This window comes from Aythya ferina (genome assembly GCF_964211825.1).
Source record: "Aythya ferina genome assembly, chromosome: 3".
Lineage (NCBI taxonomy): Eukaryota > Metazoa > Chordata > Aves > Anseriformes > Anatidae > Aythya > Aythya ferina.
The window spans coordinates 74929657-75068059 of NC_140298.1; the positions used below are offsets into that span (position 1 = coordinate 74929657).

General features: G+C 39.0%; 2 protein-coding genes across 3 annotated transcripts; one reads left to right on the forward strand and one right to left on the reverse strand.

Annotated features, from left to right (window-relative positions):
* Positions 1-1815: 1815 nt before the first annotated feature.
* GPRC6A (G protein-coupled receptor class C group 6 member A) lies at positions 1816-15167 on the reverse strand (the record flags this gene model as incomplete). Its single annotated transcript, XM_084515440.1, has 6 exons — positions 1816-4880; positions 5839-5962; positions 7382-7594; positions 10436-11263; positions 13263-13566; positions 14974-15167. The coding sequence occupies 6 exons, from the start codon at positions 15165-15167 to the stop codon at positions 3760-3762; spliced, it is 2784 nt and encodes a 927-aa protein (XP_084371566.1). The 3' UTR covers positions 1816-3759.
* Positions 15168-34263: 19096 nt separating this feature from the next.
* Positions 34264-70515, forward strand: RFX6 (regulatory factor X6). Of its 2 annotated transcripts, XM_084516103.1 has the most exons (19): positions 34264-34349; positions 34476-34632; positions 36307-36430; positions 37967-38028; positions 45605-45682; positions 49281-49308; positions 54203-54310; positions 56813-56890; positions 56978-57091; positions 58279-58328; positions 59146-59305; positions 60124-60268; positions 61587-61681; positions 63463-63580; positions 64691-64813; positions 66204-66413; positions 66939-67448; positions 68460-68678; positions 69851-70515. In XM_084516103.1, the coding sequence occupies exons 2-19, from the start codon at positions 34589-34591 to the stop codon at positions 70015-70017; spliced, it is 2433 nt and encodes an 810-aa protein (XP_084372229.1). In that variant the 5' UTR covers positions 34264-34349; positions 34476-34588; the 3' UTR covers positions 70018-70515. The 2 variants fall into 2 exon arrangements, with proteins under 2 accessions (XP_084372229.1, XP_084372230.1); XM_084516104.1 differs by lacking the exons at positions 34264-34349; positions 34476-34632; positions 36307-36430; ... (1 more) ...; positions 45605-45682; positions 49281-49308 and having other exon boundaries at positions 54225-54310; positions 56817-56890; positions 61572-61681.
* Positions 70516-138403: the final 67888 nt, after the last annotated feature.

The window sequence follows — 138403 nt, forward strand, 5'->3', positions numbered from 1 at the left end:
ATATATATCTTTTGAACAACATTTCATTCTCGAAAAACATTCAAGAAAACTATTTTATTTTTTTTTATTCAGTAAATAGTCCTGTGTTGATATTTTCTTACTCACACGTAGTTTGCATTCTGAAATCATCAAAATAACAAAATGTCCTTATTATTGGAAAACCATCAAAGCCATTCCATTATCTAATAAAAAAAAAAAAAAATCCTCCCACATTTTATTTTGGAATTGAATTTCTTCCTGAAAACAAGCCATTATACATACAGAAAAACACGTTTCTTTGAGCCCTGTATAAAAGCCACACTCTGTCTTTCTCTTGTCTATGAAAAATACTGGTGATGAAGAACAAGTGCCTCTCTGCACACACACAGAGCAGCTCTGCCTTGTTTCAGAATGTCCTGAGGGAGACGGAGGAGCACCAAAAGAAACAACCTAGAGGATAAGACCAGGGTTATAGTCTGCCTGTAGCTCTTCTTCCAGCTCAGAGAGGCATAACATCATTCCTTGCTCCTGGAGATCCAGCTGGGAAGGGTGGGAAGATCCAGAATGGCTGGGGTGGGTCTGCTCAGCTCCACACACTGTGAGCAGCATCCCAGATCCTGCTCTTAGTCACTAGTAATGCTGGCACCCTGTGCTTTCACTCATTGCTGTTCCAGCTGCAGTTGGCACAAGTGTAGGGACGAAGCCCAGAGCTCAGGTAAGCAGTTCACAGCTGTTGCCAAAGGACATCAGAGCACAGAATGGTGCCAAAGATGAGGGACACCTGTGCTCCTGACATCTGCTGCTGCTGACATTGCTGCAGACATCTTCAGGGAATTGTGCCCTGGAGGAGAGGGCTTGAGAAATTGGTGACCTTCACAGTCTTCATTCTCTCTAAGGATGTTGCACAGTTTCTGATACTGGCTTTAGAGGGCATTCAGTATTATTACAAGAAATAACATAAAACCATAAATGATTGAATAGAGCAGCCTCCCACGGACGTCAACAAACAGCACTTCTATGCTTGACTTCTCTGGACAGCACTGTATTTGGGGACCATATGTCCTCTCTATCACTTTCAGAATTGAAAAACACAAAGATGGACGCGTTAGCACTCTGACCATTTGTGTTGGGTTCTTTTCAAAGAAAGAAAGCAGAGTGTGCCCTGAGCCAGAAAGAAGAGCAAACCTCTTCAGCCTACGCAGTCCGACCAATACAGACATTTAAAAACATACACAACACAGCTTGGTATCTCTCTCCCTCTCTCTTTTTCCTGCCAAGGCTAGCTAGTAAATCTGTTACATCCTCTCATCTAGATCTCATTGATTGTGCTTTACAGAGAAGATATGAGTAGCTGGAGAGGCAGACATAGCACACAGAAGTCATTAACAGAGGGGACTTGGTGGCACTACTGAAGTGGAGAAGTTTGTATGGAGTGGAGAGCTTCCTAGGAGAGGAGGAGGCATGGGATGTATTTAAAACTAGATCAGTAAGAAGAACAAAAACTTTTTTTTTTCTTTTTTTTTTTTTTTTTCTTTTCTTTTCATGCTTATTATTTTATGCTCTTCCCTTGGAATTCTGCCCCATGTGATGCCCTTCCTTAAAGATCACCTTTATAGGCACCTTCATAGTGCTGTCATAGCTCTCCCAAGGCACTTTCCTCTATGTCCTGCAGGGGGAATCGCCCTCCCATGCTTGGCTGCCAACCTGAAGGACACTTGTAAAAAGCTCACAGATCTGCCAGGTGGAAGCACTGCTCAGGTAGGTGTGTTGCTGCAGTTCAAGGCCAACCCAAAGTTCATAGGGAGAGGTAAGGAAATTAAATAAACAAGCTCAATGTTAAATAACAACATGGCTTTAATCATCCCGTTTTTCGAGACATGACATGCTCACCACTTTTGAGAACAATAAATACACATACAACATTCTAGCCAAATTAGCTTTTCTAACCAGCTTAGCACTGAAAGTCACTGTGTGATGTAAGCTTCGTTTTCCTCTTTGAGGGAGAGACATTTTGCTGCACTGGCAGCCAAACTGTAGGAACTTTAACCTTAATCATACATAGCTTTGTATACCGAACAGTACTCATAACAACTGATGCATAAACAGCATTTATCACATAAATGTATGTGCATAAACCTTCATTCTTCTAATCAGCTACAGAAATTACATAACTGCTGAAATTTATATGTAAATTGGACCCTTGCCATTTAAATTACTTTAAAATGTCTTCACAGATGCATACAACGTATATGCTGACATCAAATAATTTCATTACCTGTGTCCATTGCTGAAATGTGATCCATAGATATTTTTAACAGAATCTTAGGAAAATCATATAGACATGGGTTGCAACATATAAACAGAAATGATAGAAAAACAGATATATTGTAGAAAACAACGTTTTATGTCTGTGTAACATCAAGTCTACTGAACTTCATTCTGGCTTGCCAGAGTGTCCAATTATTCCTGATCTAAACAAATGGACAAAACTGAAGAAGTTAGCATTCTTTCCCAGTAACATGCATAGAACTTAAAACTGCAAACCATGATTTCTCTGGTCCAGGCTAGGGGCTTTATGAACACAGACAAGAGCTCTTCCCAGTCCCAGACTGGCACCACTGCTCTGCTGTTTAGTGTTTGAAGAACCCTTCCAGCCGTGGCCTTCTCAGCATGAGAAAGACTTTGCCATTCTTTGCCTTAGAGAGGCAGAACAGTTGTCCACTGAAAAATTCCTCCTTCTCGGAGTGTACCACTCGCACAGAAGATGCTGCGTACCTATAGTCACGGAGCCTCAGAGACTCTGCCAGTGCAGTTGACTGCAGTTCATTCCTGCATGATTTTGATGTATTGGAATAGTGCATTACTGTGTTCTTGTTGAAAATTAGATTTTTTTTTTAAACATGTATCAAGGAAACTAAAATTCCCAGGATGCATTCATGTTGATTCTGGTCATTGCATTATTCATGCTAAATTGATGTTCATAAGTTTTGAACTAACAGCACACCTGGGGACATGCATAACAGGTCCTCTCTCTGCATGAGTCACAGGAGTTGCATGAGATGAATCAATGTGTCTCCTCTTAGTATAGGTAAAAAGTAGATGAACACACATTTAACTATAGAGCACCAGAGAAATCCTTCAATTTTTATATAGACCTATCTCTAGCTCATTTTCACCCTGGTAAATACACGGAATTTTGAAAGTTGCTGTAGCACACATCTGGAATAAGGCATGTAATTTTGGGCAGAGATTTATTTATTTATTTATTTATTTTTTAAAAAAAAGGATTCACATGTACCAAATGAAAATGGTTACTCTTGGATGTTCATAAGAATGGAAAGCTTATCTTAAAAGTGGAGATTAAAGGACTGAGCTTGTTTATCCTAGCAAAACAAAGGCTAGGAGGGAGCTCTGTTTGATCTGTAAAACAGACCTGGGTGAGAAGAAAACCTCCTTAAGCAATTGGGCAGCAAAGACATAAGAAAAAGTGGTGTAAGCCCATATGTGCATGCCTATTTTTCTGTGAGAAGTAAAACCTTCCTAACACTTCTGCCTGGCTCAGAGGGCCTGTGGGTTGGGAGTGGGATGGGGAAAAGGAGGGAGATGCTGGACCCTGTGACCAGGCAAAGCCTTTCAAGCTTATCAATGAGTAACTACTAAAGTGCTGGAGGAATTTCGGGTGGTCTGTTCTCCTTGGGGGGTACCGAAAGGAGGGAGACCTGAAAAAGGAATGGCTCACTAAAATAGCTTTTCATCCTCCAATATTTCAGCGCTGACCAGTCATATGCTGGACAGTCTTTTCCTGGACACACGCCTTACTGCACTTTTAGGAAGAATTTTCTCTTTTATTTGCTTCTGCCCAGGCACTTGAAAATGGCAGTTTCCATTTGCAGAGTTTTTCTCAGCTTTACAGGAGCCTGAGACAGTAGCTTGGGAACTGGAAGACTTTGAATCCAAGGAAATCTGGCTAACAGCAACGCTGCCTGCGCTCTTGGAAGAGTACGTGTAAATCATCTTGAGAAAGGCAGACTTCGTGTTTGTTTCTTGCTTGTAAATTATGATATAGCACTTAGGAAGAAACGTACAACAGAGAATCCCATAATTGGATATTAAAACAACAATGATTTCCACTGCTGGCAGGTATTTGCCAAACGTAGTTGCATAGACAGGGATAAATACAATCCATGCTATAAAGTAGATTAGCATGCCAAAGGTTATGAACTTAGCTTCATTGTAGTTCTCTGGTAACTTCCTGCCTTTAAAGGCAAATATGAAACAGATGAAGGCTAGAGCAGCTATGTAGCCCAACATAATCCCAAAAGCTACAATAGAGCCCTCATTACACTCCAGAATTATTGATCTTGGAATTGAGAAATTTTGCATTACGAAAGGCGTCCTAAATACTAGCCAGCAGGTGCAAATGATAACTTGAATCCCAGTGCAGGTGACCACAATGGGAATAGGTTTATATGCACATTTCAGGACATTCTGCAGCTTGGGATCAAAACTAAAGGCTAGTAAAATTTTTAGCGACTTTATTAAAATACATGAAACACAAAGTGCAAAGCTTATGCCAAAGAGGGATTGCCTAGTTTTGCATTTGAGTTCTGTGGGTTCACCTATGAAGAAGACGGTGCTTAAAAAAATGCAGAAGTGGCTGAGGAGGATAACATAGCAGACAGTTAAACCTCCGGATGCCTTTACAACCGGCGTGTTCAAGTTTTTAGTAAATATGATACTGATGGAGAAAATCAGCACAACCCCAAAACTAGAGAGGAGGAGCAGGAAAATAGCAAACCAGTCAGTCCAGCTGAGGAACTGGATCGTCTTCCTGTAGCACGTAGTACTGTTCACAGGAGCCCAGTAGGTTTTGTTGTGGCACCGGTAGCAGTAATCCATATCTGAAAGCAGAAAAAAGGAAGATAAATTCGGAACCCACAGTAAATCTGATGGCTCTGGCTGCTGCTGACACAGTCCTGGCAGAGGAGCTGGGGCCCCAGGGAGCCAGCAGTGGCTAGCTCTGGAAAGACACAGTGAAACCAGGGTGGTAGTTTGGGATTGAATTGGTTGTCCACCCAGAAAGGAACTGTGTTTCTTTCATCCACCTAGTCTTACAAGAAAAAAATACTTTCTCTTCTCAGAGATTTTTTGAAATACAACAGCAAGAATAAACATTGCTGTAGATTATGCTTTCAAAGAGAGCTTTTTCTGTAAAATTCCTATTGCCCAATAGGGAGAAATTTCATTATTATTTGAGTAGAAAAGGGGATAAAAAGTAATTTCTTTCTGCTAGCTATCAATATTTTTAAAGACACCAAATTTCTTAATTTCTTCTCTCTCCTCTTTATTTACTCTCTGACCTTTAAAAACCTTACTCACACTACAAATGAACCAGCAGTAAAGTACACATGGGATTTGACACTAGAAAATACTACTGTATGGTCATATCTAACTTCACAGTGCTCCTGTTTAAGATTAAAAAAAAAAAAAAAAGTGCCAGCATGCAAAATTGTTAACTTCATATTTCCACTAGGCTGGCTATCCTGCAGAAAGATATGGAAGCAAGGCTCTATTTTCATGTGGTCTCAGGAATGTCAGCCAGACTTTCCATCCAAATCAAGGATAGTGCTAGTCAACTGTAAAATCTGATTGTTTAAAGCTAGGTCTTCTAAAAGTATTTAAACCAAGTTTTATATGTTGAAGAGTGTTCTTCCCTTTCATATTTCTGAAACCAAGCATAAACAAATATTTTAATCTCATTCCAAAATTATACCCAAGGTTTCCAAGGCTCGTTATACACAAACCAAACAATTCCATTGATTTCTAAATCAGCTTTTATTTGGATCACAATTCTTTTACCTGTTTGATTGCTGTAATGGTTTTCCGGGCAGTAAACACATTCGTAGCAGCATGTGTGTGGACTTTCTGTAACCTTTTTCATCTGTCCTGGTCTGCAGTGCTGGGAACATGTTGATCGAACCTTCTGCAGTGAGCAGAGAATGAAATACATATCAATCAGCTCAGGTGTTACTAATTACAATGAACTCTTAAAATAGCCCTCCAGTAACACTATGGTTTGAAATCTCTTTTTTGTATCTAACATATTGTAAGGGAATCTGAAAATGATGTTGTAAAAAGGCAATGTAGGCAATGTTTCTTGCATTTTCTCCACACTCTCAAGAAGTGACAGGATGGGGCATTATCTACCTGATAATTTTATTATTTTTTTTGGCCCTACTTCAGTGTGATTTTCTATACCTTTAAAAATACACATCCAGCTTTGAAACTAGAAGTTAGGCTTCTAGGATCCATATCCAGATCCAGAGAAAGCCCAGAAGCCTCTGAGAGGGGAGTCGGGTGGACCACATCACAAGTGCGGTCCTGACACCCCGGGACATACACCCCAGCTCTGTGGGTGCATTGAACCACAGCTCTAACATGTCTCACCCTCAGCAGACCACCCCTGAATTTCCAAGCCCCACTCTTAAGTGTGTGATCAGGGCCTTCTCACAAGGCCTGAGTTCAGGTCCTTCTTCAAAAGACAAGTTTTATAAAATGGAGAAGCAGTCCTGAGGGACACTGCTGTTTCTTCTCCCTCCCAGATGGGGCTCACAAACAGATGGAGGCATTTCCTTGCCATCCTGGGCTGTGCCACAAAAAGGGACAAAATGTGAAGTCCTCTTCTATCCTCAGCCTTTCCTGCTGGCTGAGGCTTCACATAAAAACTGTATTCTTCCCACCCAGTGAACTGCCTTTCCTCTGTCCTATTAGCAGCGAGTGCTTTGCAGCACAGCCACATTCGGTTAGAGCTACACAATAAACCAAAGCCTTCACCCATGCACAGATGACATTACCCAGCTGGAACTGGCTGGGGCCACCCACCAGTCCTGTCTACACTAGTGCCAGGGCTCCAGATGGTGCTGCCTACCTCATACTCTTTCAATTGTGCTGACCCCAGCTCTAACAGGAGTAAATAATCAACAAGACTTTTTTTTTTTTTTTTTTTTTCCCCAACATTAAAGTCAGCAGATATGAGTCTTCATGTACAAAACAAATGGTTGCCTTATGTAAGAGAGGGTACATTTATAAGTATTTTCCATTTTAAAACCCAATTTAAGATTCTGGAATAGCATCCTTAGGACAGATTAACTTCGAAACCTCTCAAGAGCATTCTGGAGAAGTAACTCAATTTCAAATCACTGAGCCTGCTTACAGGCTCAAGTACTTCTCAAAATATATAATGGTAGTTGAATATATCCAGAGAGGATGCTTCACTCCAAATGGAAAACATGAAAGTACATGAGAGATTTCTAGCTGACACGTATTTTATTTGTGACTAACAGAGGAAGAAAAACACATATGAAGCAAATTTCAGCTGTTATGTCAACAAACTGAAGGTTACCTTTAAGTTCAGAAATTCTTTCTTTTTCTCATCATCCTCAAAGATAAAGTCACCTTTCTCTGTGTCATATTCTGCCATAGTGGTGATTTCCATGTGACCATCAATTTCTTTCCAGAGAAGTACATCATAACTAGTTCTCATATCTCCTTTGGAGTCAAACTTGATTTTTTTATCATCATCGATGACTCTAACTTTTTTGAGTTCTTCAAGGAGCTGAACAGAAGAAATGATGACATATCAATATCATTTCAGTGGGATACACTCAATACTTTTAAATATATATGCTAATATCAAATGAAAAAAATATATTGCTTTTTAGGAGTGAAAAAAAATCTTAAAAGGGATCTGTATAACTGTTAATCTGACATCCTATACAGATTTACATTATTCTGACAATCCTGTTGGCTTAAAAAAAAAATACTATTAAGCACAAATAATCATTTCTTAATTCTATGCAATGTCTACAAATAGCCATGTTCATATTTTCCTTTCCAGCCTTGGAGGTTTTGGTAAAATGTTGGGAAAAAAAAGATTTTGCCTTCAGGAAACAATGGCCTTGGGACTTCCCTTCTTGTAAAGAAAGACTGTGAATGAAGCTCCTGTTGTTACTGTACTGTCAGCAAAGTAGATATGGACAACATTTCCTTCCAGAGTAAGGAAGGAAATTGGCAACCCAGACTTCTTCCCCCAGACTTCCTCCCCCAGGGTCTGGAAATATCTACTTTAGTATTGTTTTCACCCGTGACTCTTATACTTATTGCAAGGTGGGACACCAAGTCGTGAAATGAACACTAAATGCCAGCTTGCTCAGATGAGGTGGTATACAATAACAATGGACAGCAAGGCTATATTTGATAAATCACAGGAAATATCAAAGCAAGCACTCTTTGATAAGACAACTATCCAGCTTAATGTTACAACCCATTCTGTACAGTAGGGTGAAATTTCTCTTTACATTATCACAAACAGTTTAAAAAGTTCTGTGTGAATCTAGAGAAGGAGAGATTAAGGCTCATATTACCTTCTCCCCATTGACAAGGAGACCATAAAAAGTCCTTCATTAGCCACTATGGCTCCTAATTAAAGCAAAGGCTTTATCCCTTTGCCAGCTTAACAATTTTTAGTAATAGGGGTTAATTAATGAGAAAAAACTCCAAGGTTTTGGTGAATGGCTGAATGTAACTGCCTTTTGAAAAGCACAATCTTACATAGATCTTTCTGTGATAGTCGTAGCATTTAAAGAAAATGCTGACAAATATATGACTTTAAAAGTCTCTGGCATATATATGTATAAACAAATCTGGCATGTGTTATTTTTTCAGATATAACATCACTTTTATGAGAGTTCATACATTCTCACTGCATATCTACAAATTTATGAAAAACGTAAGTGTGCTTTTAAATGATATTTCATTTTAGTTGAACATTGCAAAGTCTTGTGGGATTGAACAGGATTTTTTTATTGTTGTTGTTCTGTATCCTCAGGCTACTCATTTATTTTTTTCTCATCTCCACTTTTTCAATTTCCCTAAAAAACTATGGAAACAATAGAACTTTTGGAATACATCTTGAGCTTCAGACAGAAAGAGCTAATAACTAGCTACAGTATGATTTAATTGATATTTATTTTTGCATGTGTTTAATAGCAATAACAGTGCTGTTTCTCTGTATGTGGAGATAAGTGATAAGGATTAGTTGCATCCCTAGCTTTAAGTATGCTGATTTCTGAAGGGTTTTAGTTTAGTGTAGAGAAAATGTATTATGAAAACAGCACAGGGAGAATAACTCTCTTTTGGTTTACTTCATGAGTTCTAAGCCTCTTAACAGGGCTTTTAATTTAGGTGGTTTGGGATTTAATTCAGTAATGATGAATTCAGCATCCCCTGTAGACCAGTCCTGAATTTGTCCTATCTGCATTTACAAATTCATGTAGGAGTTTGATTGTTACTGGGTGTTTTTTTTGGGGGGGGGAGGGGTTGTTTGTTTTTTTTCAAATCTCCTATCTTGGTTTGACCTGCCCTGACCCATGATAAGAGGTCAGAGCAAGTCAGAGTGGTTCAGTAGATGTTTGACTTTTAAATGAACTTTTGTTTAATCCTCTGAGTAAAAGTGTGTAAAAGTGAATACTTCTGAGCAGGTTCTCAGGTAAAAGGTCGGGTCAGGTTTACTTGTCTGATTTTTCCTGTCCTTTTCCCACTCAGTAGAGTCTGATAACAAGTACCTAACCCATCTTAAGAATTGTGCCACATTTTCCTACCAGTCACTTCAATATAAATCAAGATCAGAAAGAAGAATGGTCTGTTGCTTTTTCAATTTCAAGTAAAGATTCGTTATAGAGGTATATAAGCTGGACATGGACAAACTGGGGACACAGAGGGGGAAAATGAAACTCTTTGGGAAACTCCTCTTCTGTACCATCCCTGTCACTCAAGAGCACTTGGTGCTGAGTGTTACAGTGGTTTGCAGCAACAAGGCCAACCATCAGTAGCAGAACAGATGATAAGTCAGCCATAGATTGACTATAGATTTCTATTCTATCCTGCACAGGTAGCTAGTAAGTTAGCAAGCAGACTACAGACTGGAGCCTTCATCCAAGCTGGTGCCTTCTCTGCATGCCCTTTAAAGGTGATGTGGGAAGAGTTGGGGTAGCTATTGAAGCCCAGCAGCTAACGATCCCATCCACATTGGTGGAGACAGGCATTTCCAGCTGCTGCTGCTGTATCCATGAGGAAGGAGATGGTGGGTGTGAATTGCAGTAATTCTTCTCTATCTATAGCAGGACACAGCCATAGCTTAGCACCTGGAGCTTCTGTGTCTGCAGGGGCCAAAACAAGGAAGGCAAAACTGGCTCTCAACACTGCAGCAATTGGCAACTGTTGCTCTGGCAGAAGGATTGTGATTTCATTTGGCCCATGCAGTGGTGAAGAAAGGCAGGAACAGGAATAAAAAGGCATTTTGGTACAAGGACCAAGCCAGCAAACCCAGGAATGTGGGAGGAAAAATGAGAAGGAAGTTATGTAGAGAGAATGACACCTGAAAGAATTAACATCATACCTCCCAGGGAGTGAAAGCAGAGGGATCCTTGCAGTTTCTGTCTTTGCATTGCCCTTTAATGGCGTGAGCAATGGCATAGACTGCAAGTATAGTACTATGGATAAATCCGGGTTCAATGTTGGCATTCAAAAAGTCATCTCTCCAGATGTGTTGTTTATTCTCAACATTTTGCATCAGATCATCCTGGGATTGATTTGAAATGCACATTTGAAAATCATAATATTCCAGGTGTGCACAGACTGACAAAAGCATAATATATTCACCTAAAAACTTGTTGTTTTCAGTGGGCTTTTCATGAAGGTTCTTCAGAAAGTCTTGGAATGTGGATATGTCTCCACTCTTAAATCCAAATCCCACAACAGTTCCCAGCTGTCTGATATTGGGCATCGTACTGATTTTCACTGCTGTTGACCAGTTATCACTTGCAATCCAGATTTTATTTACATTTCTCTCAATTGCCTTCTTAAATAGCTTGAGCACGTGGAACTGTCTCATAAAGACTACAATAACATTTACTCTGGTTTCCTTGACAATCTTCTCGACTGCATGATCAACTTTGGTGTGAAAGGTTTTGTCAGAGAGATAGGCAGGCAGCAGTTCTTTAAAAGCTATGCAAACATTGTTTGACATGGCCTGGACCCCAAAGCTCTCCAGAGCAAAGCGCCCGTTGTCATCATCAGTGGCTATTACTCCGATCCAATTCCACCCAGACTCACAGATCAGGTGGGCCATTGCTCTAGTCTGGTGGAAATCACTGGGGATAGTTCTGAAGAATGAAGGAAACCGGATTTTGTCACTGAGGATTTCAGCTGACGATGCAGGACTGACCTAAGGAGGAGAGAACAGTTAGGTTATGGAAGAGCTCTCCTCCAAAGGATGCTGAGACACCCAAAGCTGCTACGACTTCTTCATCCCACCTGACCTGGGGCTCCCTCCTCCCGTGACTGAGCATGACCAAGGTGCACCCAACTGGGGCAGAATTCCTCACCCTGCTGTTAGGATGCAGACCCATGCCTGGTACCATTTCCACTCTTTTCATCCTCATGCACCTAATTGCTTTGTTGAAGGCAGAGAATAAAACCTTTCAAAATACCTATGACAGGTATGCTGGTATAAGGATTTTGCTTTAATCTGTTGAGATACCATCAGCATGCTGTTCAAGACAACACTTAAAACACTAGAAGTGCTCAAATGTTGTTGGAGTTATTCAAATTTCTAGTACACTTACATTTTGCAGTATTTTTCTAACACTGAGTATATTATGTTTCACCCACCATATACTTTCTCTCCAAAATTTAATTAGTGTGTTTTAGAGGGGTCATAAGGTCTGTTAGAAGAGCCTACTGAAAAAAAAAAAAAAAAAAAAAAAAAAAAAAAAAAAGGTACTGAAGAATAATATAATCATTCTTAATTCTTTCATGTAAAGAAATTATTCTTTTTGTTTGTTTGTTTGTTTGTTTGTTTGTTTGTTTTCTCTTGTGAATGTAGCAAGAAAAAATATATTTGGAAAGTTTTTATTAAAATCTATTTGCTTTTTGATACTTGTATAATTCCTTCCTTCCCTACTTCCTTCCTTCTTTCCTTTTTCCCTACACTTGTGTTTCCTACATTGCTTGACAGTTCCTAAAGAATAAATCTAAACTTTCCAAAATGAGAGCCACCTATTTGGAGAGGTTGCCAAACTTAATGCTGTCAGCAGATTACTATCAGTATTAATCTCCTATTGATAGTAATCTACTATTGACAATGTCAGATGTTATAGATGAGAAAAATCTGCTGAGTCACCTTTTCCATCTCCATGTCACAATACATATTTGTTTAATCACTTGCCTTTTAATTAAGTTGAAGTGTGGCATTTTAATTTATATATCAACTATAGTTCCTACGGTGAAGCTGGAGATCATAATTATTTCCTACAATTGCAGAGGAAAAGATTCAGTTAGAATTATATTTAGTTCAGATTTTAAGTATTTTGCAGGTTTATTTAATATGTTGCTACTTTGCAGTAAGATAATATATGTTAAATTACCATATCTAACTTGTGGCAGAAGATGGTGTGGCGGTAGATCTCCTGTTTCATTGTTGACAGCAAGTCCTGGCTTTGACCCCAACTTCTCTACAGCAGTTAAAGTGGTAGCAGAAGCACTGGCCTAAGTGCAAGCATGGGACTGTATGCACTAGTACTAGCACTAGACAGGTTGGAAATAGAGAAGGGTGTTTTGGGAAGGACCAGTGCAAATCTACAGGGTTGTATTCCTTCTCTTCTGCAGCTCCTTGAAGAGCAGCAGAACTAAAACTGTATTTTAGAGCAACATTTCTCTAAACATTTCCAGACTCCAAAATCCAATCTCTCTCAGGCAGGAGAGAATTTCCAAATTCTGGCTGAATTAGATTGTGCCTTGGCTTTTAACTTGGGATTGGGCATTTTTATATTCACTGCCAGCTAAACTAGACACAGCGGGTGCAATTTGGTTGCCTGAACAAAGGCACTGAGTGGCAACTGAAGTACTCTAAAGTAACCATCACAGCCAAGCAGGACAATCCAGTGGTGCTGCCAGGCTGATAAAAACACAGTGCCATGCTTGAAGACCATGTGGAGGGGTGTAACTTGGGCATATAAAACAGCCCTACCTGCCTTTGTTTAGGCAAGTGGATCAAGCCTTCCATTTGGAGTTCAATCTCACCTCTCCTGATGTTCTCAGGTTGAGTCAAATCCTGCTGTGTAACAAAGATGTGACTCGCAATCCCTCTAATCAGAGCCACATCTTCTTCTAGCCATGGTAAATTTGACCCTCTGTCCAAAGTGAAATAATTCCCTCAGACCTACCTGTGGGATTAGTTGCAATGCCAGCAGCCTTGAAACTGCCATTGACACCTCAGAGTAACTGGCTCCAGTGACTGCCTTAATTCTTGGTATGTAGTCTGAATAGTTACACTTGAACTCTACAATATCCTTAGAAGAATTGAATTTAGACAGGAACCTCAGAGTAGATGCCATGGCTTTTGTAACTTCTGCACAGGTGTCATAGATTTCATAGCCCAGAGTAACTCCAGATAATAATGTCGAATTGTTGATCATTTCAATAGCATGTATCATTGCAAGTGTCTGAAGAAAAACTTGAATTTCGAAGCTGTCAGGAAACACACAAGTTTCATTTTAGAAAAACATTTCTAGGATTAAGGCTGAAGCACAGTTTGTTTGTGTGTTTGTTTGTTTGTTTGTTCTTTGAGCATATCCTTTAGAATTTGACAGTTATTGAAAGAAAATTACATTTAATGCAATTTGCTTGGGTTTAGTGTACAAAACAAACAAACAAACAAACAAGTGAACAAAAAAACAGAAATCATATCTTTTGTCTCACCTAAATAGAAGAACAAGCAAAGTAAAAAAAAAAAAAAAAACACTTCAACTATGCTTGAATAAAAATGCTTTTCTGAAAAATTGGTGCTAAAACCATTTTTTTTTACAGTATATTAAATTTTGCAAGTGATATCAACAAGTATTTGTCAAAGCCAGTGGGGCTGTTGCAATTTGTTCCATCTGACCCAGCAAGCATATTTTAAAAAAATGAATTTATTTTCAACAAAAGCTTGAAGCAAAGAGATGACTAAATATTTCAGAATAGAAGAAGAAATTTCATAGAATCATAGAATAGAATTCTTATCATAGAATGCTATGATTCTATGATAAGAAATTCCAGAGGTTGATGTCTTCCAGTGGATGCATAAACATTCCTAAATCCTCTGTAAACCTGACAAATTTAGTACAGCTTTTGTCCTTCCTGCCAGTGACATGATAACACTTTCTTAATCAGAAATGTGCTACAACAGGCTGCCTGCAGTGCAACCAATGGTCATCTCAGGTTAGGGTTTCTGAAGTTACAAATCTTACAAACCAAAATAAATTTCAAATGGTCTTGAGACAACTTAAGACTTATTTTGATGTACATTCTAAAGCTGAACTCGCACATGACATGGTGTCTGTATTTCCTATCCTGTAACATAATGTCATAATTTTAGTACAAGATGTAATAACTACAGTGATTACAACAATTACAATCTAGTCAGCAAAGTGCTATCACAGATTATAAGTGATCTGCCCTGTGGGGTGAGCGACATACTTCTATATGTGCTTAGATAAAATAGAGAAGACTGCTTGTGATCAAACCAGCTGGTTGCAACTTCATAACAAACAATGAACTGCACAGCAGACTAGTTTAGACATATAGCCAAAAATTGGTATTTACAGGGCAATTAAATGATTGTTCAGCACAAACCTCAAAGGCTATTTGATTAAATATGAAGACTGAAATAGGATCAAATAATCATTCCCTTCATCAGACAGCCATAATGTTTTCTACTGTAATTTTCCCATTCTTTGTCATTGTGTTACATAATTATTGATTTATTTGATGTCTAAGGTCTTCTTAAAGACTGAGAAATGCAAGAGAAACAGATTTTGTTGATCTTAATATGAGAAGTGTAAGCCAGATGCCAGTGATCTCTTCTGTAATGTATGTAATTTTCATGTTACTCACCCAGCACAGTTCTGAATGACTGGCTTGATGGGATGCTCTTCTGGATGCAGCATTTCACTGTGAACTGCAAACAAGCCTCCTATAACAATGTCTCCTGGAGAACTGGCACCCACAAAGTCATCTGTATTCTGGCAAGAGGAGGCGATGTCAGCGCTGATCACAAAGCAGACGATCAGAAAGCTAAATATTGCCATGTTTCTAGTTCACTTGTTCACTACCAGCTTTAAGTCCATTAAGCTAGCCACAGTGCCAACAAGTGTTCCTATGTCATCTATAAACAGCAGCGAAAGAAAAAGTCTGTGCTCAAAAGTTAGTCACACCTCATAAGGTGCTTGTATTTGCTTGACTGACTTAGGCTATTTTGCTGTCACAGAAAGTGTGAGGGTGCAGGGGCGTGAGAGTAAAAGAGGGAGGGAAAAAATAAATGAGTTCAGGAGGAAGTGCTAAACGTTGAATCTATTCTGCTGTGTCTAAAGATTATTGGACTTACATGTAATCTGAAAAACGCAGTAAGTATTTTGGTATAAATGTGGGCTTGTCTTGAACGCTTTCCAGCTGAGTGCAGGGCAATGAGTCATCACATAACATGGCAGTGATATTACTGTGGTTAGGTCTAGTCCAAACAGTACTGCAAAAAAAGACCCTCTCACCACAGTGGGCTTTAGATCAGACTGTGGTCTAAAAACAGGCAAACAGGAAAAATTAAAAATAAATAAATAAATAAAAATCTACCTTTCTCTTTTTTTTTCAATCAATTTTATTTTATTTGTACAAAAATGGTATGGAAAAGCATATCTTCATGGTTCTGATGCAATGCAGCTTTCTGTGACTTCAGCCAGCTTTGGATCAGGTTCTGTATTAAAAACCAGCCTATGAAAGGGGGGAAGCACACTTTCTTCCCCCTCTGTCTGAGGACACCAGTACATGTAAGCAGCTTCTGTACCGGGGAGGATCAGCTGCAACCCTTCTCAGTGCCATCATTCCACTCAGATCTGCAGGAATTCCACTTGCAGAATAGGATTCTGTGCTAGGAAGGAACTGAAGAGAAGCAGAGGCTGGACATTCAACTTTCATAGACTCCAACCGCAGACGTCAAAGAGAACCTCTTTAGGACAGAAACATTACTGATGCTGCTAAACAATACCAACTTATGTAAGAGACACAGATTTGACAATAACTCTTTTACTGATACTGGATTTTCTATTTACGTATAATGTCTTCTTCATATTTTGCTTCTTTTGGTAGCATGCCAAAACAGTGTCAAAGGAATGGGGTCAGTCATAGTACTGATTGTCTCTGACTGTATTATAAGAAAGCTGGCCTGTACCTAGAAATTTTGAATCAAGCTTTGTTTTCTTGCAAGCAAAACAGAGAAATGGGGTATCTGTTACATATTCTTTCTGATAAACACGATGCATACTATATAACTGATTTGGATTATTACATTTTGCCTTGTTTCTCACTAGTCTCTTTGTAATTACAGTACCCATTTACAACAGAGATACTACTTGCAAATGCAAATGATAATCCCCAGTTAAGTCACCATTCAGCATCTTTCTTTTTTTTTTTTCTTTTGTTTTTTTTTTTTTTTCTTTTTTAATCATATAAAAGCTTATGTTTCTTTCATCTGCCTTCTTTCTTTCTGTGTGATATTCTCACTGCTGGTTCAGGGCAAACAGATGCTTGCATTTTTCTTAATGTGTCTAATGGCGTGTGTTTATGAGGAGATTAGTATAGCAGTTTATTCTGCTTCTATACTGACTTGTAAAAATTCCATTTATTCCAAAATTATTCCTCTTGACTTACAGCAGCATAAGTATATTCTGATTCTGACCTTGACTTATGAGATCCACTTGCAAATATTCATGTACCTGTTTCTCTCCACCTAAGTAATTCTCACTCAAGCCTTGCTCCATATACTCAGGTGTTTCATTTTCCCTGACTTTGCATAAAACTTCCTCTAAGCTTTCTGCCAAATAATACCTAATGTAGTTAAAGCTTGGGAACAGAACTAATCATTTTGTTAAGCAAGCTACAAGAAATATTAAGGTATATGCCTCTAGTATAAAGTAAAGCATTTGAGGAGCTAAGTATTGCATTAAAGATTCAATCGAAATACAGTACTGATAATTTGAAACTTTACACTTATTATAATCTATGATTTGAAGCAGTAAATAAACTCTACTCTGCCCAGTCCCTAGAAAGCTATTAATTTGTATAGAGGAGGATTTTACCTAGAAACAAAAATCATTACTTGGTCATTCTGGAAAGTAGAAGTTGACAAAATAAACATTACATATAGTTAGTGCCTAATTTCATGTTATGTATAAAAACACAATGAAATGAGGCGTGCTTTAAATTCAACTACATTGGATTTGTGTCACAGTGTAACATATTTTCACAGGGAGGCATTTTTTTATTATTTATTTTTTTTATTGTTATTGCTTGTTTTCAAGAACTACATCTCACAATTGTTAGTGGTGAGAAGTACTTCAAAACACTATTGAGATAGGTAAGCCTAATCGGGTACTGCAGAATTAACAGGAAGTGTTTGCAAATAATTTTTCATTGATTCTTAAGTACCGATAGAAATAAGTGTATAATACAAAATGTTATTCACTTAAAATTTAATTATAAAATTTAATTATTATTTAAAATTATTATTATAGCGTCAGTAGAATTTCACAGTTGTCTGCATAGGAGTATTTCTTTGGAAAAATATAAGAAGATGTGATACCTCCATAAGTCAAATGCAAAATGGCAAGCAGAATCAGTTGTAAGATTCAGGGGAATTCTTGATGTATCATCATGTCTAAGAAGCAGCCATTAATGAACCATGGAAAAGCAGAAAAAATAAATAAATACCAAACCCAAAGATGTAATGAGAGTCACAGCTGAATTCTACGAGCCTTTAAAGGAACTGGTGGCATACAGAAATACTCTGTTAGGGTCATTTTATGTCCCAAAATTACCTGCTACCATGCCAGAATGACTGCTTCTTCCACCTGGTCTTTGGCTTCCCTTGGAGAAGGACCAGAATAGGTGGTTTTGAAGAGAGCCCTGCCAAGTTCAGCGTTGATCCAGCAGGTGACTTCTTGTGAATTTACAGTTAACAATTTTTTTTTGCAACAGTGCCACACCTTTGGCAAAGTCTTCACAATCCAGGATGTGCAAGAGAAGCCAGAGGGCTATCATTTGTAAGGAAGCTAATGCTGACATGAGTTAAGAGGAACCACCTCTTCTCACATTGCTCCCATGGAAATTATGAGCCACAAAATGAGGAAGCTAAGCCACAGTTTTAAAGCCCTGAACTGAGTAGCTTGTCCCCAGTTCTACCACTAACTTGTGTCTGATCTGCACAGACTTCCAACATAACTTCCCAACCCAAGCCTGTCATTTACAGTCAGGTTTCTGAAAACCTCCATCACTCTCTCAAATGAATTAGTACTGAAATGTCTTGAAACTCTAGAATTAACCTTCTATTGATGTATATCTTATCTGTAAAATGACAGACAATATTGCCTTTCCATTTAGATCATAAGCACCATAGAATAACTACTGTCCTAAAGTTATGGTGAGCCCCCAGGTAAAGTGGGGTATTTTGATACAAGTAAGAAATAACATAATGATAAGGCAGGACAAAAACAGCTAAACTAAGCCAAGTCCTTGCACTAATCAGTGCTACATTAGAGGAACATACCTTACACACGCATAAGCCTTAACCCCCTAGAGAGCTGTTCTGTACCAATGCCGGTGACTGCTGCCATCTCCCACCTACCCAAGAGATGACACGGCATCCCTTTGCTTTGGCCAACAAGACAATCCTTGGCTTGCCTTTGTTTGGGGGCAGTAAGCAGCATGCATGTAAGACTCACACGTGGCCCACAGCTCCCTCACAGTCTTGCTGAAGCCCATGGGAGCTGCTGTGCTTCACAACCATAGATGAAAGGCTGGTTGAAGGCCAACATACTGATGAAAAAAAGAGTCAGCATGGAGCTCAATATATATTGACTATGAGTACTTTGGTACTCTTCAAAAACCTGAAATGCCAAGAAAAATAGTGTGGAACAGTTCTCCAAAATCACCACACAAAAAAAAAAAAAAAAAAAAAAAAAAAGTGCAATTGGAAACATTTGTTTCCTGCAGAGAAGCCATTACAAATGAGTGCATAACACCTTCCAGGCTACCAAAACGGTATTGTCCCTTGCGAAATCATTTTATTTTCCATTAATTAATTAATTAATTAATCCAGTTTAAGGAGATGTTATCTTTCAGTATCATAGTCTGCATCTATATTAATAAAGACAGGAGAGAGCAGTGAAGTCAAAATACCACAAGGAGACAATATTGGTTGGGATTGCCACCTTTCTAGACTAATAGAGCTGCTGTATTTTACCCAAAGATTTTATACTGCACAGTTTTTGTGAAGAAAGTTTACACAATGGAGCAGAAATAGAGGCAGGTATTACATTACTTCATTTTTATTATCTTTAAAAAAATATCTACTAACTGAGAACTCTCTAAGCTTAATATCAGATAATAAAATTAAATAATAGAAAGGAAAATATCCATTATTTTTATTTGTATCCAATTAAAAAAATAAATAAACATTACCAAAAAAAAATCAACAATGAAATGGAATTTGGATGAAAGCCAAGCAACATTAATTCCTGAGAAACAAACTAACTCAATTTTCAAGTTCACTGGGTTTGTCCTCTGGAGCATGTCAGCTGAGCTGCATGATGGAGAGGACAAATCCTTTTTTTCTCTATTAGGTCACAGTATTGTAATGTGCCCCTTGATGTTCTCTGAAAGTTGGATTTCCTTCTAGTGTAAATGATTTGGTTGGAGTAGTTCTGGTAGACAGCTGAAATGCTGGAATATTTGCCTAGAGGAGAGCTACAACAGTGCCTTTAGCCTCCTGCCCTGACTGTTGGGGCAGTACTGAGCAGCCCCACAGTAATTCCTTTTTCAGAAAGGATTTTACTCAATAGTCAGTGATGTGCATGTTCAGTGCACTTCTGCTGTTTATACTGCCATAGACCTATAAGAAACTGAAGTAGTTCTGGTTCAGCAGAGTCGCAAAGGGAGAAATTAAAGCTTATTTCTACAATATTTTGAGTTCAGAGTGAAGATATTAGTTTCTTTCAACTTCTCTAATATCTTAATATACTTAGATTAAAGTTCAAGTTAAATATATTCTTGAAATGAAAAGAAATAGCTATTCCAATTTTCATTTATTTTCTATAAATAAATGTTTTTTGTTGTTCGTTGTTTGTTTTGTTTTGTTTTCAAAATATTCTAGCAAGTCTGTTCCTATCCTACCCAAGCAAGATAGTAATCAGCTGTGCAGGACAGATGCAGAACAATTTTTCATAAGTACAGCAAGGTAGTCATGACCCAGTTGATCAAAGCAACTTGATTGCAGAATTATTCACCAGGTTTAATTTTTCTCCTTTGCTCCATCTCCTCTTGTCTTAATTGGAAAACAAGTGAGTAAAAATGTCATTCACCTATTGACAATATAAACATTTGAGCCCAACCTGTAGTACAAGGGCCATCCAGAGGGAAAGAAAACCTCTAGCCTAGATATTTGGGCTTTCTCCCAAAAGGCTGAAGGCCTGAGGGGCAGCCCTTCTGTCAATGACAGCTTGCTGTTGGACAGTGAGACCTTTGCTACTTAAAGAAGGGGTCTGAGATCTCTTGGTCCCAGTGCCCCATACTCATTGAAATGCCACTGAGGATTTTTTTGAGAAAGTCCTGGTAGCCTGATAATCAGGCACCCTCCTCAGACAGTCATTATGTTCAGAAATTCCTTGGTGTGTACTGCTTGTGGTGCCTTGTGTATTATTCATATTCTAGAAAATCCCATGTGCAAGAAAGTCAGACTGGGAGTCATTTCACATGAAAATATCAGGAGCAAGTAGGTATGAAGTTGATGTTGATTCTCTCAGTGTTATTAGTAATGAACAAACCTTAAAATAGAAAACAAGGCTTTTAGTTTTTGAGTTTTAAAATATAAGTGGTTATGATTTTTAGATATCTTAAAATGAATTGGTTGTGGAGATTCTGAGGGTCTTAGCTTTGAACATAGACTCTTCAAGGGACAGCTAGTTACCTAAATCCAAATAGTTGCCTTGGTGACCTTGTGCTTATTCTCACTAAATCACTTTTGCAAATAGTACTTAGCATTTTGTTTGCTTGTTTGTTTGTTTAACTCTTACAGTACTTGTCCCGTATAAGTTCCTCTAAAAAAATGTGTGTTTTTCTTCAGCTGTTTTGGAGCTGGTATAGATTTAATAATATTAAGCAGTAATTAGAATAAGAGAAATGAAATAGTACTGTTTTAGGAGCATGGAGTGAAAGTTAGGTAGACCCTATTTTTTAGGGAATGCCTTCAGCACTAAGAGATATCGTGGAATTATTCGCATTCACCTTGGCCAGAGCCTTCAATTATTCAGTGCAAATACCAGCACAGGAAAGAATGATAACTCATTTTCATCCCTTTCTCAACATACTTTATCAAGTACAATTCTGGAAATTATGAGTTTAAAAATCTTCAGATAGGAAAATAGAAAATAGGAAAATAGAGACCATGTTTCCAAAACATGTTGGCTGGCAGTATCTAGTACGGTACACCAGGGAAAGAACTGTTTTTCACATGCCCTGATTTCATGGAATCATAGAATGGAAGGGACCTTAAAGATCATCTAACTCCAATCCTTCTGCCATAGGCAGGGATGTCACCCACTAGATCAAGTTGTCCAAGGCCACATCCAGCCTGGCCTTGAACACCTCAAGGATGCCCCAAGAATGGGGCATCCACAACTTCTCTGGGCAACCTGTTCCAGTGCCTCACTACCCTTACAGTGAAGAATTTCCTCCTGAAGTCTAATCTAAATCTATCCTCTTTTAGTTTAAGGACATTTCCCCGTGTTCTATCATTATCCATCCAGTGAATAGTCCTTCTTCATCCCTTTTATAAGACCTCTTTAAGTATTGAATGGGAACTTAATTTCATAAAAGTCCCCTTCTTGTTACTGTCTTGAAAACACATACCTGAGCCAATACATATGTGTTTACCTTCTTCCAGAACACAGCTATTAGAAACAGGGAAAGATAAGTTAGGGTTTGACTGCATGATTTCCAGAGGTCCTTTCAACTGCAACTATTCTCTGATTCTGTGATAGTACTGCTTCCAGCAGTGTTTTGAGGGAAGGACTAGTGTCCATTGGTGCTGAACTACAGAAGAGATAATTGAGATTTAAGGCTTTTCTCAGTATTTATTACTGGCAATTGTAGGCAGTCCTGAGCTCAGCTGGCTCATCTTGGGGGACCCCATATCAGGGAATCTACACCTCCTTCACTTCATACTGGAGACCAAGGTCTTGAACTGAGCTGTATGGAACTTTGAAGGCAAGCAAAGGCAGAGAATTACCTTATTGAAAGTAAATAGAGTTTGCCGCAGCTAATGTAGTTCAAGTTTGATATTTAAATACATTTTAAACTGACTCCAAAAAGTTTGGACGCCATCTCTCAACTTTTTTTTTTTTTTTTTTTTTTGAGAATTGGTTCAAGGTTGTCACTGTCACCCTTTTTCTGGACTTTTGAAATTTATTTTCTCTTTCTTTTGAAATCTTAAAAGATCTCAGCTCACCTTACAAGGCTGAACTGTGTGTGTTATAAAAGTAAACATACATCTGCAAAGAGAGTACAGGCAGAACAGGTGACACTCGTAAAAATTCCTTTCAGATAAGGAAAAGAACCCCCAACAGCAAACCTGCAAGACACACTCTGGAGACTGACTTCAATCTTCAGAGTGAAAGACTGAGAAAAAAAAACCAACAAAGTTTCACAACTTAAGACTATCGGGAAATGTTCACTCTTAAATCTCATGGAGTAGCATTCAACGTTCTTTCTACAGAATATTTTACATTGTCAATTAAGGAGGGTTCATATACACAAAAATACTGCATAACTAGCTTTGGCTAAACAAGGAATGGGAAAAAAATCTGCTTGAAATTGTTCCTCCTCACTGACAATAAACTGTCTTTGAAGACATACCACAAGAATGGACAAAATCAGTAATCTGCAGTTACATCTTCACATGTGTTCATCTTTATTAAATACAGTACAAAGTAGTTAACAATACACAAAAATATTCTTTATCTTAAACTTGGTATTAAACCTCTTTGCGATCATCCAGCCTCAGAAGTTGTGGGTGGTAGAACGACTACCATTACCTTCATTAATGGGAAGCAGGAATAACTCGTGTCAACAGCTAATCAAAAGACTAAAAGAATTGGCTAGAATCTACCAAGATGCAAAGAAAAAGGCATCTGAGGAATCGGCTATGTGATTTTTGAAGCTTTTTAAGTTATATCTCTCCAGAGTAGATTTTCAGGCATTCAGTTCCCTGCAGTTTTCAGGTTCCCTCATTGTGACCAATATTGACAAAACCATCATTTTCACACTGAAAGAGTGAAATCGCATGATTTCATAATTAATTAATTAATTAAAAAATTAAAAAGAAATGCAGTTGTATTTTTGGTTGGTTTTGTTTTGTTTCATTTTTTGTTGTTTTCAAAGTTGGTATTTTTAAAAGTTTACTTCTTTTACCAATGTTTTGTAATAAATTGTCCCACTTTAAAATCTGAAAGGATAATCATGAAACTTTTTGCTACAAGTTACTTTAACAACTTCCCACGCTTCAACAGCAAAGAATTTTGTATCAGCTTTGTAATCCCAAGAGACAGAGAGCAAAAAGAACTTCAGAAGACTGAGACCACTGCACGTAGTGCTTCCCCATCTGTTTTGTTCTTATTTTAAAATCAGCATGGTTTCCTTCTTTTCACACATCAACTTTTTTGCATAGATTTCCATCACTCACTGGGAAATTCCTGTTTTCACTTTGTTTCTAGTGATTAGAAAAATCATATTTGTGGGCACCTTAAAAGACCAAAATATGAAGTCAAAAAAAAAACCACCTCCTGATTTAAAAGAAATGACAGCTGTTAATTCATAACCAATGGCTGCCCAAGTTCTTGTCCATGATGTAATAATAACTTCCATATCCAGAGCAGTTAAAATCCTTCACCTACTTCTACTACATTGAAATGAGATTTATTACAGTTTCCAAGGACTATAGAATAAATGTTCTAGTTCACATGAATGCAAAATTCTTTAACATATATTTGTCTAAGAATTTGTAGGTGGGCAACAGGTTCTGGAGGTTTTGCTTTTTACAAGGTAATTTCATTATTATTTTCACAATAAAAATGTGATGATGGTGATGATGGTGGTGGGTTGCATTTCCATCAGTTCTCTGGCATGTAAGTCAGTAGACTCTGCGAATGTATTTATAGGTTGATGAAAGGTGATACATAATTACATGATTCCAAGAAGTGAGGCAGTAGGAAAGGGCACACAGGCACAATACCTAGTCCTATCTCATTAGCGAAAAAATAGGAAACAGAAAACAAAATTCTGTTCTGAATTACACCAGAGCAATTTACAACTTGACTCTGTGGAGGTGTCTTGTTTCCACTAGACTGCTCTGTATGCTCCAGGACTGAAGTGTGACAGACCTTCTCATGACAGATCTTGTCATGAGTAGAACTTATTTTAATATAGTGTTTCTGATGCATCATTCAGTATATGTACATCAAATAGTTCCTTATTCCTGCCATCCACTGTCCTTCCACAGGTCGTGATCACACACTGATGATTCATGCTCATTGGTTGACTGGTTTAGAAGTAAAACAAAAATGGTTTTGTTGTTGCTGTTGCTGTTTGATTTTGTTTTCAGGAAAAAGCAAGAGGTTACCATACATAAAAGTAGACAATGAGATGTTAAGTTTGAATGCCAGTTAGATGCCGCCTTATTTGTATTTATATATTCCAAAATGACAATAGTAGTATTACAGGTTCTCTTGCACAAACAAACAAAAACCTTCATCTACAATCATAAGAGAATCTCCTTAGTAGGAATTATTATGCAACCTTACTTTTGATACTAAATGACTTGTCCAGTAGTGGATAAATAAATCCCCTTCCCTACCAATACTGAGAAGAATTGCATCAAGAACTAAATTGGTTTATTAACAACAGAACACTTTTAAATAGTACATTCTCTGAAGGGAGGCATAAAGAAGAGGTGGATGAATACATGAACTTGATCTAACTTCTTCCCAGATGCCCAACATGACGTGATATCCTTGAGCCAAACAATGATGGTTGTATCACCTGTCCTACCTTTCATCAATAACAGAGAAATTCCTTTAAAGTAAGGTAACAAAAATAAATGCTCATCTTGGGCCTGTTCACCTCTGGACAGTGATCTCCACTAAGAATGGTGAAATCCTCTATAGCAGTTTGCACAGAAAATCCCAAACTCTGGCCGCAGGAGGTTGCAGATAGCATGCTTCTCCAGGTTTGAAATCACCCTGTGTTTTCTGGCACAATAACCACGTAGTAATCAGAGAATACAAATGGATGAGACATTCAAAACTAGAGTAGAGGGCATCTATTTAAATGAATATTCACTTTAAAAATAATTTCATTCTCTGAGATAAGAGGATGAAAGGAAAACATTTCTGGTTCATGTTCACTAATTGGAAAATTGTGTTTCAGAGGATTTAACATAGATGCAACATCTCTAGCAATCTCTCTCCTAACTCCTTTTGCACATTTTGTACATGGTTTCCTCTATGCTTACATTACAGATAATAACCTCATTTGAAGACTAACTTAGGCACACACATTTTAAAAGTAATTCTTCAAACTGCCTTTCCAGGACTACTTTAATAGAGGATTTGAGGAAGTTATTGTTGTTTCTGTAATCATTAATATGTCTATTGTGAGATATATAAAGTGCCAGAGGGAGGAAAAAAATGCACTTGTAGGTGTTTAACAAAAATCTAGTACGTGAACTTTTAGGGTTGTTTATTCTCATCAATACAACACAAAATATTTTGAAAAAGAAACATCATGTCCAAAGTTTCTCATCATGAATTTAATTCCCAAGAGATCTTTCTCATCAGGTCTGGCCCTTTTTCAGTCTGTTTTATTTATGTTCTTTCCCATTTGTAAACAGTGCATGTCTAAGTGCCTTGCTTTTAATGAAGTGTATCAGTAGCATTTGATTGGAATTTAGATAAATGAGAAGATAAATCCATCTGTTTTCTTCAAGTTTATGTGCATATATATGAGAAATTAAAAAGGTAGCTAAATAAAGACACCAAATGCTGGTCTTTGTTACAACGTCTTATCATTTTGCACCCCAAAATAGACAGGATAAACAAATTTCTTTATGAGATTCCCCTTAATTTTGAAATAAAAATGTTATCAAATAATCTACTGTGGAGTCCTTATAAAGAATAATAGGAGGATTGCATTGAAGAGTCAGAAAAATATATATATATATAACTACAAAAAGAAGTTTGTCTTGTGCAAAGCAATTGTAATAGTTCTTCTCATAGATATCAGTATGCACTATTGCTTGTAATACTTCTGTAGTCTGAGACTTTGAGGAAGCACTCCGCACAAGAAGAAGTAGTTCTTCCCCTCAAAGATTTACAAGCTATCTGAACTCCAGGAGACATTTAACTTTATTTTACAGACACGGCAGGTGACTTTTCCAAGGGCAAATCAGACATACGGAAAGCAAGCCATAAAACCTGTCTTTTATAGCACCCTTTGCCATGTACCATCATAATAATCCACCCTTTTCTGGCAGGCAACAAAGATATCCCTGTCAAAGCTTTGACAGGACGTGTGTGGACAGATAAAAGTTTGGATGAATCTCTGCTCAGAGGATGCAAAGCCACTGTAATTTTTTTCACTTTCAAGATGTGAATCAAGACATTTTACAGAGGACTTCAGTCACTCAGGAGCTGATGCATAATCAGCCTGCTGCAAGTGTCTTGCTTTGTCAGGGTGTGGGTGCTGGAATGGAGACGGAGAAATACTTCAAACTGTGGTATCATTTTGGTACACCATGAATCAGAGCATGCAGTCATTCAAATTACTGTGGGACGGGGTGCTCAATCCTGCACAAATGTCCTGTTCACTCATTCTGTTTATAAGATACACAGCAAAGACCTGTCTAATGTTTTCACAACATTTAGCAGGTTGAACAGGTGCTGGTGAAGGTGTTCTAGGTAAAGGAGGGAACTAGCTGAGGCTGGCTGGGTCTGAGGAGGTATTCAGCCTCCTTCGACTCAGTGTGTTAAACAGAGTAGGAAATAAGCAAGACTGCTTGTTTAACGTTGGTTGTTTGGAAAGTGCCCTGCCTACCAGCAACCTGACCATTACTTAACATATCTGGTATTCTTCTACCAAGCAGCACAAGTCAACTCAGATCTCTCTGTCCTCTGCAACATGTGAGGCTCCACACAGCTCCCTCCCCCCGGACACAGCTGGTTTTCTGCCCACTACCCAAGCCCTGATTTAAAAATAAAAAATAAAAGGTTAGTTACATGTGTTACAGCAAGTGTAATATTGCACAGTATCTGTGTGAGATAATTTGTTCAAAGAAGGCTGCATGAATCTAATAAGGATCTTTTGCCAGATGCACGTTACCTGTTACAGCCATGAACAGGTCTGTGGTTCCACACTCAGTTTAGCAGATCTAGCAGCTTATTGCTGCACAAGGCAGAGAGAAGGAAAACAACCCTTTTTCAGCAGTGGTGAGCTGTCTGTGAAATGCAGTGTCTTATGGAGCTGCTTATGGGCTCTACCAACTGGTGGTAGAGCCCTTGGGACCTGACTTTACATAAAGAGAATAGTCCCTTGACTTTAGTGTTTTGCTTCTCTTAACACCTATTTAGCAGTTATTTGCAGATAGGCTAGATATACAAGAACAAGTGTTGCTAATAGCGCTGTTTGGAGTATCTACAGAAACTCTCAAGACCACTTCTTCAAGGGTGAACATATTCTCTAACCTCAGCTCTATTCTTGGATCATTCCCAGAAAAACTGGAGATGTTTGTATAGCTGTCCAGATTAAAATTCAGCTGGCCTGTGACTTTTCTTCCCATGGATGCTGCCCACCAAAGCACAATGCAAATACACGAATAGTGAAGTGGCTGTTCAGTCCGCAAGCTTGTCGGAGCATGTACTTGTATGAATACAAACATTTTCTCACAATCTGGCAAAGAGAAAACATTTCCTCTGAAAAAAACAGTGTTTTAAAACTAAGATAAGTAACCCAAGATAACTAACGAACCCTTGAGAGAGGTAAGCATAGGCAATTTTTACTTCCATGTAGCTCCATAAGGTCAGGCTATGAAGTCCCCAGCTGTGGTTTGCCTTGGCCCCCTACAGACTGTGGAATCTCCTTGGGTTTGTAGAGGCTGGAGACATGTCAGCTGTGAAGGGGCTACTATAATACAGATGCATAATGATGGTTTGTTTATTTCGAAGTCTGCTTGGAGAGGGGGTGGTGAACACACAGAACTATCAACTTCTGTACAAAAGAGAATGGTTTTTAAGTTACAGGTTTTAAGAGCAGGAAATAAGTAAAATGCACAAGTAAAAAGAGAGGCAGACAGGTCTGGCTGTATCAGCTGGAGTGAGAGCAGAAAATACATTATTAAACATCACCATCTACTGGATGCCAACATCTCTTCCTTGAAAAGGGATCCCTAAGCTCCTACAGTGAATTACCTTGTCAGGCAAGCCTCTGCTTTCACTGACCTGAGACTGCTCATGCAGTTGCTGGCAGGCCAAGGTCTGTGGACCTTTTTAGCACTAAGATGGAAAAGCTTTTCAATGATTTGAAATCAAACATGAAATATTCCGGGTGATATAATACAGACTGAAATTGTTGATAAAACAGAATGACAACTTAAAAAAAAAAAAATCCATGTTTTGACCATTATCTGCTCACTCTCTTGGCTGCACAGCTACTCCCCAACCACATTTGTGTGATTTTGCACCATCAGAACTAGCAGCAGGGCTCACAGAGCTTGCTGGGGCACTCATGCAGGTTGTCCTGCCTTGCTGCAGCATCTGCTCAGTGAAGGATGCTCCCTCATTTCCCCACAAAGGGCAGAAGTCCCCAGCCCCACAGTTATGTTCTTGTTCAAACTATTGGAAATTAAAACTGTTCCTAGTAATGAGTCGCGGGGAATCAGAAATGGATTTCAAAAGCATATTTGAAAAGTAATAGGTGTTAGTGCACACCAAATAGCCCTGACATCAACACTGTATCAGAGCTTCTGTGTAGTTCATTTTCCTGGGGAGGATATGAAGTGAAACAGTTTCCAACACTTACGTAAATATCATGAAGTTACACAGGAACAAATCAATAACAAATTGTTTTTCTATTGCTTCATTTATCTTCAAAATATTTTTCAGTTAAACACACAGAATCCCTCAAGATGTTATTGGCAAGTCACACAGATGTAAATGAAGTTGAAAACATTTTTCTGCTGTGTGATGTGTTGGGAAAACAATAACAAGGGACACTGAAGCAAGATGAAATGCTGCAATACCTGGGTGCTGACATAAAAGTTGTTTCACATGTAAATCATAAACAAGAACTCTATTGTGCTACAGATCACATATATCTGAGCATCTTATCCAGATTGTTGAATTTTGGTGGGATTAAACCAATATAAAATTCATATAAAACCATGTAAGGCTTCCTCACTACAGACAGGGAAGAGAAACAGATTTGTGAGAGGATGATTTCTTCCAAGGGGTAATGTGACTCGTATCAGTTATCCCTGTGAGACAACCTTGTTTCTCCACTGGCTGCAAAGGGAGACTGAGGTGAGAAGATGGAACTCAGAAAACTAACTCTGAGGCAGTTACACAAGATGTATTCCCATGCTTCCTGTCCAGGGACAAATAACATGATTGCAATTTAATAATAATAAAAAAGTGCAATTTTGAAACGGGAAAATAATAAAGAAACAGTTTCTGTGGATACTTCAACAGTTTTACTTCATAATTTATCTTTCATTCAGCATTGATGAGACCACAATTCTCAGTGTGCACAACACCAAATGATATTAAAATTCCTAACAATGCTCTAATGTTCATGCTATTATCCTGTATGTCCCCAGGTAGCCCAATTCTGCATCTGCACCCTTCCTTCCATCTCCCAAAGACCAAGATCACAAATCTTGGGTAAACTGTCCACAACAGCCATACAGGGCTCAAATGGGAGAGTAGGATTGTCTAGCTGCCTTAGCTTTTGGTGTCTCTCCTTTGCTCCAGCAAAGAGCTGGAACACCTATTTCCACTGCTCAGGATTGGGTATGTGGATCTCAAAAGAGGTTGAGGTGGTGATTTTGTGCTGGGTTAGTCAGCCTCTGAATCCCAGGAATGGGAGAAAAAAAACAAGGAGGTTTTATCCCCATCTGCTACATTATTTGTTAGATGCTGCTCTACTCAGATGTATGCAGGGAAAAAAGTTGTTCCTGCTTCAGGAGGGTTAGTCCAGGAATCTATTCTGATTGTTAGATGGGCAACAGATCAAAACTTGAGCTAAATTGTGAAGATCTGTTTCTAGCATGAAAACCATTCTGAAAACGTCAGTTTTGCTGTTCATAGATGTTTGCTAGAAAGGAATCAGAGCACTTTTCTAGTCATGATACTAGCCTTGGAAGACAGGACACGGGTAAGAATACTAAGTGATAATGAAAGCACTGTGTTTTGTTTATATGAAATATGACCTTTCCATCAGGATGAATGCTTCTGAGATTGCATCAAACAGCAGAAAACTAGGAATTAACTCCTTCAGGTAAAAAGAGTATTATAGAGTGTGATAGTTATTTTGCAAGAAACCTTTTCAGTTGCCTTAAATCAACACTTTCAATAGGCAGGTGTGACAACTTCTCACTTTTAAGGTTCAGTAAACAGAAGATGGACTTTTGATAGTTTGCTAATGCTGGATTAAGTGCTTCAGAATGCATTAGTGAGGCAAAGGCAATAGAGAAGCCAGGCAAATAAACATAAATAATAGCAAAGGTGTCACTGAAGGCAGAGCTGAAACGAGATCTGCTCATCAGACTGGTAAATGGATTTGAAAATGGAAGTGATGTGGTACAAAGAGAGGGGTAGGAATTGTCTGAAAGAAGGTGGAGGGGTGAAATAAGTAAGATAAAAGGTGAAGACCAAAGCAAGGGTAACTCTTCTAGTTCCAATAATGTAAAGGCATCATTATTTCTGAGGAAGTTACAATGAAAATTGCAAAGTGGCAAAAAAAATTACTTGCAGGCTGCAAATCTGTGGACAGCTCCGTGGGCTATTTGGCTGGGTTTGCCAGTCCATGTCAGGAGTTCCTCAGTGCCAGTAAAATACCACAGATGTCCCACACCAGTATCTGAAATGTGACATTTAAAACTACTCTGAGAACTCCCTGACTACAAAGCATGACACGATGACTGCTGAGCAGGTATACTCTGAGGAATGGAAAACTTACATGGTGAAACAATAAGGTAAAAATAAGTTCAGGAAAAGGAAAAAAATATGTTCCTTTTCCACTCTGCTGTTCAAAATACTATCACAAATAAGATATAGCCTGCTGGGATAGAGGAATATGGGGTGTTGGAAGGTCTTTCCTGTTGAAGGGAGATTGTTTGACACCAGTAAACATTTTTTGCTGACAGGTGTTCAGGATATGATGTGACCTGCCCTCACTGGAGAGCTTTAAGGACCAGGGAGACAAACTGTTCTGGGAATCATATAAAGATACCTGTTATAATCCTGCCTTGTTTTCATGGGAAGGGAGGGAAGGGACAATATGATTTCTTTCAACCTTTTGTCTTTTGGCACTACTTTCCATTACTGTGAAAGTGATGCAGTATGAGAAAACAAGCAAAATTTCAAGAACACTGGCAGGAATGCTGTAGCAGAGGATAAGACACAAAACAAGCTAACCCAAACTTCATGATTGTACGTCCTCACGACCATGCAAACCTACACACTAGTGCCAATAGGAGGGGCACGATACATCGTGACAAGAGTAATAGGCTCTGCTGGGCAGCAATCCCTGCGACTTCATACCCAGACACAGCAGCCATCTCCAACCTTGTGTACAGTAGACAACATGGAGAAAAATATTTTCTTTAAAGCAGAGGGATTTGGTTATAATATTGCTGTATGAGTGAACAGTTCAAACACAAGAATTTCTCTTTGCATACTGGGATTAATCTTCCTCTCCTATTAATTAGTTTCATTGTCAAAGATTTTGTATGGAAACTTTTAAAAACAATTTGAGTTTATTAAAGGACACTGTCGTATAAAAATATTTTACTGTATGTTACTTATTAAAAAAATGCCATATTTCTATTAAATACAGAGCAGATACTTTTCCTCACATATTGGCAGTGGATAATGTACTTTTCTCATGCAGGCTTTAAACATTACATGTTTACTTAGGAGAACTGGCTTACTTTTTTTTTTTTTTTTTTTTTTTTTTTTTCCTTTACTGCTGCAAACATATGCTTGGTTTCATACAAAGCAGATAACACTACATCATAATCATTCACTGGCTTTGAAAGAACAAGTAGAGGAGTGTTCGTATGAGCCAGAAAAAGTTACTAAATCCAATGAGAACATCTATTTACCAAAATGGCTCTTAAATCATCAATTTTAGGTAAAGCTAATTAAAGCAGTTTCTGGCCCTCAGAAACAGCAGGAAGGGACTATAAATGGTCACTGCCCTAGGGTGCAAACTAGCTGGTCCCTGGACCAGACCCCTCACACAGTTAATCCCTGTGTGGTGATGGCTGGAATTTGTTAGTGTCATCAAAGATGTTCTGAAGAAATGGTAAGAGAGGATCCTGCTCTTACACAATAAATGATACATTTAGTTCTATACTACCAGGAAGACATAGAATTGTGTAGATTCATCACAACAGTTAGTAGCTGGGAGGTTTTATTATACTGTAGAAATACCGATCTTCAAGGGTCAGGCTCTAAAGCAGTCAGATCAGCCAAAAAATCACAGAGAAGTTAAAGGGCCAAATGTGATTTTGCTGCAACTTCAAAACAAAGCTATCAAAAATAGAGGCTGAACTGTCTCAAAGAGTTATGCTGAGAACTGATGCACGGGCAGAATTTTGTGCGGGCATAGCCATATGGACAATGTCAATATAGCATCACATATGAAGTAAGAAGGAGACGTGATAACTGTGAAGAAATGTTTAAATAGAGCAACCAGTAAGGAAGGAAGTTTATTTTACATAGGTATGGGCAGAGGAGTAAATGGCAGCAGCAGAAAGATCGTGCTAAATGTCATTTTTGACTCTGGGACTATCCCACAGGTGTTTGTCATTTCAGAAGCTTGTCGCTCATCCTTGTGAAGCCGTTTGAGGCCTTTGGCAGATATGGGCACAACTGTGGTTTTGTTAAATATCAATTTGATAGGTAATATCTGGTCTGCTGATGTATCTGTGCAGGAGTGGAAATGATAATATTCGATCGCTTTGTACCGCTGGTGGGACCGATGAGCTGAGGCGTGATGGAAGAGTGGAGATGGGAGAACAGCTCCTTGCAAGCCTCGTGCCTGTGACAGCCCAGCACTACCTCAGGGCTGGAAGAGCCTCTGACATTCATCTGGCAGCACACCCCAGGGCTGGTCACCACCACAAGCCATGCTGGAATCTCCCAGCCTTTATATAGAAAAGAGCACAGGGCCCGGGATTTTGCTCTGACGAGGACGTACTAAAACAGGGGATGCTGCAGTGGTGATGCTAATTTTGCATCCAGCTGACAGCTGTCGAGTAGAAGAAGCTGTTCCATCTTTCTGTTATGGTCCCTGGCCACCTCTCCGGGTGAAAAACATACTGAAAAAAATACTGAAAAACACCGGCACGATTTATTTGCGCAAACCCAAGACGTGCTGTTCCAGCACCAACAGTTAAACCAGGCAATAAAGAATCACGACGACTTAAGGAGCAGGTGCCGGGGGGTGCCTCCTCCTCGGCCCTCACAGGCTGGGGACGAGCAGAGCCCCCCGGGGCCGCCCTGGGAGGAGATGGCGGCGGGGCGCCGCTCCCTCACGCCGCCGGCAGTTAATCATTAAGCCCCCCCCGAGCCTCCCCGCACCTCGGCCGAGCCCCGTCCCCTCGGCACCGACCTCCCCCGGCTGCCGTGAGGAGGGAGGGCCGGCCCGGGGGCACGCCTGCCCCTCCTCGCCTCCCCTCAGGCTCCCGGAGAGCCGCTGAGGAGCCCATGGGGCGCGGCAGGTGCCGGTGAGGAGCATGGCCGAGGGAGCCGAGGCGGAGGGAGCTTTCCTGCGCCTCCCGGCCGGGCAGGACGAGCGCTACGCCGAGCTGCTGGCCGCCGGCTTGCTGCCCTGCGCCCGGGACGGGGCGGGCGCCGAGAGGGGGCTCCCGGAGCCATCCGCCATCAAGTCAGGTAAGGGGCCCGTGGGGAGGGCGCCGTTAAACGGGAGCCGCGGGGAGGTGGCGGCCCTAACGGAGCCCCCCCCCCCCCCCCCCCCCCAACCGGGCATCTCCGCTTCTTCCCTTCCCCGGCTCGCAGAGCTCCGTGCGGGCAGCGACAGCCTCTCGGAGGACGACGAGGATGGGGACGGCCGCGACGGCAAGCTGAAGGGCGCGGGAGGCAGCCCGGCGGCGAAGAGGAGCGTGGCGCAGATGATGAAGGACAAGAAGAAGCAGACGCAGCTCACCCTGCAGTGGTAGGGCCGGCCGGGCGCGGGGCTGCCTCTGACAGGGGGCTGGGGGCTTTCTGGGCTCACTGCCATCAGCCCCGGTACAAAGCAGCTCCTCCTTCCCCCTAAATTTCCGATTTTTATTTTTTTTTAATTAGCAGAAGTTTATTCGTTAACAGAGATCTCTGTCACACCCGCACTGGCTGGGAAAAAGCGGGAAAGACCGAATTTATGCAAGAGAAAAATCACCAAGTATCGGCTTACTGCGCCTGAACCGACGGTGCAAGCATCCAGCAGAGACCTGGCAGGAGCTTACAAAGCTTCTCGTCCCGGGTGTGCGGGAACACGGTAGTAATCAACACATGGACAGCCGATTATACGTTATTTTGTTCCTGTAAAATCGGGTTATTCCTTCTTCCTAGAAAGGATAAGCCCAAAAGTCTTGAAAAATGCAGAAATGAAAAGTTACCTCAGGCTTCCCATTTGCAAATGGATGCTTTAATTACCTTGTATGTCCATGGCTGTTCGACTTCCATCGTCTCACTATATATATTTTTACATTATATTCTACCATCCACAGACACCCTACCTTTATTTTATCTGGGCAAAAATTAAACAAATAGGAGGTCAAATTCTGCAGACTTCAATTCATACAGTCTTTACTAAAATAGTCCTGAAGTTAGGGAGCTAATATTGAATTAAATGGGAACTTGGTTACCAAGTACAGACTGTAAATTTAGAGTTTTCCTTCCATCTGAAAAACAAACAAGAATAATACAGATAGCCCAAATTTTTAATTTAGTTTACATCTGACTTCTTAGAGCAGACATTAAATTGTAAGGAATTGAGTCTTGTGAGTCAGTGCAAAATTATTTGGCATGCAGTGTTTATTATATAGTATTTTCATATATATTGTTGTAATTTGAAAAGAAATTTATTACAAATCATTCTGGGAGTAGCAGATAATGGAGACTGATAAAGAAAAGAAACAGACAAGAGTGGAATACCTAGCTGTTACCAAGAGTTCAGTTAAAGGGAAGACAGACAATTTTTACTTGTTTTTAAAATTAAACTTTGATGACCTTCGCCTAAGCACTTGACTTTTGTAAACTGATGTGTAAAAGTGCATACCCTTCAGAAAATGTCAGATGTTTGATTTTCAGTATGGTTTGGTCAAGAAATAGCTTCAGGTCCAGTGTGGAAATTAAAAAGCAAAAGTAGGAAGAAAAGAGACATAACTCTAGGTATTAAAGATAGAGAAGGTGCAAGTTCAAGCCCCTGATCTGGTCAGAGGACAGCCTTAAACCCATTTTTTTCACAGTATAGTTAGTACTCATATTTTCGGAGCAAGGCTGCCTCTGAGGTGGTAGTCATTTAAATCAATATTATTTAAAGCAAAAGTGTATAGACTTTGAAAAAGGCTCATTAAGAATAAGGGACCTTATGTTTGAATAACATATATGTTATATGTTTGTAATATGTTTGAAAACCCCATGTTTTCCATGTTCTGTAACTACCGTAAGCATGAAATGTGGAGTCAGTCTTTTGTGCCTGTCTTGTTCGTTAGAAACTCATCTGTGTGCTGTCATGGATATCTTCAGTAAAATGAAAAAGAGGGCAGTGCCATAAAAACAGAAGGAAAGTAAATTGGAGAGACATGATATGTTGCTTTTTACTCTTGCAGTTTCTTTCTCTATACAGGCTGGAAGAAAACTACATTGTCTGTGAAGGAGTTTGTTTACCGAGATGCATCCTTTATGCACATTATTTAGACTTCTGCAGAAAAGAGAAGTTAGAACCTGCTTGTGCTGCAACTTTTGGGAAGGTAAAGAGTAAAAGTCTTCATAATTCATTAGACTAATTGTCAGAGATTCTAAAGCTAATAGTTTGGTACACCTGTGTCAGGTACACCTGTTAAATTATTTTTATTTTTTTTCCTACTGCTAATGCAGATGGAGTCAGACTAATTACTACTATAACATATGGAAGGATTTCATGACAACAGCTTTAGGGGAATGAAACTGAAGTTCCCTTTGATTTCTCTCTTTTTTTTTTTTTTTTTTCTTTTTAATGGTGACATTAATAGGGCTCATTCCACAAAAACAGATCTGATATGGAAGACACTTTTAATTATACTAAAGGCAGTGTAAAGTGAGAAGTGACACAATAAGCAATATAGGAAGAGGAATAAAAATTAATAACACAAAGAGCTCCTGAATAAAAAATTGTTGATTCATCCTCTTTTCTACCCTTCCCTACAATTAATCCTGAAATCATTTAATGAAAGGGAGATGTGAACTCTCCAAATTAAACCCTGAGTAGTTAGTGAAACAGGAAACCAAAAATGTTTCAAGGATCATCTTTTTTTAAACACTCCTGATCTGTTCATTGTTCATAGATAGCAAAATGCATTAATTTAATTAAATAATAATAATGGATGTAAAATCCAGTTAATAAAATGAACTTACTTTTTCCTCTCAAATTTGATATACTGAGAAAGTATATGTCTAATTTTCATTACATAGTTTCAGTATAAATGAGGAAGACTGTAGCTTTCCATTTAAACATTGTTTTGACCATGATCTAGCTTTTAGATCAAGCTGTTAGTTCTACCTCTATTACTGAATTAGTTTTTTTACTTAATAAACTGTTTCCCTTAAGCATCATTTACAGGAAGAGTGGAATATTTTTAGGACACTAATCTCAATCTCAGGAGTCCAGTGACTGAACAGTTTGCTTGATTTGGAATAAATCACAAAACATGATTTTTTTATATATGCAACATGGAGCATAACCAAAATTTCATAGGGTTTCAGAGTGGATAAGTATGTTTAAGCCTGTGCAGCCTTTTGATAGTGAAGGAGATAGAAATGCCCACAGGGTAAATATTTGCTTGCCTTAATCTTCAGATCACAATTTTCAAAACAGAAATCACTTTATTTCTAGCTATTTGACTTTCAAAATGGAATACCTAGCAGCCAAATCTTTCCCTCGCTTCTGTTTAGATCCCTGAAGCGAAAGACACAGTTGTACTTTAGGGACCTGAATGGGGTAGGATCACAGTGAAGAAAACTAGACTTCGTATTGTAAAAGGGAAAATTGAAAGGAAGAACAGACAAAAAGGGTGGGAAGACTGGGGGTATACAGTGAGATGGACAAGGATGGAAGGACCCCTGCAGTGTAAAACATGCTTAACTGTTTATGTTGTGGCTTACATGTCACAAATACTTATTCATGAAGTACAGTAGATTGCATATTTATTCTCCGGTTTCTTCCATGAAGAGTTTGCTTTAAAAAAAAAAAAAAAAAAAAAAAAAAAGTATACCATTGTGAGAAATTAATACTGTTATTTTCTCTTTAGACCATTCGCCAGAAATTCCCTCTCCTTACCACAAGGCGGCTTGGAACAAGAGGCCATTCAAAGTAAGGCACAACTATCTGTGTATCCACTTACAGAATACATTCTATGAATTAAACACATTTCCATGCCTCCATAATGTGTAGTAATTGGTAGAGGAGATATTCAGATGGAAAGCTGTTAGTGTTAACTTTCATGCACCTGATGAAACCGATACAGTGTTTGAATTTGAAAACATTACTGCAGGCATAGTTACTAAAACTAAACTGATTATGCTTCTAAAACATCATCATTTTCAAAGAGCCTTGCATTGGTTGCAAATAACGTGTCCAGATGTTATATATGTACATATATGTATAAAAAAATCATATAACATATTGTTACAGCCGTTCATCTTTCTATAAATAATGTGCTATTTAACTGATTTGCCTTTTGCAATTATGATAATTTTCAATCTGTTCTCTTGATAACAATAGTGATTTAATTCAAGACACCAGAAAAAAGTATCTTCTTAAATTTAGAAGAAATTATATATTTGCACTTTGTTATGGATAATTTTTAAAAGCTCTAATCAGTACACAGTCTGTAGTGTAGGCATTTCATGTATAATGTATCCAGTTGATTTGTATATTTCAACTGTGGAATGTTAGGCTGTGGGAATAGATATTTATGCATCACCTATGGCAAAATATTTTGCTAATTCAGGTTCTGGCATTATGCTTTAGGCCATGACAAAGTTAGTGTAAAACTGTGGAGAACAGTTGGAACAACATCTCTTACATCCACTGTCCCATCAGTGCCCTCATACCAAGACTGCTGAGGAAGTACTGCTGAACTGTCCCCAGTCTGACTTTTTTTTTTTTTAATTTAGAATGCTCTTTCTTAAGGAAATAAAATAATAATAATTAAAAAAAAAAAAAAGTGTGGTGTATTGATGTAAAGAACATAGAGAAGTCAAAATAATGCTGTAGGGTATTGCTGATATCAAGGTATGAATTAGGTAATTTTAGGAAACCTCTGCCCTTGTTTGGGGAGTCACGAATACAAAAGTGCTATGTATTGCTCCAAACCAACACAGGTTCTGAGCTTTTCTTAGTGTTGTTCATTAAATTGTAGTTTCAATGTTTATTAATCTCTGTTTATTAAACAAACAAACAAAAAATATGTTTAAACTTACTGTGCCTGTACCATTCTACATAAAATAAGGCTAGTTAAATAGTTTTATTCTTTTTAAGTAACTTTCAAAAAACTTTAAATTTGGGCTTTCAGTCCCAAATCTAATTCAGATCAGATCCTTATCTGTAAATGTCTATTGATTGCAAAATAGGTTTGTCCTAAAAATAAGACAATGCTATGAGGAGCAAATTAAGACAGGTATTGTGTCCAGCTTTCTGTGTATACATAGAAGTCAAACATTTATTATTAATGCTTATATTTTGAGATATACATGCCTTTAAAAATGCGAGTAGGATTGTTCTCATGCTTAAAATTACAAATGTTTATGTAGATTCTGAGTAAGACTCAGGAAATTAGCCTTATAAAAGAAAGTATAAAGAGTTGATGTTTTACTAAAGCATAAATGGAGACCAAAAAAAATATCAAAGAACAACTTTGCTAATCAATAAGATAGAAAACTAGAATATTGGTACTAAAAAGAGAAAAACAGCCATTTGCTTTGTTTAGGAAAACTATTTTTGAAAGGCTTAGCCTTAAAAGACAAAGGTACTCTTGTCTTTCATTAGTCTATAAGCAAAACTTAAAATGAAAGGAGGCTGAAAGAAAAAAAAAAAAAAACTTACAAGATTGTGGTTTTCCTAAGTGCTTTGTAATATAATAGGAATGTCTGGAAGATGCACTGTTTACTTTTACAATTCTGGAGGGGTTGTTTCATGTTGTTATGCTCGCCTCTTTTCCTACCTTAGAAATATCAGAAATAAGCAGGTAAGACCACCCTATTTTTGATGAAGAATGCACTGGAGATGCAATTAACGAATTTTAGGTTTTGTTGTATATACAAAGATGGGAAATAATTTCAATTACAATTTTTAAAAGACATTATTTCTTTAGTATATCTCATACATTTATTTTAATAAATCATTAATAAAAACAAATCCAAAGGAAAGCCTACATAGAATGTTTTCCTTTCTATAATACAGGACAATTATTGTTTAGCTTCTGTCACAGTCTTACAAATTTGTAATCCATTGATTTTTTTTCAGGAAAAAGTAGTATAAAATCTATTTTGTAGTTGCTGAATAGAGAATTTTTGAGGAGAGTTACATTTAGAAGGGTAGTTTATAGGGGAAAGAGATTTAATGGAGTGTCTGCTGTGGTAAAGTTGAGCTATAGTTACAGGCATAAGCTACTGTAGATTTAGTCAGCTTTGCAGATGGACAATTGCTGTTGTGTTTAAGTTTTTAGGAGATCTGGCATTTATAGTCCCCAGGAATATTTGACAACCTACTTGTTCGTCAATGTCTCGGTTAAGTCTTACATTCATAACCCAATGTATTTGGAGAACTACTTTCAAGTCATAATGAATGAGAGAATACAAGGGGAAAAGTCTGCCAAATGCTCATTATATTTTTGATCTGACATATCTAATACATTGATAAACAAGATCCAATCAGGATCCAAACTTCCAAAAATGTCATGTATCTGCATAATTTAAAGTAAAGTACATGCTTCAAAACATGTTTTTGACATGGGAATCTCACCACAAAATTAATCGTGTCAGTGTAATTCACTTTTCTCCAAGACTATCACAGAAATGGGCAGCTTTTCTTCAGCAGATCCAATAGTCCTACTGACCTTGGTGGTATTATGTGCCATATTTTCATATGGATTAACTGTTCTTGAGCAATTTCCTCAAAGGGATGAGGCATCAGCAGGTTTTGTTTGAACATCTGGCATTTGTTTCTCCTTTTTTTTTTTAAACTAGGTTTTTCCTCAGAGACTTTTTGTCTGCAGTTCTCTTTTCCACTACAGTAGATTTACATTGTTCTGGCTGTGCAGAAAAGAGCCTCGTAAAAGGCACAAGTGACAATATCTCCAGTTCAGAGACTGAATACAGCAGCAAGTAGTCACAGAGAAGCAATAGTATAAGCAATAACCAGTATCTCTGATGTTGTGGATCATATCAGAACCATAGTCTCACTAATAAGGAACAAAGTCATTTCTGCTTTGGCCAGGTAGCAGTTAGTTGTACAAGTATCATTTATGGAAGTATTTCCATTAAATTAATATGTAAGGTAAGGGACAGTTCCATTAAGTGACTAGTTACTCTCTGCTTTTATCAGCTTGAACTCTAGATGTTATAAGCTGTGTTACTGGGACTGGTAAGAGACACTTCTTACTAGTGGTTAAATTCTACTTTTTTAAGCATGATAGTGGAGTGACATTGTTTTAGTTCTGTTGTTACTGTCGTTATTTTGCTATAATATTAGGAGGAGTAGTAATAGAACTAACTATTCCTGACAGAGATGTTTAGTGTGGTGGCATTGCCTAGGAGGCAATCAATGTCCAGTACTCAGATGTTGCAGAAGCATGAAAGGAAAAAGACAATTACTTTCTAATGGAATCGTTATTCTTATAGTGCTAAGAAAAGCTACCTCCCTAGGAATAAAGCACCTTACTGCATACTGTATGCATACTCAGTAACACACTGATAGAGCCTGGCTGTGGACAGAAGAAAACAAAGAAAGTCGGTTCCCTCTTCCAACCATTCCAAGGTGACAGCCATTGTTTTTCTTCCACACCAAAACAAGTCCAAGCTCTTTCTAAAATTCACATGTACTGAACTTCAGAAAGCATTGCTGATCTAAGCTGAGACACAGGTGCTGCTCTAATGTGCAAGAACTTACATCAATGTTAGTCCTGAGCAGCATTTGTCATCTGAGGTTCTGGATAAAGGAGGGCCTTAAAATGGCTCTAATAAATACTTTTGATTACTTGAATACTTTTGATTATTGAGAACTGTCCTCAGAGTCTCTCTCCCTCTGTGTTTACATACAACCTATTTGCACAGAGTGCACACACTCATTTAAAGAGTTGACCAAGAAAGTACAAAAAACTAAACTCAATTTTGTTAGCAACACTACCCATGCTGCTTACTCCAGATTGCTGAATAGCAGGGGAAGACTTCTGTATCCCTGCTGAATGGCAGAAGACCCAAACGTGGAGCAGGTTCCAAATCCACCTTTTTGCATAGGCAATGTTGAACATGCTATGCTACTACTAGAATTTAGTTATATTTTTCATGGTACATGAATTACCTGGAGCAGCTATTCAGGAAAATGAGCATACTGCTCAGACCATACACACAGAAGGCTGTTTGAGCTCAAGTTACAATTTAATTTCTTTGTAGACTTTGATCAATGTTGAATCTTAGCTTTTATCCATGATGTCTGAAAACTATTATCTTATTTATTAGGAGTGATTTAGTGGGTTAATAAAACTGATATGGCAGCTGGCCCCATGATAACAAGTTATTGCAAGTCCCTGAACAGCTTAAGCCTATCATTTCCTTATCAGCTATCATTTCTGTCAGTGTATGCTAAAATCAGGGCTACTAGCTACATAGGAACATATGTTATAATAAGCCACTGAAATTAAGAGAAAATTAGTTTAGTTTGTTCTTTAAAAGGTTTGTTACAAAAATAGGGAATAAGTTCCATATGATGACTGTTTTCCTTTTATGAATTATACAATAGAAATATGAGTGGAATGCACATATACTGTACATAAACATAAATACACACATAAAGAGATAGAAGGTACTTGAAGATGTAGGTTAAATGAGTCTACTTCAATCAGCAGGGAGTAAAAAGTCTAAAAAGTCAAAAATCAACAGGGAGTCAAAGCTGTTCTTCTAAGAACTTTGGAGTATAAGAGAATAAAGATCTTTATACCTTATTCCTCTGTGAAGTACTCCAGATAGAACTTTAAAAGTACAGATCATAATTTATTTATTCTTTTATTGCTTCTGTGTCATGACTGGAAAGCTGTACTTTTTTAGTACTAAAAATCCAAGGAAATTAGAAGGATAATTTCTGTGCCTTTAAGACACACTGAATAGGTACTGAAAAAAAATAATCTATTCTGCAGTTTAAAAAAAAAGTCACAGTGGCAAATTCTGATATCTTGGGGCATTCCAGAACAGGAACAAGTACTGTATCTGCCATCAGAAACCTGAGCATCCAAATCATACAACAATTCCTGTTTCTAGTCCAAATATATTTATACTGAATTAGATGTGAATAATCTAGATATCGAATCCTAACTTTGTAAAGAGTTACTGATTTTCTTTGGCCTCTGGCCCACTCCAGCTTTAACAGCAGGGAATTCCAATTTTGTGGTGAAAGTGTGAAGTTTTATTTTTAGAATTTACAAAATGACATGTGATTGAGAGATTTGGTATGTTGGAATGAGATGCAGGCCACTGCTTGTTAACATAGCTAATTACAAAGAAATTACTCTGCCTGTAGCAATTTTAAAGAACTGGTCACAGCTCTATTTAGTTTTTCATCCTGTGCAACTTCAAGTTGAAATAAAAGCTATTATTTCAAAGGATCCATACTTACATATTTTTAAAACTTCTTGTGTCACATTTAAACTAACTGAATTTCCATGAAAGAGGAAAAAATGTTCATGCCTTTAACATTTTTGCCAGAACTCTGTCTAATATTTGGAATTTTCAGATTCAGGTGTTTGGCTCAAGTCCATCTGTTTAATACCCATAAATCAAAGCTGTTGGTTTAAAACCTTCAGGACTTTAATTCATGACAGAGATGACGCACTACTGTATCTGAGATGGAGGCCAACTGTCCAGCATTATGACATTTAATGAAAGGTCACATTTAATGAAAGGCATCCTAAACCACCTTGAAGTGTCTCTTTGATTTGATCAGTCAGCTCTGACTTCACTGGGTAAAAAGAGAATGGTACTGAGCAGATGGTCCTATGAGCTTCTGAGTATGAACAGATATTTTAAAATGCTCCTTTCACCACATCACCATTCATCAGAGAAATATGCTAATGGGGAAAGAAAACTAACAGTAGAGAAATAATCAAGAAACTTTTGGCCTTCCTAAGTGTCACCAGGTACCACTGTGTTCCGGTGGTGTTACGTATACTCATCAATTTCAGATGAACAATAAAACCTGTGATGCCATAGGTTTATGCAGCCACTTTATGCCACAATTTCTTGGCTATAAAATCCTGAGTGCATCCAACAGACTGTCCAGAAACAGAATGACTCTTTCTGCCAAGATTTTCAAAGACATCTAGGCTAAGCAAACATATTACCCTAATGAACATCTCCTTAATTATCATTTGTATCTAATGCCTTTAGTCAGCATTGTACATGTAAAGCATTTGAGGTTTTTGTATTTATCTGCAACTATCCTATACAAAAGCAAGCAGAAAGATTGTGAATTTTTGTTTATTTTTGTTTTAAATGGGCATCACCAGAAACAGCAGAGATGAGCTGAAAACTCGTGTGTTCTATAAACTATTGGCCAGAGGATTTGTGTCTTAGGAGTAAACTTTGATGCAAGTCTTTGAGATGTTTCAGTGAAATTAGTGCAATGATGTTGCAATGTATGTTATGTTTGGTTTGCAAGCAAGGTACTTCAACAGCAAGTGGTACTTTGAAGCAGTTTGGTTAAACCTAACTGCTATGGTGTTTTCAAGATGACTTTAGTTAAAACCAAATGATCCTTAATATGCAGTCCATAACATTCTTAGACAAGTTTGGTTTAACTCCACTTTAAATGTACTTTGTTGAATTTATAAGACAGGGCCTATCACCCTTGATAGATGAACTCAAGCAAACTTTGCTATGACTGGAGAAGAAAGAGCTGCCCCCAGCTTGCTCTCCTGCCCTACTCCTGAAGGTCACTTCTTTTGTAGAAAAATCAGTGGAAAGCAGTATCTACAGCATAGCTAGTTTTCTTAGCACCAACCCACTCTCTTCAGTGTCTTTGGTTAAGATGTGCTCAGAAATGCAGAGGCTGAGCAATAAACATTTCCTTCTTTAATTTCTGTTTTTGGAGCAATAATCTCCAGGAGAGCAATGAGGGAAACAATTGATAACTGCTTAAGCAACTAAATAATGAAGCAGTCAGTCAGCCTACAACCTGAGAGATGAGTGGATGAATGAGATATTAACATTTCTAGTCGTAGGGGGCTGAACACTAATTTATAGGGGAGAAAATTACTGGGGAGTTATTTTTAACTGAAAAGTGCTCTGTAGAAGTCTAAACATAACAGCGGTAAGTCTGATAGATTACACCTGATGGATCAAACCCTTGCAACAAACAAAATAAAATGAAAGAGAAAGCATGTCAGGGAAAAGAGATGTAACATGTTTCTGGGACATTTGTTCTACCAGAAACATTCTTGAAAGAGAGAAAATGTTTTAAATTTACAGAAGATGCTAGCCTTGAATTTTGGATCAAATCGTGACAATACTGTTTTCTATGAGACCAGATTTTTTCTATGTCAGTGGAAGGAATAAGTGGAAACTATAAAGAAAAGCTTTCATGTAGCATCAAAAACCAATCTGACAGTCTGTTTTATGTCACACAGATATAAAAGCACTCCTTTTTTTTTTTTTTTTTTTTTTTCTTTCTTTCACAGGTATCACTATTATGGCATTGGCATTAAAGAAAGCAGTGCATACTACCACTCTGTGTATTCTGGAAAAGGCTTAACCAGGTACAATAACATAACATCTGAGACATAGCTTCTATCCCTACTTTAGAAAGATGGTCAATAAAAATGTAACTTTAAACTTCCCTGAGGAAATTATAGGACACTAAATGATATCAGAACTAATATTGTTGTATATGTCAGTGACTGGCATTCACAGATTTAGGCAATGGTTTGCTCTCTAAAGATACTGATTTAATTTAACATCTTGATCTAGATCTTTTGCTTGTATCTTCCAGTATGGCCCCATTGAAGTCAGAGTAGAGCTGCATCAGTTTACATCATAAGAGGATTTGTTAGTGTAAAGCAGTAAAACATGGTTTCCAGAACACTTGTCTCATTTTGTTTGCTTGTGTGTCACCCTCCAATTTCTTTCCCCAGGACAGCTTCCCATTATGAAACGTCTGGAGAACGGTGTGAAGCTGGCACCTGTGGGCAGGAGGGAGGGGTCAGTGTAGATTAATATTTACAGATCCTTTGACTGGCTAATATCAGTTTAAACCTAACCCAGGAAGCTCTAATTATATTTATTTAAGGGACAGCTAGCAGGATCAATACGTTACGATAGCTGCCTGTTGGTTTGCCAAAGATTAATAGTTCGTAAAACAAATGTCTCTGTTCACATATGGCTTGAATGACGGCTTTCATTGTCTACAGCAGTGTGCCTGTATATGTGGGGACTCTGAGAAAAGAAAGGAATAAGGGATTTTATAAACACACACAGAAAATTCAGTTGCTGGCAGATTCAGGTTATATCCAGAGACTTTTTCCGAACAACAGGGCAAGTGTAAAAATTGAGGGTAATGTTGCCAGTAATGCTGAAAAGGTGGGATCTTTCTACTGCAGGACTTAAGGTATAAAGGACTAGAATATGCCATTTCTCTATCCATTATTTATCCAGAGCTGTAGTGGTGTTCCTGGTACACAGCTAGATGCAGTTTTTTCCGTAATGCAGCATTATCTTGAACAAATTGCTCATTTAATTGACTAAAAACAGTTATTTTCACTTAAAGGAATATAGTCACTCTTAGTCCTCAGCTTTACATCAGACAGTTTTCATGAGTATTGAGTACATCAAAATTTTCATTGAGTATATCAAAATTTTCATGAGTACTTACTGTTCTGTCAACCCCTATTTCAAATGAAATACTCTTACACACCTTTGAAAATCCCACCCTCTACATATCTGTATCTTTAGGCAATTTATGCCAAATCCACCAAAGGAATCATGTCTGGAAATTCCTAAAATTCGGGTAAGTTTTTCCCCCAAGAAATGTACAGATTTCTCTAGTTGTCCCTACAATCATTGTGAAGTGCTTTAAAAATGATCTCTAGAGAGATCAGAAAATAGATAAGTCAGAAGAGCATCTAAGGTGCATCAGTAGCATTCTCACAATGTGTAACAGCACTCTTGATGCTGAGGAACTGAAGCCAATTTGAATCAATCCATCCCAGACATATAAACTGTAAGACGTACTTGGGAAGCTTGTTCTGAATATTGTGCTGCTATTGTGCTGTGATTTCTGATACAGCCTTTATAAAATAGCTTTCTGCTGTACTGCTAGCATTTCTGTTTCACTAACCAAGGCAGAAAGAAATATGAGGAGAGGGACTAGATTCTCAGCTTATGAAGATAAACTGCTTAAGATTCACTAGTAAGGAACCTTTTAGTTGTGTTAGGACTTATGCTCTCATGTTGGAGGTGTTGAATTTCCAGGGTCCAGCAGACACTAACTGGTTTAGAACAGAATCTCAAATACTGACTCTGAACACCGTGGGCCATCACTGTGTTTGGATATGGCTATGTGAAGACAATGATGCGGTAGCCTGGGGTTAACAACAGGCTTCTGAAGAAGAAAAGTTAGGTAGAGTAAGGATTCAAAATAGAGAGTGAATGTGCCAGTTGCTGGATGCTGAATATAATGATCCATCTTAACCTCTGCCCTTTGCCTGATATCTGTTCTAGTAAGTAAGCTATAAAATTGGTTTCTGAGTCAAACTTGGAGCAGAAGTAGGCAGGGAAAATGTATGATTTGATGATGGTATCAGATCACACCATGCCTACCAGCACAAATAATGGCATATGGAGGTCTTTACTACAAGACTTGCATATTAGATAGCAGCTTGTCAAAAGATTAGAAGGGGCCTTGGTTTAGTTGCCTAAATATAGGCCTCTACTGCCATTTCAGATTTAATTGTCATTCTAATATTGATATTTAGGTAATTGAGCTGAGCACAGTAGTCCTTAAATGCAGAGTTGTCAATGCCTGAATCTTTAAATTCTGCTGTAAATTGACCTCCTAGTTACTTTAAATATCAAGCTTTGCAGTGTGAAAGGACCATACCTAACACCAAAATTGTTGGTGTACACATCATTTTGAGAAGCTATAGATAGTGATTAAGGCTCTGGAGGAGTAATGCTAGCAGATGCTGTTTAGTGTTTTTACTGTACATTCTGTGTACTTCATGCCGTACACAGAAGTGTACGGCATGAAGTACACTGGAAATCCACAGTCCCTAACAAAAACATTTAGCTGTGAAGCTAATTAGCAGCTCACAGTCAACTGAGTTACACTTTCTTTCATGCTCATCTATCAACAAATCAGGAAATTCTGAAAGTAACATATGATGAATCATCGCATGATGTAAACTGTGCCTAGCCTGGGCAGGTGGAATTCCATAGTCCCTCTGCCTCTGATTTTCTTTTCTGTCAGCAGAGCATCTGAACAGTAGGAAATCACAATATTGCTGCTAGTAATTATAAGACTTCATATTGCCCACACTATCTTATCAGCTAGCAGAACAGGAAATGATGATCAAGCAAGCTGTAGTTATCTTGCGCATCTATTTTTAGACTTATCCTTTAGCATCTCTATCCTTACACACTGTCTAGTGAAGCAACGACAATTTAAAATGTGTGTTTTCTAATTTTTGCATTGAAGAGTTGCCTCATAGTCCAATAACATCATTGGGAATCTCTGAATTGGACTATTAATAGCACAGTCACTATACTGCAACATATTTTTGACAGCTAATGAATCTTTCATCTCAGAAATGGATTTTGCCTGCATCAGAATAATACTGTGGTGAAAGAGAGTGAAAGATCATTAAATTTTCTTCATTTTTTTCCAATAAGCGTAAATTCTAGATTATTTTTTTCTATTCTGAGTTTTCTCAGCTGTATCAAGAACATTATGAATTTCCTGGACTCATGGACCTGCACCTATGATCCCCTTCTGATATTTGCAAAGTTGCAAAGATTCAGAGAAAAATAACTGAAACTGAGTTTCATACTTTATTGTTTGTCGATGATCTGAATCTTCATGTTCAAAAGATATCTTCAGCAGGTTTCCCTGATACCCTCAGGCACTTGCATGGCAATGGCAGAAGTTAAGAAACAACAATTTTATTATCATTACATTTGGAGAAACCTAGTCATTTTTCCAGTTGACCTATTTTATATAACTATTTTATATGTATATATAGGTATGTATGTATGCGTATATGCTTGCACATATGTGTGTGTATATATGTGTGTGTATATATATATATATAAATAAAAAAGTGCTTATGAAAAAGTAATTAATTATATTTATTTTCAAAGGTTCTCTGGAAGCAAGTTGAAGAATGAGGTAAGTGCTGTAGTCAGTTTCCTTTCACTTCCGTCATAATCAAAATAGTATTTGTGGCCTGTGGTTTTGTTCACATTCATTTCTTTTAAAATTCCAACAGTATCTTGCATTAAAGATTAGACTGCATAACCCTTTTTAATGATGACGAGTATCTGCTCTTCTAAATACTTTAAGAAAAATCAGATTAGAAGGCAGATTCCAGGGTTCATGTTCCAACCTATCTTCCCACAACTACAGAAGTTTTTAATAGACCCTCCTACAAACAAAGGATCAGTGTCTAGTTTCTTAATTTTTTGCATCAATTAATTTTGTAGGACTTTTTCAGAATCTCATTGGTCTGATTGGAAGTGAGAAAATGCTTTTAATAAACTGAACTTTATACCTTTTCACCAGCACTATCTTTTTATATTTTTGGCTCATCATAACATTTTACTATGATCCTTCTTTATACTGCTTTTGATTGCTAGACAGAACAAACAGCAACTCTATTCACTTTTGATTGGCCTTATAGCCTTTCACTATACTTCACATTTTAATTTTGTTCTAAAAATATATATATATATAAAAAAAAAAATTGTAAAAGGCTTTTTCTAAAAGGCTCCAATTTTTATTGGAAATATCCCTTCTGTTGAATCCTAGAGCTGTGTGTGTGTGTTTCACAAATAACCTACAGTTTCACTACTTTACCCTCTGGGACAGTCACTGTCATTCTGGTCATATTTGTATTACAAAATGACAAATTTTTGCATTCCTATATTAATAGTTAAGGATTGCTCACAGGATCATTCTTTGGCACAGAGTTCAACTACAATGTATAGCCTGTATCCATACTATTAAACTCCTAATCCTACAAAACAACATAGTCACATCTCAGACACAATGCCAAGGAGAAAAGCCCCTAGTATGTAGTAGCTGTTGAAGCGCGTCTGGGAATTGTTGGCATGAGCAAAAACAAGGCCAGGAATAATACTGAATAATACCATTCCAATATTGTCTGGGAATATTTCCTGACTCCATTTAATTTACCAGACTAAATATAGCCTTTGTGATCAACTGATACACAACTGGTTTTCTCCTTTTTCATTTCCAGATAAGCAATTCCTAGCTGATAGTAGAAATTCTTATTAGTCCCTGAGAGTGTAGCTTTACTCTATTGATTTTCACCCCCTTTATTGCCATTATCTCTAAGCCATCCAGGTCTTTCTACGTGACCTCTTGGTCTTCCTCTTTACTGATGATTTCATTAGCTCATGTCAGCAAATTTAATCTATGAAATATTCAATGCCATCAGTCCCAAGTCTGATCTTTGAGAATCTTTACTTCAATTCCTTTTCAGCCCAGAGTTTTCACTGTCAACACAATATGTTAGCATTACAATTAGAGTCAGTTTCTTAAACATTTTACATTCTTCTACTAATCCCTATTCTCACCAGCATAACTAATCATTTCCCATAGTGACACCACGTCAATTATTTTAGTGAGGTTCCAGATTAGATCTGTTCTATTTTCCCCATTCAGATAATCAGCTATCTTATCAAAAAAATGATAGTGCTATGCTGGGGATATCCCCAACATATTCAAGGATTTATGAGCACTGCTAAAACATTTGTTCTTTCAGGGTTGGAGGATGAAAATTTCTGGTTCCCTTGGCATAAATGAATGAATACACACTTTCCTTCCATCTCACATGTGGAATTCTCAATCTATTTGAGAATTCACAGTCCCATAAACCTGTTTTGCTTCTGCCCCACAGTTCAGTGTGTTGGTCCTCCCAGAAAAAGAATCACAAAGAAGTCAGTGGAAATAAATGACAAAAGATATACCAGTATGAGGTTTCAATTGTGTAGCTTTATGTTGTCTGAAATTACTCAGACAGGTTTAAGAGAAAAACAGGCTTCTGTGGTCAAAACTGAATTTCAGTAATCTCAGTTTACTAAAAATTTGGCAAGATGCTTTCCATTAAAGTGAATAGGTGATATATCTTTATTCATTTGCTTGAAAGCATATGCAATTAGGTATTCCAGAAAGATTTACAATGATTGCATAAGGTATAATTCCCAGTAAGAACATAAAGACATTGAAAAGATGTTAAAGCACTGATTGTCTAAATATACTGAGTAAATGGCATTTGAATGAACACTTATTGAGTGCCAGGGACACTGTTTACTTCTGGTATGTTTTATCACGTTTTCTAGTATTCTCGCTGTAGGGGGAGATATCAGCAAATTCTTTTATCTAAACCAGTTAGTGCACCATTAGAGTCTGCATGGTTAATTAGGCAGATAATATTACTGTCATTATCTTAATGTTAAATGGCCATTAGAAACAGATGGCATTAAATTGAAAGGGCAAGTGGCAGTGGGTTAAAATATTAAGCCTAGAGCTGAGGCACAGTCATATAAGTCCATTAGCAAGGTACAAAACATTGCAAATTATCTTCTTTTAAGCCACCCACCACCATCACTGCCTTCTTTTAAAAGAACTAATCTCTTTTAATCAGACATTTTCATATATTTCATGGGTAATTGCATAATAAAGTAATTGAAATTACTCCTATTATTAAACAAAACAAAACAAAACTCCTGATACTTATAAGCAATTACAAAACTGCAAAAATATTGATGTGAAGAAGTACTAATGCTTTTAAATTTCTCTAATTTCTTGGACTTAGAGTGTATATGTACTTAGATAGTAGATAGCACAGGCAAAGTTTTTTTACATAATGCAAGTACTCATCCTTGGCTATCTGTTTAGGTAGACATACCACCCTATAAAAATAGGGGGTTATATATATATCGAATAAACCAGGTACAGCTATAGTTTTCTGAATTCAGTGTTTGAGATAATTTCACACGAAGCCAGCTTCCAATTGGTGAGTTTTTGGGAAAATATTCTCTTTTGCACTCCTTTATGCTACATTTATCTATATACCTATTATTCCCAGTTAAGTGAAATCTGACTGTATGTAAAAGGGTAGTAAAATACCACTTCAAGTACTATTCAAATGTCTAGGGCATGGCCATAAATTCCATCCATTAGTACAAAAGGAATCTGCATAGAAGTAGTGGATTTACTGCAGGAATATGCAGCAGGCATGCTCAAGCCCCTGTGCAAGGCCTTGACATGAGAACTGGGTGGACTGAAGTGGAACAAAGGGTTTCAGCCAAATAGTCTTCTCTGGATTTGAATGCAATCCTATGAGAATAAGCATGATTCATTCAGTAAGGACAGCATGATAGTATAGATTTCATTGCTTCTCTTGAGGATGAGGGTTTCATCTTATATGGTTTTAGAGCTTAATAAGCATAATGTGGTATGCATTATTAATATAACCATAGTAATATCATGTAACTACAAAATATGACTGTTATACTTTACGGAGAAAAAGATCAAACCAGATTCTGCGAGAGTATTGTTACAAAACTAAACGAAGATTGATTTACCTTATATTGCTTCTGGTTAATACATGCATGTACAAAGTGGCTGTTGTTTCTTCCTTGGCAAATTTCAGCTCTCCAAAGGCTCATATCTAACTATTCAAGATGTTTTCTCAGTCTGTAACTAGTACAAAATGTGTTTATGATATTTCAGAAGTTACAAGCCAAAGAGGCTAGAGAGGTGAACTCTAAGAACTGCAAGGAACTCTCAGATCAGCAGAATTTAATATGATTCAAGAAAAATTTGTCTTGTCTCCAGGTCAGTGTTGACAGTGCTTCAGCAAAGCAGCTAGCGAACATGAAACCTCTGGGAATACCATAGTTACTGACATATAAAACTGAGATCATATTGTTAATAACCACCCTTTCTATTTTATTTCTCTTTGTTGTTGTTAAAGAGTTAGCTCTAGCAAAATGATATATTCCTTTCCTGTAAGTCCCTTTGAAACTGCATTTCCTCTTTCCAGGCTCAGTCTATGACCTCTGACTTGGAACTTCAGGACTGAGTTGCTGTACAGGGCTCTTTCTATTGTGTAAATCTGTGACTGTATGTGCCTGTACTACCCAGGACAGTTTTATTCTGTTCTTATGGACAAAAGCAAAATGCTCCAAAAATGTTCACAGCACCAAGTCTAGTGCCTCTGAGGTGAATGGCCAAACTTTCGGTCATTTCAACAGATTGTGAGGAAGCCAGTTAAAATCAGTGTCATACCCCAGGAGGGCATGCAGCTCAGGATCCTGCCTTTTTTTCCTACAAAGCTCTTGGTACATATGTTTATGTGTATCTATTTCAGTACAGTAGGTGACAGAACTGGAAGATATTTTCTGGTGCTTCATATCAAGTCTTCCACAATCACAGATAGCTATATAATAAATACATCATTCAGTAATGTCCCTAGGCCCTACATACCATCACACCTATAATGCCATAAAATATTATCAAATTTTATGATAAACTAAAATAGTGGTTATTGTAATAAAACAGCAGAATCCACTACTGTAGTGCTATCAGAGAGCGAAGAGCAGATGAGATCAATAATACCACCAGTACCCTATATCCTTGCACAAGAAAGATACATATTCAGTAAAACTTAGTGTTGCTCTGAGGATGTCACAAGCCTATACTGTAGAGGAGAGTAACAGATTATATTCTACTTTAGTTTATAAACACAAGTTAACTTCAAAGCTTGTAGAATTCCATGAAGTAATGTGTCTCAAAGGCTGTATCATTCTGAAAACTCAAATTGGTAGAATTTAGATCTAGGCACATCCTTAATTGCCTTTCTGAGCAGAAATCCAGATCTGGATAAGTATCATTATTTTGAAGGATGATCTGAATGTAAATATTCTGGAATGTTGAGAGACCCTTTAAACTTCACAAGTTTAGTATGAATAGTTTGACTCAGTTGAAGCTGTATTAAGTACTTCAATGTTACTGTTTTTCTCTCACATTTCAGGGTGGTTTCACTCGGAAATATTCTCTGAGTTCCAAAACTGGAACTCTCCTCCCAGAGTTTCCAAGTGCTCAACATCTTTTGCTTCAAGGGTGCGTTTCTAAAGACAAGGTAAAATATGAGCTACTTCTCTTCTAACTTACAGATCAAAAATTGCCACAGAATGTTTCTTCGTATCTTAGCCTTTGAGGTATTGACATGAAAGAGCCAGAAATGTCCACAATCAAACAGAGGTGACTGATTTATAGAGGGGGCAAACCTTTACTAACACCGATTAACTGGCTCTCCACTGGAAAGGTGGTTGAATTATTTACCTATTAACTGACCTAGTATTTTACAAACTGATGGTATGTAAGACGGGGAGAGCTAAACAAACAAATAACTCAGAGTTGTATTCATTCCAAATGCCTTTGGATTTAAGGTAAATTTTGTTCTGATTAGATCAGAACAAATAATTCACAACAAATAATTAGGTGAACTTTACACTCATTCATTAATTGTTTGAAAAGAATCAGTGAAAATCTGACTGTATGGGATTTTTGAGATTATCCTAAGGGTCAGTTAGAAGTATTTCTGTAGTATGTTCTATGTCTGACTGATTGCATATGTGTTAAGTCTGTGTTATATTTCTGATCTGCTAAATTCCTGAACTGTGCTAGACATCTTTTTGGTACAAATTGTGAACTCTCCAGTTTAAACACCAGTATGGGTCCTGATGGTGGTTGTCTTGAGATACGTTGCTTTAATGATTTTTGTTTTATAAGCCATACATTGCTTTTAAGTTTGTTCTGTAAAAGTAGTGAAGCCCGGGTTTCCTGATGTGAAAAACTAAACAAAAGGAGCCATCTGTAGAACATAGATCTTAGGTGGAAATCTTACAGGTTCTAAAGAAAGCCCAAGGACTGGTGTCCTCAATAGTGTACATCACCTGCTGCAGTAGACTACATTAGTGAGTTGACTTCTCTCATATATACAGTGTTCTCGTAACACATAAATCTGAGTAGAATTTGAGGTTCCTACAGATCCAATACAACATTGTAAGAGAAACTGGATTTTACCCCTCCAGCAATGAACAAAAAGATAAAACACATTTTGTCTTCATTTTGAATTGTCAGTGTGCAGCTGCTCTGGTGTTGGGACCAGGTGACCCAGGGGCCCAAGAGAGCCCGTTGTGGGTGATTTCCTCTGGGAACAGACTTCTGGAATTACAAGGAAGCTGTGGGAAGAGAGATGAATTTATGTGTGTGTCTTCCTCTTTCTCCTTGTTACTTTTTCCTCATTCCTTGTTCTTACTTCCTGTTTTCTTTCTCTATTGTCATTCCCCTCACTCAGCTTATCTGGCCAAGAGTTATTGAAATCTCTCCCGCAGTCCACACTGTTATCCCTTTACTTACAGTCCCATCACTCAGTCCCCTAAATTAAGATTCATCCAAAATACTATGATTACAACAATATTTAAAGCTCTAACAGAGGACAAAAGTTAAATGACCTTTACAAGTCTTTAAAATCAAGGAAATGCCTAAGTGAACTTTAGATACTCTGTTGAAGCATCCACACATGAAGTTAGACTCCTTCATTAAAGGTTTTAAAAATTGTAACTGATTTTTCTGGAGATTGCATAAATGTATCAGTCTGCACTAAAACAAATTGATAATTTCTGCATTTTATGTTTCTGAAGAAAATAACCCAAAATTCAAATTTTCCATAACCCCCCCCCCAAAAAAAAAAAAAAAGCCTCATAATGTTCTTGAATCTCAGCCTTTACCACTCTTTTTCAAAGACATGTAGCTACAAAAGCAGCTGTGAAAGCCAGCAAAACACATTCCAAAGAAATCTGTATGTGAGACCTATTGAAATAAAGCTGTACTAAATTCATTCAAAACCTGGGACTGGTTTGCTGGAGAAGTTCACAAACTGTAACAAAACTTTTCATGATTCTACACAGTAAGAATGGGTTTGCTAACATCCATCTTTCTTTCCTTCAAATATTTAACAAAACTCTTGTTTTGTAACTTACTACAAATTTTAGGACTTACTGTAATTTTTTACAAACTCTTGTAATATCTCTTCAGGGTTATTAAAATAAGGGAACACTCCAGTCAGATAAATTAGCCTGATGAGATGAAAAGGAGTTCTGCTTTTTAAAGTTCAGTTCGTGTAAGGCAGTGATTAAACTTTGACCAAATGACTGGCAGCTATTTTCTCATTTGTCCAACTAGATGATGTTTCAGAACACTCATAGACGCCTATAGTAGCCTAATGATTAACTTGCACTACTCTTTAGGATTAATCTTAGCTTTCAGAAAGTGAATTTACCTTGCCATCTGACTGGCTAATCTAGCTATTGTCTTACTTTGATATCCACATGTTCACATTGTATACAGGATTCAAATGCTCCAGTTCTGACAGTAACATTGAGACTTAGAGATGTGGATAAAAAAGAGAGATGAATGATGTCATCACTTCAAGATATACAGACCCTACTTGTAATTATGCATTGTAATACAGTTTATATTGTATGTTTAAATTCTAGCTACAGAAAGCTACAGATCACTGTAGCAAGAAAGGAGAGAGGGCTAAGAAACTGTTTAATCTTTCTTTCTTCCAAAATAGGTAGATACCCTTATCATGATGTACAAAACACACTGTCAGTGTGTCCTTGACAATGCAATTAATGGGAACTTTGAAGAGGTAAGATTGCTTGAATACACATTCTTGGTATATATGCACAGGCAGACAAGAAAGCATTGTTTATGTCCATGATTCTGGTTCTTTTAGATTCAGCATTTCTTATTACATTTTTGGCAAGGAATGCCTGACCATCTTCTTCCCCTGCTCGAAAATCCTATCATTGTTGACATCTTCTGCGTTTGTGACTCAATTCTGTATAAGGTAAGTTAGGTATTTAGTTCAATGGATAATCTCAGCCATAGTATAGCTTTTGTTTGTGAAAAATAATATCAGTTAGAATATCAGGATGCCATGTTATATAGTTAGAAAGATTGTCATACCCTCTCTAACATGTTTGACAACTACCTGTCAATGGGAAGAAATAATTAATGGCATAATAAAAAACACCTAGCAGTCAAAGGAAGAGAGTTGAGGCTGTTTAGCACCTACTACCTTACCGTCATACATTTGTCATTCTTTAATGTACAAAAACAGGGGAAAAATACACAAAGGAAAAAAACAGGTATGTCTTAGAAACATATCAAGCTATAAAGTAAGAAGGTGATTAGCACTGAAGATCATAATTACTACCCTGGAGATGAGTCATTAAGCCTCATTTACTTGTAGAGGTTATATTGTACCTTGTGTTTATGAGGCTTTTCCTGCTATAAACCTCATGTCCCAGTAGATCAATACTAACTCTACTTGTAATAAATATGTAAAGTGACAGAAGAAGAAATACTGCAGGAGCCCGAATTAGAAAATTGATAAGGTAGAATTACTCAAAAATCATAAATCTATCATTCTCTCTCTTGTCCATCTCACCATTTCTCACTCATAATCATGTTAGATATTCTTGGCAGAGCAGCTGCCAGAAACGAGGAGGAGTACTACTGTATTTTTATCAAAGCATTTACAATGCTGGTGGAAACAGATTTTTGGAATATAATCCAACAACTTTGTCTCCTGCAATAAAATGCCCCAGGAGGGAGGCCAGTTGGCAGAGTTTTTTGCCAACACAGCTCCTCACTGCATTTAGCCATAAGAGATTTATTCTAAATCCTGAACACCTTCAGTGCCACATGCAGTATGGTAAAAGAATCAAACTGCTAATAGCTCTTGAGAACTTGGGAGATTACTGTAAGATGGGAGTGATAATACTTTATTGTCTTTACCAGCATGCTGCAAAGAGGCATATATGAGGGATGGGAGATATCTAGGTATATAATAAATATATATAATAAAGATGTTCCTATCTAATAGTGTTGAGAGAAATCTGGACAGTAGGTTGAATGGCTTTATTCTGTATATACTCCCTGTCCTTATCACTTTGTAATCTAAGTAGATAAGACATTAATGAGTAAATAGCCAGTGGAAGTTTGCTATCATTTTCTGTTACCTTTTTAAAGGTCCTTACAGATGTACTCATCCCTGCAACAATGCAAGAAATGCCAGAAAGGTAGGTATAATAACTCCATATTCTGATTGCTAGGCATGTTCCACGAAGATATAGAGTAAATAGCAGAAATTATATATCCTAAAGAAATTTTCTCACCATATTTATGTTCATTTTTATAACAGTAGAATGTGTATGACAAAATACTGTCAGCTTTGAGGACAGCTATAGAAGTAGAATGGCCTTAAAATGATAGACACTATTTTAATATCCCATTTCAGTGTCTTGTTGAATATCTTGAAATATGTTTCTTCTACACTAAAACCCTAGAAGAGGCCCTGCACCTTCCCTACCCCCCCCACTACACCCCCAAAATAAAGGCTCACATTGTATAAAGATACTTTTTTTCCAGAATACTTCTCAGGTTTATGTCCTATGCATAATCATGATACCTAAGCATTATTTTCGGCAAGATATTAATAAGAGGATTGTTATAAATTACCTCTGAATCTTCTCACTTTTCCTTTTTTTTATTTGGAGGTTGTTATGTTTGGAGTTATATGTCTAAGACTTCAAGCTTCAGATATTGCTAAAAGTTCTTGGATTTCTTATGGTTTATTCTTAATGCTAGTGGTTTTCAACCTATTTCTATTAGCATGTGGCTTACTTTTTTTTTTTTTTTTTTTTTTTTTTTTCCTCTCTCAGAGTGGGTACATATCAAAATATAGTCAGTTTTAGTCTTATGATGATCAGACATCTGTTTCCTTTCAGGATTACCTGAGGAATAATTCACAGATCTGTCCAGAAGCCTGTGTATCACAGACTGAAAACTTTTTTTTTTTTTAATTAATGTTTCTCTAAAACACATTTTTTGTTGTAGTTTACTGGCAGATATAAGAAATTTTGCAAAAAACTGGGAACAGTGGGTTGTTTCTTCTTTGGAAAATCTACCAGAAATCCTGACAGATAAGAAATTGCCTATTGCACGAAGATTTGTTTCTTCCCTGAAACGACAGACATCATTCTTACACCTAGCACAGGTAAAGAGAATAAGACTTATACATCAGAAAATTGACAATTACATTCAGTTCATCTTGCTGGCTAGGAGATGTAATGCATCGTTTTAAATCTTCAACATTAGCCATGAAAGACATGCATCTTGTCATTTTCAGCACGTAAGAAAGAAGAGGACAGAAATAGATCTTATCAAGACATTCTGAAATTCAAAAGAAGTAGTAGGAAAGAGAATAAAAAGAGAGGAAAGACTGTGGTTATAGTGAATTACTGTCATGGGAACTTTAGGCAATCATATGATAAAGTGGAATTTTTGATATTTGTTCTAGTTCTAAATGGGAAAATATCAGATAATCCTTCACACCTAGCAAAGTTTCACTGTCTTGCCCATTATGTGAACTTACCTCTTTTGCAGTTTGACTGAAAGGAATGTAAGTGATAGGTAGCTGAGTGCTCCAACGCTAAGTTGGCAGGATACAAGTGTCTTCAATTGGGAGACACCTCGTAGGATGGTTTGTTGGATTGTAGAAAAGGAAACAGTACCTTTCTGGGAGCTTAAATGCTAACAGCTTGGGCTTTTCAGAGTGTAGCCCTCATGAATAACTGTAGATACACTATGTATTCACCTTGAGTTAGTTTTCTGTTGTATAAATATTAAGACAGACTTGTGTGTGACATTGTGAAAATGAGCTGAAAGGAAGGCACATTAGAAAAGCATCAGAATTCTAATGGAAGAGAAACATTATCACATTTGACCTATGAAATAGCCATGAAAAGACAACTCATGATTCTTCTCTGAGAATTCTTTCAAGCTTCTCAGCATTTTACTTGTTTTCTCTTACAGATTGCTCGGCCAGCCCTGTTTGATCAGCATGTGGTGAATTCCATGGTGTCAGATATTGAAAAAGTTGATTTGAATAGTATTGGTTCTCAGGCACTCCTTGCAGTCTCAGGGAGCACAGATTCTGATGGGGAAGTCTACAGTGAATGTAAGTCCATGGTGATATATTTGTAACATTAAAAGAAATCTATTATTTCATTCCTTGCCATGCTACTCTACTTGAAGATGGACTGAGAAAGGGCACAGTGATACCGCATTTTCTGATCTAGCTCAGTGTTAACATTAGTTTAGGAAAAGCAATTTTTTGTCCTAGTATATCCTACAAAAATAGAAGCTTGCACTGGGAAGTCATCCTGGGTAGATGATTTTAAACAGTTGTTGAAAAAATATTTTTCATGTCAGTTGCTAATTGTAACAAAATCCCTTTTGAAGTTTTGTCTTGATCCTGTGGGGATATTAGCAAAGATTCTTGAAAAATGTCTCAAAAGTCTACAGTAATTATAGCTTAATTAAATAGATACTTGAGCTAGTTTACTTTTTTTTTTTTTTTTGACTGAAAGTTGATCTTTAAAAACCCATACAATTATCTGTGAAGTGTAATAGCTATTTTCATAGACAAAATAGAATGGAGTAAAGTACAAATTCTGAGGGTGTGGTTTTTGTTGTTGTTGTTATTTTTTACATGTTGCTATACATACCTATTAAAAAAAAAATAGGAAAAAAAGAAAAAAAAAAGATTTAGCTGTCTTCTTGTTTGAAAATATAACTTTTGTCATAGGAAGCATGATGATCAGAGTTTGGAGAGCTGAAAGAAGAGCAATAGCAATGTGTCATCTTCTAAGGAGTGTTACTTTGATATGAAAGTTTGTTCTCTTAGATAATGGTTCAAAATCCTATTCACATTTTAATTCAAGTAGTCCATTTCCTATTTCTTCTGTGATTGCTTTCTATTTTTCTCTTCTGCCACACTGGCTAAGAAAAAAAAAAAAAGGAAAATAACCGGTCTTTCAGGCACTTTCTCCCAAATGGGAAGTAGGGAAGTTAGCTTTACATTATATTGTGAGAAATTTGTAAAACATAAGGAAAACCTTAAGACAGTGTATAAGTCAGCCACATCACAAATAGATCTGTTCTGCTAAACTTAGCAATAGATAATTTTTCAAGACTGAACCTAAAAATGAATGGAAATAGTAGTGTTTTGTGGTTTTGTTTTTTTTTTTTTTTCTTATATCTTCTTGTAAATTTATACTGAATCACAGTAATGCTAAAATAATTAAAATGTGTGTGATAAATGTGCGTCTCTTTACTTTGCTGAATAATTATTCATTTCTTCACTGCTCTAATTCTTTGCCTTTCCTTTCCATGCTACAATATTGTCATATGGCTGGTGAGTGGCTTTTTCTCATGTTCAGAATAGCATGCAATGATATGTTCTCCTTTTTACGTGGTAGATGACTCTATTACAGTGTTCCAAGAACTGAAGGACCTTCTAAAGAAGAATGCCACTGTGGAATCATTTATTGAATGGTTGGATACTGTGGTTGAGCAAAGGGTTATCAAGGTACCTGTCAAATATTCTGCTTGACTCAAGACTAAATTCTACTACCCTTATTCTTGATACAGTCCTTTAACTATGCAGTCCCACTAACTTTCTATGTGGGACTCTCATTTCTACTTCCATATCTTCATAGTGACCAGGGTGTTCTTCATTTGATGTGAAAGGTTTCAGTGCCGTTAGTTCTAATTAATCATGTTGAGTGCTGTTGAAAAAACGAAGTCAGTGAAAAAACTATGCTTGTGAAAAAAATATGTATCTTAACTAAAACATGAAAGTCAACACTGTCACAAGCTCTACATGGAAAAAAAAATAACTTATCTGTGCATGCATGCAGAATTACAGGGGTAGTGCCCAGTGACTAAGGTGAGCCAAAGCTGTTCTTTAGAAAACAGATCTTTCCTTCATATTATTCAGATGGTAGTGCATGTGGTATAGGTTAGTGTAGCAGATGGTTTCAGAAGTAGCTAACCTGCAGAAGGATTTCTACAGAAAAAGATGAAAGCGTTTTTAGCTTTTAAGGTGCTTAACTTGGAAATTGAGACTTTTGGTGGGATTTTTTTCCCTGATTTACAAGATGCTTTCTCATCACAAGTATTTTATATGGATGTAGTTATAAATGATTACACTATGGTTCAGAACAAAGTGAGTTCTCAGTTATAGCTCAAGGAAGAGATATTAACCTAATTTGCAACACTAATTAATGTAAAGTAGCAGAAAGAAATGTTACACATGATATTGCTTACTACTAACCCTAAAGACTGGTCTTCACATCAGGTACTGTTCTGTCTGGAAATTAAATGTTATCTTGATATGAATGGGTGCAAGAGGCAGAGGCAATGCAGTTAGCTTTGACTGGCTTGCAGAAGAGTTCCTCTGCCACCTACAGAAGTGGGCATGTCATTTTCCCTTTCTTCACCTGTTTTCCCAAATTTCAGTGGAGAGTCATATCTTCTTTCTTTCTAAAGCAGTCTGAATTTACTAATATTTACTGTCATATGCTAGCAGCACAGTGAGGTGCTTTGGGTGAGTCAGGGCAACAAAACCCAACCAAGTCTTCACATGCACTTGCCTAGACACAAAATTCCCAGTGAAGCTGAGCAATCACAGCTTGTTTTAGAACTGAATGATTACAGTCCAGAATTAATTCCACAATTTTAAAACACAATTCTGAATAAACAGACCAGGCAGAAACATTGAAGCCCTCTCCTATTCAGCATCTTCTATTTAGTACTGTATTATTAAAGTTAACAGGTATGTTTCTTAGCATTGTTTTCCTGTAGTTAGGGGCAAGAAATACCAGCAAGTCCTCAGGAGTCTAGATCTACTAAGTAGGAGCTAATCATTTACAGAACATTGAATTACAGAGACTAATTTTTGTTCCCTGTGGAATAACATGGCACTAGAGGGTGTTTTGTTGTTGTTTTTGTTTTCTTTTTGCTCTGTATACCCATATATTTACAGAACAATTTGCCATCTTCAGTATTAGAATGTAAGCTAATTTATGTTTTCAGAGCACAGCCAGAACCCAAGTGGTAAACAGTTTGCTTCATCTAACATGGTCAGAGCTCTACTCTGTTTGCACTGTAAAGAGTGAATGCTGCTGTTTACCACTTTAGGACATGTGTTATGAAAACAGTTTGATTCAGGCAGCTTGATCTACTCTACCACATTAGCCTGAGTCAAGAACTCCTTGAACTCTCAAGAATATTCAATTCTCCTTTATCCTCTCCTATGTAGAAAGCAAGTTAGCATACCTACAATATTTTACTACTTCTGTCTTTCAGGCAAGCAAGCAAAATGGGAGGTCATTAAAGAAGAGGGCTCAAGACTTTCTTCTAAAATGGAGTTTTTTTGGTGCTCGGGTGATGCATAACCTAACTCTAAACAACGCATCAAGTTTTGGTACCTGGACTTCGTAAAAACACTCATATTTTGTACATAAGTGCTGGCATTTATCTACCTTCCACTACTTCCTCAGCAGAGAAGCCTGTCATAGTCTAAAGATTCTTTGATCAAAGCCACAAATACTGTGTAATGTGCTTTTCAAACTAACATTTTACAGTAAATGGTAGCAGTAACTTATTGGTGATCTGTGTCACATGTTCATTTTCTGAAAGTATTTTTCTTTTGAATTGTTGTTTGATACTGCTTTGCCATTTAAGAGCTAGAAGCTGTGTTTTGATATGGCACTGGAGCTATAACTATGTATCTCAGTAGAAGACTGAAGATTTAAATTACTAGTTTTACATGTGGACCAGTTTGGTAAAACAAACAAACAAACAAAGAAACAAAAAATTGCTGTTCTTGTGCAGGATTTGTTTTCATAATAGCACAATGAATTTGGTAGGTTGCTGGTGTTATTTAATTCTGGGTTCAGCAGACATTTAATTCGACAGTATTTGTGGTTTTAAAAATTAAGGTTCACAGGTCCATCCTTAGAAATGTTTGGCTGGGGAATTCTCAGAATATTTTTTAAAATAGAAAATGTTAGAGAAAATTAAATCAATTTTAAATCCAGTACATCATTTCCCAAGTTGTCTTTGTAGTTTTAGGTACATAATTATCTAAAATTCAGAGGCTATTTGAAATAGCTGTAAGGACAGACACATTTTTAATGTCATATATCCTTGAAATGAGGCCAAAGACTTCACCAGTTATTGTCTGGTTATTTAGCACAAGGCAAACAGAAATAGAGAAGAGGCATTCTGGCAGACTTCAGCCTTATCTAGCTCCACTGTGTGCCCTCTTCAAGTATAAAGCATGTCTCACTTTCATCAGTATTTTTCTTTGATGTAATTAGTGGTCAAATAGCCTACAGGACAGTAAACAATTGAGCTAGGTGGGCCAGTGCAAAGAGAGATTAGAGCTAGAAGTTAGGCACTATTCCTTGTTGGTCTTGCCAGGTCATTTAAAGTCCACAATTATTTGTTTGTTTCACCAGCTTCTTGTAGAGTGGTGAGAGATGGTCACAAAGATAACTCAGCTACTCTCTCTCTCTTTCTCCTCCAAAAGGTTCTTTTCATTTGGTCCGCATGCTACTAGATGAGTACATCCTGCTTGCCATGGAGACACAGTTCAATAATGACAAAGAACAAGAACTCCAGAATCTACTAGACAAATACATGAAGAATTTAGGTAACTAGAGCTTGTTTCTTTTGAATGTGTTCCTGCATTTTTAGAATTTTGCATATTTGTTGAACTTTAAGCAAAAGCAGCCTTACAGTCTTCTGAAGGTGTAGTTCTACGTGACATTGTCAAATTCACCTGAAAAGGTTGTGAACATTCACTCGGCAATTTATTCCCACTGTCAACCATGATTCACTTAATAATGTTCTGTGGGAATGTGAATACACAGGGTTACTGAAGTGATCTTGGGTGCTTCAAACACTTTAGTGGATGCAACTGAAGGACCACAAACTGCAGTGTGAAAAGAAGTAAAATAGAGAGAGCAGGAATTCTCAATCCAGTTTTTCTGCCAAAGCTGAAATATGTAATTACACCTTGAACTAGGAATGTATTAAATGTTAACAAAATGTGAATGTCCCTGCAAGACTGGAACACAAGTTGGAACCCTACTTAGCATCTGACTGAAGTATTTACTATGTGAAAGAAAAACAAAAAGAGCTTAAAATAGTATCTTATATATTTTCCAGCTACCAGGCTTCTTCAGAATTAGACAGTTTGAAGACATATGCTCCAGGTCTTTTATAAGAAATGGATCAAATTCTGGTTCAAGTTAATCCCCCAAAATGCAATGGAACTCCACTGGGTTCTGTTGAATCACTTTTGATTGACATTAACATCTGTAATCAGTTCTTACGTCTTTGGTTGTTGTTACTCTAAATCTGCATTTTGCTGCAAGAAACTTGCATAGGATTTATCTGAGAGTAGATGGATGCACTTTTTATTTTAAATCATCCTTCAGGAAATTCCTTGTCCTGTGTAGCAATTGCCTTCTCCTTGAACGCTTAGGTGAAGTGCTTGAAACCAGAGGGTGAAGTTACGGTTTCCACTGGAAAATAGCAAAATTTCCACTGATTTTATCAGTATTCTGCAGAAAAATGAAGAACAACCGAGTATAACAAATGCTTTTTTCTATACGTCTGTATGAAAACAAACAGACTTCAAGCATTCTAAAACTCCAATTGTTGATTCTTCAGGCTGAAGTATCATGAGCCTTAGCGTAATTTGCTTGACTTCATTGCTGACATTTATTACAAGGAAATAAATTTGATCCATGTCTTTACTATGATGACTTCAGTAAGGAGCTGATAACACCAAGAGCATCTATTTTGTAGATCTGTGGTCGGGGAATATAATTCAGACAGTTCCTCTGGGAAGATCAAGAGTAGAGCATATTTGTTTTTGACTGCATGCAAAAGATGGAGGCTTCCCTGGGTTTTAAAATAAGCAAGTGAAGTCATGAACAGATCAGGCAGTTCATGTGCTGCCTATATACTAGTGTTTAATTTATGTGCAATGAGCGCTCAAAACAGCCACCAACACTTTTCACTTACTCTTCCAGATGCAAGCAAAGCCACCTTCACTGCATCTCCCAGCTCATGCTTCCTAGCAAATCGTAACAAAGCTGCTCCTCTGACCGGTGACACTTCAGTCAAAAATGAGTGCCTAGCAGAGCAAACCTATGTGTCCTTGTCAGCTAGCCAGCCCAGCACTGTACCTTCAGGTCTGAATCCTTTTGCCACAGGAGACAGTGAAAATATGCAGCTGACAGGTATGTATCTGTTCTCCTAATCTCTCTTTCTCATATTTGCTTCTTACTCTTTCAGACTACAGTATCACATTACTGTAAGAGTAACAATGACCATATGTATTTCTGAGGACCTCTAGTAAATAACATTTCATGAACTCATCTTCTGCACTGATTCATGGAAGGGGGTAACTGTAGAGCCCTGCCAGTAAGAGATCCTCTTGGTACAGTGGTAAAAAATATCCTACATGTCATAGCTTGATGAGTTCTTGTGAGGTGTGAACCAACAACATCTTGAGAGCACAAGGCTTGTATCTGCTGGAATTTCACACTGAATGTGGAAGCCTCCAATCTGGAAAATGAAATTGGGAAGTTTCCTAGCCCTAAACCATGAATTAAAGAACCAGCATTGTATGAGTGGGAGCCAATGCTGTAAAGGTTTCAGATGGTAACATGCACTTCACCAGTGGATTAGTGTCTTAACACATTCCGTGTACTCAGCAGTACTGCAATAGTAACACTACTGATGGCTAATGTTTATTATTCCAGGTCAGATGGAGTTGTCTGAAAGCACTGGTCACCTGATGACTCCACCCATTTCACCCGCCCTGGTCAGCCGAGGAAGTGTTATCAACCAGGGGCCGATGGCTGTGAGACCTCCAAGTGTAGGCCCGGTGTTATCCACACATTCACAGTGCTCTTCCTACTCAGAACCCCTTTATCAGACTTTGTCACAAACTAATCAGAATTACTATGGAAACAATTCCAACTACCAGGCTATGTTCAGAACTCAGGCCCATTCCACGCCAGGAGTTTACCACCACAGAGCAGAGCACAGCCGATTCAATGCATTAAGTGAACAGCAGTTCTCCAGAGACTACTTCAACAACAGTTGTGCTGTATCTCCATACAGTGCCAGATCTCCTTCCAGCTATGGTCCCTCATCCATGCCTCAGGACACTCACAGTATGCAGTTTCTGAATACAGGAAGCTTCAATTTCTTGAGCAACTCAGTGTCTACTTGTCCAGGAGCAACTTATGCCCCTAATGCTTCCAACGGTACTAATATATACAAATATATTTTATTTTTCTCTTCTGTTTCTCTTTCTTTGCCGGAGTGAAAGAATCTTTCTATGCTTTCCCCTATGGAAGCATTTTTTCTGCTCTTACTTATACCTTCCCATTTTCCACTTCTTTGATGGCACACATAGATTGCAAAGCAGCTTAACGAGCTACTTCAGGATTTATTTTCCTCTGGGGAATCCTCAGTTTGCCTCAAATGCCTCTGTTGCACCTATGTCAATCTTCTTCTAGTACCATTGCTGTGTCTTGCACAAAGGAAGCAAAACCAGGATGCCTTTGTGATTAGCAATCTCGTGAACAGTCCCCAGAACACCTACTCTGAAGCAGAGCAGGCATAAGATAACTTACTTTGGGGATCAGCATAGTGGGCCATTCTAATCACGGGGTCAAGATGGTGAAAGAGAAATTAATAAAAATTTGCATTAGCATTAGCTTGAGACTTTGGCCCTAATATTTCTCATTCTTCAAGTGTAAAGTTGTTGCCACAATCTGCTTCAGTGATATAGTCAGCAAAAGGCCACTCTCTTCTGGAGGAAAGACACAATGGAAATATTGCTTATATATGAAGTTTTGTATGCTGTATTACCATGCAGAATTTCTATCCATGTATATTTTCCTTGATTGTCAGCTTCAGAAGGGAGCACTGAACTCCCTTCCATGAGTTCACATGACTGATATGAGTCCATACAGTGTCTCTTCTCTCCTCTGATAACAGGCTACTCTTTAATTCTGAACTTAGAATGGAGCTGCAATTCTGTGCTGAAAGCATGACTGCACTCCTAGGATTTTTTACTCCCTTGTTACCTACCCGTCTTTTGGGTCAATCATTGCATGAGCTACTGATGTTATTAGGCTATACGTGTACATAAATAACCTTATTCTTGAGGGATTCAGCCAATAATTACCTATTCCTTTATTTTCAATAGTAATTTCGCTCTGCTGTCTTTTTTTGTCTTTTTTTTTTTTTTTTCAATTTCCTGTCAATAGGATATTATGGAAACAATATAAATTATCCAGAATCTCACAGACTTGGATCAATGGTTGATCAACATGTTTCTGTAATCAGCAGTGTAAGTAGCATTCGATCATTGCCATCATACAATGATATACATGATCCACTGAATATCTTGGATGACAGCGGAAGAAAACAAACAGGCTCATACTACACAGAGTCCCCACCTTCTATTGTCTGTCGGACTCCTATGCGTAAGTATATCCAGTACTGAGGAACAGCTATGAACTGTTTGGCATCTTAACAAGTGCTGAGAGTTAAACTGTAGCTCACATACACCACATTTAAGATGCAATATAGAGATGAAACAGCTAATACATCCACCTGGAATGTACCATAAGATATTGTTTCCTTAAAATTGCAGGGCAGTGGGTTTAATAACTCTTTGTTCCTGTTAAGAGGGCTGTGATATGTTGTCCATGAGGATTGTAATGGCTGGCCTGAACTGCAGGAAAATTGATATTAGGAAACATTTTCTAACTGTTAAGTGAGCTAATAATGAAGTGGGGTCCTCTAAGGGCTCTTTATGATCCTCTCTGTCAAGCAGATCAAATGAACCCTACGTCAGGGAAGTTTACATACATATTTCCTGTAGTATACTCCCTTTCTGTCCTATGCTTCAACAACCATGTGCATTAGGCAAATCTCCTACTGACAGTGAATTTTAGGTGAAATTACCTAATTTGGTATGTGTATCAAACAAATGGTAGCTGAGTTTGCTTTTATATTGCCAAAGTGCTTACAAGTATTGCTTGGAAGATGTAAACTAGGGCATAGCCTGTTCATTTCTCCTCAAGGTTACCTCTTTCTACTACTTACCTGTTAAGCATGCACAGAAGATCAGTCATTACTTGAAATTTTATGTCTCTGCAAGAATTCAATAGTCAGTTCTTTTAAGGATGCTAAAGAAGGGGAAAAAGACAGCACCATGCTGAAGGGATTGTGCCCACCAAGCACAGTCTGTGTTGTATTCTGTGTTGATATGTTCCACGTGTTGACAGTGGTACCATCAGTGAATATGGACCTGAATGATGCAAGATATGGAATAATGAATATAGCAAATGTAAATAGCTTAGCACTAGAAGATGGCTTATACTCAGCCTGTAATTGTCAGGCCTGTAGCAGGATTTTTAGCTGAGTTCATTGACATGTGATTTTGACCTATACCCTGACGGTTTGAGGAGCCACTGAAGAAAAATTATAGAAGTATAAGTAAATTGAGTGAAGTGTAAGACTGTTGAAATTTCAGTCCTTCAGATGATGCACCTGGTAGATAAGTGCTTCCATCAGATTAAATTGTACCGTGTTTTTTGTTAAATAAAATAGATAGAAAACTTGCAGTGATGATAACCTTTTTTCCCCACAGCTTCAAACATGCAAACCACATCTTCTTCCCAGTGTATGTATGGCACGTCTGGTCAGTTCCCTCCTCAAGAAAATATGGAGTCTCATGGCCCACCAAGCAGAGAGATGGTATCATCTTTACCACCAATCAACACAGTCTTCATGGGAGCAGCTGCTGGGGGAACCTGAACTGGGACAGACATGTCAGTGCCTTAAGCTTACTTTCCAAATTCAGACATGAAGGCTATGATGACAATCTTTTTATGCTGATGAATTAGAAAAGTATTATACATAGGTGTAAAAAGAGCCATTTTAGAGATATTAGCACCCCTCCACATGGAAAAGAAGCTATATTCAGATTGTGTCGTGCTTGTGAATCACTCAGGATTGGTTTCATTACAGCTTTTAAGCCAGAAATTCAGGGTGAGCATAAAGAACCAGTGATTCTTGAAAGCAAGACTAAGTTGTAAAGAAATGATTACATCTCTTCCTAATTTATTAAAAATGCTATTTTAGTCTTTCACTTATATCTTTTTATATAAAAATGTTTATTTAATGCCTGTGTTGCTCATTATTTATTAGGACCGCAGAGTAACTGTTTACTTTCTCTTATTTGACAAAATTGTCAAATGTATGTATCCTACCTCCTATGGAAATGTTTACAAGGTCAATTTTTACTGTTTTAAATGAAACTAAACAAAATTCTTTTTTTTTCTTTCTTTTTTTTTTTTTTTTCTTTTTTACCTGTGTTGTGCTCTGGAAAGTCAATTTCAAATGTCTAGTGCCTACTTGTATAAGTGAAAGTCCTCAGGAAATAAATAAAACATATTGTGGGATTTTTTTTCTTTTAAAATGGACCACTTTCTCTTAAAATAAAACCAACAAAACATGCGGATATTATAAGCTAAATAATTTCAGTGGCCTGCTACTGTAGCGGGATAGCTGAAACAAATGAAACTATGCCACAAAATGTCATGGGATTTTGATATTACTTGTAGTATGAGCAACAAATTTCTACTGGTGGAAATCCACAAAAAGATGTTCATTGACTTTCATGGGTATAAGATAACTGTGTATATTCAGCCCCAAAGTAGTAAAGATGATCAAAAAATTTTGCAACCCTCCAGATCCACTGTTTTAATTACAAATATTTTACAAGTGCCATGATATTCTACATATAAATAATTCATTTATGTATTTTTTGAAGAAGCCAGGTGAAGAATATTTACTTAATGATATTGAAGAGGACAGAGAAAAGAATATACATATAAAATAAGCTTCTTGCTACACATCCATGAAACTACAGATGTTATTTTATAATCAGATGGACCCAACATTAGATTTAAATTTGAATTTAAATGCAGCCTTCTGAATTGAGCCTATTTAATGTCCATGTTCCTTCCATGTTTTCTGTAATGAAGAGTCTGACCACAGGGGGAAAAAAAAAAAAAAGTAATAAAGAACATTGATAGGGTTTGCTAATGAATAATTCATGATGTGAAATATTTGATGCAGAATTGAGACACCATAGTTCAGTAATTAAGATGAAGACTCCAGCTCAATCGCTTCTTAATTCAGGGTGAAGTCTTATGTTGCAACCAAAAATGCTCTACTGATGCAGGAAAGTTTTGGTTTCAACAAAAATTCTCAATGATATTTTGTGGTAATATGAGCAAATATTTATTGGGCAGGGCTTTACAGCAAGTGAAGTAACTACTGCAAAAGAGTTATTGCTTCATAATTATTCAAAACAAGAATAAATTCTCCTAAATTCAGGATCTCCATCTACACTGGTCAACACAGATTTCATCTGTTGTTAGTGCAAAGATCCCTCCCATTCCAAGTGGGATAAAATGGGGAAGGGAAGTAGAAAGGGAAGAGATATCCCTGTTCTAAACTACTTGGCTCCCTCTGCTGACAAATGGCACGGCCTAATTACTTTAAACTGGAAACTCCTAGATCATTGAATTTATGAGAGTAAATATGTATAATTTAGAGGAAGTAGGCAACCACTAGCAGAGGGGGTTTTAGTCCATCAGGTCCTACATAAAAAGCACAGTTGGTGGCATATAGTGACTCATATGTAATTTATATGCGTCATTTTCTCTTTTTTTTTTTTTTCATGTGAGCCATTTTGCATTGGGGCTTTTTTTTTTTTTTTCTTTTTTTGGGTGGGGCATAAACTACATTATCTGCTCTGCTCTTTATCTGAGATAAGAAACAACAGCCTTAAATGTGCCGATTCTCATGATGGCTGCAAAACTCAGAGTACCATGAAGTATCACACTGTTGTAAATTTCAGTCCATTATAAACAACAAAGAGCAGGGAAAAAAAAAAAATCTAATATTCAAATAGCCAGTTAAGAGGAGTCTCTCACAGAGTCACATAATAAGGAAAAAACATGATAAATGTATCTAACAAAACCAAATGAGAAATGTCCATCTTATGATCAGTTCAGTCGAATATGTGGTTTGATGAATGGAGTAAGTTTTATCTGTGGGAAACACAATCACTCACAGCTTTTGGGGATACCCCATGGGAAGATTCTTACTTTTGGATGTGTGGCAGCATTATAGTAAAATAACATTAAGAATTAATGGAGTGGCCACTTGGTGCTCTGCATTACTCAGTTCAGTTAGTTACACTTTTGTACATGCATTAATATATTGTTTCTAATATATGCATGCAAGGAAATCTGAGATTTAAAAAAAATGTAGATATTGATCACAACCAGTGTCAAATGAATATTACTGAAAAGTGGATCTTTTTGGTGTTTGTTTTGTTTTTCCATGAGAAGGAAAAACAACAAGTGAAATCCTTCTGATCTATTTGCCAATACCCTATATAAAGTCTCAGTTAGTTTTGGCATTAGGGTTAACTTCAGGGGTTGGGTCAACATGGAGTTGAGACCATGAGTAAATATTAGATTTAGAAGCATCAAGCTCAGCTTAAAACTGCTGCTTACAGAGACTCACAAAATGTGCTTAGTTCTAAATGAAATAAAATACAGACCTAATCTATTAATATAGATTAATCTATTAATATAGATTAATATTATAGTTAGAAGTAAAATTTACTTTGTCAGAAAGTGGTGAAATGTGCATTTAGCAGGGACTGTTGAACTCATATGAAACCTGTTTCCAGACCAACAACCTAGATATAATTTTTTCAAGGTCTAGTCTTAAAAGTAAACTTCAAGTTGATTTGAAGTTTACATCTGGAGATGAAAGAAGATGGGCCCTTTAGGTTAAAGTCAGGCCTAGAAGAAACTTTCTAAGTGAGAATAACTTGAGGAAAGCTCTGCAGGAGGATCTGGATAGGCTGCACCGATGGGCTGAGGTCAACTGCATGAAGTTCAACAAGGCCAAGTGCTGGGTCCTGCACCTGGGGCGCAATAACCCCAAGCAGAGCTATAGGCTGGGAGAGGAATGGTTGGAGAGCTGCCAGGCAGAGAAGGACCTGGGAGTGATGGTGGGTAGTTGGCTGAATATGAGCCAGCAGTGTGCTCAGCTGGCCAAGAAGGCCAACGGCATCCTGGCTTGTATCAGGAACAGTGTGACCAGCAGGGCTAGGGAGGTGATCGTCCCCCTGTACTCAGCTCTGGTGAGGCCGCACCTCGAGTACTGTGTTCAGTTTTGGGACCCTTGCTACAAGAAGGACGTCGAGGTGCTTGAGCGGGTGCAGAGAAGGGCGACGAAGCTGGTGAGGGGCCTGGAGAACAAGTCCTACGAGGAGCGGCTGAGGGAGCTGGGCTTGTTCAGCCTGGAGAAGAGGAGGCTCAGGGGCGACCTTATCGCTCTCTATAGGTACCTCAAGGGAGGCTGCAGCGAGGTGGGGGTTGGTTTGTTCTCCCACGTGCCTGGTGACAGGACGAGGGGGAATGGGCTTAAGTTGAGCCAGGGGACTTTTAGGTTAGAGGTTAGGAAGAACTTCTTTACTGAAAGGGTTGTGAGGCATTGGAACAGGCTGCCCAGGGAAGTGGTGGAGTCACCATCCCTGGAAGTCTTCAAAAGACGTTTAGATGTAGAGCTTAGGGATATGGTTTAGTGGGGACTGCTAGCGTTAGGTCAGAGGTTGGACTCGATGATCTTGAGGTCTCTTCCAACCTAGAAATTCTGTGATTCTGTGATTCTGTGAGGTTCTAGCTGATGGAGACCATATTGTCAACCACAAGTCTGAGGCTGGCACAGGGGAATTTAAAGTCATGGCTGGGGTTCAGGCCAGCCAAAACAAATGAATCTGAACTAATTATGAATTTAAGATTAGTTAGAGCCTTAAAATTACTAAAAGCCACAGACACAGTCATTAGCTTCATCTAAGAGTTGGAATAAAAAGCTAGGCCTGGATCAGTAACAGTGTGAGCTAGGATCAGTGTTAAGTCTAGGAGGCATTCCAGAAAAGGGAGAGCAGCTTCCAAAATGTGAGTCTTGGAGTAAATTCTAATGTTATGTCTGGGCTAGTGACTGGCTTTACACTTAGATAGGCTTCAATTTAGGACTGGGGTTTAGATTACCTTAACCTGGTAAACCCAAATTACTTGCAAGCCTGAAAGAAGTCATCAAGCCAGAATAAGGGTCGTTGTCAATGTGGTAGTTTAGCTATACATAACTGACAGGGTATAAGCTTAGGTACATGTATATGGTTAGATTTTGGTTTAGGGTCTGATCTTTCTGAAGTTTTAATACAGGACAGACAATATTGACGGAGGAACTCAGTCTATTCCTGGAGCTGTAAAGAGCTTTTAAATTAGTTTCAAGTCTATTTTACTTAAACATTCATAGAATCATAGAACATAGAATGGCTTGAGTTGGAAGGGACCTTAAAGATCAACTAGTTCCAACACCCTGCCATGGCAGGGATGCCACCCACGAGATCAAGATGGCCAAGCCCCCATCCAACCTGGCCTTGAGCACTTCCAGGGATGAGGCATCCACAGCTTCTCTGGGCAACCTGTGACAGTGCCTCACTACACCTTCCAGTGAAGAATTTCTTCCTAATGTCTAATCTAAATCTACCCTCATGTAGTTTAAGACCATTCCCCCTTGCCCTATAATTATCTACCATAGTAAAGAGTCCTTATCCACCCTTTTTATAAGACCCCTTTAAGTATTGAAAGACCTCAGTGAGGTCTCCCTGGAAGGTCTCTCTTCTCCAGGCTGAACACCCCCAGCTCTCCCAGCCTTTCTTCATAGGAGAGAGAAATGTTGTTTAAAGGAACCATGTAGGTATTTTAAGGGAAAAAGCTGAACCTAGATATAAGTTACTAAAGTCAGCTTTACTGAGATTTGGGGATATTGCTGCAAGGACCCACCTGGTTACATTATCCACACTTGTGTGCTAGATCTGTCATGAGCACAAATTGGAAATCTAATTGCACAGGCAGCCATAGAATTTTGATTGTGGCAAGGGTATTAATAGGTTAATGTTGCAAACAGAGAAAAATGTGTGGATGTGTAAATATAATATCAGGAACTGTAAATGGATGCAAAGAAAAATATCAGAACAAGAAGAGAAGTTGATACCATAAGGTCTGATAAGCAGTGTTCCTGGGGAGTTAAAGCAGAGGTCTGGAGAACAAGAAAATTATTCTGGGTGTTTCTCAGAAGATGAGCATAGCCATGAAGAATTACAGGATCAAAGAAAATACCAGGTTTGTTTGTAATTTTAAAATGTGAGTGATTGATGCTGGAGGCTGGCTTGTTTTACTTTTTTTTTTTTTTTTTTTTTTTTTTTTTTTTTCCCTCCTTGATTTCAAGGAAGATCAAATTTGGGTTTAGGCTGAATAATTCTGACAAAAAGTAATGCCACATTCTTCATCATAATCCCCTAAATCATTTATTAAAATGAGGAAGGTTGCTGATCTGTGCTGTTCAGAGCACTCTCCATTCAAACACCCTCAAACTAAAAGTACTTGGAATCCAAAGTTCGTATATTGCCATTACATCGTGATTGCAAGTAGACAGTAGAGAACTGGGCAGATTATCTCCTATTTTTTTCCATTATAAAGACCTCATGTGGAAAATCCTGTCAGAAAATCCCCACTTTTAAAACTGGCTTTTTGGTTTTTAATTTCAACAAAATAAAATGACTGTGGGAAACAAAATAGATTTCCATCACAAGTTAAAAACTTGCAGTAAATTATATGAATCTGAAAAAAAAACAGAGGGAGAAAAATAATTTTCCAAGTTGCTCCTGAGCTCATTACCTTCCCATCCAATGCTATAACCAGAGGCATGCTCCATCCGTCTATCTCCAAGAGAGAAAGAAGAGCTCTGCCCAGAGTCTCAATGCCAGCCATTCATGGAGACCAGAAATCACCCTCATGATAAGGAAGTCAGAGCCACTCAGCCTCTTCACTGCTCCTACAAACATTTTTGGTCATGTGAGTTATGTTGAATGTTTCCTTCCTATGACATTTAGCACCTCTGGAATCCCAGATAAATTAAACATCCTTCAGTGTTTTCAGAGCAGCTCAGCACATTTCTAAAGAAGCATGGGGTGCTTTGGCACTTGGTTGGAAGATGAAGTTGGAGAATGGAAAACAACTGGTGCCTGCAAAGTAGGACTTAGAAGTCTTTACACTGGTTCTCAATGGGGGCTTCAGGAAGGAGGACAACTGGTCACTGGCTGTTTTGATATATCTATGTGCTCAGTAGCTGAAGATGCTCTGCTGGAAAAAAGGCACATTTTCCACACCCCTAGGTGAGAATGATGTCCCTTATGAAAGGACTATAGGTATCTATCTCTAGCCTCTAAAGAGATGCTGCATCATTGCTAATGATTAGACTGCAGATAATCACCATTACTGTGATGGCGAAAGACCAGGAAAGCAGGAGATCCTGCCACAAAATATGCTGCTTCCATGGTCACCACACTTTTGAAGCAATTACAAGGTTCAGCAGAATCAATTCTCACTGAGCTTGTCAACAGAGACATGAGCAGGGAGAACAGGGGAAAAGCAGGCCTGGGATCTGAAATGCAGGGAGGCAGGACATTGTGCCCATTTCATAATTAGTAACACCAGATACCATTTCTCCATATTTTGGGTCCTTCATTATTTACACAGTTTTCTTCCCATTTAACAATGCTGCATGTAGCAATGGTTACACAATTGGAAACACGTAGAAGATTATATTAGCAGTTGAACTAGGAAAATCTACTTTCCTTCCTTTTGGCTTAGTTGATTATTATCCTTGATCAAATAAAGGGCCACATGTTCATACTGCCCTTGTGCCCTGGTTGCTACAGTAGAAAGAGACATACAGTGAAATTCTGCATTTAGAGTTTGATATTATTCATCTTTTTTATTCTTGTCATATTTAATTCTTGCATCATTCAAGTTTTTTCAGAAGATGACTTTTTATGTCAGCTGTTTCTCATCAAGATACATGAAAATCACTCAAAATTTAATTAATTAAAATAATGTGTTTTAGAGTATCTACACTACAGCAAAAATACCAAGTCTATATAATACAAAGGTGAACTATAAACAGCCCTTGCTTTGTCTCTAATAGGGTCTTTCCAGGCCTCGTCTTCAGTGCAGTCAGCCTTCAGATCTAGCCCCAGTGTACAGCATCCTCTAACAGCATCTTTACTTTGACTTTACATTTTTTTTCTCAAGTAGGTGTGCCATCCACTGCCTGATAAACTGAATGTACATTAATTGTAGAGATTAATTGTAGAGATTAAGTATTACATTAATTGTAAAGATTACATGGCCAACCTCCTGGCATGCTTACGATAGCAGCTACCCAGATTCTGTCTCTTGAAGAAGAGCTGAAGGACTACCTTCAGTGCTCCAGGTGTAACAGTTCTCTTTCAATTCCACTTCTACCAACACTCATTATTGTATAATTGATAATATAAGTAATTTTAAAAGAATTTTAGAATATAGGAAGTTAGCTATACTAAGATCACGGTGTTTGCTCACTTGGAAGAAAATCAGATCTCAGGTCTTCTCAAGTTAAAGTTTACATGAAGTGGAACTGTGCCAGCAGAAGAAACTAAGGCCAAATCTGTACTGTCAGATTGGTTTGCCTCTCTGCTTTGTGGAGTGGCCTTTTCCTCTTCATTTTACACTCCATCCTGTACATGTATATCTGCTGGAGTACATCTAGGCTTCACCCCAGAGCCAAGCAGTTCCCTCTGCAGGAAAGTGGTATAAAACAAAAGTTCACCTACTCCAGGGTCTACATGTGCTCTATCTTAATGATATAAACCAGAATTTGCTCTCCAGCCCTTTAGTTTTCCAACGGTATCCTCACAGGTCTCCTGCTCTCTTCATGGAGTCAGAAATTAGGTGCACAGTACTTCTGCCAGCAGTCCTGAACCACTTGGACAAGAGTGAAGCTGAACTATGTAGGCCTGGAGCTGTGGCCCTCTCTCTTCTACCTCCCAAGCGGGTATCTGTCCCTGAATAGTACTTTTGCTCAGCAAATCCTTATGCTTAGCACCTGTTCCTCACACAGATTCCTACAGTTTTGACTCATAGGATTTCCATGTGAAACCCAAGCCTGTCCATGCATCATATGGGGACCTTAGACCCTTCAATTTATGTTGATAAGTCTGGCTGGCAACAGCCCATGCGGTAGTAATGCAGTAAGGTACATGAAAATCTTTACTCCTTTCATGGCCATGGGTCCTGCAAAGTCTCAGTGCAGTCACAGAGATGTGGGCCACACCATGAGTCCCAGCCCCAGGCTGGCTGCAGCCCTGCAACAACCCAACCAAAGAGTGTAACGCCAACCTCAAAGAAATACAGAGCCATTCAGCCAGGCAGATTGAACTGGGCATCACACATCATGTGAGCTGAAACTGGATCATGTCCAGACAGTGTGCGCTGGAGAAGGCGTGTTTTATTAACATCTGGCTATATGTTGCCTGTCCTGGGGGCTAAACTCATGATGAGAAAGATAAGCTAAAAAGTGCCCAAACATTTTTGAATATAGACTTTGGAGTCTGACTTTATTAACACTGAAGGGTGTGAAGAGCTTTTGCTACACGTGAGGATTCAATCCTTAATCCTATAAGTACACAGAAAATACCTACTAAAAATATCAATGTGTCTAATTTAAAGAAAACTTATTCCTATAGGCATACTTATCCAACCATCTTTAAAGAAATATATCTTTCCCTTTCCAGGGCTTAGCATAGCAACATACTAAAAAATGTAAAAAACAAAGAAAAACAAACAAACAAACAAAAAACCATGCAACTGTAGGTCCAAAGCCTAAAATTGCTAGCTTTGGTTCTTTCAGCTTACTGACAATTAAAACAGTAACTTAAGGCTTCTACATAGCTTGAAGTTAGCTTAATTATTTTTTTTACATAAGTTGTTTATCAGCATCATTTTCACAAAGTTTTATGGATGGAGTAAGCTACGGAGGATTTCTGCTCATACCTGCCATGGATCAAAGCACTGCACACAAGCTACAATTTGGCACCCTGTAGGCAATACTCTATCATTTCATATCTCTGCTGTTATTACTCGCACTGATTCTTGAAATCCAGTTTTTAGGTAGTCCTTTGTGGAGCCAGGAGTTGGCCGCAATGATCCTTGTGGGTCCCTTCCAACTCTGGATAAACTGTGATCTGCATTTAGTTTCTCAATTAAGCAAACAGTTTTCCTAAGGTGTTGCACATTCAGCAGTTCCTGCTTACTGGCATTAATGAAATGAATTTACCAGACAAGGACATGTTGAGGAGCCACAGAGATACAAATAAAATTTGCAGGATGGCGTGGGTGGCTCACACTGTCCTTGCTTCATGTTACTGGCCAACAGCAGCATTGGTTAAAACACTGCCTTTTTTCACAATTACAGCATGGTACAAGGGTCCTTGTTTAGAAAAAGATATAAATAGAAGCATGCCTTTTCTTTAAGGGGAAAAGAAATTGGTGAAACCCAGTATCATCAGTTCCAGTCTTATTAGGGCACACATAAAGGATGTTAAAATGGTTTGTAAGGAGACAGCCAGTGGAGAACTCACAGTGGTTACTGATGTTTTGTGGGATTAAATTAGACAGAATTTCTCACATACCTACAATCATGCTGCATTGGCCAATTTTCTTTCAGCTGCAGGAACTTTGAAGAAATTTTCATTTTCCCGAGGAAGTTTTATAAAGTGAGTTGGTGTGTCTGGCCATGTAAGACACCTCAAAGGGTGGTCAGCCCTTTATCTGCACCTGCAAATGGATTCCTAGTATGTCTGCACTGCTTAACAGCAGAAATCAGCCTCTCTTGAGCACTGTTTTATCTGCTGTCCTCCAGAAGAGCTTCAGAAGCTATAAAGCCAAACAAACTTAGGCTGAGATGAAAGCACAGGCCTATGCAACATGTGTGGCTGCCACGATACGTGGGAGAACAATTGGATCTGATATTCAGGTATGTAGGGTGTTTGCTGTCTGATTTTAGCACCTTCATCTGTTCTGGCAGAAATTTCTTCTTTGTTTGGCAAACTAAAAGAAGAAAAAAAGTGAATTCTATTTAATACAACTGGGAAGATTCCCTACCACTTGTATCTCTAACTCTCAGTCTCCCTGTCTCTTTAAAAAAAAATACTTTAGGTTCATGACAAGTTGTGAGAGCACATTTCTCTCATACACTGCTCATAGGAGGTCTACACAATTGACTGCCAATAGGAAAATGCAGGTGAATTCACAAAATCAAGGCAAGGTGAAGCAAAATGAAAAGACACTTTTACCTAATGGGTGCAGAAAGATCTCTGATTTAAATTTAGAGCAGTGAACCGAGAATCAAGAATCCAAACTTCTAAATAGCTTTGCATTTGTAAAACTGGAAAGTCCCTACTTTATCTCAGTACATATTTGATACACATTTAGTTCTGATGAAACTGCAGACCAAACAAATGTGGTGAAGCAAAACAAAATAAAAGAATCCCACACAAGTGGGAGAAAGGAAGACATACCATTAATTCATTTTACAGATGCAGAGAAAGACAGCCTGGGGTTTCATACCTAGCAGTATTCCTAACAGAATTGTTTCAGCTAAGATCTTTTCTGCATTGACTTCATGACAGTTTTGTAAGTCCAGAATTTGGTGATGCCAGGTGCTAGACCAGTCCAGTTTATTTCTGTGGCAATGCCAAATTGTTAAACCCCCAGGAAGTTTTGCTATGGCTTTCCCCATACAGATTTAGTGCAGTCTGCAGATTAAGGCAAATCCTCAGTGATTTGCCCAACTTAACACAGGCAGTGATGTTACTGCTTAAACAGCATCAAGAATTTCAGAAACAAGGTGCTGGAAGCCTTGGTCAGATGGGGGGATATCCAGGTCACTCATCTGACACAGGTAACTTCACAGAGCCTGCTGCTGCTCTGTCTTCTGCCTTAAGGCTTCCTTCCCTCCCTTTCTCAAAGCACAAGGAGCTCGGTGGTCCCCACATGAGTCACTCCACCGCCCTGAGTAAGGAGCAGGCAGAGCTCAACCTGCCAAGGAAGGTGTCCCACCAAGAAGCTGGCTCCTTTACTTCTGGGACCATGGATCAGGAGGAGCCAGGAGTGGAAGTCCTACGTGCACCTCCCCTCGTGGTGACCGAACACTCCGTGAGCTTTGGCGCGTTGTCTTAGGAAAAGGAAATGACCCTCATTTTCCCTGCTACCCCCATCACAAGAGGGGCTGTGGAGCTTACTGCTTTGCAATTAAAAACGTTATGGCGTTTTGTTCCCGGAGAGGGGGTGGGGAAATCACCCATGTACCATAACAGATGGTTTAAGTACGGTGATTACAAAATCCTGAAGTTAAAATAGTTTAATTACAAAGTCAATACTGCCTCCAACCTCTGCTAAGCCTTTAGTGTAAAAACAACAGACGGTATAGTGCAAACGGTAGGACAATATTTAACCAGAACTTTGCATTAGCTACTGCAGTACAGCTCTCCATCAGGCCTTCAGTAAACGGAAGATCAACTGATTTTCCCAGCTTGTATTTGTTAACCATCTCTGCTTTAGTATCAATGGGAGGCTGTGAGAGTCACAAACAAACCCAAGGAAACAAAATCTGCAATACTATACCGCAAGCTGAGGCTCAGCAAGATTGCGTTTAAAGTCCAATATTGCAAGCATACAACTGAGATAAATATTAGCACCTGACTAGTAATTAATATAGAGAATAAGAGAAAAAATAGAGCATGTAGGTAAAGTTATCTAGACACAAAATGAAAATGTAATTTGGTGAAATAAGCAACATTTTATTTCAGACCATGGATTTTACAGTAAAAAAATAAATAATAATAATAACAGGACATGGGAAGGCATAGGGCAAGGAAAAACTGGGAATGGTGACATAAATCTGGCCATTGCTCCTAATTAGAACCAATGCCACAGCTGGCACAAATTCGACCTTTCACATGTAGGCAAAGCAGCAACTGTATACATCATATGCTAGGAAAGTTTCCCTAAGCTGTGCTCTTGCAGCTGAGAGAACTGGCCCTGTTCTTTCCTGAGTGTGTACGTATTCTGTATATTTAGTAGTTGCAAATCCTCCCTCTGTTGGCTTGTGTCCCTTATAAACATCATCTCAAACACAAAGCTGCAAGAATCAGAGGAAAGCTGACTCTGCTTTATTAGCAATAAGCTAAAATCTTGTCCCATCTGCTTCCATCGTGACTCATCTTAAGATACTCACCATTCAGACTATGTACAAAGCACAGTGAAACACTGGACTGTTACCACCCAGGACTGATAAAAGCAGGGTCTAACATGCTGGTGACAAGGCATATGGACTCATGAAAGTAAAAGCAAAAATGGACAAGTGTGAGATCATCTTCAACATCCCTTCTCACCCTCTCTGACCCCAAAGCAAAGTCAGAACAGAAAGCAAGAGGGGAAATGGGCTCCAAAAGTTACACTACAACACTGAGGAGTTCTCACAATTCTGTTCTCCCTTTATAATCTTTTATAGCATTTGAGAGATGAAGAGAGTCTTTGGATGTCTGAGATCATACTTGCTAAGTCATATAAGAGTTTCTAGCAGGTGATCTCTTTTGGGTTCTTAATAAGGATTAGAGAGCTGCACAGGTTAAAAAGTGGGTGCAGGAAACACCCTTGTGAATCTAAAGAAAAATATTCTTTAATTATTACGAAGAAAGAATAAAAATTACTAGAGCCTGGTCCTGCAAATTGCTACATATTCCAGTCCTGTTTTTATTAAATTAACTTTACATACATGAGTAGCACCATTGACTTTCAATTAAGACTACGTGCAGGACAAAGTGCTTCGTTTCATTAGAGTGGAACTGATTCTCCATAATAACAGGGGAAAAAAAATAAAAACATGAACAAATATTTTGTTGGAAATCATACGATAACTCTAGCATAGCACTGACAACACAAAAGTAATAAAAGTAATTTGCATTGCTATTCCTTTATGAATGCTTTTGTTACTATATATAATAATAAATAGTCCTTCAGAGCATTTTGTAGAGGCCTTCTGAATTTCTAGGCATTTTTATATTTTTGGACTCACCTCCCTTTTTACCCCAAGTATGTACTTAGTAACTAGGATATCAATCCAAAAAAATTAGGCACAGTCATAGCATTTTTAAAAATCTAAGCCCAAGGCAGAATCCACAAATTTGTGTTAGATCTTTGTCTCTTCCCACAGTGCATGCAGGGCGCAATTGCCATTTTTGCTGCTGGGATAATTCTGTATTTAAATGTACCGCTCTTTAATGACTGCTCTAACCCAGCATAATTATGGCCAAAGTTTAGTACACAATGCCAGAAGCAGAACAGGAGATGAACCTGATTCTGGGTCTTCCCTTGCCTGGGCAGATCACAGAATCACAGAATTGTAGGGGTTGGAAGGGACCTCGAGAGATCATGGAGTCCAATCCCCCTGCCAATGCACGTTCCCTAGAGCAGGTTGCCCAGGTAGGTGTCCAGATGGGCCTTGAATATCTCCAGAGAAGGAGACTCCACAACCTCCCTGGGCAGCCTGTTCCAGTGGTCCATCACCCTCGTTGTGAAGTTCTTTCGCACATTGGTGCAGAACTTTCTGTGCTCCATTCTGTGGACATTTCCCCTTGCCCTGTCCCCACAAACTGCTGAAAAGAAGTTGGCCAAATCCGTCTGTCTCCCACACTTAAGATATTTGTAAACATTAATATGATCCCCTCTCAGTCTTCTCTTCTCAAGGCTGAACAGACCCAGGTCTCTCAGCCTTTCCTCATAAGGAAGATGCTCCAGGCCCCGTATCATCTTTGTGGCCCTCTGCTGGACTCTTTCCAGGAGATCCCTGTCTTTCTTGTACCTGGGAGCCCAGAAATGGACACAGTACTCCAGGTGAGGCCTGATCAGGGCAGATACTTCAAGGAAGAAGCTGTCAAAAGAAAGTTCCACTTCCTTCCCCTTCTGAACTCTAAATGGGAATTAAAAGCAAAGGCTGCCTTCTATGAAGAGCCAATTTCTACTAGCAATTGTCAGGTAGATTATATATCTAGTTAGGGGAGTTTGAGTACCTAAATTCTAGCTGGGGTTTGGTATTTACATACTCCTCATCTCACCTGAACTAACACTTTACAGCTGTTTCTGATTCCATTTTTGTTGTTATTATTTGGTTTGTTTTGGTTTTGTGTCCCTACCCTCCAGCCCACCCCCAATATCACATTTAGTGCCCATTGTTTCCCATTGTTTGGAAAAGGTGTTGTACCTTGAGCAGCATAAGAGAAAATACACTGATTTCAGTGATTTCAGCTTAGAGTAGATATTGCTAACCAGAGACATGCTATGAGTTCTGTAGTTAGGCTGGGAATTTTGGCTACCATCATTACTGTATAAGCACGTCACCAGGAAAAGCATGCTAACATAGCAGTTATAACATTATTCAAGAAGCAGCTCCTTTGAAGAACATTCTTCTGATGATCAAGTATAGCACTATATCAAGTATGGCACTATTAAGTCAGGCTGTCAGACAGCAGTCATTTCACATGAAGCACATTCAGTAAAAATTCTGTGGTCCAGCTACAAACTATGCCACCCAAATTCTGCCTTCGTCTGACACACTAAGTCTTGATTTTACTCAGGATTTTGTTAAGTAGACCAGACAGAATTTGGTCCTAATCACAGAAGCGTTGACTTCACACACTTAACACATGAGAGTACTGCTGTGGCGATCATGCCATGTGGGAGCTCTGCATTCTGAAGACAGATGATTTCACTCCAAACTCACTGGCACGGCTTTGGATGCACATTGACCACACAAGTGCTATCGGTGCCGTCATCATTGCTGTTATCTGTGTTCTCAAAGTACTTAGTGACGCTGCCTAGGATTGTGGCTCTGTGGTGCCGGTGGCTCCTCAGGTACACGGGGAAGGAAGGCCAGTACTTAAGCTCGCGGCCTGAAAGTTTGGAGCTGGAATGGCAGCACAGGTTTTTTCAAGGTCCCACAGAAAAGCAGGAAATCTGAATCTGGCTCGAAATATACTTCTCCATTAGAACACAACATACGTTTTTAGTAGAAGATATATAAATAAATAAATAGATCTAAGCAGTAGAAAACCAATTGTTCTAGGTCTGATCTTTTCTTCTCTCAACAAACATTTGCCCAGGGTCCTCTGCAACTTTTGTAATCCATTAGAAAGTGATACTGCTGTTGCATGACATGAACAAACAACCAATGCAGCACAAAGGCCATAACTGTATCTAAAAAGCCTTTGCTTTGTCAAAGCCTTCCACTAATGCTGGCAACAAAATTATTGAGGTCTATAATAAGCTGATCTCCTGACAAATAAGCCTTCTTATGAGCAGTATTAAACTTTATGTCTGCTTTTAAATTAAACACTTTGGGTTTATTAATGTTTCCTTTCCTCTCCAAATTTCTTTGTTGAGAAGAGGTGCCAGAGGAAATGTACTAGCAACAGTAGGATGTGAAGTATAGTTTAGGATACATTAAACATATGTTGATGGGGCCATTAGTGGAGTTTATAGATACCACCACCTGTCTCTTATTCCACTTGCCATTACTTTAGTGACTGAAAACATACTGCAAGAGAGGTGGTATGCTGCCATTAAATCTTTACTACTGTGTTAGAAGGAACCTAAGAGCAAATTCATGCCTTATTGCCAAAAAGATTTTCCAATAATGGCTCACTCATTGAGATAAATAAGCCTAAATAAATAAGCTGGGTGGGGGTAGGGGCAAAAGAATAAATATCACTCTGGTTTGGGATGCAAGAGAGTCACTGTGCATTTGTGGGGGAAATACTTGCCGTTATAAAAGTACGGAAGGGTAGGTAATGTTTTACTTGCTCCTGTCAAGCTAGCAAGCGTATTTCTTAAATCTTTAGTGTAAAATCCAGTTTTTGGGTGTACAGGAGACAGAAATCAAATGCCGTCATGAAAAACAAATAATAAAGAAAGGAAGAAAGTGTGGTCAGGCATTGGAACGGGTTGCCCTGGGAGGTGGTGGAGTCACCGTCCCCCAGGGATGTTCAAGGGAAAGTTGGACGTGGTGTTTAGGAACATGGGTCAGTGGGTGACAGTGGTGGTAGGGGGGTGGTTGGTCCAGATCATCTCGGAGGGCTTTTCCAACCCTGATGATCCTATGACTCTATGACTTTCCTCAGTCTAACAGGCACACACCGGCACAATCTATTTAAACAAGCCGGTGATTTCGGCAGGCCTCCTTCCCCTCCGGGGGCCACAGGAAGGGGACGAAGGGCCCCACAGACCGGCGGGGCCGGCAGCCACAGCCCCGGGGCGGGGAAGGGCCCGGCGGCAGGCCCAGCCCCAGGCCCAGGTGGGGATGGCGGCCGGCCTTAGGGCGTCCCCTGGCGGCGGGGGACGGGAAAAAAAAGGGGCGATGAGCGGTGCGGGGAGGCAGGATGGGGGAAATGGGGCGAGGACCTGCTGGCCCCACAGTCGCCCCTTGAAGGTGGGGCAACAGTGAGCGCATCCCAGAGCGGGGTTTGGATGTGCCAAAAGCACCCCGGAACTCCATGTGGGATTTCCCGAAAGCTGTAGTTCAGATAATGTCCCTCGTTCGCTGTCCCTCCTGGCAAGGAAGAGGTTGCAAGCCTTGTTCCCGGCCGGGGAAGCGCCAGCTTTGATCGGGAGATGGCAGCACAGCCCTGGAAAGCTCCACAGCCTCCCCGCACACGCTCCGTTTTAGCAAAGACCCGGGAGGTTCACGGAAGCAAAGTACCCTTATGCCCACTGGAGGAAGAATTTTAAAGTCAAAACCTTTTATAGGTCTCTGGCAAATGTCTGGGCTGAACTGCAAAGAGTCCGGTCAGCGATCAAAACTGTAATTGCTGCTATGCATCACAGGAGTCCTTGCTGCAGCACACCCTGCCTAAAACGCTGTAACCTGCCACAAAAGACGAAGAAGAGAAAATGGACCAGAGACACCACTGGAGACTTCGTTGCCTCATTGCTTCTACAACCTTACATGGCAGTATGCACATATCACCTGCAGAACTATAAAATTTCATGATAGGAAGATCAATTTTTGAAATCTCTTTTCCCTGCTTCCCAGTATTTGTTTCAAATGGCTGAAAAAAGAGGAGTAAAATCTGCTGATGTTAGCAGAACTTTGTGTCAGACTCACACGCTGCTTGATGCAGTATTGCCATCATTTTGCTTATTTCATTCCAAAAGAAAAATAAAATAAAATAAAATAAAATAAAATAAAGAAAAATAAAATAAAATAAAATAAAATAAAATAAAATAAAAATGAAGATATATCAAAACCAAGCCTGTTGCTAACTCAAATGAGCCTGAACAAACCTGAAGCCACTACAGGCAGGATGTTTCTCACTTATTCCTTGATGAGTTTTCAGTATGAAGCTGCAGGCAGAGGTATTATTTTCAGGCTGTGTATTTTGCTCCTCTCTTGCCTCTGACTTTAGACTTGGTCCATACGTGACTGAGGAATTCCCACAGACCTGCAGGTGTTGCCAGGAAAAAGCCATGCAATTCATTAGGTGGTGCTGAAACGCCTTGCTGGAAGCACCGTCATATTGACCCTGTCAGCATTTTCTACAGTTGGTCCACCTGAGACCTTAATGGGGGGAGATGATATCGGAAAAGCTGTTTGGAGTTCGTTTGGCACAAACTCTGGCACCTTAGCCAGATTTAAGAGCTTTTGGTATTCACTGAATATACAAATCAGTCCATGTAACCCTTTTTTGTTCTCTCCAACATATCCATAGATCCATCTATTTTCTGACACTTTATTTAGTATCGGAAATATTCAAAGAGCGTAACAAATGGAAATTTAGGACTTAGCCAGATTGTATCAGTTGTTAGTATTGGAACATCAATGGAGCTCAAACAAGTTTCACTTGGCAGGACAATTGCACAAAAGCATTTGATGTTGAATCACAAGCTATTTTCAAGGTTCGCACACACAAAAGAGTTCAAATACAAGCATATTAAAGCCTCACTATTAACAAAATATGTTCTTGCTTCCTTTCCACTTGCCAACTATTTAACCTGGTCAGGAGACAAATTCACGTGGGATTAATTCGTTTAGCCTACCTCGGATTCCTCCTGGGTTTCCTTGAAATGAGGTACCCTTCACTTCCTATCCTGTACGGTTTTGTAATGCAGCTGCACATTGTTGAAAAACTGCCACAATTCATGGCAGGGTGGCTGCACTTCAGCAATGAGAGAAGTTATTTGGAATACATATATCTATATTTGCATGCTTGTGCAGCTTATGTTAAGCTCTAGGAAGATCCTTGATGGACAACGCCATGGTGCATGACGGATGGCAATTAAGCCATTAATATGAGTAAAGAGAGGATGATCCTTAGTCCTGTGACCTCCAAATGAAACTTAGAATACATTTTGTAATTTGAAAGGGTAAAGGCTCCTGCAGAGTAAATAAATAAATAAATAAATAATGTAGAAGGTGAAGAAGGGGCAAAAATCTTTTCCATTGTGTTTATAACCAAACAAAGAAGACAGAGACCTTTGTGTGCCATGCCATCTAGGGATTTCTCCTTAGATTTGGAGGATGAGGATTTCTCCATACCATACTAACACCTTCCCCTCCATGGCACCTCTGCAGGCAGAGACGGATGGATTCAAGGCCTCCTCTTCTTGCAAGGAGGCACTGTGAATGGAGCAACATCAACACCTCTTCTTCTGGGGCAGGGTGAGAAAAGAGAAGGAGAAATGGACATTGCTATTGTAATGTCAGCCATCCGGCCTTTGCCAGGAAATGAACCACATTCAGCACATTCACAGTGCAGTAAACAGTGACAAGAAATGCAAAGACCTCCCTTGGGAGAGATGCACATGAGGGGTTTGTCCCATGATACACCAGGGGGATGACACCCAGAGACTGCAAAGGGTTTGGCACAGCCTAAGGGATTTTACTCCTCTACATGAAGGTACGATGTATGGGAGAATGCAGAGCTGGGGCTCATTCGGATCCACACAAGACTAGCTAAACACGTGTATCTGCAAACCACATTCATAGACCACGTAGGATCCAACGCAAATTTGACTCAGCTGACTGCTAACTGGGAACTGGAAATAAACTATGCTTGCAGTGCCTAGTGGCTGGCATAGGAATGTGTGCTTAGTCCTTAAAGAAATGTCTCATTGCACCTATTCTGTATGCACTTTTGGTACCCTTATGCCTACACAGGTCCTGAGACAGGTCCTCATCGAGCAGGAGCCCATGCTTTTTTCGCCTTTTTTTTAAATCCACATGGGGCATCCAGAAGCATTTTTAAGCCAATGTGATGAGGGCTTCCTCTGAAAAGATGCAATGAGGTGGGCATAGGAGCTCTGATAACACCCTTGAGAGTGCCCCTTCCCCATGGCACTGGATGCAGTGCAGCCAAGCAAGCAAGTCTGTCATTTTTGCCGCTGGTTCATCCCTGGGCTGGCAGAGCCCCATTCGCCATCGGCACGGAAGCTGGGAATGGAAAACAATTTCGACATTCGCAGCCTGGAGTCCTGCCCTTCACAAACACATTTGATGTTCATACATGGTCTCTTGGCTGCTGCTGCTGGGGACCATCTGTTGGGATGGCTTCGTGCCTGATCAAATGGTGGTATGCCAGTTTCACTGGGACATGGAATAGATGCCAAGCAAAACGCGTCTGGTTTTACTTCTATTACTCTGAATTCAAAGCACATGCTAATACTAATCCCCATTTTAACACTGTTGTGGTGCCAGTTAAACCTTCATTTTTTCCCACTATCTGCCAGATTTCTACCACGTATTTAGGCTCTTAATGAAATCCAACAGAAATCAGCTCTGTTAATGTCACACAAACACGGCACTGTTTGCAGGGCTTTGGTGAGACGTGCTAGCACTAATGACAGAGGTGACTGCATGAGAGTTTCCTATGCACAGAACACAGGATTCCTGCAGGAGCTGGATGAGGACATCTCTTTAAAAGTTGCTCCTGAAACCATATCCAGCTGTCATTAAATTTTATCCTTGTTGTAAATATGACTTATCAATTTAACATGACACTGTAAACTAGGCATAGCTTAAAAAAAAAAAAAAAAAAAAAAAAAGACCTCTATCAAATGTGCAAAGGCTTTAAGCATCATGTGAACACCAGTCTGAGATGCTGTAAAGACATTTTCATTTCAATTAGTTATGAGTTGACCATAGCTCCAGCCCTGATCTATAGTAAAATCTTCCGTGTTGTGGCTGGATTTGCCGTCTGGGTTTATATGACTAACTCCCTGTGAATGTTCCACATTCAGAGAAGTGTGTGCCTGTCCTCAGCCAAGATGAATATTATTGTCAAAACTGCCATCATTACAGCTACTGTGGGTGTTCAGATTCCTATAGTGTTTGTGTCTGCTACAGATGTTCCTTTAGGTAATGGATTTTCTTCTCTACTCCCTAAAGGAGCCTAAAAGCCTAAAGGAGCAACTGCTGATGGGTTTCCCTTTCCTCTTAGGCCCTCTGAGGCTGGACATCTTAGACACCTCCTGCCACCTCCTCCTCCCTTTACCCCCAGGCAGGGAGATGACAAAGGCTGGATGCTGGCCCTGCATGGCTGGATCCCCACTCTGGGCAGGGTGGGCAGGATCCAGATTTGCTGATGGAGATTCCCAGTTTTAGGAAGGACTGGGACCTGTCTTTCCATCAGGTGTTCAATTCCTCAACTCCCCAGTTCCTGCATTCAGGATTGTGATTGAAAGCATTTCATTTGTTAATGATGTGTCAGATTCCTATGTTATTATCATTTAATAACCTTAATTAACATTTTAACCACCTTGCTCACATTGCCTTCTTGTATAATTCTAAACTTATTGTTTCTGTGGAAACCTGAAAAAAAAAAAAATCCAGTAAAAGCAAAAGAAAGGTGGGGAAGAAGGAAGTTAGTTTCTTTTGGTTTTGCATTGTAGCAGGGGTGGGGGGTGGAGAATTATTTGAATCTACTAAGTAAATATGGCAGGGCCTGGAGCACAGGCCAATTGATGGCATGTGGACTGGCCATAAAATTAAAAATAAACTTAAGAGTAAATGTGCAGCTAAATGCAGACTGTGGGGATAGGATGTGAACTTCAGCTATTTCCTGGAGCCAGTGTGGTTCCAAAGTTTAACAGCTTTAGCCTTTGGAGACCCGGAGGCGTGCATACTTGTTTTCAGTTTCTCCTCCTTTCATCTCCCCCCACTCGGAGCCCTACCACCCTCCCAGCTGCCCTTCTCGCTCCATCCCTCCCCACACAAGGACACTCCTCTCACGTCCCACATGGCTCCCGCTGTCAGAGCATCACCCTACAGCCTCATTCCTTTCTGTCCTCATGTCTCCCAGCTCTCTCCAGCAGGACCGGGTGGCTCCCGGTAGGTCAAGGCTCCCACTTCCATTTTGCCCTCAAGGCTCACCGGTCTCCAAAGGATTAACCACTACCTGCCAAGTATCACTCAGTGAGATGAGCAACTGCCAGCTGCTTTCTGGGCACACTGGCTCATGCCTAATAATTAAGCTTTTTATGAAGCTTCAATCTTAACTTTTATTTTATTTTATTTTTTTTAAGCAACCATAGAGGCCATTGGGAAGGGTTAATGGAGTAGCTAACAAATCTTTGTCCCACAGGGGCTGTATGATAGCAAAGAAATATTTTCAGGCATAAAATTGTTATTGTGGGATGTACTATAAAGCTCAAAAGTATTTCACTAAGCCTAGTTTGAGCCCTGTGTTCTTTTTGCTTGTGGCCCTTGTGCTTGCATAGAGTCAAGGACAAATTCAATTTAAGAATGTGTTTCTAAAGCGTATCCTGATTTCTCTCTCATTTATGGTAAAGCTCTAATTTCATGCTCTTTTCTCATGATGTTGTATAATTGTTCTGCTTGTTAAAACAGAAAAAAAAAAAAAAAGCAAAGAAAAAAAAAAAAGCAAATTCTAGTGTAACTCCAAAAATGCCTTGAAAAATCACAGTGAATTATTTTTCCTCATTCAAATCACTTTGTTCAAGCAGTTTCAAACTCCTAAACCAAATCTCCAAGACATGTGCATCCCCACTTCTCCTTGTCAGTGGCACTCAGCAGCCCAGTGGCACTCAGTACTTCACATTAAAACACCATTTCCCCTTGTCACCAGCTGAAATCCTCAAATTGTACTTTAACAGACAAAATAGAAAAATAGGTAAATAGCAAAAGAAAACTGGGTCATATTTTCATGAATTTTAAAAAAGGATATTTATATGTTTGAATTGTATAGGAAGAGGAGAAACAAAGGTGTGTACACATAAACTGTATTCAGTCTGTTTCTTGGTTTTGCCTAGAAGAAAACATGTTAAACAAAATTGAAGAATGACAGAATAATGTAAACTACAAGCACTACAGTGGAGGTTTTCTTGTAGGCAGCAGAGATTAAAAAAACACCATAGGCGAGAACAGAATTAAGGACTTCGGATTTCTACATTCAAAACCTGTGCTTTGGTTCTCTATGATACTGCCACAGGTCTCATGATATGCATGTTATTTTCACTGTCTTTCAAGGTAAATTCAACAGATGCTTTCACCTAGCAATGCCCCTAATTGACAGCAGAGCTAAATTTATCTTAACGCACAATCCATAGCAAAATATGTTCTATCCCTAGTCCTTTGTATCACTCCTCCTCCTACACCAAAAAGAAACTTATTATGAGGAAAGGAATGATAACAGGAGACAAATATTTATCCATAATACCCATTCATATTTATAGCATTCTCACTTCCTTACCGCCTTTTCTGAAATGAAGCATAAATAAGTCCATTATGCATTCCCCGCATGAACCAAAATTAAGAATTAGATGTGCAAACATCTTACAGCAACTAATAAACCATAGGTTAAAGTTACCATGGCATAGCAGGGTGAGTTAAAGACACTATGGCAACCATAATATACAAATTTTCTCTCCTCTCCTCTCCTCTCCTCTCCTCTCCTCTCCTCTCCTCTCCTCTCCTCTCCTCTCCTCTCCTCTCCTCTCCTCTCCTCTCCTCTCCTCTCCTCTCCTCTCCTCTCCTCTCCTCTCCTCTCCTCTCCTCTCCTCTCCTCTCCTCTCCTCTCCTCTCCTCTCCTCTCCTCTCCTTACCCCAGTATTAATAATTAGTTGATATATAATTTACATATGAACAAACTTGTATTTCCTGTCTATCTAGGTAGCACATATATATATTTATTTACATCTCACATGTTAGTGCTTTCTCCTTTTACACAGAAAATTCTAGTGAAGTGCTGTCATTCATAAACAGTTACTTTTCTGTACCAAAAATTTGGTGCTGTGTAATCATAATATATCAAAAAATATACTGGCCATTGCTAAAGACCTAGTTCCAGGTAGCAACAAAAAAACATCATCATGTTTCCATGAACAAGATTTACCAAGAGGCAGAAGAGAACTCGATAATGCTTACACCACTGTTTTATTTAACTGTAGAGCCTAAAGGTCCCATTGAGAAACATGGTGATATGGGGAGAAAAAGTGGTCCCTGCTTTATGTGGCTTGCAATCCTTTAAACCAGTTTTCTATATGCACTCTCTCTCAATACTGCTTTATTACAAATGTGATATATAACATATTGTTGATGCAGATACCAGAAAATGACCTAGGTGAACAGCTATATATGGTATTTGTAAATGTTTCTAAGAATTTGACTTATATGAAGGGTTTTCTGTTTCCCCCAAAATAATTACTTCTCCACATTGGATGTCAATATGAGTTTCAGAGAGGACAGAGAAGTCAGAGGCTCACACATGGAATCTGAGAGAGCAAAACATCAGATACCAACAGATTTCTGTTTCTCTTTTTCTTTCTCTCTGGCAATAAAGACTTAATTACAGCCAGACTTTTCCATATGATGCCTTTATTTTTCCATACCTTTAGCATACAGCTACACTACCACTGACCCCTTCTGGTCTATCACTGCTTTGAGCTTACAAAGCCATCAATCCTGCAAATGATCTACCCAAGTGATGTCTGGAAGGGGAAAATCCCTCAGCATTATTAAGCCCATGTGGTCGTAACTGAAGCAGTTCTCAAAACAAAGGGTATAGAAGTAATCCTATATTTGGACTACCGATCAGAGTTTCATCACATGAAGTAACCCTTCATCAGTGCAATCAGTCTTCAAAATGTTTCAACAGCTGGGTCTAGTTGTCACTTCCAGCAAAACATTATCACCTGTTAAGGAAATAGGACATTTGGGGACATGCTTCACTAGCAATTTAGGGAGAGCTTTCTTCCCAGGACCGAAAGACAGGGGGGAAGGGAGGGAGCATAGGAGAACAGGGGGAGATTTTTTTAGCTATATTATCCAGTATGCAAAATCTAGTAGAAAAAGTAAAAAGTATTTTCTAAGTGCCTTGTTGGAGAAACCATTCCTCTTGAAGTGATATTTTCTATACAAGCTCTGTCATGAACATTCTGCAAAAATAACAGTTTTGCTGAGCGTGTTAATAACACTGGTTTGTACATTACAAACTGTTTCATGTTTTTCACCAGCAAAGATGGAGTTCATTAAAAAATAATTTAAAGTTCTTCTAAAGTCTGAGTTGTACTGGGGAAAATCCAATGTAAGCCAATGACTTCATGCTAACAATTAAAAATTAAAATCACCCAAACGATCTTAATTCTGCTTCATTGTATGTATGCATCATGGCACAGCCTCCAAGTACATCACCATGTACTGCTTCACACTTGCCCCAGCTTGTGTTTCAGCTGGTTCTGATGTAACGATGAAGGGAATATCTGTCGATGCATTGCCTCTTGCACAGTACACTGCAAACTATAGTTCCCCAGCACAGGATTCATCTCTGTAAGTCAGCAACCCTACTTCTTTAGCCTCCATAGTCATCTTGCAGTCCTTCCTCCAGAGGGCGATTCATCTGACCTATATCAAACAGCCACTCAGAGTGAGACGTGCCACCCTAATTTAGAGAGTTGCATTTGATGATGAAATGGTTGAGTTAGCATCCTCTGCTTCCACATCAAACACGAATGTGGTCAAGGATGATCAAATCACTTTTTTTGTGAGACCTTCCAAACTTTTTGTCTAAAAAAAACCCCATGTCTTCTGAACATTATTTGTGAGAGTTTAGGCTTTCTATACAGTCATTACATTCACTAAAGAAGATAAATGGGTATAAAGATATCAGACTAACAAGGGAGATGATTAAAGGATTTAGTCATGTCTTCTGAACGCTAATACTTGCTGTCGTTTATTTTCAAAGACAAATCACTTGCCATAGCTTACTTCTTTGGTAAAAACAGTGCTCAGTTCCTTGGACTGACATTAATATTCCTGATCAAAACATCTTCAAATGCTGGATGGGCTCAGCAGTCATCACCATTTTGTTGTTGTTTTTTTTTTTTTTTTTTTTTTTTTTTTCACTTCATTACTGAATTAAAATCAACTTTTATTTTAACTAATGATATTTAACTTTTTTTTTTTCTCCTTGATTGTGTAGCCATTTCACCATAGTCATGCAACAACAACATGACAGGATTTTCTTTAGTCACACCCATTTATCAAGCACTGTTCAGAGAAAAAGGAAGAATGTCTCTTCCACACAATTAATGTCCCTAACCTCTACTCCTCACTCTGTCAGAGGCTTCCATGAAGTTGGTCTGAAGTCCCTCAGGTTCATCCGTACAAACCAGAGTCTCCAGCTGGGGACTTTGCGGACTTTGCCTCCCCTGAGCTTCCTTGGCAGTCTCAGGAAAGAGACCCGCACCTCCCTAAAGGTGAGCCCAGTCTGTGACAGGCTGACTCTCCCTTGGAGGCCATCTCTCTCTCCACCTCTGCCTGACCCAGCTTCGCACGCATAGATTTGGACTTGAATCTTCCCCTCCCAGTTAACCTAGAGGCTCACAGTTGCAAAAACTGTATTTTACTGTCTGTATTCTTTGCATGTGTTATGGGTGTCTGTTCTTGGTACTTCTGTCTCATAGTACTACTTACTTCTGTATCATACATACTTATCAACATTGTCTATTAGCAATTACATTAAAAGGTTTGTAGAATGTTTCTGCTTTCCATTCACATATATTTTACACCAAGAGGTAAATAGCATGGCTTAATTTCACATAATCATCCTTCACTTAATCTATTTATTGAAAAATACGAGCTAGAAAATGTGAAGTACGATGTGATTCAGAACTGAAAGTATATCCTGATCTCTACAGAGACTGATGGACCATAAACCCATTTGCTGATATTTCACGTGATATTAAAAAATAAATAAAAATCTGCAAGTTCTATTGAAATATGCTTAAGGCAATCATCTTGCCTTACAGAAGGGCTTTTTTGGCTTTAGAGTTTGCCTTTAAGCTCATTTTCTCTTACCTCTCCTTTTCTAAAGGGTACATGCTTGGAAATTCTTACAATCTGCTCTACTATAAAACCTCATGTATACATAAAAAAAAAGAGGGAGTCCAGAGGCAGGGAGTTCAACAGGCACATGACTCCTAACCTGAGCCAAGACACAGGCCACTGAAGCGGTGCAAGTGGCATCCTCCAACAGGCGTTGCAGGCATTTCTCTCATTGGTGGTAAATATCTGGGAAATCTCCCTGCATTTTTGGCACCATAAATCTTACGCTCAGCTATAACTTAGAGATAAATTACAGTACGTTCAGCTGCCATTAGTTTCAAATTAGCAGTGTCATTTAGGTTACTTTTTTGTATAAATATTATTAAAGCTAGAGATTCCAAAAGTTAGGATGTATATTAGCAGAGTGTGCTCACTAATCCCAGGAAGATCATGCCTCCTGCTCCATGGGATTTAGGCTTGTCTCCGATTCAAACAGATTTGTGGTGTGAAATGTTAAACAGTGCTGCTGGTGGCTCATTATTCACAAAAAGCCAACACTGATACCTCATTTTTCTTGTCTTCACACACTCTCAATTGCATTGGAATTGGCTCCTTTAAAAATAAACCAACAAGTGAAAAAGAAAAAAAAAAAAAAAGCCATGATGTTTTCTTCCATGGTTAGCTGCCAGCAGTTGGCGAAATAAAAGCCTGGGCTGAGGAATGAAGGCTTTTTCTGCTTTTATCCCTGACTGCACTGAAGAGAAATCATGACCTACCATAGGCATGGGTGGACTCAGAGGCGATCCAGCTTATTGTGCCCTTCAGTGTGAGCTCTGTGCTGCAGCCTGTGAGGGAAGGCTAGAGCAGAGCCAAGTGACAGGGTGCTGACACTGTTTTCTGGTGGCTACCGTCAAAAATCATTTAATTTATATGCTTTGCCATGCATGTACAGCAAGTTCCCTTGGCCCCCGTCAAGACTCTGGGAAGAAGAGCCAAGTCATGTCCCTTGGCTTGGCTCATCCTTGGCAGTTGTTCAAACTTTTGGCTTGCCTTGGAGTAGATGACATTCACTTATAGCTGTCTTTCATAAACATTTGGCTTTCAGAAGATAGAGGTCTCTGCTAGGTTATACTGGTCCTGTTTGAAGCTGCAGTGTTTGAGGCCTGAGTGCCTTTTATCCTTACTGCATGTATTACATGATAACTGGGGAGGTCCGCATGTTCTCCAGCACATTGAATCAAATGAAAACATTTTTCTAATCATCAGACTTCTGATTAGACATTGAGAGTCGTTCATCTCAGGTACCAAGCCAGCCAGAGATAAGTCAGCGGATATATTCCTGTTAGCACTAAACTGAGACGGAGGCAACAGATGCTACCTCTCAGCAGGGCTTATTAGACCATGCTCAGCAGTGTGCTGACACAGTTACACAGAATCCCAGCCTCCCCTGGCCTGCAACTGCTTAGCTCATCACAAAGGTAAAGGAGCAAGCAACTGCATGAAACCTGGCAGACATGCCTTTGCTCTCAGACACTGGGCTCGTAGAAGACTTTTGAAAGTATCAAGGGGAGCTAAAACCTCTGCAGTCCTCTGCAATTATGAAAAATCTCCCCCTTGGTCAGAATACTGATTGCTGCACTTCTTGGCTTTTGAGCCACCTGCATAGGAGACCATTTATTCGTCCTGTAGACAGACTGCAATTGAACACGTGCACTATGGACTGGGTATGTGCAATGGACATCAGGAGATCTCTTACACAGAGCAGGAGTCAGGCCATTCAGCTAGCAAAGAGCAGCTATCAGAGGTAAATGGAATGACAGCTGCACTTTTATCCTCCTTGTCTCCTCCTGCTCCCTGCTGTCATGTAAGCATCCCAGGCTTGTTGTGTACTGCCCTGTGTTGGTGGTTACACCAACAGAGCTTTTCATATGTAGGCAGCAGACACTTGTCTCGTGGGTTCCTCCTGTGGCTTTTGATGCATAAATGGTAAACTATCATTTCAATTTGTAATTCAAAATGAATTTTTAAGTGAATTCATTTTTAAATGAATTTTAGCAAAGTCTTATCTTGCCACAGTGACTGCCCAAAGAGCTGTCTTGATGCAAAGTGTTCAAAAGTATTACAGATGCATAATCTGAAACTAAAATAAGGTCATTGTGTATGTTTTATCTAGTGATGATTATAGATGATCCTAATCAATGTTTTCAGCATAGTGTGGAAGGGCAGTTTAAATAAGTCAGAATACAAACAAGGTAGTTCCAGCACTCTTTCAGAGATTTAATCTTATTTAACAATTTGTAATTTTATTTTATTTTATTTTTTTTTAATGTCTAAGACTTATGGTTTCATAACAAATCTGCTAAACACATACCTGTGTTGCTTTGTTGAAAATTACAGACAGCAAGCCAAAACCACATGTTCCAACTGACCAGTCTTATGGGAAACTAATTCTGGGATCCATTTCTATCAATGCAATGGTGAATGTCATTGCTAACTGCTTCAGGTGACACAGATCTGCTACCAGGGCTAGATGAGTTGGGAAAAGAAATCTCTGAAAATTATCTACCTCCTTCCAAACTTTTCTGGATCATTCTTGACTGGTTCTGTTTGAAATAAGCCATTTGAAGAGTCTGCCAGTGAAGACTATTCCAGAGACTAACAGATGCACTTTTCCATAAAGTTTATTTTTTCCAGTCTAGTCTTTTCCTTGTATTATTTTTTTCAGTTACTCCAAACTCTACTAAGCTGCCAGAGTAAACAACAGCAGAAATTCTGCAAAAAGGAGAAAGAAGAACTAAAGAAATGGATACAGAGAGAATTCAATCCTATTGCATTTCTTGTAAAAGAACCAAATAAAGGAAAAGATTATTTGGTGAAAGCAGCAGGCAAGTGTGCCACACTTATCATTCTGTCAATTTTTCTCTGAGAGTTGTGAGTTGTTTTCTTTCCAGAGCTTTGTTTCGTTTAACTCAACATTTAGAATGAGCAGAAGGTCTGGGATAATTTGACTCACAGAGCAATAAGATATTTTCATACAGGTCTTCCCTGGGTCAACAGGCACTGATGCAATTGACACTTAGCTGCAGTTAGCTACCAAGTCAACCTTTTGGATAGAAATGACCACTTGGCTCTACCTGTGCCTGTATCTAAAAGGGCAACAAGTAGACAAAAGTTGGATAGCCTCACCATGCCTTGCATGCTTAACACCAATCCCAGAAAACTTGTCTGGCAGGGTTGAATGTGATGGGAGCTCGTGAGCTGTATCGGAAACCATGAAATATAGCCCTGCCCCTGAATGAACTCAAACGTTTATTTCAGCCTATGGCAAGTCAAGCTTCCAGCACCACCAGTCTTCAGGGCCTCTGTTCAGTCATTGTTCAGATCCAAAACAGAAATTTCAGAGTGATTTTTTTACCCTATTGTAGAATTTCACTGGCACCCAAGTCTTACCACCTATTCAGCTGCATGTTTTCCCCAGCACATTCACCAGTATCTGTGTTTCTACCATGAAAAATGGTGAAGAGAGAGAAAAATAAACCCTTGCATTAACTCAAGTCCTCTCCTGAGGGTCTGAAAGGGAATACTGCAGAATCCAAATGTTTACAACACCTTTTTGTTTGCTTTGAAATAACTTTTTTTTTTTTTTTTTAAATCTGTTCTGCAAAATTGTTAGCAAAAGATAAAGTCTCTAGGAAAGAAAAAAAGAAGTGCAAAGTCAGAACAGAGCTAGAAGAGAAAAAAAAAATGCTTGAATCTATGAATATCTGAATTCTTCCATCAACAAGGGAGAAAGCAAATTAATGCTCTGCTTTGAAATAAAGTTCTGGCCTGATGCTTTTTATGGAGCATGAGTATTTCAGAGATTCACAGAGTATACCTGCAGATCTCTGCATTCTCTTCAGACCCGCTGGCAATGGTAAATGGGGCTTACTTTCCCTCTGCCAAGTAACTGCTCCTGATTTCCTTAGTGGGGAATGACAACTTTTCAGGAGGGTTATAAAATGAGATGGTATGCAGTAAGGGTCTGTTTTCATAACCAATGTAACTTCCATATTAAAACTGTGCCTAAGGGAACTTGTTGGGAAAAAATGCTAATGTGCAAATAGAGTCTGACAAGCACGCTGAGTTAAAAGGTCTTTTTATTGTTTTCTCCTCAAAATTAGCTGTAATTCCTCTTTGTGAACATTTACATATACTTCTGGCTGGGTGTCTCTGCATTCAGACACATCACATTATGCTACAAACACATGGATTCATGATGTGCTGAGACCAACCTAGCTGTTGGTCTCCCAGACCAACACCTCCCCCAGAAAGGACAGTTTTGCTGTCTCTGATCCCCTGTCTCAATACCTGCCCTGTCCCATGTGTCAGTTCATCCATTGACCACTTTTCTCTCTTTCCAGCTTCAAGCAAGAACAGCCAGCAGAGGTGGCTCAGCCTGCAAATGCAGCAGCTGGGTACATGCGGACAAGATGAGGACACACAACCTCGATCAGAGCAGAAGAAAGCCGTCCTCTTTCTCCATCAGTGGCTCATAGCATAATGGCGCACCTCAAAGCTACCTGACATTACATGATACAAGCAAGTGATCACCTTGTCCTTGGAAATAGAAGACTAATGGGACTGAGTTGTTGCTGCTCATGGCAGTGTCATTCATGCTAAGTAAGCAGTATTTTAGCCTTGTCTTCTACAAGTTTGCTTAAAGGTGTTCTTTTTCTGTGTCAGGTGTGATTTCTGCCATGACCATCAGTACAAAACCAACATAGTGTCCCAAGATAATTGCTGCCAAACCCAATAGGTTTGCTGGTTCCCTCAGTTTATCAGAGAACCACAGAAGGGTCTAGGGTGGAAAAGACCTCTGGAGGCCATTTGGTCCAACCCCCAGCTCAAGCAGGGACACCTAGAGCAGGATGCCCAGGACTGTGTCCAGACAGGTTTTGAAAATCTCCCAGGAGGGAGATGCCAAACCCTCTACCGGCAACCTGCGCCAGTGCTCAGTCACCCACATAGTAAAGAAGTGCTCCCTGATGTTCAGACAGAACCTCTGATGTTTCAGTTTGTTCCCATTGCCTCTTGTCCTAGCACTGGGCATCACTGAAAAGAGCTTGGCTCCATCCACTTTGCACACTCCCTTCAGGTATTTATACACATTCATAAAATCCAAAATTGCTCTTCCAAAGACTGAAGGACTCAGCCCCTTACAGAACCACTCTAGAAGCTGCTTCCCTTCAGCAGCTGTTTGTTTTTGCCTCGTGTCTGCCAACAACACAGCTGGAGGTAGGTATTACATGAATACCCAAGAGGACGGAAGTGAGACCCCAAGACAACTGTGACTGTACCTTCTGGAAAGCATTCTCAACAAGACTGTCATATTTCTACTTTTGCATTTGAAAGGTCTTGTGCTCTCTCACATTATAAACACAAGTGTCAGTGAATTAAGCTGCACAAGATTTACAGACCACATTCAAGATTTTATTCCGCCCATTTATTTTATTTTTTTAATGGAAAGTGATGTCAGCATAAGCATTCTAATTATATATGAAAAAAAATCTTTATTATCTCTGAGATAGCATGAGTATAGTTCAGCTAAGTATAGATAGGCTAGGTATTGTGCATTAAGAAAGGTCTTTCAACTCTTTCACTATTCAAAGATGACCAATTTTTTGAGAGTGGAGCTGTATTGTTAATTACACATATTTTGTGTAATTTCTGTCCAACCGTGTTTTGATATACAACACACAGATTGAACTTTCAGCCTTCAACTTGTGATTTTTCTTGACAGTCATCTGAAAAATGTAAAAGCATTGAACCTGGCCACCTTTGAACTACCAATGTTATTGTGGTGATTCAGGTTTTCCTTTGAAAATGCTGAAAGAAGATCACAAATGCTGAAAGAAGATCACACTACAGTGGGAGAAAGATAGGACTCAGTGTTTTTCCTGCTAGTCTTCATAGCACTCGCATATTTGTTTCTGTATTGGTAGTGATTCATATCACAAATGCCTTTGTCCATTTCTCTCTTTCTGCTACAATAGCACAAGTAATTAACTAAGTGAAGAGGCTGTCAATTAAACACTGATACTAATCTTGGCATAAAAGCTCCCTTTAGAAACACTGATTTGGAACATATTTTACAGCGTCACCACTGCCTTCATTCAGCTCACTTCTCAGACAATTAAGTGCTCCAAATGTTTGCGTGTCATCCAGGCAACATTAGTAGCACGAACGACCCCTGCTATAGATACAGTCCCTGCAAAGAATGCCCAGGGAATACAATGGCTATTGTGCTTATTTTATCAAGCAAGGGACATTATATAGTTAATTAATGCCAAGATCTTTAATGATAAGATTGTCAAGGACAATTAAGAAGATGACTATAAGTGTCCTTGGTAACAAGAATGTAATACTGATTTTAGCTTACTTTCACTAAGTGTGGCTTAAAGGTCAGTTTCTCTGAAGTGTGAATACTTAAGCATTCCTTGGATAGATGTCATTATACATTAATCTCAGGAGAAAAACTTTTTTTTTTTTTCTGAATCTTTCCATGCAGCAAATGAACATTAATGTGAAACTCTTGCTAAAAAATTAAGGGAACATAATTCAATAAGAAATATCTAGCCAGTGTCACATTCTCAGCAAGAGCTCTGGGTCCGCTATCTAAGTTGAAGTCAATGGAAAGACTCACCCTGAATTCAGCTCATCTGGCTCAGGACCCTGGCCATACAACAGGGGGATGCACAGCCCCTCCTAGGTCAGCCCACCCAAGTAAGTTTCTAACTGTTCCTGTCTCTAACCTGTCCAATATTGGATGCAGTTTTACTTTGTCTTTTACTATCTCTTTCTTGTGCACCAAAATCAAGCTCAAATGGCATTTGGTATAAAATGTCTGTGTGAGATAAGCTCACAGAAAAAAAAAAAAAATAAAGAAACAAACAAACAAAAAAAAAAAACACAAGTGATAGATACTGGTAGCTTGAATGTGGAAATTAAATGAAGAGATTTAAGAGAGATGTCTCTGTCACCTTTAGAACAATTGATTCTACATGGTGATATAGCTGGAAAAGGAATTTGGGAAAAAAAGAACACAAGGAAAATATTTGTTAAAATTACTTATTTTCAGAAACATTAGGTTCAAAGTTACATTCATATTCCTAAAGGATCACCTAAGAAGCTCTTCAGAACAGAATTTGCTTTTGAGTGCTCAATAATAATCTAAGAAAATAACAAAAGGTAGAGAACCCTGCCCACTTTCTACTGTCACTTTTTTTTTAATAGAAAGGGAAAATGACTAAAAATGTTGACTTAAGGAAGTTTGTACCAGTTACCTGGTGTTGATCCTAAGCAAAATAATGAAAGCCAGTTCAAGACCACTGAGAAGGAAGTCTGTTCAAGTCCACCAAGACTAAGAAACTGCAGGCAACAAAAATATGGTTAAAGGTAATTAGCAAGTTTCAAGGAACATGAGTCTTCTTAAACATAAAAAGCAGTAAAACTACGCATTTGGTCAATAATGGTGACAGGTTTACGCTAATATAACTTGGATATGTCCCTGATACAACATCAAATGCCATATTGATTTTAAAGTGCTCGTTCAGTCTGAACTGGAGACACGTTCTGTGTGTAAATTGCCTAGTTTAATGGGTTGGGGTGCCTGTCCCCCACCGTGATGCAAAACAGAATATAACAACAGCATGTGATCTTGAAAGCTCCTTGCATACAACCTTGCTCAGTCACCCCACAGAAAGTACAATCTTTTTAAAAAGCCTTCTCCAGAGGAATCAAGCTCTGGCCCTTCATTTTAGCATAAAAATGCATTTCACCAGTTTAGAAGAACTGGAAGAAAAACGCTGTTCTGCAATGCAATAAGTTCCCATAAAATATCTCTTCACTTATTTCATACCCAATTCTCTCCACTTCATCTGAGACGTTTGTTTTCCAAATATGAGCCCCCGCACCATAAACACCTTCACTAGGGAATGCCTGTCAGTCCCTGAGCTGCTACATGCTGAGGTGTTGTTTCTGCACCTATTTTTATTTCAGAGAGATGATGCCCAGTCATGCACTCAGTCAATCGTGCAAGGTGAGAGCTCACACTACTCTCCCCAAGCATTTGCCAGAAACTCAACTGCACGCACAGCTCCATGGCTGCATCCCATGATCAGAAATACGGTGCTTTGCATAAGGAGATGAAAGTCTGGAAGCCACCAAAGTGCTCTGTTCACAAACATGCTACATCTCCAAGTTGGCACCTGCAATTTCCCATTTTTTTCCCTTAATTCTTTCATACAGAAGATTCAACCCATCTCTTTGTCAGGTCTTAAGCTAGGAAGACAAGTTATAAAAATGTGTTTAGCTGAACCCTGGCTCAACACCTGGGGGCAGAAACAGAGCTACAAGGTGTTGAAAGTCAAAATTGGGAATAATATTGCTAAATTTCCATTATAGTTGCCTCCACTTCCTCTTTTCTAATCTTTCCTCTCCTCTCCAATTATTATTTTCATTTGATTCTGATCTTTCCTCTGTTTATCTGCACAGACCACAGAAGAGTACTTTGGGCTTTCTGTACAAAAAAAATGGATGCATAGTCCAATTTTCAAGAGTGCAAACGTTGGTGTCACTGCATGTACCAGCATGGCTGTCAGAGCATGCCCTTTGCAGTGATATCAGAATATACACCACAAAAACAAACAAACAAACAAACAAACAAACAGACCCTCAAAAGCATAAAATTGCAGCTCACCAGTCAGTGACCCTCCCCAGCTCAGGGGCAGATGGTTTGCTGGTTTACTTCCACACTTGAGAACATTACTGGGTAGTGATGGGACCTCATGAGCAAAAGGCTGAACCCAGAGGCACAGCCACTTAGCCTTCCCACCAGAAATTTTGTGTACACTAGCAGCTTCAGAGCCCACCCTTCCATTTACGTTGCACATTTGGAAAACCAGGAGGTTTGTTTACATGTGAAAAATATGTAGAAATTTTGAAGCACCAGCAGTAGAGGGAAAATACATTGATGCTTTTTTGTTACACAGAAATAAATCTGCTTGCAGGAAGGTGGATTACCTGCTTGCTCAGTGTGAAGAGTAATAGTGAATAAAATGAAAATTGCTCAGCTTTTGCACAGCACTTTTCATATTCTGTATCAGAGCTATTTTGCCATCAAGGATATATTGACATAAGCAGCAGCTGCTACTCAGCAAGTCTGTTATTCCTAATTACCTTATAATTTCTATATTATTAATTAATCACATTTCACACAAAGAAGTTGTAATTCTGATTGCCTACTGATTCAGATCAGCTTTATTCACTGGCTGCCTTCCTCACTAACTGGTGAATTGCTTTTGCTGGCTCAGAAACTTGAACACGCAGCCTCTCTGATGCTGACAGATTCCATCTGCTCCCCTTTAATTAACATCTAATATGTAAACCATCTAATACATGTAACAGTGCATTACAAGGGATTAAGAAATAGAAGGTAACCCTTCATCACAAAGCTGTGCCACCCCTTAGGATCTCATTACAAATGCTAAACAGTACCAAAACAAAATGGGAACTGTACACAAGCAGAAACAGCAACATGTGGGTACTCTCACAATCACTAACATAAACGTATATTAAGACAGATACAGAATAAAGTGGAAGGTGTAACAGCTTTCATAAGTGGATTCACATAGGTACTGCTCCAGCTTGGACATCAGCTGATTTAATGTAATTACAAGTAAGCATGGAAACTACTAATTTGTGTTCCCAATTGTTTTTAGCAAGATAAGAAGCATTTTCCATAAGACTCTGAGGCAATCCATTAAACCCATTAAAAGTGTTAATTAACTCATGTTCTACAAACGAAAGTGTCTGGGCTGCACTCTCTTGTCTAATACCTGCAAGCAGCCAAAAACTGGGGCTGAAAATATACAAAGAGCACCTTATAGGAAAGCCCTGTAACCAAATTAAGATGTCAAAAGTAGGGAAGATAAAATGCTTTTCTGCATCACGGCAGCTGATGTAACAGGCATGAAATTTATGTGGCTGGGGGACAGGGCTTGCCACCATTCATGGCTAGCTGAGTTATGTGAAAGGTCAAGGCTGCTATGTCTTTCTGATAACATCGAAGCTGAACACGTGCATTTGGAGAGTCTCATCCACACATGTATCCAGTGAGATAGATTAAACTCATGCAGAACAGCTGCAACAGGGCTTGCAATGCTCAACAAAAGGCAGGAAGATTAGAGGACATGATAATAAGACATGAAAAACCCTAATGGCAAGAGGAGACGGGGAGCTGTGCTTGCTAACCCCCAGCAATGACAAAATCATTATTCAAAACTTAGAAATGACTGAAAGAGAGGGGGAGGGATGAACATGGGGACAGTATGAGATCAACACCTCCTGGAAGGGTTGGCCTTTGGTTGTCTGCAGAATGTGAGCTACAGTCCTGTGGTAAGAGCTGTTTAGTAGACATTTTTGTTTTACGTTATACCAGTTGTTCTCCATTTGCCCAAAGTGGGTCTGGAAGGCCAGTCCCCTAAAGCACACTCATGTGAAACTGTTTTATGCTGCTGGCTGGCCAGCTCTCTGACAGGAGGAGGGAAGAACTGCTCACATACCATTAAGGCACTTACACATTTATTTGCATTTCCCTCTTTCCTGGTTCCACTTTCAGGAAATACGTAATCAATTGTCTTGCTCTAACCCTACATGAGACAGCACAGGAGCACATCACTCCAATATCTTCAGTGGAGCCTGATCAAAAACTTGAGGTGAGAAGCAAAGTTCATAGTGGCATCTATCCATCCTGAGATGGATTGTACAATCACAGTTTTTATCAAAGTGGAAAAAAGTATGTTGTACTAAAATTAGTACAAATCCACACCCACTCTGTTTCTTAGGGCTTGGGTTCCTAATACCATGCATACATGTATTTAAGAAGCAATAAAAATAAAGCTAATATTTGCCACAGTCAAGAGGCAATGAAGTGCCTTGTAAGAACTGTGCCAACTCTACTAACTAATCCAAACTGCTGAGATTGATACTCATTGCTAAGAAAAGACACTGGAGTTCTAGCAGTAAGGGCTGCTCAACAAATAGTTCTCCAAAGTCACAAAGCTTCTCACCTTTGCTTTGTTTTCTGGCCACCTTTCTCAACTTTTCTGTTTACACCACGAAGGTTGTTGAATGCTGGAAATGTGTGTCAGGACCGTCTGTTCATGGCACACTTGTCCTGTCCTTTTCACACCATGGCGGGTGGTAATGTTTATACATTTCCAAATGGCAATGGCTGAGCATTCCTTCAACACTAGTATCAATATTGTTAAAGGAACAAGTTTTGCTTTGTCTGAACAACATAATGTTCAGACATTATGTACTCTGCTATTTACAATTTAGTAATGTCTTGAGAAAAAGCCTAAAGGAAAAGCAAAATAATCTGGCTTATATTCACTTCTTCCTAAGATAGTTGTTGTGTTTTTGTTTGTTTGTTTGTTTGTTTTTCCCGGTTATTACACTTATTTGCTAAACACAGAGATACATTGCTTTCTGATGCTATTGTTTTCTCTGTTTTTGAAGAGAACGAACCTTTTAGTCCACTGATGTGCTGAGATTTGTTTCATAGTAGTTTTAAGATCAGTCCTGTATTTCCTAACCCTTTTCTTTTCCTTTTCTTCCTGCCACAGGCTAAATGCATTAGACGGATACACGATCATCCAGAAACCATTAAATCTTCCTTTTGAGATGAGACTCTGTGGCTAGAGTTTCATTCTTATCTCCCCTTCTGATCGGAGGAGGAAGTTCTGCAACAGAGATTCTGTCTCAAAACCTTCCACCAGCATTGCCTTCTGCAGAAGTGTATTCTCCTCTCTGCGCCCCTGTGGCACCCAAAGACCCCACTAAAACAAGCATCAGTCTCTGTGTTTCCTCTCTTGGGAGTGGTCACACTTACAGTCAACAAGCTAAAGTGCCGATCTGCTGTGGCAGAGCCTTGTTCCTGGCAACATCCCAGACATCACTGGGCAATTTGGTTTGAAGCCATGGTTGCAGGTGTGGTTTGAAGCCATCCTCTTTAGGGGAGGAACCTTGTGCTTGCCTTGTCTAGTGGAGGATGCACTGCAGTAAGGTTGGGGAGGACAGTAGCAGTTAAAGGAGGGCTTTCATACTGATGAAACAAATTGATCAGTATGATACCACAGACTAGATAGTCTTCTGACTACCTTGTGATTTGTCACCACTTATCCTGTTACCCCTATTTGTTTGACTTAATGTCTTGTCCTCCTAACAGTAGCCCTTGAACTCTCTCATACCTTTTATCCATTTTAACCTTAGGGGTTGGGAGAAAAGGAAGGGAAAGGGCTTGTTAAAAAGTAAAACCTGAGGTAGGATTAGAGGCTGATGGAAATGGCCAGTCCAACCCTACCATCAGGAACAGCTGAGGAACTGGAATTTAAGTGAAGTTACCAGTTCTTGTTTTGGGGAAAGTACTTGTATTGGTATGCCTCCTACATCTACCTGACAGCTTTTTCAGGACTTAGGAGTTCAATATCTTGGAGGTCTCTGTTTTTCATTCAGAAGTTTTTGAAATGGACAATAACATGCAACTAGTCACACATACACATTAGACAGCTTACTTGTGTAAAGTTTATGTTTTAGTAAAACAGGCTAATGTGGTTTGAGAGCATGTACATGAAGTCTAGCAAGTTTCATGTAAGGCTAGAATATAGTTCTGGAGAAAGGTTTCAATCAATCTTAAATTTTGACTAATATTTGTGGTTTGTTTGATATATATTTTTTCATATTCATTTAGCTATTTCTTTTCTCTTTATTCACCCCAATAGAACTTGACAGTTTTGATGTAACAGTCAATAGCTCTGCACAAATAGACACAGACTACCACATGCCAAAAGTAGCTGAATATCAAGCTTACATGTATATCTCCAAGTAACTAAACTAAGTTAAGGCATGTGCTTTGTACACCTTGATAGTATTATGTCAATGGAAGGGAAAAAGCTGTGGTCATATGTAGTGAAGTTTTAAAAAGTTTAAACAAACAGAAATTTAATATTTTCCAGCCTAATAATTGTTTTACTTTAAAATAAAATAATAATAATAATAATAATAATAATAATAAATCCTTCTCAATTTGAGCAAAGAGTGCAGTGAGTAGAACACATTCCAATTTCCAAACAGAATAAGTAGCAGAGAAGTTGTCAGCTTCTGTTTCAGACAGCATCACTGGTATATTTCAGGCATTTCTGTCCTATTTAATCACTGTTAACTGCAGCCTGGAATGCTGACACAATGTGTAGTGAAAGCAAAGAGTGTAAATTGGGCACGATAGAGGTTTCTTGATGCAGGAAGGAAGTAACATAAAACTGAACACAGCTCAGATGTCACTGTGAGAACAGAATGAACACATGAACCAGGTCTCTGTCACAAGGCAGCAGAGAGCAAAAGCACAAATACATATATTTTTATAAATACAAATATATATATGATCAAAAAGTGGCTTAAATTAAATGTTTCTATTTTACTTTACATCCTAAGCTGATTTTCTAAATACAGGTAGAATGAATACAGCTTCAAAAGCATATTATGCCCTAGTCAAAACAATATTTGATCAATTACATACGCTGTTTCCAGTGAGAAAAATCTTATACTTACATACCAAAATCTTTTTTTCCAAAAGTTTTTAGGAACCCGGCTCTTGTCAGCTCTCAAGGACATTTCCATTCAGAACTTCAGAGAGGGATTTTTAAAGGTGCCTGCTGTTTTGCTAAGAGCCCAGCACACCAGTGTGAATGAGGTCTATTAACATTATAGATTGTTGATGTTTGAGTAAAATTCTTGGAAGCATACTTCTCTGAAAAACAGATGGATGAGGAGGTGACACATATCACTACCTCGTGCCTTCCCAGAGTCCCCCATACATACAGGCAACAAGTGATTTTGCATGGACCCTCGCAATGATCTGCTGGTCCTCTGTGCCCCCACAGACTGGCCCTTCTCTTCACCCAGCTTGCCTTAGGAAGTTTTCCTTTACTCACTCCCTTGTTTTCAGATGTTGTCTTTCATTCTGGATCTGATATGCTTACTGGGACTCTCGTGGGAAGCCACAGCACTAGACCAAGCACCACCCCATGAAGTGAGGACAGCAATCACAGAAAAGAAATACCACTGTCTGAATATCCAGTGCCAAACACTACAGGTTACAGGTTACCCAGAGATGTTGTGGAGTCTCCATTCTTGGAGATCTTCAAAACCTGACTGGGCACAGTCCTGGACAACCTGTTGCAGGTGAACCTGGCTTGAGCTGGGGTGTTGGGCAAGGTGATCTCCAGAGATTCATGATTCTGTGAAACCCAGTGAGGCTACTGCAGAGTGCAACTCTTAGCCCTGCTACCTGCTGGCATGTGACACATCTTCACCAGCAGTGTTTGGAGATCCTTCACAGTCACCAGCAAGTGGTTTCCAAAGGCGTGGTGGTAGACCCGTCCTGTCACACAGAGGCTCAGGATCACAGGATGGTTGATATTGGAAGGGACCTCTGTAGGTCATCTGAGTCAACCTCCATGCTCAAGCAGGGCTACCTAGAGCAGGTTGCCTGGGACCATGTGTGGATAGTTCTGAGGATCTCCAAGGAAAGACCCTCTGAGAAACCTGTGCCAGTGCTCAATCACTGACACAGGAAAGAAGTGCTTCCTGATGTTCAAGCAGAACCTCCTGTGCCTCCTGTGTTTTAGCTCGTGTCCATTACCTCTTGTCCTGTCAGTGGGCACCACTGGAAAGAGCCTGGCTCCATCCTCTTTGCACCCTTCTTTCCATATTTGCATACATTTGTAAGACCCATGCTGAGCCCCCTCTTCTCTAGGCTAATCAGTCCCAGCTCCCTCAGATCTTCTTTATATGGGAGATGCTCCAGTCCCTTTACCACCTTTGGGGCCTTTTGTTGGACTCTTGCACAGCTCAGTGTCCCTCTTGTACTGAGGACACTACAGCTGGACCCAATACTCCAGGTGTGACTTCACCTGTGCTGAGTAGAGGGAAAGGATCACCTCCCTTGGCCTGCTGGTGATACATTGCCTAATAAAGCCCAGGATACCATTTGTCTTCTTAGCAGCAAGGACATGTTGCTGGCTCATGTTCAATCCCCAGACCCTTTTCTACAGAGTTGCTTTCCAGCTGGGTGGCTCCCAGCATGTAATGGTGCCTGGGGTTGTTCCTCCCCAGGTACAGGACTTGGCACTTCTCCTTGTTGAACTTCACAAGGTTTCTGTCAGGCCATTTCTCCAGCTTGTAAAGGTCCCTCTGGATGACAGCACAACCCTCTGGCATGTCTGCCTTGTCCTTCAGCGTTATGTCATCTGCAAACTTGCTGAGTGCAGGTCTTCATCCAGATCATTAATGAAGATTTAAACAGGACTAGACTCAGTATTGACCCCTGGAGTACATCACTAGTTACTAGCCTCTGAGAAGACTTTGCACCCCAGATCACCTCCCTCTGGGCTCTGCCATTCACTCAGTTTTCAATCCACATCACTACCTGAGGTGGATTGTGCAATGATGCTGGTGTTTTAGTGCAGTGAGCCATAGGATCCAGGCACCCAAAATCTCTGTGGAGCTCAGGACAGGCAGTGGTGGCACTTCAAGCTTCCATTAGAACAGGCATAGGGAGAATTAGGCATCCAGGAAGAGGGGTGACAAGAAGCAGCTTGACATTTCACTCAGTCTCCTGTGGTTTTGCTTATGCCACTAAGCCCAAAGCACCGAGACTTCTTGGAAAAAGACTTCAAAATCTTATTGTCTGCAGGGTATTTATTATTAACCCTCAGGTTCAGCTCCACTGGAACCAAAGAAGTTATAGCAAAAGGTTCTTTTCATTGTACTTATCTAAACTCTTACCGCCCTAACAATTTATTTTCTCTGAACCCAGTGAAAAATCTGCAGTGAGAACTCTCCAGGCTTCTGCTGAGCAAGACCAGCTCCTTTGCAAGCAGCCCACCCAGAATTGCCGTGATTTAAAATTATGAAAAAGTACTAACCAAATTTACAAATCATTCTTTATTCTAATCCAGTCTTTTCAGAACAAAAATTACCATTTAGCTGTTCTGAGATTGACTGTCCTGTTCCTATATTCAGTACCATATGAAGAACACTGCAGAGAAAACTAACATCAAAGTATGTAGTGTATTTCTTAGAGCTGTTATATTACAGACTCCGCATTGTTTGTTGTATCTAGTTACACTACATTACAGAAAAGCTTCTCCTTCTTGTTACATGTATTTGCCATCTCATTCCACCTTCATAAAGAAATATTTAGGTTTCTGTCTTTTTGGATGTGGATTGAATAATAGCACTTTTTGTTTATGAACATATATTTTGAATTTCAACGATAGAACACAAGGACAGACCCAATGAACAGCTCTATTATACCTAAGAAATTGAGTTTCTATTCATAAAGAGCTGAGTAGCTTCTGTGAGATGGTTTGCCATACAAAAAACAGTGAATACCTCCAAATGAGGCTGCCTATATCAAAACACTAAAACATGAATAGCATTTCTTCTCAAAGGAAAGAATAAATCAAACTACAACTATACTGATATATCTTCTAATACAGCTATTTACAATTTAAGAAGTACCTTTACCTTGGCTTGGAACCGCTCTGATTTCTGCTATAATGTTTTGTTTTGTTTTTCATAAATATGCACCTTATTACACAGAGGAAGGGCTTCTATAAGTAGTATAAAGGATACATTTACACACCAATTCTTCTGAACAGCATATGATGTTTCCCATGAAATAGAATACTTGCCATTTTTCAGCTTTAGAGCATCTTAACTTTGTGTTCATATTTTAATTGTCTGATCCTACTTTTAAAAAATATGTACACTAACAAAAGTGATTGTTATTAGTTTTGAGAATCATTTTCCAAGAGCTACTAAGGAAAAGAGGAAACCGTAATTCTATGGTTCAGTGCCAAAAACAGTCTCTTGACTGGCAAGTCTTAACCAAAACAAAAGAAGGAAAAAAAAAAAAGAAAAAAAGAAAAGAAAAGAAAAGAAAAGAAAAGAAAAGAAAAGAAAAGAAAAGAAAAGAAAAGAAAAGAAAAGAAAAGAAAAGAAAAGAAAAGAAAAGAAAAGAAAAGAAAAGAAAAGAAAAGAAAAGAAGAGGAACAAATATTTCACTTTGTGTAGAAGCTGCATGCAACCTTAGCAAATAGTGCATCAGGTAAAAAAAAAATACAGTCTTGGTAGAAATTTTCAGAGACAGAAATATGCAAACATGTGTTCCAGACAGTACACATGATTGTCTGTTTTCCTAAAGAGAATTTTATCATTTGCAAGGAACGTGCAAAATAAGGTTGATATGTTACTGCTTAATATCCTTTCTGTCTAGTTTGAATGATAGTGCAGCACGCAGAATAATGGAAACATCTGATGCAGCAGTTGTAGTAATCCTTTGCTGAGGATTGAGAAATCATCCCTAATTCAGCTCTGTACTCCCTGAGAGTCTCCTTATGCCTAAAAGGCAGAAAGCAACATCTGGCCTGATGTACTGAGGGATGGCAGGAAGATACAGATTGTGGCTGTTATTCTGGATCTTACAAAACTGAAGCCACAATAACCAATCCACTCATAAGCATCTGATAGACCACATATCAGACAACAGGCTGCCTACTTCAGTTTTAAGTATAAATGAATAATGGTTACTTCATTGCAAAGTGAATACAAGCCCAGAGGAAAGAACATGAGTGTTTCTCATCTCCAGCCTAAAGTTTAAAAGGCTTTTTTGTGTGTGATGCCACAAACTATTCTTTTTAAACTTTCTGCCTAAAATGTTTAAGTTCAAGGAGATTTTTTGCTTAAAAGGGTTTTTTGTTGTTGTTGTTTTAAAAGATCTAAAACACTTAAGCAGGGTGGCCATGTGCTTCAACAGAAAAGCCACTTAGAAACAGCGGTATTTCAGCTAATGGAAGCACCGTTCAAAGGAAGAACACTGCTCCTTAGTTTTTCTTCACAGCTACCATTTGCTAGAAGGGAAGAGACATTGACCTCTGGCTTGTGGCGGGTAAATGTTACATTGCATTTAGCAAGCCAAAGTCAAAAGTGCTTTCTATGTTGCTTTTTAGTTAATGGCATCTGCTCTCTGTTATGACAGAGTCTGTTTGTTGATCCTTCTACTCTAAAATACATAGTTTGGTCAGAAAACTGATTCTGATGTATTACAGTGGGAGCAACACACAATGAACACGTGTCCACCTGTTTTAGTTCATTTCTAGATATTAACAAGAGTTACTTTCACTTACAGAGATTACATGGAATAATATATTTGTGATGAGCTGTTGTTACAGAGTGGATGTGATCAGTTCTAGACAGATAGGAGGGGGTTATTACCTGTTGTTGATATGTCAGGAGAAGTTGTCAGTGACCTGTAAGCTGCTGCTATGCCCTGCAGAGATTTTGCTCAATAGTCCTGTGGATTGCATTACCTTATAGTGCAGTTCTTTCCCTGTACTTCCCATCCTTGGAGGAAAGGGCAGAACAGGACTGGAGAACCAGCCTTTGACTGTGGGAGACCTTATTTTAGGCTCTTTATGAACATTCTCAAAGTTTCTCAAGGTCAGCTCTACAGAAAGAGGCCATGCTGATGAGCAAAGCCACCTATGATTTCTGCCACCTTACCTCGCTTAAGTGTTTTCACATAGCCAAGAGTTTAGTGGCCCTACACCTTCTCCCAGGAGGTTCATCTTTTTTGAGTGGGAGCTGACAATTTTCTCTGTTTCTAAATAACACCTCAGAGCATTGAGCCGGGAGTGGGAGGCCCTTGGAGAGGCTTGAGCCCCCAGTGTCTAGCCCGTGGAGAGACGAGCCAGACACTTCCTCTACAGGAGAAGTGTCTGGCCTCCACTGTCCCTGCAGGGCTGTGACATTGCTCAGCCTCCAGCTCAAAGGGTCAACAAGACCAAGGTCATGCAGGCAAGAGCGTGACTCCATAACCAAGTAAGTGCATTCACTAGAAATCAAAGTAGGAGAGGAGGGAGATCTGCTCTGACCTCCAGTTCCTGCCATCAACACTTAATGAAAAATGGGTATGCACTTCAAGGCCCAGGGCCAGAGACCCTCTCTCCCTATGAAGGGACTCCCTCACCAGACTGCTGAGCAAGAGCTTATTTTCTCTCTGACCCCATTAGCCTGATAGTCCTTGCTGAACTATGGCAGAGCCTCAGTGCAGATACAGAGAGTACTTCTGACCCCTTGGTCTCTCTGAGGTGAGGCTTAATGGCTTGCTCTTACATCTTTCCAGGTGCTTTTGTGGACCTGGACTTGAATGTTCCTGTGCCTCAGCTCTCCCTCTCATCTTGTGAAAATAAGCATGCTAACATAGTGAGCTGCACCATGGGAATCACAAAAATAGCAAGATAGCTACAACATCTCCACTCAGCACTGAAAGCAGTTGTCAGTGCACTTCAGCTGGGTATGTAAACAACAGGTCAAAAGATTCATGAAAGGGAAAATAGGTGGCTCCTGGAAGAAGCTTGCGAAATAGTTGCAAAACAGAACAAAATTTCCACAGAAAGGCAGATCTGCCATATCAAAATCTTTAACAAATTCAAGTTTCACCAAGTACAATAAAATTAAAACATTGGGATACATTGTTTGGTTTAACACCTTCTAAATTTTCAGTTCATAATGACCTTGTCAATGTTGATTCTCACTTCATTTGAAGTCTTGATCCAAAACAAACAAACAAAAAAAAAGCTTTTTGAATAAAACATTTCACTTCAGTTCTTTGATAATGTCATTTTAAATCAGCCTAAGATGATTGTAAAGGTGACTATCAGTTACCTGAATCAAAGTCAAATAACTTTAAACTCTGGATTTATGGGTTGGTTGTCCACTGCATAAGGTCCATATTCCATCTAGTGTGAGCCTAATACTACATTATGCTGAAACATCCAGAAAACTGAAGGCATAAAATGTATTTTGCATGAAATAAACACCACTTACTACACACTACTTAATGCGATGTATGGATTTCATTGCCCTGTATGGATTACCATACATTGCCCTGTATGGATTTCACAGCCCCAAGTACAGCCATCACCATGATGACATGACATGGATTCAGGTTCCTCTCAGGATTCCCTGAACCAGCATCAGCAAGCAATTCCAAAGGTGGTTTCATACGTGCTTAGGCAGATTGATGCTGTGATTGCTTCAGGGTGAAACCTAGCAACTCTATAGTTCACCCGCCTGAAACTGAAGGTGCATTATAAGGGCTTAATAAAATAGCGATAACCAGCATTTCAGTCTTTCCTTATTAACACCATAAATTATTTAACAAGTCATGAAGAAACTACTCACCAACAGAGGTTCCCTGAACAGGTAATGTCATATAGGATTGGTAAAGAAACACCCACTGCTTCCTCTCTGCTTCTGTACTTTTTTGGACAAGGTGAGACAAAAGGTAATGACATACTTGCCCCCCCATCCCTCAGCTGGTTCCAATTTCACTTAAACCACCCTGAGCCATAAATATCATTTAACATACATCAATATTTTAAGGATGTTTGCCTCACCATCTGGCAAATAATCTGGTACTCTAGGGTTTGTATCCACTCCTGCTTCTTTCCTCTCTGGAGGGGGTCTCCTTCCCACCAACTCCCCAGCAGAGGGATCCAGGTTGTTTCCTTACCACTGAGTAATCCTATAAGCAGGGAGATTTTGGCATTAGTGTGTTTATTTCTTTCTTACTCAACACTGCATTGGAAGGATTAGGGAGAATTTAAGCTGCAAGTGCAAAGTGACAAAATGGGTCTCGCGTTTGCAGGTTTGTAGAACACAATGCAGTTCCTTGGCTTTGTTTTTATTTCCCTTTTCTTCATTTTTCTTAATTTACAGAGAGCACAAGAATTTTAAGAGAATGTAGAATGTCAAAATTGGCATCTTTAATCCTTCCCATACAGGGGAAATGCTTTTCCCGCAACTCCCCTTCCTCCTCTGCCTGGATTAGCCACAGACCAACAAAAGCAGTGGATTTTCGTTAAAGTCTGCTGCCTAAAACAGGGCTGGGTGACATATAAGACAGGCCAGGTGAACTTAATGTTTTGTCTATTGATGTGTTGCCAGTGACACCACTGTATCTTCAAAGGCACCGTGTCACTCAGCTGTCCCTCAGAGGGCTCAGTACTATGTGAACAGATGTGTGGGTAGTTTTAAATCAAAATAAGTTCATACTGACAAAGAGACAACATGTTTCACAACAGCCTCATGCACTCCTCTTCTTCTTTGGAAGGATACATGACTATTTTCTGCCCACATAACCCTTTCCAAGAAGGCCCCTTGGGAACCTAGTTGTATCCAGGCTCCATTCACCTTCCACTGCAGAAGTGCATAATCACAGCTAGCAACAGCTTTTTCCTAAGGCATCTTCTGTTTACCTGGGAATTGGACACCCTCAACATCTTCTGATAGCACAGCAAACCCAATTCACAGCCACAGTGACCACCAGGACCCAGTGATGAATTTCCATCTCTCATTTACATTACAGCACCGGCTCTTGTGTTCTGACACAAATAACACAGGGCATTTGGGTATTACCATGTTTATTAGCAGGTGCCCTCACGCAACCAACTCTTACCTTGCATGTGTTCAGCAGCTTCTGCATAGATGGGGCAGGGCACAAGGGTTTGAGTCAACAATGGGAATGTATGTCCAGAGGCTCAAAATTAGCTGCATTGCTTTAAATTATACCATTAAAGCTATTCTGGAGACAGTGAAATTAAGCAGACCAAACCGTCTCACAGCTGAGAAATCATTCCTTGGCATGTCTGCAAGTTAGTGTCAAAACAACAGTATTTTTAATGCAAATGATATACTCTGGACATCAGTGATACACCTGTGTATAAGATACTTGTGTATCCAGGTGTGTTCAGAAGCAGATAGCATTACTTGTAAGTTACTTTGAAGAAATCTAAGGTAAGTTTGGAAGCAACAGACTAGCAGAGTGTTTGCTCTATTCCTTACACTATGCGGCCTCCTGGTGACAACAAACAGGAAAACTCCTAGCTTGGTTATTATAAAGCAATATTCCAGAAGTGCTGCCATATGAAGACATCATAGAACTGAACTTAGCAGGACACTTAAGACAGCGTTTTAATCCTCCCACTCCTCCCCCCCCCCCAACTTTTTTTTTTAATAAGTCAGTAATTCCAAGGTTCTGTTTCTTGCATACACCACAACCATTTTAAGACAATTACACCAAAGTTTAACTTTGCCAACCACATCTCATATCGTTCCTTTACCTTTTTATCATGAACAACAACAACAACAAAATAGCTTTTTAAAAATAAGAGCTTTTTTTTTTTTTTTTCCCAGTGGAAAACTACATTAACATGTATTATCAATTGTCCAGTAAAATACTTTTTCATTAGCAAACAGGAGGGAAAAGAGAAAACAGTCTTTTATGTACAGGATTAAATACACAGACCAACTATGTACATAGATATACTTGTGTGTGTGTTAGCACTAGTTAAACAGATACAAATGCAGAAAAGCTTTAAAAATAGAAATTGCTTCAAAAGCAAAAGCAAAAACAGAAGGCTGCACAACAATCTATATATTTCCCATTTTCTAGCTAAAACACATAACTATGTCCCTATAAAACAGCAGCAATAAGTACACTAGTGGGTAACTAATAAGGTGCATGTTCTCTAATCTGAATGAAAAACTTTCTTTTTCCTCATTCCTCAAAAACATTATATCAAGATGTTGAAATGGTGTCTGACATTAAGCTCCTGTCATCTTATTAGCTAGATGTGTGTAAAGTATTACAATAAGCAGTAGAACGAAACTGCAGTTGTCCAACTGCATCAACATAGGACGTTTTTTTGATGTGCTATTCTTGCTTTCTGGTTGTCATAATTGACCAGAAGCCAGAGTTTTGCAAGTTTTTAGGCAGCAGGCCACTGGTAGTCATGGAGTTTAGGAATCTCCATCAGTAAAATATGGCAAAGAAAGACAGGGCACACAAATACACCTTTTGAAATCTGGAACTAATTGATTTCTAAGATTTCTCCATACACAGCATCTTCCAAATGCAAAGTTATCTGCACCATCAGCACGTCAGGGAATATGCTCAGCAACCTGCCTGTGCAGTGAGTCAGTACCCTTGCAACAACATCTAGGAAGGTACTGGAAAGATGCAAGTCTTGCCTCTATAATGCCAGTCTCTAAACAAGCACCATAAGCTATCTTCTGCCTGCATGTAAAAAATGTTTATAACGAATGTAGACCAAGCCTACCTTTGCATTGTGACACATAAGTGTGTCCTTGATCAAGTCATACTCACTTAGGTCAGGTTATTTGAACAAATACAGGGTCTGTGCATAGAGATCAGTTACAAATATTACTGGAAAGCCAGAAAGGCATATGTACATGTGGTTAAATCTCTGAGCTGACATATGGGAATTTTGTTTTCACATCTTACCTTTATCATAGATATAACTGTTTGATGCTGGACAAGTGACTTTATTTTGCTATGTTCTACCCATAAGGTAGAAGTAACATCCACAGTACTTTACCTCATCAACCTTGGGCATGATCTTTGCAGAGTCAGAAACAACCTTACACTGTCTGTTTCAATACGCTTTTGACTTCTTCCAAATTGAAAGGGCAGATTTCTCATCAGCAAGGCTGGGGGTGATGGCAAGTCACCTCTAGTTGTGTGAAGTACAACATATGATCCAGGACCCACCTCACTCAGCAGGGGAACCTTTTGTCTTCACTTAACTGTCATTTTCTCACCTACGTCTACTCTTAATCTTTAGGCTCAACTCTATTATAAGTAGTAGGTCAGTGACAGCATGAAACAGAAAGATTTATACCTTCATGGTTCATAGAAGTCAATGGATTTCAAATTCAAACTACAATATGCCATATTATAGTGGATTGCAAACATGATTCAGGAAGTTACAGGCTCATTACTGTTGCTTTTTTTTTTTTTTTTTTTCAAAAGTAGATTTTATAACGGTGGTTTATGAAACAGCTTTCAAATAAATAACTCTTGCAGTGAGTGATCTAGAGTGTGTATCTGAGGCATATTTGTTGTGACATACAAGTACTAGCCATCCATTTAGACTCAGCTGGCAGAGACAGGTTACCAAACTAGATGGGCCTTGGTCTGCCCAGTGTGGCTGACCATATTGCAGCTATATCAAAAAGAAGTGAGACATGAAACAACTTCCCTAAGTCATGTGGCACAGCACATTTAGTCAAAGGGAGGAAAGAGAAAAAAAAATGAGGAAAGAAAACTTATCCAATAGCAATGTGTGAGGGAACAGGAAACATAGGAAAGAGACACAGCACAGGAAAAGGGCAAGTGAAAAGCCATTGCTTCCTTCAGGATGCATGGCAGTGTTCTCTGTGGGGGAAGGAACCAAATTCTTCTTTTTGTAATCAGCATAATCCACCAGAAATAATATATAATTCCTTGTAACTGAACGGCTGTCTCGCAGATGGATGGTGTAATATGTCCCCTGATTCCCTCACTCCTCCCCCTTCCTTTCTTTCCCTCACTGGAAGTTCCTGTAATTGTCACTTTGTAATGTATATTCCAGCACATGGACATGCAGAATGAACACTGCATGCTCATTTTGCACTATAAGTGATGTGTACTGCCTTGTGTCACAAACAGTAAATCCTTTATACCAAAAGCCTGCTCATTTTCACACCATTCACTTGTTCAGTAACAGTTGTCCAGATTTTTTAATTCAGCTCCTTACACTAATCCAGCAACTGCTGGTCTTAGACAGGTGCAGGGATCAAACAGGCTCAATAAACTGAAACATCTGGCCTAGAAATGATAATAGGCCCTTTTACTGTCTAAAGCAGAAGCGGAATGCAAAGTTTTCAAATGTTAAATCATGCAATTAGCCCCTGTAATATATATATATATATATATATAATGAAACAATAGTGTTTTCTATTCACACTTTCATTCATTGCTTTGGTCCCCACTCTGCTCTGAGGTGAAGAAGTTGACAGACCAACAGAATAAAGATGCCAAATCATCATCATCAAGAAAGAAAGAAAACAAAATCCTTCACAATTGTAGATCTCAGTTATGACATGAGGCCCAGCCATGCTTTGAGACAAAAACTAATCCTGGAGAACGGTTTGTGAGGGCTTATGCCCAGAAAATGGGGAAATCCCTTTATAAACCCAATTTTGTGAAGCCAAGTCATCTTCAGGTACATGAAGGCTGGCAGCAGGACAGAGCTGGTTGTAAGCTGTGAGCCCATTATCTTGTTGAAAACAGCAGCCAGTTGCACGCTTCCTCCAGGGCACAGGCTGCTGCTGGAGCCAGACAGAATATTTCAAGCTCTGACAGTGCTTTTGGAAGTGTTTCTTGTAAAGGTTGTCCAAATTTGGAGCAGCTCTCACCACACTTGTGCCTGGGTTTGGTTAGGCTAAGAGGGGCTGGGAGGTTTTTATGCTCTCCTCTGGGCATTGCTCCCAGCCAATGTCCCTCACCTTGGCTTGTATATGGCTGTCACCATGCACCTCAGACCAAAACCAAGACCCTCTGCAGAAAAGGATCACTGTCAGAAGATTTTATGCCTACAGTTAGGGAGATGTTGCATTCTGGCAGTCCAAGTCTGCAGCCTAGTATTGGGGACAGGTATGTTCCTACGAATGCAATAAAAAAGAAATTTCCATCTGTTATTCAGGAAGCTCTCTATCTTCTCAATGAAAATGTTTTAGCTTTGACTGCATAAATCCTTTTAAAAAAGTTTCGAACAGGCCTCACCTTGACTACTAACAGTCATTAAATAAAATAAAGTAGGTATTTTTATCCAGCATATTTGCCAAACTACAGTCCTGGTAAATCTGCACCGACCAAGTTTTCCTTTACACTTGCAGCTGAACACGGCATGCTTCTCCTGAGTAAACAGGAATGTTCATCTTGGGCCAGAGAAACCTGGAAACAAGGCCTGGGTCCCACTCCAACCTTTGCCTCAAGTTTCCTGTGAGATCTGAATGCTGGACTTTCAAAAGTGCTGTGAGCCTGGTTACACTTTCCTTAGCACATCTGGGACCAGACTTTCAAAGGTATGCTCAGTTCTTCTTATTGACAATCCAGCCCCAAAAACCTGTTTTGACAGACCAAATTCAACTCTGAATGGGCTTCTCCTGAAAATACTTGTCTTTAAGCTCTTATTATTTTTGATCCCAAGGACATCATTTGGTAAGGAATCTCATCCTTCCTGTGCAGTCCAAAGACCATCAGCTCCTCTTCATCTTGCTACAAGGCTGGATGAGACCTGGAACCAATTGCTGCATGCATCAGCTAAGGGAGCCTAGGTTGATCCCTAAAGGGCAGGATTGCCACAGGCATAATACCTCCATCCAGACCATCATTAGAAGTGGACATGCAGACAACAACCAGCTTAACCCTGTACTCATGTTTAGGAATCAAAGGATGTTAGAAAGTTGTAACCTTACAAAACATGGAAGGAGATTTTATTTTATTTTTTGCGTAAGACAGATGGTATGTCTCTGTGCGATCTTTGTTACTTCCAGAAGCCAAGAAAATCCTTATAACCTTTGAAGAAATTATGCAATTAAGAAAAAAAAATCTGCATTATTACATATGCATCCCATCTCTTAAAAGATTATAACTATATATTTGCCAATTGCAGTGTTAAACGTTTCTCAGGTTGCATTCACATTTATATTTTCAATGATTTGTTTCAGAAAGACATGCAGGTGAAGAAGTCAGTGTTGTGTATAGTTTTCATATTATGATTTTGTGGTGTTTCAGCTTCCCACGTAAGCCAAAAATATTTAACTTGTGACAAATCAACCAAGTCATTTACTTTTACCGCTACAGGGAAATGAAACTCCTCAACACATCCTTTGTTGGTTTCTGAAATCAATCTGCAAGTCATATGGCTACTTCAAATAGGTCCAGTGTTCAAAACCAACAGCCTATGGCTAACCTTAAATTCTTTGTGAAGGAAGTTTACACCTCAAGGATGTTAGCAATGGAGATAATGTCAAAGAAAAGTGCAGCAGAACTGTATGGAAGTCTGTGCAAATACCAGGGTGGTGGTGGGGGGAGCATTTCTAAAGTCACAGGTGAGGAAGTAGATGCTCAGCTTCTCTATCTGGTTAGATAGAAATTGCACGGTCAAGAAAATTTACCAAAGTTGTAACAAAGTGTGACTAAACATTATGAAGATAGAAACAGCCATCTCCAGAAAAAAAAAGAAAGAAAAAAAAAAAAGAAAAAAAAAAAGTCTTTTTCGCCCAGAAAACAGAGACCAAGTCCTGATTAATTACCATATGGCTTATAGCAGGACCTACCAGCCCCAGCCCCAGTCCTGTAATCTGCAACATGAACAGAGCCTGTGTACTGAGGAGTCACTTGACTTCACTTGGCTTGTTTAACTTGTTTATGGCCACTTGCCATAAATTGCAAGATCAAATTTGTATTTAATATTGACTACTAAGATTAAGTGTGAAATGAAATCAAGCCAGAGATGTTTTGTTACCATAGAAATAAAAGACGGCTAATTTTGTGTATACTTCATGAATTCAGTATTTGTTTTTATGTTAGATACTCTTGTTTATTTAGCACTATCATGATGTCCTTACAAGTCTTCAGTTCAAATGCTCACTTCTAGTACACTAAATCCATCCTATATGTCTGTTATAAATAGGGTACTGCACATACAGCAAGTGCAACCCCCACTACCCACCCTTGTACGATCACTTTAAATAGCATGCATATTCTCACGCTATATTTAGTGTTACATCCACGGTAACATATCACCACATCATTATATACAAAATGTCTTCATAAAAACAAATATTGGAGCACAAAAATGAATTTCTTCAGCCCACATTGAAGCCTGCCAAGCTAAAAGCCCTCCTGGTCTGGAAGTTTTATTTTATTTAGTTTAATTCCATTTACATTCATTTTAAAAATCCTAGTCTGTTAAACTCCCTAGCAAAGTCACCCCCCAGAAATTCTTTTACCTTAGCAGACATGTCCTATTAGGCATTTTTAAGCACTTGGCTTACCAATTTGTACCATATTTTTAAAACATTCCAGATTTCTTTGGGAACACATGCATAAATGGACAAATATTCAAAAGCATTTGGAAAATCAGACCATAAGCCACAGTGTACACCATGGAAATGTTTTCAAAGACCTGGCTCCAGCTGCAGATACAGGTCATTTGGAGATCTACCCCTGAGTTCCTATTGCAAATTTGTCTCTTTAGGTTACTTGGAATGATGGAGCTCCTGATGTCTCCATACTTTTTTTTTTTTAATTTCTATTTATTGCCCATCTTTTTATCATATCTTACACTATTTAAATTGTGATAAACAACTTTGTAAAAAATGACATTGATGACATTTCTCCATAGTGCTTTTATATTTGAATCTAACAACATAAATGAGCAGGTCAGATAATTTTTACCAATACATATTGCATTCTACTTCCATATGAATCATCATGTCAGCAACTTGCACACCTGACAGCTGCTGGCATAAAGATAAATAAAAATGGAATAGTAACCTCCTTCTCTCTTCCCCCCCAGGTGAGAGTTCTGAACTGGGATGTTGCTCTGTTAGGTATTGCACCATCATACAAGTATAAATGAAGATATCAGCATGAAAAAAGGTACAGTAACACAATGTTTCCTGATGCCTAGATATTTTTCATCATTACTTTTTACCTCTTCTAGGTATCAAAGCCCAAAAAAGTCTTATGAAGTGGTCTCAGGGAGGGTAATAGTATAGATACATGGAATAACTGCATGGTTGAGGGTGTCTTGAAATAGAGCATAAGATGGGAGCTGGCAGGAGGGCACAAGACGAGAAGAAAGTTGAGATTTTGAAAGTGATTATGAACTGTTGAGTCAGGATAAAAAACACCAGGAAAGTCCCTGGATATAAGGTGTTTAATGCAACATCAAAAGGGGTAGATGGTGGAGGCTGGTCAGAGAAGGGTTGTCTGGGAAATGTTATAAGATGAGAAAATGATTTTTAGAACAACACTGATGTAACAGGATGAGGTTTAAAGAACAAAAAAGGTAATTTTGCAGTAACAAAAGCTGTATGGTGAACAGAAGAAAAAACAAACAAACAAACAAACAAACAAAAAAAAAAACAGTTTGGACAAATTATACAGAAAATTTTCATCTGTTAAGATGTCTTTCTGTAGCTGCAACTTAAAGTATATACTGTTTTGTCCCCAGGTTTGCCAGTTTTCTGAACAAGCACAGCTCCCTGAACTGCTTCACATGCTGACATCAAAGCATAAAAAGTGTGAAAGAGGAATGAAGATCATGGAACTACATCCAGGGTAGGCAAGGCAGCCAGAGGAGGCTTAGGGTAAGATGCTCCACATTCGCTCATCTGCCAAAAATTGGGAGAGTTGTGAGGCCAAGAACAGTCCCAACCACAAGATGATATGCTGGTACAGTGTTGGGAAGATTAAGTACAGAAAGTAAAAGTGAGGAGTCACATTTTAGCTAGGTAAGTCCTAAAGCGGTGACTAAATATCCATTAAGTGGGTAGGAGATAGAAGACAAGACTTGAACTTGGGCAGGATGAGACAGGTTAGCAATAAAAAGGTAGATCAGTAAGATATTGATATTTTAAATCCTGTTTAAAATAACTCATCTCCAAATGCTTCTGTTTGAAAGGTCACTGGCTTGAATTCAACAGTTGGAAAGATGGATCTCTTTGCTCCTACCTGCAGTCCTTTGTCTTTATAGCCATGATATTACCTTACCTCTTGTACTATTAGTGATGTTTTCTTAAAAACCTATTGCGGAGGACTGGTTGAAAACCCCAAATTTCCTGTTATTATTGCCGTAATTTCTTGCCTTTGGTTATTGCAAGAAGATTGTTTTTAAAATGTTTTCAGCTGCTCCAAAAACAACTTAGACTGGGATTAAACTCATTCCTTCTGGTAGTTAATTCCACTCAGAAGCTTCATCGAGTCATGCTTTTTCCTTAGCTACAAGGAGTTTTATTAGGCACCATTAGCTCTGTTGGCTATAAAGAAGTCCTGCTCCAGCTGAGACACGTTCTAAACTACCCAAGATTTTTCACAGAGACTATGGTGAGAACTTTAAATTGGCCTGAAAAACAAGGGAGCAAGTAGTTTTGTGAAACAAACACATACTGTGGTCCCACTAGGATATGAAACTGCTGTGCTGCGCAGATCATTACTTTGAAAAAAAATAACAACTCTCAAAATAAGCTCCACAAAACTAAAAGCAGGCAGAGAAAGGAATAGAAAGTAAAGGCAGGAAGAAGTAGAGTAAGCAAACATGGGGAATGTTGTCTCATAGAGTGCACGATTAAATCATAAATAACTAACTTAAATAACTTTCATGAAGTACTTTAAATTAAGATAACTGAAATTGCACAAGCATCAAGATGTTCTTTCTACATTATGACCAAAGAAGTTTTCACAATCCTAAATTAAAACAAAGGAAACAAGAGCTTTGTAAGAATAACACTGGAATTCTTTTCAACCTTTCATCTTAGAAGAGATACCCACCATAAGTGGCCAAGAGAGATGGTCACTGCCCTGCTAAACCAATTCTCAAGAGATTTCCCACAACATAGCCCACATACTCAGGAAAAAGCAACACAAGGAAGTTCAGCTGCTACTGTCTTTATCATTTTATAGGTAGAAAAAATTATACTGGCTATGGTCTTATTTCAACTATTACTTCATACACAGCTGCACCAGTTTAAGATGTTTAAGCTGCATCAATTTAAGCACCTTTGCTCATTTGTTGTCACATCCACTGCTGAGCAGGTCTTGTGAAAATCTGGCTGAAGCCAGCATGTTCAGTTAGGATGTAATTAGCTCTCATTAGTGTCCTTCTTCACAGGCTGAAGCTTGAGATGCATGCAGTTTGCATATCAGTGTAACAATCTGGAGAGGATTATGGCTCTTCTATAATACCATATCAAATAGGAGAAATGCCGTAAGAATGTTGAGATTTTCACAAAATTTTTCAGATGTACCTGAGTGCATTTTACAGACAATGATCTGCTGTAACAATATCTGTTTCTTCTGTAAGGATACGTTGTCAGACATCAATATCCTGGCTTATTGGCTACCTTTGATCCCAAGATATGGTGTTATGAGCAGCACATTTTCAGAGGACAGAAACAGATTTTTTCATCAAAAATTATCCTCCAAAACCTCTATGAATCTATTATTCAGAGCAGGAGAAATGCTCTGTAACTAATCCATAGAATACGATGGGATGAATTCTGAGATAACTTCTTGTTCCCTCCACAAAGGCTACTGCAGACTTCAGTAAATGACATCAGGTTAAGAAGTTGGTCCCGTTTCTTCAATATCTGTAACAATTTTGTCTGAACAAATTGAACTGTAGGCATCAAAGATATGTTCAAACTCAAATCCCATACTTTAAATACAAGGCTATCTGGCTGCTAGCTCTCATGTATTGGTGGGAGAGTAACGCAATTTCAGGATCCCAGAGGACTGGATTACAAACCAGCTGCACCTGGGAAGCTGTACCAGAACAAGGGTGGCCTCAGTGTTATCCAGAAGCTCTGGAAAGCACATGAAAGAGCATGTGCAAAGAGGTGCTCTTGACACACTCATGTTCAGTTTATAGCAGTTCATCATAGACTCTTTATTGAGTGTGTGTGTGTGTGAACCTTGTTTCTGGATAGCAAAAAACCTTTGCAGTCTAAAAATATTTTCTCTTAGCTAAGAGTGCTGGGATGGAAAGGTCAGATTTCACCTAGACACAGGTGATATATGAATCTGGCATGTCCTAGGGATATCCAAGACTTCCCCATGGAGCTAGCATATTAAACATAGGAACAAAGCTGTGGACAATCTAGAGCTTAAATCACTCTTGATAATCTTATTTAGGCACCTAAGCATATAGGATTCTGACCCAGAAACTCATTGTAAACAAATTCAGAGTTGTGGGTTTTTTTTGTTTGTTTGTTTTGTTTGTTTGTTTGTTTGTTTTTAACACAAAGACAGGTTGGGTAAGAGAAGGAAAACTGTCAATGCCATGTGGAAAGAAGGACTGTTGTATGATTTTAGTGCAGACATCAGAAAATTGAGTTTTGAGAAGCAAAGCTTTACTAAACCAAACTTTGCCTGCTCTGCTGCTAGTCAGCTTAACTTTTCAGTCCAAGACTGAAACTTCAGGAGAAAAGTTTGGTTTTGCACTTGTTATCACTGCTCAGCAAGCCAGCATTCTCAAAATGAACAGTAACTTGTGCTTCTTCAACGTGCAGGCTTACAAATCAACATCTGAATTCATTTTGGGTGCTTTTCTTGGCATGGACAAATGAGTATTTGCTCCTTGACTATAATATAGGTCAAAGAGTATAAAGGGACACTTCTGTGACTTTGGGAACAAAGGGATGCATTCAGATTGCCTGTTATGGCACTCAGGTTAAAAAGGACTGTTCCAGATTCCAGATGTCCAAGGCTACCAAACGCTGGCTTCCAAATATATAGATGAAAAAAATAAGTAGACATGATACATAACTTACCCATATAAATATATGCACTGCAGATACAGCCTCTATTTATTGCCTCTGGGAGCTGGTAGAGGGATCTGGCAACTCTGGGTATCTAGGGTTGCCTGCACATATGGTTGTCTTGGGTGGATGCACACCTCTGACTACTGCAACTTCTGCGTTAGGATGTCTGAGGATAGCTACAGCAATTTTGGTAAAGTCGCCTACCTCTCTGTGCCTCCATTGCTCCATCTACATAATTCATACCCAATCTACATGGAGCTGCAAATGTGAGACATGATTAATTAAAATAGATGGTATTATAGAACTTCAGACAGAAGGAGCTGAAGGAGTCTAACAAGACCGTTATTATTCCCACACAGTCAACATCTCATATTCAGTGATGAAAGCCTCTTGGAGGAGTAATGCAAACCTATTGCTGGAATTAACACTCCCGCTCAAATTTGATAGTGCCCTTTATACAGGATTTTCATTTGTATTCACAGAAAAACGTAAATAAGTGCTCAGGCTGGCCAATCTATTTCCTCTGTAACTGACAGCATTCACAGTCACTTTATTGTATGAAATAATGTCTTGTTTTTTCCTCCCTTTATCTTGCTTGTGCCTGACCTTCCATTAAAAGTTGCTTGGAAACTGCTTAGAGAATAGTCAGTGGTTCTTCTTATTGATATCTTCCTTTTGTGATTTCTTGCCATTCTACCTTTTTTTATTCCTTCCCAGAAGCTTTTTAAGCTTGAAGATGATGAAAAGAAACCAGAGAATCAAAGCCTAATATTTTTTCTTGTTTAAAAGGATCAGGGAAAACATCCTCCCCATATACATTGACATGTTAAAGAAGAAAGAAATAATCTTCTAATAAATGTTCCAGCAGGTCTTTAATGTGTGTGTTATTATCAAGTGTTTTACATATTCTCTTTAGCACCTTGGTAATTAAAAGCAAGAGATATAAAGTAAATTGTGTCCCTAAAGACACCTCACTGATGCCATTGTATAGAAATGGTAGAAAATAGGCACCACTATGAGACCCATTTTACCAGAGAGGCTTTGTTAGGCCAGTTTGTACTGTCTGCTCAGAGAAGGAGAAGTGGCTCAGAGGACAACAGTTATCATAGTGCAGAGCAAGAATTTAAGCAGTAGGTTGAGGGAAGGGATTATTCCCTTCTACTCTGCACCCCAGCCAGGAGCAGGGCAGATGGGTAGCAGCTGTGGGGCAGCCCCAGCCCTGGCAGCGGGCATCTCCCTGAGAACAGGGACAGAGCATCAGCCCTGGCCGTGGTGTCCCTGCAGTGCTGTCTAGCAGCCTTTGCCTCTTGTCCCCAGCAAGAAGCTGGCCCTGACCCCCAGCCCAAACCTCCAGGAGGGAGGATGCTCTCAGGCTGATGTTGTGTCCAGTTTTGCACCTTTGCACTTTTGCACCTTTTCTCCTGTATAAAAGGGATATGGTTAGTATGGGGCAAGTCTGGACCACCAAAACTGTTGGAGGTATTGAACACCCAGTATAAAAGGAAAGACTGAGGGACTGTTTTCCAGTGGTGTAGAGAATAAAAACTAAGAGGGTGAATTTAATAGTAGCCTTCAGATGTCTACAGTGGATTACAGGGATATACAGGAAGCCAGAGATATACATGAAAGGACAAGAGGCAATGGTGCCAGTATTAGAAATGCTGACTGGAAATGCAGAAAACATCTTTTATAACAGCCATATTTGAGCACTGAAACACATGTCCAGAAAAGCTGGAAATCTCCATCCTCAAAAACATGTCTTGGTAAAGCTCTGAGCAACCTGATCTGACTTTGAAGACAGCCCTTCCTTGAGCAGGGGGCTGGACTGGATAACCTTTATTCAACCCAAGTTCATTCCATGAAGCTATGGTTCTCTAATCTGAGGAAAATATGTTTAATGTAATAAATTAAAATCAGCTGAAGATGTGAAGAGATGGTCTGTGGAGAGAAGGCTATCCACACCTAGCCAGAGCAGCAAGTCAGGAGGTTCATTTGATTTGAAGAGATCTTATCCATTCCAATAGACCTTACCATTCTTTGCATATGCTTTGTCTTCAGCTTTTGGCCATGTGCTTACCCTACACTTCTGTACTGGGATACCAAAATGTCTCCACACAGACATGAAAGTCTAAATAGCCCTTCTTCCACAAACATTTTTTCTTCATTCACCCTGAACTACATCATTGCTCTAATGCAAGGACTTGTGACTGACATGAGCAATATCATTGTACGGGAGACATAAAAAGGCTGTGTCTGGATTTATTAAAATCTGTGGCAAAACTTAATTTTTTGGCTTAACAATACTATGCAATGTTATTGTATAATTAATACAGATTTGGTAGAAAGGAAAAGCCCAACAAAAATATCTAAGTTTTATAAGTTTAAAAGAAGCACACATCCTTGAAACTCTGTTACAGTTTACTCTGAAAATAATAACATTATGGTAACTATAATTTCAAGGTGTATTCTTCAAAATTTGGATGTCTTAAAATGTTATTTATCCTGTCAGTATTTCTACTTTTCTGGTTTTAATGAACTAATTAAGTAATTTGCAAGAAGAACATGTGAAGTATGGCATGTGTGTAGACAAAACTAAGTTTTTCACATACTCGAAATTCTTGGAACTGCAGATGCTGCTTTCAGGAAGGTTTGTGACAAGTATACACTTTTTAATATGATTTAGCATGTAGAAATGAGGCAGTAAATCTGACTGGGAAGAAGTCTTTCTGTGAGGAAGTCTGTATACATCATGTAAATATCACTTTGATCTATGTAGAACTGAAGTCATTATTTTTTTTTATTTTTTTATTTTTTTTTTCCCATAGGGGTCTTCTTTTCCCCAAATCTAACTCTTGGACATACCTTTGAGTCCTTTTTATGTGCTTCTGATCATGATTCTTCATTGATCACAGCCTGATCAGCTTGCAAGGAAAAGGTCACATCAATTCACAAATGTCAACGTGTAGCTCTTATCTGTTTCAATCCAGAAATTCCAGGAAATTATCATGTGGCGTTCTCTGCATGCCCTTCCAGAGCACTTTCAGGCTAATCTTTAATACATGTATTAAAGTGTCTATTTCCCAGGAGAGAAATATTCCAAACCTTTAACCCTGAGAAAATTGTATTTTATTTTATGAATTACTCCAGTTTTGCTCTTTTTCCTCAGCTTTCCCAAATTTCCCTTTATCTGGCTGTTACCTCAGAATTATTTTAATAAATGGGCACACTGCTGCCAAAATTTCTTCTTCTCAAAAATGTGGTCCAACTCCAACTTGACCCTGAAGGCAGGACACAAAGGATTACAGCAATATTTTTCTGGAAACCCAGGCAGTAGTGCTTTACTATTTTTATGTTTGTAGGATATCCTTTCAGCTTTATAATATCTTCAACGATTATAATCTGTATATAAGTTCTCTGAAGGAGGAATATACAAATCCTTGATCTACTTCTCTGCACACAATTGGCAGTATATTTTGTAATCAGCTTTTTTTCTTTCTTTTTTTTCTTTCTTTCTTTTTAAGTGAAAAAAATGCAAAGAGCAACTTTAGGGCACTGACTGTTGAGGCCTGAAAATATTCAGTTTTATGTTAGGGAAAAAAAAAAAATAAAGCTTTGCTAACTTGTCTTAGGTTGGAAATGTATTTTTATTTTTATTTTTTTCTGTCTTCTCTATTCATCTTACATAGTTTCTAAGGACATCTCACATTGTTCACCACATCGGTTAAGCTCACGTCACCATAGTGACTTAGAGATGTCCTGCCAGAAACCCCAGTAGGATAGATATCTGACACAGAGGAAGAAGATGTGTTTGTAGGAGCCACTGTCAATCTCCCTTCTAGGGCAAGAGTCTGACAAGAAATCAGTGGAGAAATTTACCTGAAAAGCTGAATGGAACTGGGAGTGGTGAAACATGCTCATCAGAGGATGAAGCCACAGGCCTCAGGGAGATGAGAGAAGCAGATACAAGAAGACAGACAGAGATCCTCCTTCAGGAAAGTGGCAGGCTTTCTGCAGATTTGTACGAGTATTTTAACAGCACTAGCAAGAGGTTTTAAAGTTAGTCTTCTGGAATAAGCACAGTCCAGCCAGCTAGGCTTATATCCTTTCATATCCTTTCAAATCCAATTCTTGATGTCCACAGAGAAGCATCACCACACTGAGACAGTGGGCACCCTCCGCAGCTGGGCAGCTCTTGTTCTGTGGAGCTTGATGCCTGCAAGCAACCACAAAGCCTTTTCCCAGTGCCCCTCTCTCCAGACTATAGCTACACCAGATGTATCAGGCAATATTTAAAAGCTAGTGTATTTGCTTCGGAACCAGTGCCATAGAGAGACGTGCACCTGTGCAAACTGGAGACACATTTCAGGCCGAGCTCAGATGCAGGGTGATTCATGCTGGCCAACAAAGGCCTCACCAACCCAGGTTAACAACCTCGGCCACACAGGCTCTTTTTTTTTCCTGGCTTGTACAAGGTTCTTTGAACTTCAGATTTAGGTATCCCTCCTAATTAATGATCATTTCACACTGTCTTCAAAAGCCATTGGGTTTTGATTAACCAACAAATAAAGATGGCTTCATTTTCTCCTCTGGGCACATATTTTCCTGTCTCCTTAGTGCTTAATTGAGTAGGTGAATAATAGTGCGTTCACTCTAACAGGCAGTGTAGGAAGGGCAATACCAGCCTGGTCACCAAGAGAAAGAACTTCACCAGCATTAAGCACTTAGCGAATTTGATCCCCAAAAGGAAGAAGCTGCGTCAGTGCATCCTGTTATATGGAGCGTTGACAGGTCCTGTGCAGCTGGTGCCTTGACAGCACAACACAGCACAGCACGCAGCCTTTCTTTGCAGTGGACGCCACATCTTGCTTGCCCCTCCACCCAGACTTCACCGTCGAGGTTACTATAACAAGGAAACAGATAACATCTTCTTGTTTCTCCGCAGCTAAATGTGCAAATACTCACCTCCAGAGATGTCTTAGTCAACTCCACTGAAGCTGATAAGATGACTGTAGCATAACTTAAGGACAGAAATCTGTGAATTGTTGAGATGTTTTTCCTTTTATTTATTACTATCCCTAAGAGGCTGTGCATTTCAACAACTATCCAGGGCAAAACAAGGGCAGAAGTCCCTCAAATATTCTGCTGTTCTCAGCACAGTGTGTAGAAACAGTGAATGAACCTGTGAATCTCCCCAATGCACAGACCAGATAAAGCACAGCAAGTGAAATAAACTAAGTGTTAAAACTGTAATGAAGACATCAGGAAGAGGAAGTGCTAAATATCCTTCAGAACATCTTGGTATATGTTACTGACCTGTATTAAAATATTCCTCGGGTAGAAAACATGCTGTTATGCTTTCTAACGAGGTGCTAAATCCAGAGGAATAAAATGAGGGAAGGAAAGCTTTCGGCAAGTACCGCTTTTGAATTCTTTTGGCCTTGGAATGTATTAAAGCATTGTATGTATTAAGTGTAAACAGATCCACCTCCGTATACTTGCTTCCACAGCACTTAAAGCAGCCCTTCAACCTTTATAAGGATGAAAGGTGTTTTTATCACTAGCTTCAGGCAAGACCTGAATACCAGGCTCTTTGAACATGGTGGCTTAATGTCATTTCAAAACTCACAGCAAAACTGTGCAGTGATTCAACAAGCAAAAATATTTTTAAACACATTCTGGAATCCTTTTATTGTTCAGTTCTGTTTGTAGAATTGTAATGGAAAACACCTAAAAGTTTCCTGGGAGATCAACAATTGGAAGATGCTTTGGCATTGGCAATAGTTGCACATCTCTTCAAATATATTAAGATACCAGTAACAAAGTGTCATGATATATCTCTTTGGGAAGCTTAATGACCTTGTATTATTTCCATGAACAGGTCCCATGTTACTGTCAGTTTCTTGCTCAGGAACACGAGTAAATGTCTGGCATTGCTTTTCTATTGCCAGCAGGACTGTTGGCAGGCCCTAGGAGAAGCTGTGCATCTTCTCAGCACAAAACAACATGCTGCATCAGGTAACACTGACTCTAAGAAGATAATTGCAGAGGAAATTATCAAAAATAATGATGTAAGTAAAATTATTTAAGTAAACAACTTGTACAAAATAAAGCTTATATATGGGCATCCTGACAGACAAAAGTGGTGGGATCTAGTTTGCGACTGCTAAGGGAGTCAGAATAGTGCTCAAAGTGAAAGGTGATGTAGTCCCAGGATAAGGAACACAGTCAATGACATTGAATTCTGAAAGGCAGAATTCATTTCATTTTGTGTTCAGTGCTAATTACATTACCAACAACAGAAATTCAAACAGAACAGCACTCTGCAATAAAAATAACAAAAAATAACACAACAACAACAAAAACAGCTAAAAAAAAATTGAGCAGAGAAACTGTTATGATAAGGTAAACTCATTATGATTTACACAGCTTCCACTTTTCTGATGTGTACTTAATTCAGCACCACAGTAGTGGGTGGCTCTATGTTTTCACATGGCTTTCTTTTTATTTATGTCCCTATTACATTGTGGAGTTCAGTGGTGAAGACCAAGAAAGGACCTTGGTACCAGTCACTGATGGTTGAGGTCAATGAGACAGAGGATACACAGAGAATGGAGGCAGAGTGTCCAGAACATTATGCAACTTAGATTCAAGGACAACCAGGTCTCTGGAGGCACAGGTGTATCACAGAGCAAGAATAAAATTTGCAGTCACCTTATATCTTGTCATAATCTAAATCCATTAAGCATTACCACCTTTCCGAAATTACAAATGCAATCTAGACCATCAGTATTTTAATAGTTTTGAATATGTTAATGTTCCCATTTTCCACTGATTTCAAAACATACTGTATCAGGCCAAAAGTTCTCTTTAAAAGATAAAAAAAACACAGTAATTATTTCTCTGAGCCCCCTGGTTTGCCTGAATTTTTCAGTCTCTCCTGTAGAAGTACCATAATCTCTGCTTTCTTCAACATCTGTCATAAACTTCTCCTTAAACAAATTATTCCAGTACCCCACGCTTTATTTCCTTGTTGTCACTGATCTGATGAACACAGCTGTAGGTGCTATTAGATCATTGTGACAAGGACCACCTTATTTTCCCCAGGGCAATCTCAGCCTGACCTTTATATGGCAAATTAGTACACCAAAGGCCAGGCTAGTTCTTGTTGCACTGCTGTCAATGGGATGACCCCTTACTTTGATTTAAAATCTTAAAATCTTTGTTATCATCTCTCATGGGTGCCAAATAGATGATCACTTTGGCAATGACATTATTGCCTCAAGATTTGGGAAGCTGAGATGTTCCTTTTTCCCCCAAAGGTTATTAACAATATTGTTTTTGTGAATGTTTCCCATGAGGGGAAGAAAAGAAGAAAGCAAAACTGTGGCATGGTAAGAAGTGTTTACCTTTGTTACCAAAGGGTTATTTCCACTTATTACCAGTGGGCACAGAGCTTGTATCCATTTGTTGTTTCCTAGTCTCAGAGTGCCCTAACCCCTGCTGAGCTCTCCTGCAGCAGTCCCAGCGCAGGGCCATGCTCCACTGCCCAGCGGAGCAGCTGTTGGGCCAGCAGATGCCTCGCAGACCTCTGAACACCTCCTCCCAGGCCACAGCCAGCCTGGCGGGGGGCCAGGAGCTGCTGTCACCACCAGGCCCACAGGCAGTGAGCTGGAGGCACGCTCTCCTCTCGGCTTGTCGCCTGGTGGGATGAGTGGGAGGGGGGCACTGCAGAGGCAGGGATGGGCCCCCTACTCCATCCCAGTGGGGCAGCCTTCCCCAGAGGCACCCCTCCTGCCTCATTTGTATTCTCAGTCCCTTTGTTAACATGGAGCATTTAAAAAAACCTGAGCTATGACTTTTCATTGTGGCTGTTTTGTTGCAAATAATTGCAATAGCAAATTGATCTTTGCTTGAAATAAATACCTGGATGTGGGCCTCTGCGTCACTGAGATCTAGATATGATAAATGGCCTGAAATTCAACTTTGAGAATAATATTTCAGGACCTGGCCTTTCAAATCTTTGTACGTCTAACCTGTATACATAGGTAGTCCATCTTTCATACCTTTTAGGGATCTCCTCTCTTGCCATCCCTTGAGTTGATTCATGGAGTTCCCTCATATCCAAAGAAAGTTTAGACCAGACAAGTGACAAGTGCCACCCAGCCTTTCCCTAAAACTGTAAGAAAAAGATATTAGCGAAAGAAAGCTGGACCTGGATAAAAAGCAATTAGAAGCTCATTCTTTAGTGTAAGCCTCAACTTCTTGTACTTTTTTGTTTGTCTGCTTGTTTTTTGCTACCACAACATGTGTGCATCATTTGTTATCATCAGGTTCAAAAATCATTGAAGATTCAAATTTCCTTTCTCTTGTTTTCAGCAGGAAATCAGTTGGATGTATTTATCCCAAATTCAGACATCTTTCTGCACCTGTTTACACCTCCATCTTACACCTGTTAATGGTTTGTACATGTATGTATATGTCCTGTATATAGGTGAGCATTATGAAACTACAGTTTTGTCTGGATTGTTCCCCCTACCTATAAAATGTCATAAGATAAAAATGTCATAAGGTGGGGTGATAGGTGTTTCCAAGGCAAAAGGGATGGAACAACCACATATGCCTGTAGTCTTATCATGTTGTTGCTGCTGTCAGCTGGAGAAGGGAACTTCGAGTCCACAATGCTGGCAGTTACTAACAGGGCCAAGAGAGAAAGAGGAAGAGAACTTGAAGAATGGTTGTAAAGAGCCCAAGCAACAGGCATGCCAAAAGACTTGCCAAAGTACACAGTGCAGCCCTACCAGTAGCACTCCAACTCCAATAGATGTTTAAACATTTATTTTGAGATACAGAATGGGAAGTATTGAAGGGGACTAGGACCTTCCTACTGAAGCACTTGGTCTGTATTACGGGGGCACTGGCTGGCGACTGCTCCAAGGCACTAACTGTTGTCATTCTGATTAATAGCTCCTTTGCTATGGCATGTTTTTATGTCGAGACACGTTTTCATTATCACAGTGGCAATGTGCTCAGGAAGTGCAGAGAACTTGGAAGTGCAGAGAAATCAGGAAATCCCTACAGGGTTTATCCTGAGTTGGCTGGAGGTCACAGATGTTGTTGTCTTTTTTTTTATATATATATATTATTTTTTTATTATTTATTATTATTATTTTTTTCCTGAAGAGAAGATACCACCCTGTAGAAAGAAGGATATCCATACCAGATTCTGGGTGGAAAACCACACCATTCAGTGTGCTTTGGAAAGAAA

Bases quoted from the DNA above. Each gene is read 5' to 3' on its own strand.
- RFX6 (XM_084516103.1), top strand. From the start codon at position 34,589: ATGATGAAGGACAAGAAGAAGCAGACGCAGCTCACCCTGCAGTG. The intron at 34,633-36,306 runs GTAGGGCCGGCC...TTCTCTATACAG, and splicing joins ACGCAGCTCACCCTGCAGTG to GCTGGAAGAAAACTACATTG. The intron at 38,029-45,604 runs GTAAGGCACAAC...TTTCTTTCACAG, and splicing joins GGAACAAGAGGCCATTCAAA to GTATCACTATTATGGCATTG.